The 135,034-nt window shown below is 44.8% G+C and overlaps 4 protein-coding genes and 1 long non-coding RNA gene across 8 annotated transcripts; 2 read left to right on the forward strand and 3 right to left on the reverse strand.

Moving 5' to 3' along the window:
* The first annotated feature begins 312 nt into the window (after positions 1-312).
* LOC116942179 (uncharacterized) lies at positions 313-46,251 on the forward strand. 3 transcript variants are annotated; one of them, XM_032953801.2, is made up of 5 exons: positions 313-527; positions 6,725-6,827; positions 30,543-30,591; positions 36,776-40,670; positions 44,057-46,251. In XM_032953801.2, the coding sequence occupies exons 4-5, from the start codon at positions 36,803-36,805 to the stop codon at positions 45,814-45,816; spliced, it is 5,628 nt and encodes a 1,875-aa protein (XP_032809692.2). In that variant the 5' UTR covers positions 313-527; positions 6,725-6,827; positions 30,543-30,591; positions 36,776-36,802; the 3' UTR covers positions 45,817-46,251. The 3 variants fall into 3 exon arrangements, with proteins under 3 accessions (XP_032809692.2, XP_075922863.1, XP_032809693.2); XM_076066748.1 differs by lacking the exons at positions 313-527; positions 6,725-6,827 and adding an exon at positions 15,578-16,554; XM_032953802.2 differs by lacking the exons at positions 313-527; positions 6,725-6,827; positions 30,543-30,591 and adding an exon at positions 34,164-35,209.
* LOC116942180 (uncharacterized) lies at positions 46,162-65,846 on the reverse strand. Its single transcript, XR_004402767.2, has 4 exons — positions 55,089-65,846; positions 51,597-54,691; positions 51,059-51,205; positions 46,162-50,322 (listed from the first exon to the last, which is right to left on the reverse strand). It is a non-coding gene; the product is annotated as an uncharacterized LOC116942180 (long non-coding RNA).
* A 2,835-nt stretch (positions 65,847-68,681) lies between these two features.
* On the forward strand, positions 68,682-82,255 carry LOC142924407 (fibronectin type III and SPRY domain-containing protein 2-like). Of its 2 annotated transcripts, none has more exons than XM_076066753.1 (2): positions 68,682-77,520; positions 78,315-82,255. In XM_076066753.1, exon 2 carries the CDS (start codon positions 79,292-79,294, stop codon positions 80,828-80,830), a length of 1,539 nt encoding a protein of 512 aa, XP_075922868.1. In that variant the 5' UTR covers positions 68,682-77,520; positions 78,315-79,291; the 3' UTR covers positions 80,831-82,255. The 2 variants fall into 2 exon arrangements, with proteins under 2 accessions (XP_075922868.1, XP_075922869.1); XM_076066754.1 differs by having other exon boundaries at positions 78,315-79,211.
* Positions 82,256-94,050: 11,795 nt separating this feature from the next.
* Positions 94,051-107,381, reverse strand: LOC142924410 (uncharacterized). The gene is made up of 17 exons (XM_076066758.1): positions 107,241-107,381; positions 106,149-106,306; positions 104,520-104,653; positions 104,279-104,340; positions 103,989-104,152; positions 103,643-103,764; positions 102,761-102,825; positions 102,428-102,594; positions 101,630-101,751; positions 101,336-101,400; positions 101,058-101,224; positions 100,211-100,335; positions 99,582-99,646; positions 98,717-98,880; positions 97,850-97,980; positions 96,637-96,729; positions 94,051-96,061 (listed from the first exon to the last, which is right to left on the reverse strand). Exons 1-17 carry the CDS (start codon positions 107,243-107,245, stop codon positions 96,023-96,025), a joined length of 1,848 nt encoding a protein of 615 aa, XP_075922873.1. The 5' UTR covers positions 107,246-107,381; the 3' UTR covers positions 94,051-96,022.
* Positions 106,539-134,783, reverse strand: LOC142924409 (uncharacterized). Its single transcript, XM_076066757.1, has 4 exons — positions 134,638-134,783; positions 129,547-129,634; positions 108,170-128,520; positions 106,539-107,305 (listed from the first exon to the last, which is right to left on the reverse strand). The coding sequence occupies exons 2-4, from the start codon at positions 129,593-129,595 to the stop codon at positions 107,027-107,029; spliced, it is 20,679 nt and encodes a 6,892-aa protein (XP_075922872.1). The 5' UTR covers positions 129,596-129,634; positions 134,638-134,783; the 3' UTR covers positions 106,539-107,026.
* Between the last annotated feature and the right edge of the window lie 251 nt (positions 134,784-135,034).

Raw genomic sequence — 135,034 nt, forward strand, 5'->3', positions numbered from 1 at the left:
TAGAGTGGTGTCTAGTGTACTATAGAGTGGTGTCTAGTGTACTACAGAGTGGTGTCTAGTGTACTACAGAGTGGTGTCTAGTGTAATATAGAGTGGTGTCTAGTGTACTATAGAGTGGTGTCTAGTGTACTATAGAGTGGTGTCTAGTGTACTATAGAGTGATGTCTAGTGTACTATAGAGTGGGTGGTGTCGTGGGCGAGGCGGGACGAATGGAGCGAGTAAATAAATAAAAAAGGGAGCGCGACTATTATTAATATATTTATCTGTAGTTGTGTTTATATATTTATTTATGTGCTGGGAGAAGCGGCAGCGGCGGCGTCAGGAGGAGGGGGAGCAGGAGGAGCAGGAGGAGCCATTTTGTAGCTGAGGAGCGAGGAGGAGAGGAGCAGGAGGAGGAGGAGGAGAGGCGCAGAGAGCGACGGAGCGAGGAGGAGGCGGCGAGGGAGACGCGGGCCGAGCCCGGACACGCGGGGCCCGGCGAGACGCGGGGCGCAGCAGCAGCAGCGGCGACGACGCCTTTCCATGGGTGCGTAGCGGACCGTGGGGGACCGTGAGGGGTGCGTGGGGGGTGCGTGGGGGACCGTGAGGGGTGCGTGGGTGGTGCGTGGGGGGTGCGTGGGGTACCGTGGGGGACCGTGGGGGTGCGTAGGGGACCGTGGGGGACCGTGGGGGTGCGTGGGGGACCGTGGGGGTTCGTGGGGGACCGTGGGGGTTCGTGGGGGACCGTGGGGGTGCGTGGGGGACCGTGGGGGTTCGTGGGGGACCGTGGGGGACCGTGGGGGTGCGTGGGGGACCGTGGGGGTGCGGTGTGTAAACATTTCCACTGGGGAGACAAAGGCGGCCGGGCGTGGTGTTGGCCACCCACCCCCTCGTGTGCCGTGCCGGCCTTCATAGGTGCTCGCTAACAGCACTTGCCCCTACAGTCTGTTAAGGCTATATGGGGGATTTTTGTCTTTGTAGGGGGTGCGTAGGGGACCGTGGAGGTGCGAGCGACGTGACGCTGTGACACACCGCGTGAGAGAGAGCCGTGAGAGACGCGGGGTGGACGAGAGACGGTGGGTGGACGAGAGACGCGGGGTGGACGAGAGACGGTGGGTGGACGAGAGACGCGGGGTGGACGAGAGACGGTGGGTGGACGAGAGACGGTGGGTGGACGAGAGACGGTGCTGGGGTCGTGCTGGGGGGGGCGATTGAGTGCCAGAGACGCGGCGCGGTTCGTGCGACACCGCGACCCCCCCCCGCCCCTCCTCCTCGCATCGGCGACCGCGAAACGGGTTGAGAGTTGGAGGGGAGAGACGGGGAGAGACGGGGCGAGGAGGAGGGGGGGTGGTGGTGGTGGGGGAGGTGTTGAGAGACGGGGAGAGACGGGGCGAGGAGGAGGGGGGGTGGTGGTGGGGGATGTTGAGAGACAGTGCGAGGGCTGGTGGTAGTGGTGGGGGTGTTGAGAGACGGTGCGAGGAGGACTGGTGGTGGGGGTGTTGAGAGACGGGGATTGCGGTGAGAGACACGAGGTGGGCGCGTGCGAGAGAGGTCGGGACGCGTGAGGAGCCGTGGCTGGGGAGATGAGGCGAGGCATGGACGCGTGAGACAGAGACGTGGACGTGAGACAGCGACGTGGACGTGAGACAGAGACGTGGACGTGAGAGAGACGTAGACGAGAGACGTGGACGTGAGAGAGAGACGTGGACGAGAGACGTGGACGTGAAAGAGAGAGACGTGGACGAGAGACGTGGACGTGAGAGAGAGAGACGTGGACGAGAGACGTGTACGTGAGAGAGACGTGGACGAGAGACGTGGACACGTGATAGTCGGACGGGATGCGAATGCCATGGTCACGCGGGGTAGATCTGTGCGCGACGTGGTGCATGCGAGAGACGGTGCGACAACGTCGGGCTTGCGATAGAGGCGATGTCCCGCTGCCTGTGAGAGCTGTTCCGTGAATGAGAGACGTGTGCTGTGTGATAGAGACGTGTGATAGAGACTGTGCTGTGTGATAGAGACGTGTGCTGTGTGATAGAGACGTGTGCTGTGTGATAGAGACGTGTGCTGTGTGATAGAGACGTTTGCTGTGTGGTAGAGACGTGTGTTGTGCGATAGAGACGTGTGCTGTGCGGTAGAGACGTGTGCTGTGTGGTAGAGACGTGTGCTGTGTGGTAGAGACGTGTGCTGTGTGATAGACGTGCTGTGTGATAGAGACGTGTGCTGTGTGATAAAAGACGTGCTATGTGAGAGAGATACGGTATTGTAAGAGACGTGCTATGTGATAGAGACGTGTGCTGTGTGATAGAGACGTGTGCTGTGTGATAGAGACGTGTGCTGTGTGATAGAGACGTGTGCTGTGTGATAGAGACGTGTGCTGTGTGATAAAAGACGTGCTATGTGAGAGAGATACGGTATTGTAAGAGACGTGCTATGTGATAGAGACGTGTGCTGTGTGATAGAGACGTGTGCTATGTGATAGAGACGTGTGCTGTGTGATAGAGACGTTTGCTGTGTGGTAGAGACGTGTGTTGTGCGATAGAGACGTGTGCTGTGCGGTAGAGACGTGTGCTGTGTGGTAGAGACGTGTGCTGTGTGGTAGAGACGTGTGCTGTGTGATAGACGTGCTGTGTGATAGAGACGTGTGCTGTGTGATAAAAGACGTGCTATGTGAGAGAGATACGGTATTGTAAGAGACGTGCTATGTGATAGAGACGTTTGCTGTGTGATAGAGACGTGTGCTGTGTGATAGAGACGTGTGCTGTGTGATAGAGACGTGTGCTGTGTGATAGAGACGTGTGCTGTGTGATAAAAGACGTGCTATGTGAGAGAGATACGGTATTGTAAGAGACGTGCTATGTGATAGAGACGTGTGCTGTGTGATAGAGACGTGTGCTATGTGATAGAGACGTGTGCTGTGCGATAGAGACGTGTGCTGTGTGATAGAGACGTGTGCTGTGTGATAGAGACGTGTGATAGACGTGTGCTGTGTGATAGAGACGTGTGATAGAGACGTGTGCTGTGTGGTAGAGACATGTGCTGTGTGATAGAGACGTGTGCTGTGTGATAGAGACGTGTGCTGTGTGATAAGAGACGTGTGCTGTGTGATAGAGACGTGTGCTGTGTGATAGAGACGTTTGCTGTGTGGTAGAGACGTGTGTTGTGCGATAGAGACGTGTGCTGTGCGGTAGAGACGTGTGCTGTGCGGTAGAGACGTGTGCTGTGTGGTAGAGACGTGTGCTGTGTGGTAGAGACGTGTGCTGTGTGATAGACGTGCTGTGTGATAGAGACGTGTGCTGTGTGATAAAAGACGTGCTATGTGAGAGAGATACGGTATTGTAAGAGACGTGCTATGTGATAGAGACGTTTGCTGTGTGATAGAGACGTGTGCTGTGTGATAGAGACGTGTGCTGTGTGATAGAGACGTGTGCTGTGTGATAAAAGACGTGCTATGTGAGAGAGATACGGTATTGTAAGAGACGTGCTATGTGATAGAGACGTGTGCTGTGTGATAGAGACGTGTGCTGTGTGATAGAGACGTGTGCTGTGTGATAGAGACGTGTGATAGACATGTGCTGTGTGATAGAGACGTGTGATAGAGACGTGTGCTGTGTGGTAGAGACGTGTGCTGTGTGGTAGAGACGTGTGCTGTTTGGTAGAGACGTGTGCTGTGTGATAGAGACGTGTGCTGTGTGATAGAGACGTGTGATAGAGACGTGTGCTGTGTGATAGAGACGTGTGCTGTGTGATAAGAGACGTGTGATAGAGACGTGTGCTGTGTGATAGAGACGTGTGCTGTGTGGTAGAGACGTGTGCTGTGTGGTAGAGACGTGTGCTGTTTGGTAGAGACGTGTGCTGTGTGGTAGAGACGTGTGCTGTGTGGTAGAGACGTGTGCTGTGTGATGTGTGATAGAGACGTGTGCTGTGTGATAGAGACGTGTGCTATGTGATAGAGACGTGTGCTGTGTGATAGAGACGTTTGCTGTTTGATAGAGACGTGTCCTATCTGAGAGAGACGTGTGCTGTGTGATAGAGACGTGTGCTGTGTGATAGAGACGTGTGCTGTGTGATAAGAGACGTGTGATAGAGACGTGTGCTGTATGGTAGAGACGTGTGCTGTTTGATAGAAACGTGTGCTGTGTGATAGAGACGTGTGCTGTGTGATAGAGACGTGTGATAGAGACGTGTGCTGTGTGATAGAGACGTGTGCTGTGTGATAGAGACGTGTGCTGTGTGGTAGAGACGTGTGCTGTGTGGTAGAGACGTGTGGTAGAGACGTGTGCTGTGTGGTAGAGACGTGTGCTGTGTGGTAGAGACGTGTGCTGTGTGATAGAGACGTGTGCTGTGTGATAGAGACGTGTGCTGTGTGATAGAGACGTGTGATAGAGACGTGCGCGGTGTGATAGAGACGTGCTGTGTGATAGAGACGTGTGCTGTGTGGTAGAGACGTGTGCTGTGTGGTAGAGACGTGTGCTGTGTGATAGAGACGTGTGCTGTGTGATAGAGACGTGTGCTGTGTGATAGAGACGTGTGCTGTGTGATAGAGACGTGCTGTGTGGTAGAGACGTGTGATAGAGACGTGTGCTGTGTGATAGAGACGTGTGCTGTGTGATAGAGACGTGTGCTGTGTGATAGAGACGTGTGCTGTGTGATAGAGACGTGTGCTGTGTGATAGAGACGTGTGATAGAGACGTGTGCTGTGTGGTAGAGACGTGTGCTGTGTGGTAGAGACGTGTGCTGTGTGGTAGAGACGTGTGCTGTGTGATAGAGACGTGTGCTCTGTGATAGAGACGTGTGATAGAGACGTGTGCTGTGTGATAGAGACGTGTGCTGTGTGATAGAGACGTGTGCTATGTGAGAGAGACGTGTGCTGTGTGATAGAGACGTGTGCTGTGTGATAGAGACGTGTGATAGAGACGTGTGCTGTGTGATAGAGACTTGTGCTATGCGAGGGGGGAGGCCTGTGTACAGTGTCTATTTGGCGCGCAGGCCTGCGGTGAATGTCAATTGCACTGTAGCAGCAGTGGCGGCGGCGGCTTTGTTACTTCTGCTGAGCCACTGACGCAGCCCCACGCATTCCACTCCACGATTCTCACCCACACAGACACACACACAGACAGACACACTCACAGACACACACACTCACAGACAGACACACAGACACTCTCACACACACAGACACTCTCACAGACACTCTCACAGACACTCTCACAGACACTCTCACAGACACAAACACACACACAGACACTCTCACAGACACACACAGACACTCTCACAGACACACACAGACACTCTCACAGACACACACAGACACTCTCACAGACACACACAGACACTCTCACAGACACACACAGACACTCTCACAGACACACACAGACACTCTCACAGACACACACACAGACACTCTCACAGACACCCTCACAGACACACACACAGACACTCTCACAGACACTCTCACAGACACAAACACACACACAGACACTCTCACAGACACACACAGACACTCTCACAGACACACACAGACACTCTCACAGACACACAGACACTCTCACAGACACACACAGACACTCTCACAGACACCCTCACAGACACACACACAGACACTCTCACAGACACCCTCACAGATACACACACAGACACACACACAGACACTCTCACAGACACCCTCACAGACACACACACAGACACTCTCACAGACACTCTCACAGACACAAACACACACACAGACACTCTCACAGACACACACAGACACTCTCACAGACACACACAGACACTCTCACAGACACTCTCACAGACACACACAGACACTCTCACAGACACCCTCACAGACACACACACAGACACACACACAGACACTCTCACAGACACCCTCACAGACACACACACACAGACACTCTCACAGACACACACACACAGACACTCACACAGACACCCTCACAGACACTCTCACAGACACACACACACAGACACTCACACAGACACCCTCACAGACACACACACACAGACACTCTCAGACATTCACTCTCACACTCTCACGGACCCTTACCCTCACGGACACTTCCACAGAGACCCTCACGGACACGAACGCCCTCACGCTCTCGCCGAAGCCCTCTCACTGGGATGAAAGTTTGTGTTGTTGTTGTTCTGCGCGGGGTGGCCATTCGTGACGACCCAGACTAATTACGGCTGCAGGAGTTGGTATGCAGCGTGTGGTGTAATCTGGCGTGTCATCGTGTGGAGCGGTATGGTGGAACACACTATAGACTTACAGTCACACAAAACTGCGAAATTGAACAAATTATCACATTCTCGGGTTTTCTGCGTGTACTCTGGTTTCCTCTCGCGCCAAACACCCGCGACGTTTGGCGAACCATCCCGACGCTGTGCCCTGCTGAAGCACACACACACAGGCACACACACACACACGTGTGTGGTGCACGCACACACACACAAACACAGGAGAGTCACTGCACAGCACTTCTTCTTCACACTGCAGTGCACAGAAGCGACCCTCAGCCGCTGCTCTACTGCTGCAGTCCACACTCACCCAGTTCAAAAACTCCTCCACGGTTTGCCTAAGCAAACGCTGCTGGGAACTGCCTCCTGGATGTGTGCACGGTGTGCTCGGGGCTGGGGTGGTGGAAAGTGCCCTCCTCGTCCGCGGTGCGTACCCTCGCTGCCGCGTGCTGTCTCTGCTGCCTATGGGTCGTGATGTCGCTGTCTCTGCTGCTGCTGCTGCTGCAGGGCATGGGAGCAGCTGCTACTGCCGCTGCAGACGCAGCGGGGCGACGCGGACGGGCACGCCGTGCCCTCTCCCCCGGCTGCGGGACGCCTCCTCACGCACCTGGTAGGTGGCGCCCCCTCGTGGCACTCGCCCCAGTGGTGGTGGAGTCACGACGTCGCTCAGGGGGGGCCCCTCCAATCGGTCAGGGGGGGCCCCGCCAATCGGTCAGGGGGGGCCCCTCCAATCGGTCAGGGGGGGGGCCCACCAATCGGTCAGGGGGGGCCCCGCCAATCGGTCAGGGGGGGCCCCGCCAATCGGTCAGGGGGGGCCCCGCCAATCGGTCAGGGGGGGCCCCGCCAATCGGTCAGGGGGGGTCCTCCAATCGGTCAGGGGGGGCCCCGTCAATCGGTCAGGGGGGGCCCCGCCAATCGGTCAGGGGGGGCCCCACCAATATTGTATTTGTCTCGTGCCTAGGCTATTACATAGCGCGGCTCCTCTTGCCTGATTACATCGTTAGGCATTCTCATTTTAAAAAAGCGCGTTTTAAATAAGTGTTTTGTTGTTTTACACTGCTGTTGTTGAAAACAAATCTCATTGTGGTTGTCAAAGGGGGCCCAACTCGTAGCTTTGGCCACCAGGGGTTGGGGTGAGGAGCCCCCCTGCCTCTGCCCCCCACGCTCGCTACGCCGCCTCCACAGACCTCCAACCCCTCACCCCCCCCCCCCATGGCCCTGGTCCTGACGAGGCAAAAACACCCTCGGAGATTAAAATAATAAAGATTGACCCCCACACCACGATTCGGTGAATTGCCACGATTGCAGGTCTCTCATTGATTATAATCAATGATCGTTTTTTGCTATTGTGGTACACGTTGAGTCTATAATAACGGCGGGGGCGTGCGTTCAGACTGACTCTTAGTTGAGCAGCATATGGAAATCGCAGCCTTGCCACGAGCTTCAACCTAACTCAGACGCATTCGCAAAGTGGAGTCTTAAAAAGAATGCCGATGGAAGCGATTGATGTGGGCATGAGCTACAGTAGAGACAGCATTGAGTCGGGGGTGCGCACTGCAGCTAACACTGGCAGAATGCTTTAGGTTGATAGAACAGTAGATTGTTACTTCATTTCAGCAATTTAACCTCGTTATCTACTTATGTTAATGCTGTTGAAGTTCATCGGTGTATCATTCACGGTGTTGGGGGTGGTTTGAGTGGTGGCATCAGACTGCGAGACGAGAGCGGCTGTGGTGGAGCCCGCACACCATTACCTCCGTGGCGTCAGCTTCCTTCACTTCAAAAGAAAATCCTCGGGAGAGCCCGTGGATATCAGACAAACTTAGGCCGGTTGTCCCCGAAAGCAATAATTGGTTGTAATTGAGGCATTAATGTATTAATAGACACAGTGTAAAAAACGCTCAAACAACAAACATAATGTACAGACCTTTGTTGATCCATTGCTGGATGAAGTGTGCGTCAGTCCACATGGCGTGTGTGTGTGTGTGTGTTTGATGGCACTTCTCACTTGTCAGGATGGGGCAGTGAAGGGGGCAGGGCGTGCTTTGATCGGTTCGGATATCACTTGCCACTTGGCTGGGAATTGAACTGAAGGTCGCCAGGTTAGTAGAGCATTCGCTTAACCACTGCGCTTCGTAGGTTGGTATAGCTCCGGTAGCTTGTTTCCATTCGCCATTAATATATTCTTCCACAATTATCTACTTATCTTATGTTATATTTATATTTTTAATGCTTTCCAACTCGGGTTTAAAGTGGGCAAACACATGTTGGAAACCGCTATGAAATCCATGCCATGTGCACGATGTTCCTTGTTGTTTACTTAACATTCTGTAAATATCACGGCTGTTTGTTTTCCAGATCATTATCAGTTTGTACATTTTTTTGGAATGGAGTTATTTCATAATGTACTTTCGTTTTAAATAAGTTAAGTAAATATATGATCAAGGGAAACGTGGTAAATGATAATTTCCTAATTTGGGAGTTTTTTCAGTCTTGGGATATGAGTTATCACCTGGGAACGTATTTTTACCGTTACCTTTGTTGCATTATTTTTACCGATTGTAAATTGTTATCATAATGTATACACTGTATTTTTATTTATTTAGAAAGTATGATAAACATGTAATGTTTACAAAACTGGTGGTTTTCCAGTAATGAAAGTGAGGATAAACCCGGTATAACATTATGGCGCTTTTACGAAACCGTGGAAGTGTGTTTGGCACTTGCAGGCCTTAGAGTCGTATCCTTAGTCGTGACTCTCGCTCGGCTCAGGCTTCAGCCGCTCAGTTGCTTCCAAAGAAACGCGAGCGGCTCAGCCACGGCGCTTGGCTCAAGCTCAGATCGTGGAAATGTTGAGCGTGGCTGGGACAATGCTCAGAGCTGGCTCAAGTTAAGGGCGAGTGGCTTTTGGGTCGGCTCGCTTGTGCCGGAGCCAAGTGTGTTTGCCGAGCCACGGCTGAGAATACGGGACCTTGTGAGTGTGGGGGAAAAAAATGTGTTCCGAATAGAGGTAGGTAAATAAAAGTGCGTTCATATGGCAAGGCCCTGAAGTGATACATGACGTGATTCAATTCAAAAGGGGTGTGGTCATAATGAGGGCAATACTGCAGCATGTTGGTTGGGCAGATCTCCGAGTGAAATCTGCGCTAATAAACATGGATCGCGATGAAGTTGCGCTTGATGGGTCACAGGGGAGGTACAGGAGGTTGGATGAACAATTCCCTTCGTCTAAAGCGCGTGTTCAAATGCTGAAACCACTCCAACAGGTTTTGCCAATTCAGCGATTGTCATCAGAGGCCGAGCTCACGTGCCTTATCACTCGGTGATGCGTGGTGAATGTAAACAAGGCAGTTGTGAGTGCATTGCACCACGAATCTGGCTGTATAGATATATCCCAGCTCAACTTAAATCGCATTTTGTCTCTCAGGTAAAAAAATATATTTCTGTAATTATATTTTTTGTGCAAAAAAAACAATTGAACCTGAACTATTATTACACACTTATCGAACTTGCCGTGTTGTCTATTTATATTCTGTCGGATCTTTGACGCTTAATATCTTCGGATCTACGAAGCCTCACGAGCTGAAATTTTCTACACACTCGTATCGCGTGACAATTCAATATTTCATTTTAAAAAACCTGTTCAGGTCCCGCTGATCCTGGGCTATTCGTATTTTTTAAAACGAAATTTTAATCACTAATCCTCCGTCGTTTAAACACCCCCATTTTTGAAATCTCGAATGGTCACGCCCATCTACGAGAAGAAACGTCTCGTCCAATCAGAGCGTGTGTTGGGGGAGCCTCTAACCAATGAGAGGCGTGCAAACATCGCCCCCTCGTCATGGCGCCGGAGCGGCCAGATGTGGTTCGCAATTAGCGCGAGACCAACAATTAATATAATTACAATTGATGTCATATTTACATAATTATTATTGTATTATGTAGTACAGTAGTCCCTCGTTTATCGCGGGGGATAAGTTCTAAAAATAACCCGCAATAGACGAAATCCGCGAAATAATCAGCTTTATTTTTTACAATTATACATGATTTAAGGCCGTAAAACCCCTAACCACACGCTTTTATACACTTTTCTCAGACAGGCATTAACATTTGCTCACATTTCTCTCTTATTTAAACACTCTCAAAGTTCAAACTTTCGTAGATTTAAAAAAATAAGTACAATATTAGTAAATGAAACCAAAGATAAAAACCTGTTTTCAAGCCCAAATATTTTTGTAAATCTGGCTAGCCGAACGCATTCTGTACTCCCTTAGCTAATCAGGACGCAGAACACATGTGCGGTTCTCCCTTAGCCAATCAGGACGCCGAACACAATGCGCGTTCATACTGTACGCAGGAAAAAAAAAGCATGCAAAATTACACAAAAAAATCCGCGAAACAGCGAGGCCGCGAAAGGTGAACCGCGTGATAGTGAGGGACAACTGTATTATCATTTGCTTTGCCACGCCTGTTCCGACGCACGTTGGGGAAACATGGTTATGTTGAAGTTGAGCGAGCAGGTGAGAACCATGATTATATTTTACAATTGTTTTACAATTTCAATTGTAATTGCCCCAATGTCCATATTTTGATTAATAACATTTTCAAAATACGAGTGATATAAGGCTTTGAATGAAAGTGCTAAATCTATGCACGTTGAATTCGGTCTCGCGATATGCACTGTTGTCCATATGCGTGGATTGTTACAGTGAGGGAAAAAAGTATTTGATCCCCTGCTGATTTTGTACGTTTGCCCACTGACAAAGAAATTATCAGTCTATAATTCTAATGGTAGGTTGATTTGAACAGTGAGAGACAACAAAAAAAATCCAGAAAAACGCATGTCAAAAATTTTATAAATTTATTTGCATTTTAATGAGGGAAATAAGTATTTGACCCCTCTACAAAACATGACTTAGTACTTAGTGGCAAAACCCTTGTTGGCAATCACAGAGGTCAGACGTTTCTTGTAGTTGGCCACCAGGTTTGCACACATCTCAGGAGGGATTTTGTCCCACTCCTCTTTGCAGATCTTCTCCAAGTCATTAAGGTTTCGAGGCTGACGTTTGGCAACTCGAACCTTCAGCTCCCTCCACAGATTTTCTATGGGATTAAGGTCTGGAGACTGGCTAGGCCACTCCAGGACCTTAATGTGCTTCTTCTTGAGCCACTCCTTCGTTGCCTTGGCCGTGTGTCTTGGGTCATTGTCATGCTGGAATACCCATCCACGACCCATTTTCAATGCCCTGGCTGTATATGTGCTATCTTGAGCAGGGGGACCTTGTGGGCGCTACAGGATTTCAGTTCTTCACGACGTAGTGTGTTACCAATTGTTTTCTTGGTGATTATGGTCCCAGCTGCCTTGAGATCATTGACAAGATCCTCCCGTGTAGTTCTGGGCCGATTCCTCACCGTTCTCATGATCATTGCAACTCCACGAGGTGAGATCTTGCATGAAGCCCCAGGCCGAGGGAGATTGACAGTTCTTTTGTGTTTCTTCCATTTGCGAATAATCGCACCAACTGTTGTCACCTTCTCACCAAGCTGCTTGGCAATGATCTTGTAGCCCATTCCAGCCTTGTGTAGGTCTACAATCTTGTCCCTGAAATCCTTGGAGAGCTCTTTGGTCTTGGCCATATTGGAGAGTTTGGAATCTGATTGATTGATTGCTTCTCTGGACAGGTATTTTACACAGGTAACAAGCTGAGATTAGGAGCACTCCCTAGAGTGTGCTCCTAATCTCAGCTCGTTACCTGTATAAAAGCCACCTGGGAGCCAGAAATCTTTCTGATTTAGAGGGGGTCAAATATTCATTTCCCTCATTAAAATGCAAATCAATTTATAACATTTTTGACATGCGTTTTTCTGGATTTTTTTGTTGTTGTTCTCTCACTGTTCAAATAAACATACCATTAAAATTATAGACTGACCATTTCTTTGTCAGTGGGCAAACGTACAAAATCAGCAGGGGATAAATACTTTTTTCCCTCACTGTATATCATTGCAGTCTGTATGTCTTACTGTCTTTCATACTGTATAGTACTTCTAGATTTGAAGTATCATACTTAATGATAGCAAATAGCTAATTAAACGCCTTATACATCTCGTATTGTTTAAAATTTCATTTCACGACTTAGCAATCGGCGCGATCGTAATTCGAATTGTAATAGCCGTAATGCGTGCTATCAATCTTTAATTACGTAGACTGTTGTTGTGTAGATTTGAAGCTTTCATGACTGCAAGGATTCATACTATGGTTTTTTCGGTAAAGTCACGTAGGTAAAATAAAATAAATGAAAACAACTAAATTAAATCACGACGTTTCGGAGGCAACACAAGCTTCCGTCTTCAGATGGAACAGTCACAGCAAAATAGCTGTATCAAGTGAAGAGAGCTCTAAGAGACCCGAGATTATATAGACAGGTTAAGGGGGGGGGGGAGCCAGGAAGAGCCGTGGGGGGGGGGGGGCTAAGTTATACAAACATAGACACAACTTCAACCGAGAGGATGGTTATAATTGAGCAATCATTGGAAAGATGTCATCAACCATGTCAAACTTTAGCTGCCTTATAATTGTACAGCCATTTCCATTTCTTCCTGTTGGTTGCGCTCGTTTTCCATCAGCGCTCGCCATCGCCTCTCCGTCCTGTTGTATACTGCTCTTTTTCCATCATTTAATATCCATAAAATATTTACCGATACACCTATATATTTTTTAATGAATAAAACACATAAGAGCATAGTAAACTGAAAAACAACACGCAAGCCAAAAAGACGCCTTGTCCTCCCGTAGCGTGTGAAAGCGGAGATAAGAGCGTGCTAACGAACTCGGCAGCAGACCTTGGCAATAATTGGGTTAGGGAAATTGCAAGGCATGATCACACAGAGCGTTGATACTAACACTGTCCACCTTATAATTAAATTAAATAAATAACAGGCTCCAAGGACAACCTCAGCACGGGCCGCTTTGAAAAAAACAGCTGAGAGCAAGCTGCAAGGTGACGTAAGCGGAGCCGAGGGTCGCCGAGAGTTCACAGTAGCCACAGACAGAGGTAAGTCTAAAAGATCATCCAGTTACACCGCATTGCTTGAAAGTAACGTTAAAGTTCAAAATTCAACACCAGGAGTAGGCTAAATTATTGATCCTTACGCTCGCTCCAATTGTAAACCAGTCTACGAGCTACATCGATGAATCATTGCCCATTTAAAAATCCAATACTGAATGTTTAGTAGTTAGTAATTTCTACATAACCTGACAGAAGCATATGACAATCAGAATTTTTCCTAAGTCAAAACGAATTATCTAACCTCCGGACATAAGAAAATAATAATTCAGGGTTCATTTACGGTTAGAGAGGAAAAAACCGGAAGAGAGGCCGGAGGCAAGGGTGGAAGGGGCCTGCGGGTGCCCACGTGAAGCTGGCCTCACGCCAAAGAAGGCAGACGCCTCGTCTTCCCACAGCCAGCACAAGAAATAATTGCTGCCCTGCCTCTGACACCACGGAGCACGAGCTCCGACCTTCAGAGGCATACCTCCTGACTGAGGATATTGAGAATAAATGATAACAAATGATAACAAATGATAAGCTTATACACGGAATGACGGAAATTAATGAGGAGCCTTGAGATGCATGGCGGTGTAGACCGGATAAAGGCGCAGCCCTGAAGCGAGGGCGGGAGAGACCCCAGAGGGTGTCTGTGCTAAAGCTAGCAGTTGCACGATAATGGGGCAGAGAGTGTGGGGCAGAGACTGAGACAGACAGCGAGAGAGTGGTGGACCGAGAGTGCAGCAGAGACTGAGAGAAACAGCGAGAGAGTGGGACAGGGAGTTTCAGTTAAAGGAACCATGTATAATTTCATACAGCGTTAATGTTAACGCTATTTGCCATGAGCTATGTCCCGCTGGCATGGCCTTGCAGATACTTGAGTGATGTTAAACCGAGGGCCAAGGAAAAAGAGGGTCTCCCAGCCGCCTTTGTCTCCCTGCCGTACATGATGAGAGTATACATACGCTTAATGGAGCACCTTCCCTGGAGCTAAAGTCAAGCGCCACTATGTAGGACTATGATGGAATAACTGTGATGAATTAAAAAAAACTTAACCATTTCCTTGTGCGTCGGGGAAGGTCACATACGGACGCGGGGCTCGAAGCGGAGAGAATATCACCTCCCTCTAGATCAGGGGTCTCAAACTCAACTTACCTGGTGGCCGCTGGAGGTAGAGTCTGGGTGAGGCTGGGCCGCATCAAGTATTCAAAAAAAAGTACAACTGATCCAATCTTCTCAATCTTTATTAATACCAGTTCAGAAACGTCGTGAGAATTTTATTGTGTTATTTTATTTTATAAATGTATTATTTTATTCTCATTCTACGTGACTTTACCGAAAGAACCAAAGAAGAGTTAAGAACATAAACGGTTCTTCAGAACATAGGCTTCTCTTACCTACTCCTTGCTGCCAGAAACCTGGCAGCGCTTCCTCTTCTTACACAGCTGAGCCACATTTGGCTTGAGGGAGGAAGCAATTGAGAGCCTCAGTATGGCTTGAAGATGCTCATCAGTAAGTTTGGACTTGTACTTTGACTTGTTAAAGTTCATGGTGCAAATGAGCTTTTCACACAGATATGTGCTCCCAAAAAGGCACATGGTCCGCTTGAACATCCTGGAAAGCTCAGGGAAGGTGGGGGTGATATATTTACATGTTTTTATACCAATACCTGAGTATTTGGGATCTTATTTAGTATGCCCTTTCTATATATTCTGAGAGGTATTTGAAAACTTTATCATTGTTCATAGCTTTTTTTGAGCACTTCGTTTTTCTTATCATTGTTAAATTCATCAATCGTGTTCTCTCTCAGGTGTTTATACCTTTCACATTCATAAATAAAGTGATCTAGATTTTCTTCTTTTTGTTTACATCCTACATATCCTTCTGCTCTACCACATCTCTCTGAATGCCATTGAGCTAACTCTGGTGTCCATGTTACTCCACCTGTCTTAATTCTTAACATCAAGTGCATTGTCTCATGTTTTATATCTTTTAATTTCTTGCTCTTTTTGATTAAATTGTTCTTGGTAAATTCGTTTTCTTTTGCGATTGCACATATCTGTCCTTTTTTCTTGTCTTTGTTTCTCTTGTAATACTAATCTATAACTTCTTTATAATATTGAGGTTCTAACCACCATTTGGCTTTTGTTCTTGCCACCCACCTCATGCTATTTGCTATCCATGTAATTATTTTCCCTTTCCTATTGCAACACTCTGTTGTCTTTATTAGGTCACTGATTACTCTTGTTGAGTCCGCCCACTTCCTAAGTCCTCTGTACCTTGCACTGGGTGACAGGATATATTTTCCTTCCAGTTGGTGTCACTCCGGAATCACGTTTCAACCAAGTGACTAACGTTGCTAATTCGCGTTGGCTAACTTGTCAACAAACACCGGAAGCTGTCACGAGCCTGAGCTATGGTAAAAAAGATATAATAATTAAAAATAAATTAAAAATTGATGTCAAGTAGGGGGCACAAAATATCGTTCCGTGGGCCGCGAGTTTGAGACCCCTGCTCTAGATTGTGCAACCCAGACAAAGACGCCTTGAGACGATTTGTAACACCTGTTGTTTTTTTGGTGGTCTATGGAAAGAGGAATCAGTAGAACAATGCCGTAAATGACGCACACAACGACACACATACACAAGGACACACATACGGACGCACATACGGACACGCGCTCCAGACCACGACACACCGCTAAATCAAAAGAAGCCCCACCTTGGGAGGAGTCAAGAGGAAGGATTTTGGCATAAAAGAGGACGCTACAGCATTGAAAACTCAGTTCGGGGGAACTCATCAACGGAGTTCCTCAACGGAGCTCCTCAGCTCCTCAGCTCACCAACAAGGAGCTCATCACCTCAACTCAGTTCGTCCGGAACTCAGCTGAGTTCGGCCAGCTCATCGGAGCCGGCCCATCGGGGCTCAGCTCATCGGAGCTCAGCTCACCAACAGCTCAACAGTTCGGCCGGCTCATCGGAGCTCGGTTCAGCTCGGCTGAGCTAAGCTCAGCTCGGCTCATCAGCTTGCCGACAGCTCATCAGCAGCAAGCGGGCAAGACCCGCTTGGCAGCTCAACGCATCCCTGCAGGATATCAACCGCCGCCGACGCGGAGGAGGTCTCTGCCGCCCGCCGGAGTGGCGAGGGTCGCTGTTTAGCGACGGGGCCGGACGACGAGACCACCGCGCACGCTGCGAGCGAGCTGTGGGCGCCATCTACCGACCGAGCTCTGCAACTGCAGCACCGTGTCAACTTGTCAGCTGCGTCAGCCGAACCAGAATCGACAATAAGGTTGTTCTAAAGTTATCTTTGGTTTCAAGAAGAGTTGTCATTCCAAGGTGGTACATGAAATATCAACTGATTCGTGAAAAACACTGCTGCCATTGAGTTACGAAGCAACTCAGTCGTACGTTTTTGTATTTTCTTTTCAATGGCATACTCTTGACAATGAATCCATTATTTGTGCCTTTGAGAATAATAACTGTTTTTGATTGTCTTTTTTGTATGAACATCGCCTTATAATCTTTAAAGTATCTTTAATTACTGATCGCCGCACGTACTCGTGTACTCTACAGAATACTCAGCTGTTCCATGACCCAATGTGTTAACAACGTGGTAGGGATTGCCTATGTATCAATGAATGAGCATCCTGGAGTACTGTGTGGCCGATTTCAAATATAATAATTCATAATAGAATGTTAAGGTTTTTGTTTAGAATAGCTTGCATGCATGTTTTAACGACTCTCACTAACAACAATCGCGTTATGCGGGGGGAAATGTCAAAGTGAAACCACGCAGTCATTGATGAGACTGTTTTGATACTGTGTTGTAACTCCAAGCCGAGAGTTGCATCTTCTAGCGTTAAAGTTTAGTTAGAAATACAATTGATTAATGCAGAAGTGGTCGTGTGATTCTTTCCTATAATTTTTGCATAAGGACTGTATCCTGCGATGAGATATGAACTTGGGGACCTAAAAAAATAAACACACTAATCCACTCAATAAACGTTAAAGCGAGAATAATTGCATTACACTGATCGATAATACGAGGTGAGACAACGAAGCCGAGTTGACACTAGCATAACTGCATACGATTGATATTCTTTGCTAAGAATATGAATTACTGCAGTCACGAAAGCTTTAAATCAAAAACTGCATACGATTGATTGCATTATCCCGATTGATAACCCCACCTCGTCCACGAGGCGGGGCCTGATTATCATAAAGGTTGTCCTTAACATAACCACACCCATCGCACAAATTAATCCGATTGTCTCTCGAATTAGCATAGTTTAGACGCATAATTACACACATTAACATAATTTCGGATAAATTATGCAAATTTCATTTGATTTTCATTATTTTCATCAAATTTACACTCACCACATATACAACAGTCCCCCGAACCCCCTGCAGCATAACAAAAGGCGGCTTAACTTAGCTCCCCCCCCCACGGCCCTTCCTGGCTCCTCCCCCCCCCCCCCTTAACCTGTCTATATAATCTCGGGTCTCTTAGAGCTCTCTTCACTTGATACAGCTATCTTGCTGTGACGGTTTCCACCTGAAGACGGAGGCTTGTGTTGCCTCTGAAACGTCGTGATTTAATTTAGTTTTCATTTATTTGATTTTACCAACGTGACTTTACCGAAAAAAACAGAGTATGTTGTGTAGCCAATGTGCATGCTTTCATTTATTGTATGGCCATCATTGCTATCTCTACAGGGTCATAAAATAAGTAAAACACAAACTTTTCAATGCGCACACTTTTATTTACACTCAGAAGTACAAAATAAATTATTTTGACCCCAGAATGAATCGCATTTGATGTGCTGAATGAAAGTGCGTGGCTTGCATAAAGAAAATTAAACATCGAAAGGACGCCACCCACTTTTAATCAGGACATAAAATGTGATTAATTATAGGGGTCATAATAATATATTTTGTACTTTGAAGTGCAAATAAAAGTGTGTGCATTGAAAATCTTGTATTTTTTAAACCATTTTTTTGTTAATGAAAACTACTTTTTTGTGCACAATTATCAAAGGGGGGCAGTGGTTGGGGCACTCCCCCGACACTGACAGCAGCTGGCCTTCTGCCAACGCATGAACTAAGGCTGTGTACTGTATCATCTCGATGGGTTATCTATCTCACCTGGCTCTAAATAAAGTCCATTGACTGAGCCAGGGATGTGTCCGGGCAGAGTGTAGACCGCTACTCCTCGTGTGCTCTCCGTCGTTTGTTCACGTCCGGCCTCCTATTCAGCCTGCACGTTTAAATTAAAAGCACATGGCACTCAATACTGCGGTGAATACTTTTTTAACGGCTGTACTGAAAATAGTGATCAATATTCATTTATTATTAAAGAACCCTAAAATATGCAGTGCCAAAATGCTAAATGGCAACGTGAATTAAACTCTTTATCCACTCTCTATTGTCTGCTCCATACCCCTCAATCTGCAGAAAATCCGATTATCCGCACATTTATTCTGTTACCTAGAGATAGGTTGGCTACATACGGTGCGAAAGAAGTTGTACATACAGATACGAGGCGCATGCCGTAACTGATGGCAAATGTATCATATTATCTGCAGATAGCCACAAGTTATCTGTACCGACATTCAGTTATTCACGAGCTAGCTTGTTAGCCCATCCTAGGACGGAAGCTGTAATATTAAAGATGTAAATTAACGTTTTATTGTGTGATTGTGCATTCTATTAGGAAATGTAGCACGTACATTTTTTCTTAACTTATTAAATTAAATTAAGGACTTTGGAAGATTTCTCGGTATACGATATTTTGTGTGAATCTCTTATCACTGTTCAAAAGGTTTCCCTGCAGTTGGCTATCCTTGATTAAAACTTTGATCCGCTGAGGATATTTAGATCTAGACAGAGCCACGTACAACTGGCCATGGGAAAAAGCGGGTTCATTGAGATAAATACCCAAATTTTCAAAAGTCTGACCCTGCAACTTGTTGATCGTCATCGCATACGCAGGAATTGTCGGAATTTGTCGTCGTTTCAGTACGAAAGGAAGAGTGACATCACTTGGAGCTTAGTCGAGTCTCGGGATGAAGACGATTTCGCCTTGGTTGCAAAGGCAAACAACAATCTCTGTGACTTCATCATGGGACCTCCTTTGCCAGTAGCCAAAATATGAGAATAGGTTTTCCACTTTTTTCTGGCAACAAAACAGGTGTTAGGATGTTAAAACAACAAACTGAAACCTTTTTCAAGTTTGGTGTTTTATCGCACATCCCTTCTGATGTACGATAGCTCTTTAGGTGTCTGATTTGTATTTAAATGCAAGAATTATTGCATTTCAGTTAGCTGTTTTGTTGTTCTTGATATTTTTTGTTCCTAACTTTGTCTTGATCAAGTCTTATCAAACGGTTGCTCGTACTGGGTTGTTTTTAAGTGTGCACGCATATTTCACTCGTGAAGTGTATCGTGATTTCATTTTGATTGCTGGTCTCTCTTCAAGAAGGGCCGGTGGAACCACCACGTGGTACATGGCTCATCTTCGTGCTCCTCACTCAAATGTGAGATGGAAATATATGTTTGTTAAACATCTTTGGTTTCTCTTGATTTAGTATATCTAAGTTTAGGTACGTGGTGTTATAAAACCTTTTAGCTTCATAAAATAATAAATTTCTGTCATCCATTTCCTCGGCCTGTCACCACTTACACAAGTAACATCAATGTATTTCTCACATTAACGTTGGTCAAGTTTGTGCCTCCGATTGTACGCTTTGATGATCCAAGAACAAACACCGACTTCTGTTACATATGGGATTGGCGATAGCGGCTTTGACATGCAGAGAGGAAGTGAGTTTTATGCAAGTGCTAAATTCCTACGATGTCACTTCTCATCTGCCGGTTCTGCCTTTCGGCGACACTACCATAGCGACTTCCGCAGAGCGTATCCCCTGTTTTCAGCGTTGTTCCAACGTCACATTTCCACATTCGTGTGGCAAGAGCAATATTGTCCATAGGAAGACAACCACTTTTGACTTTCCACAAAGTCTTACTTTTCTATAGACCCTGGAAGAGACCCCCTGAAGCGATGAAGTACCGGGTCGAATTTTGGCCAGGATTTGAACTTGAAAGCTTCCGATTGCACGCTGTGTGCTCTAACCACTGTTGCCATCAGGCCCGCATGTAATACAGTGTTGTAATTGCTCGTGCATGTGCCCTCTTTGAGCTCACTTGAAATGCTTTTTCTTAAAATGTGTAGTGACGTTTTAGTGTCTAAAGCTTAAGCGAAATTGTGCACCGATGTTCCATGGAATTCTCCCGAAGCGTGTACCGTAATAGATACAGCCTTCTTTATGGAACCTGCTATGTCTGCACCCATGTTCCATATTGCACTACAGCATTATGACATTGTAGACAATTTCAGGCCATCCTTTAAACCCTTAATACCCCACAGGCTACTGCATACCATGAGCAACGTGAATATAAGAATGGCTACAAGCAACATCACGTGGTTAAATGTTATTGTCCCTGTTTGCTTCCATTGTGTCCCCACTTCAGCCTGCGTTCGTTCTTTTCAATCAGTCCATGGGTAGAAAGGCTTTCTAATCTTGAGCATATTTTGCTCTGCCTCCTGAAGCTCGATCTTTCTGTTTTGCAAAACGGACACAATTGAGTTATGATAATAGATCATGGCCCAAGTGTGTTGAATAGTGCAGGCCTGAGACCCGTCCCTCCCTTCTTGCCTGGATAGATGGGCACCTAGACCTCGCACGTACCAGGCAGAGGAACTCGCCTGCTGAGCCTATGGACACCACAGCAATATTTAGATATTGGAGTGTTTGATACAAATGTGACGATTAGAAAACTTGTGAAACAAGTCGAGTGTGTACTGTACGTGTACCTTTTTGTCCATCCACTGCTGGATGACGGCCTTCTCATGTCGTGCTGGTCATGGGGGTTGTTTGACCATATTTCAACCATGCTGATCAATGTGTATTAATGACAGTGGGGATCATATACCTTGGGGCATACATGAACAGTACAATTGATTTTGCTGCACTTGCCCTCCACCGATCACCTTACAGCCCTGTAACGAAGAGTGTATTACTGCACTTGATAATGACCGATTCGTACACTCTTATTGTAAAACGTCTGCGTAAAAATTACTTGTGCAATGATTTGAGGTCACCGATCGATTCAGTAATGGTTCATTTTTGTCTCATTCATCCTGTCGAAAGCCTTACGTCTAGTTTGTGCTGTCTCATTCATTCAGCCTAACCAGGCACTAACTTCATTTTGTGACATCGAAAATAGAGCAGTTAAATTCTCAGACGCACGATTAAATTCTAGTATCTTAAGCTTAAGAATCAGTTGTAATTGATGAGCGGATGAATTGTTGAGCCTAATTAAAGTAAAGATTTGGAGTGTCATATTGCAGACCTCCATGCAACTTGCCCCAAGCCATGGGTTAAAGGGAAAACACAGACATAGCCATTGTCGTGAGCAGCATTATCGCGCTAGAGGAAAGGTGCACTGTTTGCCTTCCGCTCTAGGCGATATCACGTTGTTGTGTCTGACAGTTCCTGTACAGTGTTCCAGCCCTCACTTGTGGCCTACACTCTAGTGATCCATTTATCCTATTGGTCGTTACATTGTGTTTGTTTTGGAATGTTTTGTGTCCTATTTTGTGCACGATTATACCGCCTTTACTATTTACCATTTCGGTGCCTTTGCACAAAGGAGCGTTGTGCGCACTTGCGAGGGCCGGACTGGTTCCCAATGCACTGCACTTTCCACGTGGAGCCCTCCGTCGTTCCGTTTACCAACTACGACTCATCCTTGAAGCTTGCAGCAGAACATTCTGGGTCACCGAGTCTTAAGTTCAACCCTAAATTTCCCAGTCGCTCCTCCACTTAATAAAACGCTCGGCAACTTTTGACCTTGTTGATGCGAATGTAAGTGGTGGAGGGAGCTCGCTCGCTTCATGTCACACGGAAGGCCAACCATGACCATGGATGGTCTCCTACTCCTGAGAGCGCATCTTACCTTCCACGAGAAACATTCTTTTGTTAAAACGTCACTTATTACATTTCGATGAACCTTGCACAACATCTTTGCAAAAATCGCTTAACAAACGTTTATATTTTATGCTTGCGCGCACGATGGCCACATGTCCAGGAGCTAAATGTTGAGGTTTGTCAGCCACGACGAGAGGGCTTCGGGAGAGAGAGTTGGTGTAGCGTTGCTGTTCGCCCTCCATTGAAGCAGCGCAGGCCACACTGGTTTACTTTATGGTCCGTAGTTTGGGTTGCATGGCCACAATAGCGCCGTTGTGGCTTGTCTGTAACGTTCAGGTCATGCAGGAGACGTGCGCAGCAGCCTGTTGATGATCTGAAGTGGTTGATTGCTACACCAGTTTGTTCGGGGAGGAATGTCCAAGCCCTGAGGGATTGGAGACGTTGGGGTCTCGGACAATGACGTGTTTATTCTGGATGTACGCGTTGTATGGCTCGAGACCTTACAGACTTGTATAGAGTCGTATTCCAAGGCGCTTTACAGCAATTGTTCATAAGATCACAGTGGTTGAGATAAAGAGTGCGGTTATTAAAAGTGGTGGTGTAGTTATGTTACGACGCGATACAAATTGTCGTAATTATTATATTAGACATTCTGATATATAAGCAGTATATATCAGTAGAAATGCTTTTTGTTAACCAATAAGCTGTCCTCATATATTGCAGCATACCTACATTTTCACAACGTTAAAGTCTCTGTGATTGTAAACGGGAGCAGTCTTCTCAATTGATGCCAATGATAAAAAACAATTATTTTGCCATGGCCTGCATAAAACATGTTGTGTGTGGGTCTTTAACATAAACATTACAATATGTTATAGTTATATTTAGTTTGTATGTTGCACGTGTGATTGTTCGATCACAAAAGTAACCGTAAAGATTCATCAACGATAGCATCGTGATTATAACTTAGAAGTTATATTTAAATATACAGTGCTGTACTGTTTCTTGGAGGCAGTGTGGTTTGAAATTTATTTTACGGCAGTCAAATAAATACCCGGGCTGCTTGATGAGACTTTACAGAGCTGACCTTGCTGCCAAAGTTTGGCTTTGGATCGCGTATCTGGTTTTATTCATGAATAAGAAACAGAATTACTGCGCCGTGACTTTAAAAGGCCAAATACGAATTCCATGTGTGGTGTTGTTTGCCGAAAATAGGACGCAAATGTTTTGCTTGTCGTTTTTCAAATCCTTGAAAAAAAATGCAATGTTCATGAATTGTTATGAAAGTCGCCTTTTCATAAGATACTGCAGTGGGCCACCTCTTAGCCCTGTTGGGAAGTGGGGCAACTCACTCCTTGGGCTGCCACTCCTTCACCAGTCACACCGCCCCGCCAACTCCGATAGCGAGGCCGTGGTAGTTGAGCAAGTGGGAGGGTGAATCCGTCCGTCTGTGCGGAACTTTTGGGTACTGTACCGAGAAACCGAATGCACGATCAGAGAGAGTAGTACTCAGGTTTCCTCCCACATGAATGCACAGTGTTGTTTGCGGTTGAATAAATGATAATAATATTACTCGCTACATTGAAAGTAAATTATTTTACTGTTATTTTCCAACGCATAGAGGTGCACTCTCTGTCACAGCTGCATTGCAGCTGCAGCCAGCCTCTTCACAGGGCTGAGTGTTGACAAATCTCAGCGATGTCTCCGTTGTTTTTCTGCGCTGTTATACGAACATTAAACATCTTTAATAATACCGTACTATAAATCCACTCTGTCAGATGGCCCAGAACATGCCTGTTTTGACAAACTTCCAGTCCCACGATGGCCACTCAAAGGTGTTTATCTACAAATGCTGCGCTGAAGAGTGAGTTTCTAAACCCAACTTTGAAAGGTGCGCCCTACCAGCTTGCATACAATTTGGCAAAGCGAAACAATGACTTTCAGACTGTCACCGGATAGGCATGCGACTAATTTTGTAATGACAGTTTCATGACATCAGCCTTCAATAATTCGAACAAAAAGAGCTCCTTGCTCCTTCAAAATAGCCAATTCGTGTGTCTCCTGTGCACATGTTGGAGTAGGTGGTGATGAGTGGGATTCAATAAGGCCCTCTCCCCAAGATGCCACTGATAGGAGTGAGAGTGTACGCCAGAGTGCACGAGACGTGCGCGCGTGATGGGTGGTAGCGGTCAGACATCGGTGGTATTCTGGTACTGCGGCTCGGAAATGCACAGGGCCCGTGCTAAGGGTGGTGCCCGACTGGGCCCTGCACCACCTGTCCCCTTGGGTGGCCCACTCGAGTTGAGTCTCCTTGGCGGTGTCTCACTGTTGTGCTGTCCCACCCACAAAACACCTCTCTGGCAGGAGCCGTGCCTCTAATTCCCTGCTTGTGGCCAGGTCGCTTATTTGATAGCCAGGTCGCTTCTGGAAAATAAGTTAACTCGGTGGGCTTTTCCTGGTCGGATGAGGGATGGTTTAGTTTTATTTGTATGTGTTTGGGTGATGTTTTTGTACCTTTCTTGTACTTTGCACTACTATCATGTTTTTGCATTCTTTGTTGTTGTAACGTTCTTACGTCCCGACTGGACATCTTTATAGCTCATGGGATTCCTCCAGTATAAATAAATATTCTGATTATAGTGGGAGCGTGAGCCCGTCTGTGCGGTCCTTTTGAGTTCTATACAGAGAAACCGCCTGCATGATCTGCGTTAGCCAGCAATATGTTCAGGAAGTCAATTCCAATGTCGATGTGTGCTAGTCACGAGAGGGCATCCGCATAGAGAGTTTGTGTAGTTTTTGCTGTTGAAGGGTCGCAGACGACACGGTCCATAGTTTGGGTGGCATGGCCACAATCGCATTGTGGCGCTTGTCTTTAATGTTCCATTCGTGAAGGAGATGTACTCATCGGCCTGTTGATGTTCTGATGCGGTTGATGGCTGCATGTAATAGAGACAGAGGCACAGTTTCAGCCACGTGCCTGTAGGAGGAAGTACAGAAACAAGGTTTTGTATCTGTAGTGTTTGAGTATTCTCTGCTCGTTTGCCTGGATTTTGTCCATGTGCTCAGGATTCCTTCCACATGACACAAACGTGGCACTTGATGAGGAATTTACCAAGCATCCAAAAAAGCGCTTGGCTGAAACTCTTAACACCTTTCTGAAGAAATGAAATCATACCAACTATATACAGCACTGTTTTTTATGAATAATCTTAAAATAGGATTGGTAGTGTGCAGAAGGTGCGGGTGCTGTGAATGGCTCTCTGTTGTGCGTCATCGTGTGTGCTCCCTCAGGCTGCTCCCTCTCTTGGCGTGGTGTTGGCTGGCAGTGTTTATTTGCACTGTACTAACGGCACACATCCCCGTACATTTGGCTCGTTAATGAGACGGGCAGCTCCTTATAAATGACAAGAAATCCCGCGCATGTTCATGGCTTCTGTAATGCTTTCCCACGCGTGTTTGTCATTGGAAGTATTCTTTGGGAAAAATATCTTGAGTGCATGCGGTCTTTCGTGATGTACGGATCAGAAACGCGGATATTGGCAAACACATTGGAACAAGAGCTGAATGGTGCGCTGAGAAGCATTACATTGACTTGGCTCGGAGAGCATATGCAGGTTACAATAATTGACTTTACAGAAGTAATTGGGCTTGGGCAGTGTTGTATACGGCCCTTTTTCCACAATAATAATGCAGTGTTAACTCAAGGACAACGGAGAGAAAGAGAGACGCCTTTGTCTTCCCGCAGCGCGGGAGAGCGGACAGAAACCGACGCCAAGAAATTATTGCAGCCACCTGCGCTCACGGGAAAGCTAGGACTCCGTAAACAACACTCCCCCAATTAATTAGACGAATGGCATACCCCGCGCAGGCAGGGAGGGGGCGGGGGGGATATTCCTTACAACGAAGGCGTCAGCAAACCTCAGCAAACAAATTAAGTTGAAGAAATTACAAGGCATAGTCACACAGAACATTGATACTAACACTATTCACCTTAAAATGACTATGCCCTTGCCCGCTACCCGACCCCACAGACACCAAAGAGTGCGAATTCCGACCATCGAGAGGCTTACCTCTTGACTCAGGATATCGAGAATAGAACGATAATAAATGATAAAGCTTATACACGGAATGACGAAAATTAATAAGGGCCAGGATAGCGGGGTGAATCACAACCTTGTTGAACATAAAACAAATAATATTTGAGTGATGGTAAACCAAGGGCAACGGAGAGAAAGAGACACCTTTGTCTTCCCGCAGCGTGAGAGAGCAAAGATAGCACCAGAAGGCAGGTAATTATCACAGGCTATCTGTGTTCAAGGGAGAGCTAAACCTAATAAACAATGCACACACCACACGTGCAAGCAGAGAGGAGGGGGCGTGGGTAGAGATGCCTTGGAATATGCAGCGTATGTCAGCAAAACCCCAGGCGAGCAAGTTTTAAGTAAAAAAAAATCACAATACATAATTTCATACATAACATTAATGTTAACGCCATTCACCGTAAACTATATTCCGCTTATATAACCTTGCAGACACCAAGGAATACGAATTCCCAGGATCAAGAAACCTACCTCTTAACTAGGATATCGGAAATAAAATGATATAAGAATAAGCATATGCACGAAAACACGAAATTAATAAAAAAATTAATAACGGGGTGAATCACAACCTTGTCGAACATAAAACTACATGATACTTGAGCGATGTTAAACCGGGGGCCAGGGAAAAAGAGAGTCTCCCGGCCGCCTTTGTCTTCCTGCAGCACATGATAAGAATATGCATACGCTCAAGAGAGCACCTGGGGAATGAATCAATGTGCTGTTATCAAAGTGAAACATCGCAGTCGTGGTGATACTGTGTTGATACTGTGTTGGAATTCCGAGCCGAGAGTTGTATCTTTTAGAGTTAAAGTTTAGTTAGAAATAAAATTGGTTAACGCAAAAGTGTTGTGTGTTTCTTTCCTGAATTATGCATAAGAACTGATTCTGCGTTGAGATCTGAACTTGGAGACCTTACATAAACACTCTAATCCATACTCAGTAAATGTTAAAGCAAGAATAATTGTATTATACTGATCGATAATACGAAGTTAAACAACGAAGCCGAGTTGACTCTGGCATACTCGCATCACACTAGCTTAACTGCATACGATTAATTGTATTATCTCGATTGATAACCGACCCTCGTCAACGAGGCGGGGTCTGATTATCATAAAGGATGTCATTAACATAACCACACCCGCTCGCATATATTAATACATTATCTCTTGAATTAGCATAATTTATATGCATAATTACACAAATTAACATAATTTAGGATAAATTATCCATAACCCACATGTACAACAGCAGGACGCGTCACGATAAGGGATGATGGTTGTGGGTGGTCAAGAATAACAGTGCAGTGGTAGACCAAGGAGGAAACGTGCCTGGGAACATGCCCCGGGCTGGTGGGGATGGAAGGATGATGATATCAGCTGGCGTGTAGGAGCTCGATGGATCGTTACATCGCAGGACCATGAGCGGTGGTGGCAGCTTGCCTAGGCCTTCATTCAGCAGCGGATTGATCGATCGTGGCTAATGGTGATCATGCTGAATTCCTTCCCAGCGGCACAGGGTGACGTCACACGGGCGCATGATGTGACATGGTGAGATGACCTTACTCGCAATGAGGTCGTTGCGTTCCGGCGGAGAAGGCTTCATATTTAGCGCTGGCTTTTATTGCCTTTTTTTTGGACAACCCTTCGATCTATTTCACTCGTATTCTATAGGGAGAGTCCCAAACAGAAACAAATCTTTTATTTCAGTTTTTATTTATTTTGGGTATTTTTTTATGAGGGTCATCATCATCATGGCCCCGTTACGGACAGGACAGACGGACAGTAACGCTTAAACGTTTCTCGGAAATCGTGAACAAGAGCACCACGTTTATCATATGAAAACAAATAGCTAGTAATTATTACAAGAGGAAATATTATTAACAGATAATATATTTGCAGTAAAATGTATTTAAAAATTACATTGGGCTTACTCAACTACCGACATGTTTCTACTATGATGATATTGTAAGCCACGGCCGCACACTACCCAGATCATAAATTACTTGCGCATAGGTAATTAATGACACTTTTGAAATGATGTTTTCCGCCACAATTTAAAATCCGACTTTGGCGTTCTCCTTCTGGCAGGCCGATGTATTTGTAGCTGCGTGCAGTTTTCGCTGCAAGTGAATCTTTATTTCATTGAATGCACGTTCCTCGGCAATTAATTTTAACCATGGTTAGCGATTTAACCTTTATACATTTTTAATTAATTGATCTTGTGTTTAATCGCTGTATGTGGCCAAGCAAAAAAAATGCCAAGTCGGTGTGCGTGGGTGGACTGGGAGCATGATGTCACCACTGCAGAATCCTCGCTTGCGCTGCCCCGCCTGCACCTAGCGGCTACGGCCTACACGCGACTGCTGCTGCTGCCGCCGCCGCCACTGCCTCTGCTGCCGCTGCGTTTGTTTATGTCTGGTGGTGGTGGTGGGGGATCGGGTTGGTTCCACGTTCTCCCAACCCCACGTTCTCCGTGTCTGCCTCTTGTTTTTTCAGTGGTGTGTGTGTCTCTGTGTCTGCCTCTGCATCCATATTTGTGAGTCTGTTAGTAGTATGGGTGCCTTTTTTTAATAAATGATGGCTCAACTTGTTTTTGTCATGCAAACTGCAAGGGTGTTTACACATTTTTTTTGCCAACGACAACCAACCCATCAACCAAGACCTTAACAATGTACCTTGCCACCGACTCATGACGAGTGTGAAGCCAGGGTTGTTGAGAAGTTGAAGGAAGAAAAGACGTGGAGTGATACTCGTTCTAAGGTCTACAGGTGCACCCCTAAGTGGACATTATTCTCACCTTCACCTCTTCCGTATGGGCGTTGTATCCATGCATTGGTTGGTCGGCCTTTAGTTATTTTTCGTGTTATAACAAGTGTGCTATCAAGTATCGATCTGAAGTACAGATTGCTATTCAACTGTTTTCCTAATTATAAAATGTATAGGTAAAGCCCATTTATCTGGTTGCCTGAGAATGGTTTTAGTGTCCATGCTTTATGTTGCTCACTCCCAAGTCTTTTCCCTGCTGGAAAAATCTGAATTTGGAAGAGAGGAGGGTTGTAATAAGTCCCTGGACAACAGACATTATTAACCAGACCTACCAACACCACAAGGCCCAGCAGATTTAGGAGACCCAATGGAAGACTACGGTAGCATGAAACCACGAAAGTGAAATTCTCTCAAAGGTTTGTCACTCTGTGCACGATGCACGAGCAGGGAAATGGCTTTGTGTTTTGTACAAGCAGCTGCTAAAGCACGAGTAGTAATTCTATGTTACATGTTAAGGTCTGCTAGCCACGAGAAGGTTCCAGGAGAGAGCTTGTATAGTTTTGGTATTCTGCCGTTAAAGGAATGCAGACTACAGTGGATTACTTTGTGGTCCATAGTTTGGCTTGCATGGCCACAATGGCACTACTATTGTTATTCTTTAATGTATCTGTGGGTCTCTGTGTATCTGTGAGTCTCAGTTTCATTGTCTCTAGCTCTATGCGTCTGTGAGTTAACCATACGGTCCATAGTTTGGGTTGCATGGCCACAGTTGCACAACTCTGGCTTGTCGTTAATTTTCCATTCGTCAAGGAGATGTGCGCATTGGCCTGGTGATGTTCGGATGCGATTGATGGTTACACCACCGGTGTATTCCAGGACTGTCAAAGCCAAGAGGTGCGATGTTTGGGTCACGAACGAGGGGTTTATTCTGGAACTGTGGTCGTGATATTTGCCTTGAGCTACTGCAGAAAGTTTTGGCTTGGTGTAGGGGGCACAGATGAGAGAACGAGACGATAACACGATTGTTTTGGCCTCGGGCAACGTGCGGCTCTTTTGTGGGTTGTCTTTCCGCGTGTGCTGTTTGTATGCATTATTCATTCAAATTCATTATTTAGTTTCAAGATGCGTCCAGCACTTTCGAATTTAAAACGTACACATGTAAAAACTGGTGCAACCCTTCAAATACACGAGGGTGTTACTGAGCCTCGTGAATAGTGCCCGTGTTGTTAAAATAAACTTGCCAAAGCATTTTGTTTGAACCGTAACACACCTGCGCTTCTTGAAATCCCCACACCCGACACTGCTGCTTGCTTGATAGCGTTGCGTACATGGCGTGTGTCCATGTCATTTAGATTGAAATGTGTGTTGTATTCAGAAATAAGCCCACTTTATAATCCAATGTTGTTTTTGTGTCTTTAGCCAGATGTTGAAAAATCAGCTGAAGACTTAATGGCTTCCATTCAATGAGGTGAGTTTCCATCTTACGGTGAATACATTTCTATATCAGTGTGCGCTGCGACTGGGGAAACCATCTGGAACTTTCTGCGGATCGTGGCACCTATTTGTACTCTGGCCACATGCGAATCGTATTCTGTGTAGTAAGGCTAGCCGAGAGCTGATACCTCGCACAGCTGAGGGTACATGGGTAAACCGATGGGAAGTCTTGGCTGTGTTGCAGTGGCTGCAATTATTTCTGCTTCAGCAGGGAGTCCACGCGTGACGCACGATGCAGCTAGAGGCACCGCTGTCCTCGCAAACATATTAAAAACAAGCACAGATAAATGGCACGTGTGTCTGCGGAACAAAAAGGCGCAGTGCTTCGTGACAAGGGCTGCTTGCTATTATTGCCATAAATTGCCGTCTCGGCAAATAGAGCGGCGTCCTGGAAAAACTTGGTAGCCCGCGTGTCCTGTGTGTATATATAAGATAACCCATGCTCCCTCCATTGTAAGACTTGTTGTATATGGCCCCCTTTTTCCATATTTAATATTAACAAGAAATTTGCCGATACATACAGTGAGGGAAAAAAGTATTTGATCCCTGCTGATTTTGTACGTTTGTCCACTAACAAAGAAATGATCAGTCTATAATTTTAATGGTAGGTTTATTTGAACAGTGAGAGACAGAATAACAACAACAAAAATCCATGAAAACGCATGTCAAAAATGTTATAAATTGATTTGCATTTTAATGAGGTAAATAAGTATTTGACCCCCTCTCAATCATAAAGATTTCTGGCTCCCAGGTGTCTATTATACAGGTAACGAGCTGAGATTAGAAGCACACTCTTAAAGGGAGTGCTCCTAATCTCAGCTTGTTACCTTATCAAAGACACCTGTCCACAGAAACAATCAATCGGATTCCAAACTCTCCACCATGGCCAAGACCAAAGAGCTCTCCAAGGATGTCAGGGACAAGATTGTAGACCTACACAAGGCTGGAATGGGCTACAAGACCATTGCCAAGCAGCTTGGTGAGAAGGTGACAACAGTTGGTGCGATTATTCGCAAATGGAAGAAACACAAAATAACTATCAACCTCCCTCGGCCTGGGGCTCCATGCAAGATCTCACCTCGTGGAGTTGCAATGATCATGAGAACGGTGAGGAATCAGCCCAGAACTACACGGGAGGATCTTGTCAATGATCTCAAGGCAGCTGGGACCATAGTCACCAAGAAAACAATTGGTAACACACTACGCCGTGAAGGACTGAAATCCTGCAGCGCCCGCAAGGTCCCCCTGCTCACGAAAGTACATATATATGCCCGTCTGAAGTTTGCCAATGAACATCTGAATGATTCAGAGGACAACTGGGTGAAAGTGTTGTGGTCAGATGAGACCAAAATGTAGCTCTTTGGCATCAACTCAACTCGCCGTGTTTGGAGGAGGAGAAATGCTGCCTATGACCCCAAGAACACCATCCCCACCGTCAAACATGGAGGTGGAAACATTATGCTTTGGGAGTGTTTTTCTGCTAAGGGGACAGGACAACTTCACCGCATCAAAGGGACGATGGACGGGGCCATGTACCGTCAAATCTTGGGTCAGAACCTCCTTCCCTCAGCCAGGGCATTGAAAATGGGTCGTGGATGGGTAATCCAGCATGACAATGACCCAAAACACATGGCCAAGGCAACAAAGGAGTGGCTCAAGAAGAAGCACATTAAGGTCCTGGAGTGGCCTAGCCAGTCTCCAGACCTTAATCCCATAGAAAATCTGTGGAGGGAGCTGAAGGTTCGAGTTGCCAAACGTCAGCCTCGAAACCTTAATGACTTGGAGAAGATCTGCAAAGAGGAGTGGGACAAAATCCCTCCTGAGATGTGTGCAAACCTGGTGGCCAACTACAAGAAACGTCTGACCTCTGTGATTGCCAACAAGGGTTTTGCCACCAAGTACTAAGTCATGTTTTGCAGAGGGGTCTTGTAGCCCATTCCAGCCTTGTGTAGGTCTACAATCTTGTCCCTGACATCCTTGGAGAGCTCTTTGGTCTTGGCCATGGTGGAGAGTTTGGAATCTGATTGATTGTTTCTGTGGACAGGTGTCTTTGATAAGGTAACAAGCTGAGATTAGGAGCACTCCCTTTAAGAGTGTGCTCCTAATCTCAGCTCGTTACCTGTATAAAAGACACCTGGGAGCCAGAAATCTTTCTGATTGAGAGGGGGTAAAATACTTATTTCCCTCATTAAAATGCAAATCAATTTATAACATTTTTGACATGCGTTTTTCTGGATTTTTTGTTGTTATTCTGTCTCTCACTGTTCAAATAAACCTACCATTAAAATTATAGACTGATCATTTTTTTGTCAGTGGGCAAACATACAAAATCAGCAGGGGATCAAATACTTTTTTCCCTCACTGTATATATATATTTTTTAGAGAAATAAATTAAGAAAACACGCAAAGTCAGCACCAGCAAAACACCAGGTGTTGATAAGTAATGAGAACTGAAGGAGGGCCAGGATGGCGGAATTATTGCAACCTTGCTCAAGGGAGAGATAAGGCCTAATGAATGACGCACACGTCACCCGTGCAGGCAGAGAGGAGAGAGCGCAGACATAGACATAGAGCAGCTAAAAACCATTGACCCTGCAATGCTATTAAAGTAACGTTAAAGTTCGAAATTCAACCACAGGAGTAAGCTAAAATTATCGATCCTCGTGCTCGCTCCAATTGGAGACCAGGCTACGAGCTACATCAATGAACCATTGCCCATTTGCCAATCCAATACTGAATGTTAATTCATCTTTAATAAGTTTCTGTACAACCTGACCGAAGCGTATGACAAACACAGAATTTTTACTAAAGTCAAAACGAATTCTCTAATAGGGCAGTGTTGACTCAAGGGCAATGGAAGAGAAGCAGAGGCGCCTTTGTCTAAATCGTAGCGTGAGAGAGCGGACCAGACGCCAAGCAATTATTTCAGCACCTGCGTTTACAAGGCTGGGAAAACGTAGATAACGCTCCCCCACCACAGCTAGGATAACACACCACACGGGCAAGCCAAGAGGAGGGAGCAGAGAGAGAGATTCCTTGAAATGCCTTGCTAACGAATCCGTCAGCAGACCTCAGCAAACAAAGTAAGTTAAAGAAATTACAAGACAGTCACACCGAACATTGATACTAACATTCACCTTAAAATGACGAGGCCCGGATAGCGGGGTGAATCACAACCTGGTTGAACATAAAAATACATGATACTTGAGCGATGTTAAACCGGGGGCCAGGGAAAAAGAGTCTCCCGGCTGCCTTTGTCTTCCTGCAGCACATGATAAGAATATGCATACGCTCAAGAGAGCACCTTCTCTTGAACTAAAATCAAACACCACGATGGGAAACTAACACAACCGACCTCGAGCCACATACAGAATCGTAACTGTAAGACTATGGTGGAATGAAATGTTAACTTAAAAAAACCTTAACGAACGTGGACTCACGGGGAAGGTCGCACCGGAGGGAATATCGCCCCTCCCTCCAGGTTGTGCGACACAGACAGAGACGCCTGTGAGACGATTTGTAACACCTGTTATGGTTTGTGGAAAGAGGAGGGCAACAGAGCTGTGCCGTGGGGAGGAGCCAAGAGGAGGGATTTTGGCAAAAAAGAGGACACTGCAGCATTGAAACCTCAGCTTGTCAGCAAGCGGGCAAGACCCGCTTGCCACCTTAAGGAGCTCATCAGCAAGTAGGTTGTCAGCAAGCGGGCAAGACCCACTTGCCAGCTCAAGGAGCTCATCAGCAAGGAGCTCACCAGCAAGCGGGCAAGACCCGCTTGCCAGCTCAAGGAGCTCATCAGCAAGGAGCTCACCAGCAAGCGGGTAAGAACCGCTTACCAGCTCAAAGCTCGGCTCATCGGGGAGGGCTCAGCTCATTGGAGCTCAGCTCATTGGGGAGGGCTCAGCTCATCGGAGCTCAGCTCATCGGGGGAGCTCACAGGGGGAGCTCAGCTCATCGGGGGAGCTCATCGGTGCGCGCCACTGCGCGCCACGGCGCACCACTTCGCGACACAGCTCATCAGCAAGGAGCTCACCAGCAAGCGGGCAAGACCCGCTTGCCAGCTCAGAGCTCGGCTCATCGGGGGAGCTCGCAGGGGGAGCTCAGCTCACCAGCAAGCGGGCAAGACCCGCTTGCCAGCTCAACTCAGCTCATCAAGGGAGATCATCAGCTTGCCAGCTCAACTCATCCCTGCAGGAGATCGGCCGCCGCCGACGCAGAGGAGGTCCCTGCCGGCCGCCAGAATGGCGAGACTCGCTGTTTAGCGACGGGGCTACACGGTGCGAGTCGGCACCATCAAAAGTAGCATCGCAAGGAACGTGTATCGCCAGCGCCCGATAGCGCAACCGGTGGTCAACACTCAACGACACGACCGTGCCAGCGACCAGCAGACGAGCGCCATCTACCGATCGTACAACCGTGCCCGCTAAGAGCGGAATGTGGTCAAGCCGCCAAGCCGACAGCACCACCGCACACGCTACGAGCGAGCTGTGTGCACCATCTACCGACGGGCCATCGCAACTACAACAGCGTGTCGGCTCGCCAACCTACGTCAGCCGAACCGAATCAACCACGGTGACAGAAGAATCGACTGATACGTATGACGTGCACTGCCCCCACTACACGACAAACCAGGCGTCTGTTTGACGCAAAGAATTAACTCGGAACACTGACTATTCAACACAATTTATATCCCTCACCCATACACGAGTCAGGAACCAAAAGCCAATCCCAAAACGTGAACTATCTGTGGCCGTGGAGGCATCGCTACAGATCGGGTGATAACGGTCCGTCGTTTATAAGTATATTCATTGTTTTCCTCCTTAATATTTTGTTTTGGGCTGTACTTCTAATCGCATAAATTACCAACCGATCCATCAATACGAATTAATCCTTGACACCTTCGCCACGGAGCTACGCCCACCGCACACCCTCACTCTAAGCCATTTCGGTAATCATATAATCTGTCCGATGGATCTGTTGATATATTTGAGCCTTTGGGAATAATAACTGTTTTGATCACCTTTTCGTATGAATATCGTCATATAATCTTGAAGTACCTTTTGTTACTGATCGCCGCACGTACTCGCGTACTCTACAGAATACTCTACCGTTCCGTGACCCAATGTGCTAACGTGATAAGGGTTGCATATGATCAATAATGAGTGCGGTACTGCGTGAACAATTCAAGTATCATCATTTATTATGAGGTTAAGGTTTCTATTTAGATTAGCATATGCATGTTTTAACGACTCTCTCTCTCACCAACCGAGCTCGCGTTACGCGGCGGAATTAACCACAGGTGCTGTTGTCAAAGTGAAACAACCCAGTCATTGATGAGACTGTGTTGATACTGTGTTGTAATTCCAAGCCGAGAGTTGTATCTTTTAGAGTTAAGGTTTAATTAAAAATAAATTGATTAATGCAGAAGTGGTCGTGTGATTCTTTCCTGAAATCTATGCATAAGAACTGGTTCTGCGTTGAGATATGAACTTGGTGTCCTAAAATATAAACACACTAATCCACTCAATAAACGTTAAAGCGAGAATAATTGTATTATACTGATCGATAATACGAAGTTAAACAACGAAGCCGAGTTGACTCTGGCATACTCGCATCACACTAGCATAACTGCATACGATTAATTGTATTATCCCGATTGATAACCGACCCTCGTCAACGAGGCGGGGTCTGATTATCATAAAGGCTGTCATTAACATAACCACACCCACTCGCATAAATTAATACGATTATCTCTCGAATTAGTATAATTTATACACATAATTACACAAATTAACATTTCAGATAAATTATGCAAACTTCAAATTTCATTAAATTTTTATTATTTTCATCCAATTTTCATAACCCACATATACAACAGACTTTACAATGGACTTTTGGTACGTTTTTATTGTGTAATTTCCCTACGGTTGGCCTCACATTTAAGTTAATTATTCACTCCCCGCCCCCCCCCCCTCAGCGTCCACTTAGTCGTCGTTCAAAGAACCTATCTATGTGACTCAAAGAATAAGAATTCCTGTAGTCACGAAAGTTTTAAGTCAAAATTTTGCGTAAATTTTTCCCTATGTATTTTTTATCGTCTAAACAACACGTGCCTTGCTTTTCTAATGTCTTTGCCTCTTGGTTTTTGTTTCTAATCGCAGATCTGCACTGCCAATGACGCTCCCAAAATGAGTCTAAGGAAACGTCTGCTGAGCTGCATCGAGTCTCATGATTCAAGCAAGGTGCCAAGAATGGAGGGGCATCCCAATGTAGCAGCGTACTACACAGCAGCAGCAGGCTGCTACCCGGCCATTTCTCAGCTTTTGAACCACAACATTTCTGCCACGATATCACCGGTGCTCACGACCTCCACCATCAGTCACGCGCCAAACAACTTCATCGAGAGAAGATCCACTCAGCTGGTGGGCACACAGCACAACGCCTACCCGGTGTATGTGCACTGCCAAAAGGAAGCTCTTTCCTTAAAACACAAGCAAGACTCTTCTCAATTCCCGCTCGCATTTGGCTTTGCTGACCAGTGCAATCAGAGCTCTGTTGGCTTGGACACTGGTCAGGTTTGTGGCGTCTTTCCCAGTTGCTCGATAGCGAGTAAGGAGACCACCGTGCCCCTGGTCACGACCTGTAGCGGCGGCGTGCTGCTGGCAACCCAGGCCCCCCTTCAGAGCGGTTTTGGCAAGACCACAGCGACCTTCACTGACCCTGCGAGAATGTTTCAGAATTTTCAAAATGTAGACTTCCCCAAGATGTTTTCCATGCATCCCTCCTCTGTGGCCAACTTGGCACCTCACATGGTGTTGGGTTCTGTTAAAAACACAGTCGTAAATTTGCCACCAATACAGTCGACATCGTTTTCAAGAAAATATCCCATGCATTACCCATATCAGAATTCCCCCGCTTTCAGTAACTCCTTGCCTAATACGCAAGAAGATACGAGGGCCTTATATTTAGACAAAAGCAGACCGTACGACCATCACACGAACATGGGTAGTTCTTTGGCATGCAGCCCTGCTCTTTCCTCATCACAGCAGGACTACCGAGAGAAACACATTTCCGCCAGACCATTGGAAAAGCCACCCAAGCTTGTACATGTTCAATATTCCGACAGGTCCCCTGAAGTGTCAAACTCTGTAATAAAGCAGAGAAGCGTGCGTCATCAAAGCAGGGTTCACTCTGTGAATTCTTTGTTGGCTTGTTCAAGAGAGAAACACCTCAAGGGTGAAGTGCTTCCGAAAGTGGAGGCTGACCATGCCCATTGGCCTCCAAGGTCATCAACAGTTCAGTCCCAAGCAATCGTCAGAAACAGAGATCCAAACGTGCCGAAGAAAACGTCTTCGAGCTCTTTTTCCGAACAGCAACAACCGCACACGCAGTCCTTCTGCCAGTCGACACGCGACGCGCCGGAGCAGCTTCTGATCCATCCCATGAACAACTCTCCCACGACAGCTGTTCCCAGGACCGTCTGTCAAGATGCCTCGTTGCCACGCATAAAGTGGGCATGGAGCGACAGCGCAGTGTCAAACTGCGGCCCTTACGCAAACTTGCCGGTCATCAGCCGAGTCTACAGTTGGGGAGCCGTTCAGAACACTGAGAGCCATGTCGAGGAAAAACAGGTCGATGGAAACAAACTTTCTCATGCCCACCCAACGAAGGAGCATCCAAACATAATGTTCGGTCACGTCTTGCAGCAACCGCAAAGCGGCACACGGCCGGGCGTTAAGGATATCGTTCAAGGTTCCGTGAGGTCAACCAAGCATGCTTCTACCTCTTCGACAGGGCCAGTCATTCGTGATGTCTTCAGTCTCTCACCAGAGTTGGTGAGTCCTGTGACGACAGACGCGCGATCGACCAGCAATCGTTTGTTCACTTCGTGCGGTGAAAATGAAGCCAAAACGAGAGACAGGCACAGGGAGGATCAAGAGCAGAGGGCGCGTTCAAAGCATCAAGAAGAGCACAGGAAAGCAAAAAGTCAACAAACAGACAAGTGTGGTGCACAGCAGAAGGTCTCTTCAATCTTAGAGTTTGAAAAAACTGTGAAGAAGATGACCGAGCAAATCACTTCACCTGAAATACAAACCACAGCTCTGAACTCAAAAAAGAGCCAAGCCAGTGATGTGGCTGTGAAGAAACCCGAGAGAGACCAGAGTGAGTCGATGCGATCGGACGGCTCGCCTTTGAGTAAAACTCTGAACAGGATTATGTCCTCGTTTGTCACGGAATCTACCGCAGAGCGCACTTCCTGTCAAATGCCTTGTGCACTGAACTCTTTGCCTCCGAAGAGGCGAAAAGAGTGGATTATAAATACTCATGCTGCCTGCATGGAAAAGGATTACGGCAACGTGCAGCATCCTGTTCAGCAAGAGGCATATCAAAAGAATGAAAAACATTCATTCGGAAATGGGAAAAGCCCCGTAAACAATCCACCCACCACGTTATCTTTACATTCATTAAAACAAGAAGTGTCCCCGCCAGGGCACCTAACATCGCCAACGTCGATGTCTGCTGGACCTGTTGCCAAGAAAGAAATGACAGTGTCAAGAACGGTTGGTTTAAAAGAATACGCAAATGTTGAGCTGGTAATCCCACCCATTAACGAGTCCGTGAAATATTCTGCGAAACACGAATCTTGCAAAAAACATTTCAGTGATAAACAACTTTTCCAGCCTCCGTACAAACATCTGGGTCAGAGTGCAAAACTAGCAGGAGCAGAAGTTGCAACCTCCTCGGTATCTATGCTTCTGCAAAGCAAAAAAGAGGAACCAGGCATAGCCAATGTAAGTGTCCGGAAAAACTCTGTCATAGACCACTGCGTAGTGGAGAAGATGGATCATAACAACAGCAGTTTGCACACGCATGTTCCCCACTTTCAGACTGTACTTGTCAGCAACTTAGACCATCAGCTCTGTGGACAGAATACTGAGCAAAATGAGTTGCCCGTTGACCTTACAGTGGAGAAGATCGGAAAGCGTGAGATCTTGGACCTAAGCAAGTTAAAAAGCTGTAAAGAGTACGTGCTGCGGTCTTCAGAAAAGGAACTAGATTATGAATGTGCTGAGAAGACTGAAAAAGAATGTATGAGAGATAATGTGCCTGAGCAAAGTAGCGGCGATGTACATTTGGAAGATGTTGTGCCAAGAACATGTCCACAGAAAGAAGGACCTCGTACAGCCTTAGAAAAGAGAAGTGATAAAGTGTTGCCAAATGAACTTGAATGTTCGGAAAGTGCCCTATCAATAAAAAGCAAAGCTTCGGTAAACATCGAACGTTGCAGCCCAGATAGCAGCACCAATGTAGACATGGTATCTGCGTACAACCAAGCAGGCGGTGGTAACAGTCAATTGAGTGTGGACTCGAAACCAGAAGGCCACCTGCACAAACATCTGCTAAACTTACATCAGCTTCTGAGCGAAATGGTCGAAAAGTCAGCGGCCAGCAGTAGCCACAATCTTCAGCAGGCGTTTCAACATTTAAGGCACGGCCCAAAGCGGGGGCCAACAGTTTCTCACGTGTCGGAGAGCAAACCCACCGGGGAGGCGTCGTACGTCACAAAGCACGGAGGAGGTGGCGGTGGCGGCACAAAGCGGGGATCAAACTCGCATTCCGTGGCGCAGACGAGCAGCCGGTCCGCAGAAATCCACGAGCACGCGTCCAGCACCACAAAAGAAATGTTCCTCAAAAACATCTCGATTCAAACCCGCCTCGAAGAATTTGCACGCGAACTGCAGACTCTGGTCTCTAAGAGCCTTTGCCCATTCCCCTCCGTGGCTCGATTGGAGAGGATTTTCATTCCGGTCTCGGCCCTGCAAGAGAAACTCTTTCCCGGCCTTTCTGAGCTTGTCATCCTCAACGTCTTTAAGTGCTGCAAGGTGGTCCTCAGACCGGCAACCCTAAGGGAAGAAAAAATGCTTGGGGCAGTGTGTTGTTCAGAGAATACGCAGGAAACGGGCTCATTCACTCTCTTCCCGTTTGACAAGCTGAAGGAAGTCTACCCAGAGCTCCTGTACTGTTGCTGGCTGGAGAAAATGAAGAAATGTATTGGTGAGCTCTCGCACGTTTAATTTTGTTTATGCAGATCTCACGGTGTGCCTGTGCATGGCGACAATAGAGAATGAGGCGTTTGGGATTTTTTTCTGCATTGTGCATTATTAATGATTCACTTTAGTACGCTATCAATAACGGTGGCCAGAAGCCAAAGTCCTCGACTTTAAAACATTGTATCCTTATAATGCCTCATCCGAGAGTTTTACAAATTTGAGATTATTTTTCAGTGCAATGTTTCCTATAAAACAGTGCAATGTACACTCGATTTTAAAGTAAATCTTTAGTAATATTTAACACTAGATATCAAAGGTATATTTATTAAATTGATATCATACTTGTCGATCCGTCAAAACTCAACACGTGTTCATCCATCGCGCTGCCTGACGAATAAAACGGATTTTGAATAGGCATCGTTGTGGGCAGTGGCCCTTATTCACGACACGAATGTTGAGAGATTTTAGTTTTTGTCCTTGGGCACCACTGTCAGCAAAGCATCGCCACGTAATTAGTCAATCCATTGCATGCACATCTGTTAACACTGCACATTCAACAACAGCAATCAGCAGCGCTCTCTCGCGAGGCTGTTCTGTAAATCCTCACGAGATATTTGCAGCAACTGGCAGCGTGCAGGTAACTTTGGTCACGTGTGTATTTTTGGCAGCGCAGTTTGGTGCCGTGTGCATTGTAAGATGCTCTTGATGCGACTTGATTGAAATGCAGCTGTTTTTTGAGGGGCATTCGCGATTGTGTTTTCCATCATCCCAGCTGCTGACTCACTCCTGTGACCGTCGCCAGGCAGAGAAATTGCCATTCGTGTTGATTCACAACTTCTCAAACGTTTAAATGGAAATTTTCTTGACATCATTTAAAAAGTGATTATTATTATTAGATTTAAACCCGCGTTTTATTCCCTCCCAATATTACTGCTCTAGTTGGTGCATTTTAAGTTAATCTTAATGCATTGTGCAGTCAATAATCTAATTTATGATTATTAGATTTAATTTAAATGATTTTGGAATTCGAAATTTATCGAGATATATTACAAACTCAATTTCTGTACTACCATCTCGGCAGAGTTTGCCAAAATACATTCAAATGATAACGTACTGGAGAATTGTGATGTTTATACAAACAATCAATTAACGGAATGTCTTGTAATTTAGATACAATACCAGTTACTTTGAGGTTTGTCGTTTACATACCAATTACAAACTACACTCATCATGAACTAACTTGTTTGTATTACACGCACTGTAGGTACTGCCCACCTCTGCATCCTGCCACCGATTGGCAGTGTCTCAGTACTCTTTGAACTTGACATGATCCAAAGTGCTCCGTTCTAAGTGTCTCTCACCATTATTACAACGTAAATAAAATGATCGATCTCTTGAGGGTTCACATGCAGTGAGGGAAAAAAGTATTTGATCTCCTGCTGATTTTGTACGTTTGCCCACTGACAAAGAAATGATCAGTCTATAATTTTAATGGTAGGTTTATTTGAACAGTGAGAGACAGAATAACAACAAAAAAATCCGGAAAAACGCATGTCAAAATGTTATAAATTGATTTGCATTTTAATGAGGGAAATAAGTATTTTACCCCCTCTCAATCAGGTTTCTGGCTCCCAGGTGTCTTTTATACAGGTAACGAGCTGAGATTAGGAGCACACTCTTTAAGGGAGTGCTCCTAATCTCAGCTTGTTACCTGTATAAAAGACACCTGTCCACAGAAGCAATCAATCAGATTCCAAACTCTCCACCATGGCCAAGACCAAAGAGCTCTCCAAGGATGTCAGGGACAAGATTGTAGACCTACACAAGTCTGGAATGGGCTACAAGACCATTGCCAAGCAGCTTGATGAGAAGGTGACAACAGTTGGTGCGATTATTTGCAAATGGAAGAAACACAAAAGAACTGTCAATCTCCCTCGGCCTGGGGCTCCATGCAAGATTTCACCTCGTGGAGTTGCAATGATCATGAGAACGGTGAGGATCAGCCCAGAACTACACGGGAGGATCTTGTCAATGATCTCAAGGCAGCTGGGACCATAGTCACCAAGAAAACAATTGGTAACACACTATGCCGTGAAGGACTGAAATCCTGCAGCGCCCGCAAGGTCCCCCTGCTCAAGAAAGCACATATATATGCCCGTCTGAAGTTTGCCAATGAACATCTGAATGATTCAGAGGACAACTGGGTGAAAGTGTTGTGGTCAGATGAGACCAAAATGGAGCTCTTTGGCATCAACTTAACTCACCGTGTTTGGAGGAGGAGGAATGCTGCCTATGACCCCAAGAACACCATCCTCACCGTCAAAAGATGGAGGTGGAAACATTATGCTTTGGGGGTGTTTTTCTGCTAAGGGGACAGGACAACTTCACCGCATCAAAGGGACGATGGACGGGGCCATGTACCATCAAATCTTGGGTGAGAACCTCCTTCCCTCAGCCAGGGCATTGAAAATGGGTCGTGGATGGGTATTCTAGCATGACAATGACCCAAAACACACGGCCAAGGCAACAAAGGAGTGGCTCAAGAAGAAGCACATTAAAGTCCTGGAGTGGCCTAGCCAGTCTCCAGACCTTAATCCCATAGAAAATCTGTGGAGGGAGCTGAAGGTTCGAGTTGCCAAACGTCAGCCTCGAAACCTTAATGGCTTGGAGAAGATCTGCAAAGAGGAGTGGGACAAAATCCCTCCTGAGATGTGTGCAAACCTGGTGGCCAACTACAAGAAACGTCTGACCTCTGTGATTGCCAACAAGGGTTTTTGCCACCAAGTACTAAGTCATATTTTGCAGAGGGGTCAAATACTTATTTCCCTCATTAAAATGCAAATCAATTTATACCATTTTTGACATGCGTTTTTCTGGATTTTTTGTTGTTATTGTCTCTCACTGTTCAAATAAACCTACCATTAAAATTATAGACTGATCATTTCTTTGTCAGTGGGCAAACGTACAAAATCAGCAGGGGATCAAATGCGTTTTTCCCTCACTGTTTATGTATGTGTATTGATTTAAAACCCCCTTTTACTCTGACTCAACAAAGTGGACACGGTGACTGCGGGTCTGGTCCCCCCTCCCGTGCCTGCCGATGCAGTTTGGCGGCATCTGCAATCTCTGCTGTGTGGTGCATTTGTCAAGCTAAGGTTAACATAATACATTAGTGGAGTGTCGCCCACGAATGGACAGTATAGCCCGGGCATTGATTTCCCTTGATTTTTGTTGATCTTTTCCGACAGCCTCGCATTCATTGAATTATAAAGATGCTCTCTGTCTCAGTAGTCGGTTGGTTAAATACCAAGTTGTCTGCTGTTGGTGCCACCTGAACCGTGTGCACTATTGCCGAGCAGTGTGTGACTGTAATGCTGTATTGTGTTGCAGATCAAAACAATGAAGCAACGGAGATGGAAAAGAACCCTGTTGATTCGACAGGAAACGGAGAGGGAGAGCACGCAGCAGAGGTGACAATTGAGTTGTGTGAGAGAGTCTGCTCCTCGCAGGACTCTCACCAGGCAGCTCGTGGTGCCACCTCCAAGGCACAGTGCCTGGTGGAAAATCCCCAACCGTCACCGGCGGGCGCGGAAGAGGAGCCCTCCGTTGGCGAAGCCGTGGGTGGTGACATCACCGAGTCGGCCGTTGTGACGAACGATTCTCATCCGTGCGAGCAGACGGGCCCTCCTGACGACAACGCAGAACGCTCAAGAGGAGCGGCAGTGGACAGCGCTCGGAGTGGAAGTGACGCCAATCTAGAATGTACGTCGTTGATCGCCCCTTCTCCCCGAGAGGATCCGCATTCCACCACGACCGACGTGTCGTCCGACTCTGCAGCCACCTATCCGGTTATTTCATCGTCCGACGTAAAGGATGCTGCAAACGTATTATTGGCATCGCCTCCGAGATACCAGCCTGAGGATCCCGGCACGATCCAGCACTCTGCTGATGACGCGCATTGCTCCATAACTTTAGAATCCGAAAATACAATTGAAGAGAATAACAAACCGCTTGAAGTTAAAAGGTCTAAATACGCACATGGTGTCAAACAACGAGTTCACAAAAGGTATAGTCCAAGGTTGCTAAAAGAGTCGGTTGGAACTGATAAACACCAACAGGCATCGGACACATATTTGAGCAAAAAAGAGGTATGCAAGTTGGAGGAAAAAGTGAGTAAGAAACGTGTCCCACTGCTGAAACTGAAAGGGGACATGACAAGTTCCATTGTGATGGCAAAACCTGAGGACGAGAGTCAGGCTTCAAAAGTAAAGTTGGCGACCACTGAACACACCTTGGGTCACCCAGTGATGAAGAGGAAAACAGTGCCACCTTTAATAATACGAAGCCATCATCAGGCGCACGAAGTTCGGACTCGGCTCAAGAGCCCATTGAGGATTGCACGAAAGGAAAAAACATTTTCCACGAGTGGCGGTCAAGTCGAGAACGAGGCTGTAGATAAACAAGAGCGAGAGTTTGAAGCGTTGGAGGTTGTCCGTAACACTGAGGTGCCATTTGAAGAAACCGCTTTTGACGATGTAAATCCTGCCATAGGTTCAGAAAACAAGGACCAAAAGCACGTACGTGACCCTTTGACAGAAGAGGCATCCCCTGGATGTGGCCAGGTGAAACGGCCAAGACTTAAACACCTGAGGGCAAGTGCCCAGGTGGCTGAGAAAAAGCTAAAAAAACAGATGCCAACGTTACGAAGGTCTCTGAGGCAGAAGACGTCCGGAATTCAACTAAGGTCGCAGAGAGGCGCGAGTTCTGAACGACGGCTCGTCCAGGTGGTGCCTGGGAAGAAAACCAGATGCAAGCGCAAAAGCGGCCGGAGCGAGACTTCCCCGAAATTGTCGCGCGGCAGACAACGGGCGGACGGAAACGCGGACGGAGGCAGACGAGAGGAGCCCCCGAGTGAAAAGAAGACGGGCGGAGACTTGTACCCAGACCTGGTGGGGAGGCGTGTGCTGCATCTGTACGATGACGAGGACACGGAGAGGTGGTACCAGGGAGTGGTGACGCAGCTGTACGAGGAGCACGACGATCCCCTGGAGGCCATCTACGTCGTCACGTACGACAGCGAGCCTGGGTGGCAGTATTATCTGGAGCTCCTGCAAGACTACCAGAAAGGCTGGCTGAAGCTTGTCGACTAGGGATCGAGTGCTGTCCATGATACTTGTGCCCGGTTAAATGTAACATATGCATTGAGTCAACAATGAGACTGTTGGTTTGCTAACATTAGATACTTTTAAATTAAAGATATGCTGTTTACCATTTTGTTTAGGTTACATTTAAATACGTAGTTTATTTTTTTGTATTAGGTGCTTAAATAAAAAGGCACGTGTCTGTTCCATACGCGGCGATGTAAACAACAACGGTGGCGTTTTATTGTTGACGTGACGTTGCGGATGAGAATGTTTTTGTTTTCGTTTTTGGGTTTTTTTTAAACAAAATTTGTAACTTCATTAAAATATTAATATTGTTATAATGTTCATGAACAATATTTTCAGGCAGTTTTATTATCCGTATTTGGTGGTCACAACTGCTATTAAGACAATCTGTTCTGTATGAATAAAAACATATATGGACATAGTGGATGTGGATGTCAATAAATATATATCCTGTAAACACTTAGTACATTTCAACTAATTTTGTTTGAATAGCTGGTCCCGCTGCTTTTGACGTTCAGAGCTATTCTGTCTCAAGAGCATTTCCCTTTTCCAGCGATGGGCAGTGATTACCCCTTTAAGTGTGGTATCTTCCACGTTCCTTAACCATCAATGTGATGTCTGTAACGTGTACACGTTCTTTAACCATCAATATGATGTCTGTAACGTGTACACGTTCTTTAACCATCAATGTCATGTCTGTAACGTGTACACGTTCTTTAACCATCAATATGATGTCTGTAACTTGTACACGTTCTTTAACCATCAATATGATGTCTGTAACGTGTACACGTTCTTTAACCATCAATGTGATGTCTGTAACGTGTACACGTTCTTTAACCATCAATGTGATGTCTGTAACGTGTACACGTTCTTTAACCATCAATATGTCTGTAACATGTACACGTTCTTTAACCATCAATATGATGTCTGTAACGTGTACACGTTCTTTAACCATCAATATGATGTCTGTAACTTGTACACGTTCTTTAACCATCAATGTCTGTAACGTGTACACGTTCTTTAACCATCAATGTGATGTCTGTAACGTGTACACGTTCTTTAACCATCAATATGTCTGTAACATGTACACGTTCTTTAACCATCAATATGATGTCTGTAACGTGTACACGTTCTTTAACCATCAATATGATGTCTGTAACTTGTACACGTTCTTTAACCATCAATGTCTGTAACGTGTACACGTTCCTTAACCATCAATGTGTTGTCTGTAACTTGTACACGTTCTTTAACCATCAATATGATGTCTGTAACGTGTACACGTTCCTTAACCATCAATATGATGTCTGTAACGTGTACACGTTCTTTAACCATCAATATGATGTCTGTAACGTGTACACGTTCTTTAACCATCAATATGATGTCTGTAACGTGTACACGTTCTTTAACCATCAATATGATGTCTGTAACGTGTACACGTTCCTTAACCATCAATATGTATGTAACGTGTACACGTTTCTTAACCATCAATATGATGTCTGTAACGTGTACACGTTCTTTAACCATCAATATGTTGTCTGTAACGTGTACACGTTCTTTAACCATCAATATGATGTCTGTAACGTGTACACGTTCCTTAACCATCAATATGTATGTAACGTGTACACGTTCTTTAACCATCAATATGATGTCTGTAACGTGTACACGTTCTTTAACCATCAATATGATGTCTGTAACGTGTACACGTTCTTTAACCATCAATATGATGTCTGTAACGTGTACACGTTCCTTAACCATCATTGTCTGTAACTTGTACACGTTCCTTAACCATCAATATGATGTCTGTAACGTGTCCACGTTCTTTAACCATCAATATGATGTCTGTAACGTGTACACGTTCTTTAACCATCAATGTCTGTAACGTGTCCACGTTCTTTAACCATCAATATGTCTGTAACGTGTACACGTTCTTTAACCATCAATGTCTGTAACGTGTACACGTTCCTTAACCATCAATATGTCTGTAACGTGTACACGTTCTTTAACCATCAATATGTCTGTAACGTGTACACGTTCTTTAACCATCAATATGATGTCTGTAACGTGTCCACGTTCTTTAACCATCAATATGATGTCTGTAACGTGTACACGTTCTTTAACCATCAATATGTCTGTAACCTGTACACGTTCTTTAACCATCAATATGTCTGTAACCTGTACACGTTCTTTAACCATCAATATGATGTCTGTAACGTGTACACGTTCTTTAACCATCAATATGTCTGTAACGTGTACACGTTCCTTAACCATCAATATGATGTCTGTAACGTGTACACGTTCTTTAACCATCAATATGTTGTCTGTAACTTGTACACATTCTTTAACCATCAATATGATGTCTGTAACGTGTACACGTTCTTTAACCATCAATATGTCTGTAACGTGTACACATTCTTTAACCATCAATATGATGTCTGTAACTTGTACACATTCTTTAACCATCAATATGATGTCTGTAACGTGTACACGTTCTTTAACCATCAATATGTCTGTAACGTGTACACGTTCTTTAACCATCAATATGTCTGTAACGTGTACACGTTCCTTAACCATCAATATGTTGTCTGTAACGTGTACACGTTCTTTAACCATCAATATGTCTGTAACTTGTACACGTTCCTTAACCATCAATGTGTTGTCTGTAACTTGTACACGTTCTTTAACCATCAATATGATGTCTGTAACGTGTACACGTTATTTAACCATCAATATGTTGTCTGTAACGTGTACACGTTCTTTAACCATCAATGTCTGTAACGTGTCCACGTTCTTTAACCATCGATGTCTGTAACTTGTACACGTTATTTAACCATCAATATGATGTCTGTAACGTGTACACGTTCCTTGACCCATGCGTTTCTCTTCCTGTGTGTCGGCGTAATTCCAAGCAACACTTCAGCATTCGTTGCATTTTCTCTATGAATCTCTGATCAATGTGTCATTAAAAACGTAATTCTATAGGCAGTTTTTAAAAATCAATTTCAGTTTTCCAAAAGCACTCCAACCTGCTTTCGCTCGCTTATATTTGAAAATATTGATCCAGATTGGTACTCTGATGTAGGTATTGGTACTCTGATGTGTGTTCCTCAAGTACAGCACTGTGTATGTCTTCAGTTGTAATACAAGGTTGTTTTTGGGTTAGATCGCGTAAATATATAAATGTTGCGTCGTTAAACCCGCCACCACCCGACACAGCCAACTAGTAAGGGTTGTCACGTAAACGGAACGTGGCCAATTCGTCACTAGTACAGCACTAGTGTATAGTAGTGTATAGTGTAGTATACTAGTACAGCACTAGTGTATAGTAGTGTATAGTGTAGTATACTAGTACAGCACTAACCGGTGTGTTAGAGAGCAAAGCCACAACATTTAGAATCTGAGTACGACGTTTCGCCAGTAATTACAACTAGCTTCATCAGGCGACAGCCAGATTTGTGTGATGTTTACGTGGCAACCCTTACTAGTTGGCTGTGTCGGGTGGTGGTGGTGGGTTGTAGACGTAGTTATGGATGATATTGGTCGCGAAAGCCTGCAACATGTTAAACTATTTAGTTGTACTGTACATGTTTACTTATGTCCAGCTCGAGTTGAGATGCATCAAAATTATAATGGCAAAAAGTGTCCCGTCGAGGATAGACGACCACCATTAGTCGAGGATAGACGACCACCAACAGTCGAGGATAGACGACCACCACTAGTCGAGGATAGACGACCACCACTAGTCGAGGATAGACGACCACCACTAGTCGAGGATAGACGACCACCAACAGTCGAGGATAGACGATCACCACTAGTCGAGGATAGACGACCACCACTAGTCGAGGATAGCCGACCACCACTAGTCGAGGATAGACGACCACCAACAGTCGAGATGGACGACCACCAACAGTCGAGGATAGACGAACACCAACAGTCGAGGATAGACGACCACCACTAGTCGAGGATAGACGAACACCAACAGTCGAGGATAGACGAACACCAACAGTCGAGTATAGACGACCACCACTAGTCGAGCATAGACGAACGCCACTAGTCGAGGATAGACCAGCACCAACAGTCGAGGATGGACGACCACCACTAGTCGAGGATAGACGAACACCAACAGTCGAGGATAGACGACCACCACTAGTCGAGCATAGACGACCACCACTAGTCGAGGATAGACGACCACCACTAGTCGAGGATAGACGACCACCACTAGTCGAGGATAGACGAACAGCAACAGTCGAGGATAGACGAACACCAACAGTCGAGGATAGACGACCACCACTAGTCGAGAATAGACGACCACCACTAGTCGAGGATAGACGACCACCACTAGTCGAGGATAGACGACCACCAACAGTCGAGGATGGACGACCACCACTAGTCGAGATGGATCTCCCGCGCGGTCAGTCCCTGCCACCTGCCGGTCTGCAGGCGCACCTCCAGTGGCACCAAAGACAAAGGAGCCCCGTGTAGCCTGTCAGACTATAGGGGCAAGTGCCGTTAGCGAGTAGCGCGTATTCAGGCCGGCACTGTGGCACACGGAGGGGGTGGGTGGCCAACACCACGCCCGGCCGCCTTTGTCTCCCCGGTGGCGATGTTTACACACCGCACCAGGGCCTCATTTGAGGCTGAGTCGACCTAGGGGAGGAGGCCCAGGACCGGTTCGGATAATCGTCACCGGTGTTGGCCGTGAGTGGGATCCGGGTCGCCAGGTTCGTAGAGCAGCGGAACACAAACCACCACCACTCACCACCACCACCACTCACCACCACCACTCACCACCACCACGACACCACCACCACTCACCACCACTCACCACGACACCACCGCCACTCACCACGACACCACTCACCACCACTCACCACCACCACTCACCACCACGACACCACCACCACTCACCACCACTCACCACCACCACGACACCACCACCACTCACCACCACCACTACTCACCACCACTCACCACCACCACGACACCACCACTACTCACCACCACCACTCACCACCACCACTCACCACCACCACTCACCACCACCACTACTCACCACCACCACTCACCACTCACCACGACACCACCACTACTCACCACCACCACGACACCACCACTCACCACCACCACTACTCACCACCACTCACCACCACCACGACACCACCACTACTCACCACCACTCACCACCACTCACCACCACTCACCACCACCACTCACCACCACCACTCACCAGCAGCAGCAGGATGGTGATGTCGCCCCCTGGCAGTAGAATGCCTGTCTCGTGGCTGATGCGTGTGGGGTTGCCCGCCCTGCTGTGGGTGGTCGGAGTGGCCGTGTCCCCATTGCCAGCTGCGCCCTCCTCCTGCTGCATCTGCAGCTGCACCCATCACAGGCTGGGATGTTGCGCGCTGCCTCACGCACCGTGCAACCACAACAACCACAACAACAACAACCACAACAACAACCACAACAACAACCACAACAACAACAAACAACCACCACAACAACCACCACAACAACCACAACAACAACAAACACAACAACCACAACAACCACCACAACAACAAACACAACAACCACAACAACCACCACAACAACCACAACAACAACCACAACAACAACAACAAACACAACAACCACAACAACAACAAACACAACAACTACAACAACCACAACAACAACAACAAGAACTACAACAACCACCATAACAACCACAACAACCACCACCACCAAGCAGAGGTCGCGGTCCCACGGTGCCCGGTGCTTACCCGAGACGCGCCATCTCGAGAGCGAGCCGGTGAGGTGTGTCAGTCGATAAACACGACAAGCAGTCGTGGTTCTTCACAACTTCGTGGTTCTTCACAAACTCTGTGGTTCTTCACAAACTCTGTGGTTCTTCACAACTTTGTGGTTCTTCTCAACTTCGTGGTTCTTCACAACATCGTGGTTCTTTACAAACTCTGTGGTTCTTCACAACTTCGTGGTTCTTCACAACTTTGTGGTTCTTCACAACTTTGTGGTTCTTCACAACTTTGTGGTTCTTCACAACTTTGTGGTTCTTCACAACTTTGTGGTTCTTAACAAACTTCGTGGTTCTTCACAACTTTGTGGTTCTTCACAACTTTGTGGTTCTTAACAAACTTCGTGGTTCTTCACAACTTTGTGGTTCTTTACAAACTCTGTGGTTCTTGACAACTTTTTGGTTCTTCACAACTTTGTGGTTCTTCACAACTTCGTGGTTCTTCACAACGTCTGTGGTTCTTCACAACATCGTGGTTCTTCACAACTTCGTGGTTCTTCACAACTTTGTAGTTCTTCACAAACTCTGTGGTTCTTGACAACTTTGTGGTTCTTCACAACTTTGTGGTTCTTCACAACTTCGTGGTTCTTCACAACGTCTGTGGTTCTTCACAACATCGTGGTTCTTCACAAACTCTGTGGTTCTTCACAACTTTGTGGTTCTTCACAACTTTGTGGTTCTTCACAACTCTTTGGTTCTTCACAACTTTGTGGGTCTTCACAACTTTGTGGTTCTTCACAACTTCGTGGTTCTTCACAACTTTGTGGCTCTTCACAAACTTTGTGGTTCTTGACAACTTTGTGGTTCTTCACAAGCTTCGTGGTTCTTCACAACTTTGTGTTTCTTTACAAACTGGTTCTTGACAACTTTGTGGTTCTTCACAACTTTGTAGTTCTTCACAAACTCTGTGGTTCTTGAAAACTTTGTGGTTCTTCACAAACTCTGTGGTTCTTCACAAACTCTGTGGTTCTTCACAACTTTGTGGTTCTTCACAACTTCGTAGTTCTTCACAAAGTCAGTGGTTCTTCACAACATCGTGGTTCTTCACAAAATCTGGTTCTTCACAACTTAGTGGTTCTTCACAAACTCTGTGGTTCTTCACAACTCTGTGGTTCTTCACAACGTTGTGGTTCTTCACAACTTTGTGGTTCTTCACAACTTTGTGGTTCTTGATAACTTTGTGGTTCTTGACAACTTTGTGGTTCTTCACAACTTCGTGGTTCTTCACAACTTTGTGGTTCTTCACAAACTTTGTGGTTCTTCACAACTTTGTGGTTCTTCACAAACTTCGTGGTTCTTCATAACTTTGTGGTTCTTTACAAATTCTGTGGTTCTTCACAACTTTGTGGTTCTTCACAAACTCTGTGGTTCTTCACAGCTTTGTGGTTCTTCACAACGTTGTGGTTCTTGACAATTGTGGTTCTTCACAACTTCGTTGTTCTTCACAACTTTGTGGTTCTTCACAACTTTGTGGTTCTTGACAACTTTGTGATTCTTCACAACTTTGTGGTTTTTGACAACTTTGTGGTTCTCCACAACTTCGTGGTTCTTCACAAACTCTGCGGTTCTTCACAACTTTGTGGTACTTCACAACTTTGCAGTTCTTGACAACTTTGTGGTTATTCACAAACTCTGTGGTTCTTCAGAACAATGTGGTTCTTTACAAACTTTGTGGTTCTTCACAACTTTGTGGTTCTTTACAAACTTTGTGGTTCTTCACAACTTTGTGGTTCTTCACAACTTTGTGGTTCTTTACAAACTTTGTGGTTCTTGACAACTTTGTGATTCTTCACAACTTTGTGGTTCTTCACAACTTTGTGGTTCTTGACAACTTTATAGTTCTTGATAACTTTGTGATTCTTCACAACTTTGTGGTTCTTCACAACTTCGTGGTTCTTCACAAACTCTGTGGTTCTTCACAACTTTGTGGTTCTTCACTTCTTGACAACTTTGCGGTTCTTGACAACTTTGCGGTTCTTCACAACTTTGTGGTTCTTCACAACTTTGTGGTTCTTCACAAACTTTGTGGTTCTTGACAACTTTGTAGTTCTTGACAACTTTGTGATTCTTCACAACTCTGTGGTTCTTCAAAAACTCTGTGGTTCTTGACAATTTGTGGTTCTTGACAACTTTGTGGTTCTTCACAACTTTGTAGTTCTTCACAAACTCTGTGGTTCTTCACAACTCTGTGGTTCTTCACAACTTTGTGGTTCTTCACAACGTGGTTCTTGACAACTTTGTGGTTCTTCACTTCTTGACAACTTTGCAGTTCTTGACAACTTTGCGGTTCTTCACAACTTTGTAGTTCTTCCCAAACTCTGGTTCTTGACAACTTTGTGATTCTTCACAACTTTGTGGTTCTTCACAAACTCTGTGGTTCTTCACAACTTTGTAGTTCTTGACAACTTTGTGGTTCTTCACAACTTTGTGGTTCTTCACAAACTTTGTGGTTCTTCACAACTTTGTGGTTCTTCACAACTTGTGGTTCTTCACAAACTTTGTGGTTCTTGACAACTTTGTAGTTCTTGACAACGTGATTCTTCACAACTTTGTGGTTCTTCACAACTTTGTGGTTCTTCACAAACTTTGTGGTTCTAGGCAACTTTGTAGTTCTTGACAACTTTGTGATTCTTCACAACTCTGTGGTTCTTCACAAAGTCTGTGGTTCTTGACAACTTTGTGCTTCTTGACAACTTTGTGGTTCTTCACAACTTTGTAGTTCTTCACAAACTCTGTGGTTCTTGACAACTTTGTGATTCTTCACAACTTTGTAGTTCTTGACAACTTTGTGGTTCTTCACAACTTGATGGTTCTTCACAAACTCTGTGGTTCTTCAGAACTCTGTGGTTCTTCACAACTTTGTAGTTCTTGACAACTTTGTGGTTCTTCACAACTTTGTGATTCTTCACTCACCAGCAGCAGCAGGATGGTGATGTCGCCCCCTGGCAGTAGAATGCCTGTCTCGTGGCTGATGCGTGTGGGGTTGCCCGCCCTGCTGTGGGTGGTCGGAGTGGCCGTGTCCCCATTGCCAGCTGCGCCCTCCTCCTCCTGCTGCACCTGCAGCTGCACCCATCACAGGCTGGGATGTTGCGCGCTGCCTCACGCACCGTGCAACCACAACAACCACAACAACCACAACAACAACAACCACAACAACAACCACAACAACAACAAACAACCACCACAACAACCACAACAACCACCACAACAACCACAACAACAACAAACACAACAACCACAACAACCACCACAACAACAAACACAACAACCACAACAACCACCACAACAACCACAACAACAACCACAACAACAACAACAAACACAACAACCACAACAACAACAAACACAACAACTACAACAACCACAACAACAACAACAAGAACTACAACAACCACCATAACAACCACAACAACCACCACCACCAAGCAGAGGTCGCGGTCCCACGGTGCCCGGTGCTTACCCGAGACGCGCCATCTCGAGAGCGAGCCGGTGAGGTGTGTCAGTCGATAAACACGACAAGCAGTCGTGGTTCTTCACAACTTCGTGGTTCTTCACAAACTCTGTGGTTCTTCACAAACTCTGTGGTTCTTCACAACTTTGTGGTTCTTCTCAACTTCGTGGTTCTTCACAACATCGTGGTTCTTTACAAACTCTGTGGTTCTTCACAACTTCGTGGTTCTTCACAACTTTGTGGTTCTTCACAACTTTGTGGTTCTTCACAACTTTGTGGTTCTTCACAACTTTGTGGTTCTTCACAACTTTGTGGTTCTTAACAAACTTCGTGGTTCTTCACAACTTTGTGGTTCTTCACAACTTTGTGGTTCTTAACAAACTTCGTGGTTCTTCACAACTTTGTGGTTCTTTACAAACTCTGTGGTTCTTGACAACTTTTTGGTTCTTCACAACTTTGTGGTTCTTCACAACTTCGTGGTTCTTCACAACGTCTGTGGTTCTTCACAACATCGTGGTTCTTCACAACTTCGTGGTTCTTCACAACTTTGTAGTTCTTCACAAACTCTGTGGTTCTTGACAACTTTGTGGTTCTTCACAACTTTGTGGTTCTTCACAACTTCGTGGTTCTTCACAACGTCTGTGGTTCTTCACAACATCGTGGTTCTTCACAAACTCTGTGGTTCTTCACAACTTTGTGGTTCTTCACAACTTTGTGGTTCTTCACAACTCTTTGGTTCTTCACAACTTTGTGGGTCTTCACAACTTTGTGGTTCTTCACAACTTCGTGGTTCTTCACAACTTTGTGGCTCTTCACAAACTTTGTGGTTCTTGACAACTTTGTGGTTCTTCACAAGCTTCGTGGTTCTTCACAACTTTGTGTTTCTTTACAAACTGGTTCTTGACAACTTTGTGGTTCTTCACAACTTTGTAGTTCTTCACAAACTCTGTGGTTCTTGAAAACTTTGTGGTTCTTCACAAACTCTGTGGTTCTTCACAAACTCTGTGGTTCTTCACAACTTTGTGGTTCTTCACAACTTCGTAGTTCTTCACAAAGTCAGTGGTTCTTCACAACATCGTGGTTCTTCACAAAATCTGGTTCTTCACAACTTAGTGGTTCTTCACAAACTCTGTGGTTCTTCACAACTCTGTGGTTCTTCACAACGTTGTGGTTCTTCACAACTTTGTGGTTCTTCACAACTTTGTGGTTCTTGATAACTTTGTGGTTCTTGACAACTTTGTGGTTCTTCACAACTTCGTGGTTCTTCACAACTTTGTGGTTCTTCACAAACTTTGTGGTTCTTCACAACTTTGTGGTTCTTCACAAACTTCGTGGTTCTTCACAACTTTGTGGTTCTTTACAAATTCTGTGGTTCTTCACAACTTTGTGGTTCTTCACAAACTCTGTGGTTCTTCACAGCTTTGTGGTTCTTCACAACGTTGTGGTTCTTGACAATTGTGGTTCTTCACAACTTCGTTGTTCTTCACAACTTTGTGGTTCTTCACAACTTTGTGGTTCTTGACAACTTTGTGATTCTTCACAACTTTGTGGATTTTGACAACTTTGTGGTTCTCCACAACTTCGTGGTTCTTCACAAACTCTGCGGTTCTTCACAACTTTGTGGTACTTCACAACTTTGCAGTTCTTGACAACTTTGTGGTTATTCACAAACTCTGTGGTTCTTCAGAACAATGTGGTTCTTTACAAACTTTGTGGTTCTTCACAACTTTGTGGTTCTTCACAACTTTGTGGTTCTTTACAAACTTTGTGGTTCTTGACAACTTTGTGATTCTTCACAACTTTGTGGTTCTTCACAACTTTGTGGTTCTTGACAACTTTATAGTTCTTGACAACTTTGTGATTCTTCACAACTTTGTGGTTCTTCACAACTTCGTGGTTCTTCACAAACTCTGTGGTTCTTCACAACTTTGTGGTTCTTCACTTCTTGACAACTTTGCGGTTCTTGACAACTTTGCGGTTCTTCACAACTTTGTGGTTCTTCACAACTTTGTGGTTCTTCACAAACTTTGTGGTTCTTGACAACTTTGTAGTTCTTGACAACTTTGTGATTCTTCACAACTCTGTGGTTCTTCAAAAACTCTGTGGTTCTTGACAATTTGTGGTTCTTGACAACTTTGTGGTTCTTCACAACTTTGTAGTTCTTCACAAACTCTGTGGTTCTTCACAACTCTGTGGTTCTTCACAACTTTGTGGTTCTTCACAACGTGGTTCTTGACAACTTTGTGGTTCTTCACTTCTTGACAACTTTGCGGTTCTTGACAACTTTGCGGTTCTTCACAACTTTGTAGTTCTTCCCAAACTCTGGTTCTTGACAACTTTGTGATTCTTCACAACTTTGTGGTTCTTCACAAACTCTGTGGTTCTTCACAACTTTGTAGTTCTTGACAACTTTGTGGTTCTTCACAACTTTGTGGTTCTTCACAAACTTTGTGGTTCTTCACAACTTTGTGGTTCTTCACAACTTGTGGTTCTTCACAAACTTTGTGGTTCTTGACAACTTTGTAGTTCTTGACAACGTGATTCTTCACAACTTTGTGGTTCTTCACAACTTTGTGGTTCTTCACAAACTTTGTGGTTCTAGGCAACTTTGTAGTTCTTGACAACTTTGTGATTCTTCACAACTCTGTGGTTCTTCACAAAGTCTGTGGTTCTTGACAACTTTGTGCTTCTTGACAACTTTGTGGTTCTTCACAACTTTGTAGTTCTTCACAAACTCTGTGGTTCTTGACAACTTTGTGATTCTTCACAACTTTGTAGTTCTTGACAACTTTGTGGTTCTTCACAACTTGGTGGTTCTTCACAAACTCTGTGGTTCTTCAGAACTCTGTGGTTCTTCACAACTTTGTAGTTCTTGACAACTTTGTGGTTCTTCACAACTTTGTGATTCTTCACAACTTTGTAGTTCTTCACAAACTTTGTGGTTCTTCACAACTTTGTGGTTCTTCACAACTTTGTGGTTCTTCACAAACTTTGTGGTTCTTGACAACTTTGTAGTTCTTGACAACGTTGTGATTCTTCACAACTTTGTGGTTCTTCACAACTTTGTGGTTCTTGACAACTTTATAGTTCTTGACAACTTTGTGTTTTTTCACAACTCTGTGGTTCTTCACAAAGTCTGTGGTTCTTGACAACTTTGTGCTTCGTGACAACTTTGTGGTTCTTCACAACTTTGTAGTTCTTCACAAACTCTGTTTTTCTTGACAACTTTGTGATTCTTCACAACTTTGTGGTTCTTCACAACTTCGTGGTTCTTCACAAACTCTGTGGTTCTTCACAGCTTTGTGGTTCTTCACAACGTTGTGGTTCTTGACAATTGTGGTTCTTCACAACTTCGTTGTTCTTCACAAACTCTGTGGTTCTTCACAACTTAGTGGTTCTTCACAAACTCTGTGGTTCTTCACAACTTTGTGGTTCTTCACAACTCTGTGGTTCTTGACAACTTTGTGGATCTTCACAACTTTGTGGTTCTTCACAAACTTCGTGGTTCTTCACAACTTTGTGGTTCTTTACAAATTCTGTGGTTCTTCACAACTTTGTGGTTCTTCACAAACACTGTGGTTCTTCAAAGCTTTGTGGTTCTTCACAACGTTGTGGTTCTTGACAATTGTGGTTCTTCACAACTTCTTTGTTCTTCACAAACTCTGTGGTTCTTCACAACTTTGTGGTTCTTCACAACTTTGTGGTTTTTGACAACTTTGTGATTCTTCACAACTTTGTGGTTTTTGACAACTTTGTGGTTCTTCACAACTTCGTGGTTCTTCACAAACTCTGCGGTTCTTCACAACTTTGTGGTACTTCACAACTTTGCAGTTCTTGACAACTTTGTGGTTATTCACAAACTCTGTGGTTCTTCAGAACAATGTGGTTCTTTACAAACTTCGTGGTTCTTCACAACTTTGTGGTTCTTCACAAACTTTGTGGTTCTTCACAACTTTGTGGTTCTTCACAAACTTCGTGGTTCTTCACAACTTTGTGGTTCTGTACAAATTCTGTGGTTCTTCACAACTTTGTGGTTCTTCACAAACTCTGTGGTTCTTCACAGCTTTGTGGTTCTTCACAACGTTGTGGTTCTTGACAATTGTGGTTCTTCACAACTTCGTTGTTCTTCACAAACTCTGTGGTTCTTCACAACTTTGTGGTTCTTCACAACTTTGTGGTTCTTGACAACTTTGTGATTCTTCACAACTTTGTGGTTTTTGACAACTTTGTGGTTCTTCACAACTTCGTGGTTCTTCACAAACTCTGCGGTTCTTCACAACTTTGTGGTACTTCACAACTTTGCAGTTCTTCACAACTTTGTGGTTATTCACAAACTCTGTGGTTCTTCAGAACAATGTGGTTCTTTACAAACTTTGTGGTTCTTCACAACTTTGTGGTTCTTCACAACATTGTGGTTCTTTACTAACTTTGTGTTTCTTGACAACTTTGTGATTCTTCACAACTTTGTGGTTCTTCACAACTTTGTGGTTCTTGACAACTTTATAGTTCTTGACAACTTTGTATTTTTTCACAACTCTGTGGTTCTTCACAAAGTCTGTGGTTCTTGACAACTTTGTGCTTCTTGACAACTTTGTGGTTCTTCACAACTTTGTAGTTCTTCACAAACTCTGTGGTTCTTGACAACTTTGTGATTCTTCACAACTTTGTGGTTCTTCACAACTTCGTGGTTCTTCACAAACTCTGTGGTTCTTCACAACTTTGTGGTTCTTCACAACTTTGTGGTTCTTCACAAACTTTGTGGTTCTTGACAACTTTGTAGCTCTTGACAACTTTGTGATTCTTCACAACTCTGTGGTTCTTCAAAAACTCTGTGGTTCTTGACAATTTGTGGTTCTTGACAACTTTGTGGTTCTTCACAACTTTGTAGTTCTTCACAAACTCTGTGTTTCTTCACAACTCTGTGGTTGTTCACAACTTTGTGGTTCTTCACAGCATTGTTCTTGACAACTTTGTGGTTCTTCACTTCTTGACAACTTTGCGGTTCTTGACAACTTTGCGGTTCTGCACAACTTTGTAGTTCTTCACAAACTCTGGTTCTTGACAACTTTGTGATTCTTCACAACTTTGTGGTTCTTCACAAACTCTGTGGTTCTTCAGAACTCTGTGGTTCTTCACAACTTTGTAGTTCTTGACAACTTTGTGGTTCTTGACAACTTTGTGGTTCTTCACAACTTTGTGGTTCTTCACAAACTTTGTGGTTCTTCACAACTTTGTGGTTCTTCACAACTTTGTGGTTCTTCACAAACTTTGTGGTTCTTGATAACTTTGTAGTTCTTGACAACGTGATTCTTCACAACTTTGTGGTTATTCACAAACTTTGTGGTTCTTGGCAACTTTGTAGTTCTTGACAACTTTGTGATTCTTCACAACTCTGTGGTTCTTCACAAAGTCTGTGGTTCTTGACAACTTTGTGCTTCTTGACAACTTTGTTGTTCTTCACAACTTTGTAGTTCTTCACAAACTCTGTGGTTCTTGACAACTTTGTGATTCTTCACAACTTTGTAGTTCTTGACAACTTTGTGGTTCTTCACAACTTGGTGGTTCTTCACAAACTCTGTGGTTCTTCAGAACTCTGTGGTTCTTCACAACTTTGTAGTTCTTGACAACTTTGTGATTCTTCACAACTTTGTGGTTTTTGACAACTTTGTGGTTCTTCACAACTTCGTGGTTCTTCACAAACTCTGCGGTTCTTCACAACTTTGTGGTACTTCACAACTTTGCAGTTCTTCACAACTTTGTGGTTATTCACAAACTCTGTGGTTCTTCAGAACAATGTGGTTCTTTAAAAACTTTGTGGTTCTTCACAACTTTGTGGTTCTTCACAACTTTGTGGTTCTTTACAAACTTTGTGGTTCTTGACAACTTTGTGATTCTTCACAACTTTGTGGTTCTTCACAACTTTGTGGTTCTTGACAACTTTATAGTTCTTGACAACTTTGTATTTTTTCACAACTCTGTGGTTCTTCACAAAGTCTGTGGTTCTTGACAACTTTGTGCTTCTTGACAACTTTGTGGTTCTTCACAACTTTGTAGTTCTTCACAAACTCTGTGGTTCTTGACAACTTTGTGATTCTTCACAACTTTGTGGTTCTTCACAACTTCGTGGTTCTACACAAACTCTGTGGTTCTTCACAACTTTGTGGTTCTTCACAACTTTGTGGTTCTTCACAAACTTTGTGGTTCTTGACAACTTTGTAGTTCTTGACAACTTTGTGATTCTTCACAACTCTGTGGTTCTTCAAAAACTCTGTGGTTCTTGACAATTTGTGGTTCTTGACAACTTTGTGGTTCTTCACAACTTTGTAGTTCTTCACAAACTCTGTGGTTCTTCACAACTCTGTGGTTGTTCACAACTTTGTGGTTCTTCACAGCATTGTTCTTGACAACTTTGTGGTTCTTCACTTCTTGACAACTTTGCGGTTCTTGACAACTTTGTGGTTCTTCACAACTTTGTAGTTCTTCACAAACTCTGGTTCTTGACAACTTTGTGATTCTTCACAACTTTGTAGTTCTTGACAACTTTGTGGTTCTTCACAACTTGGTGGTTCTTCACAAACTCTGTGGTTCTTCAGAACTCTGTGGTTCTTCACAACTTTGTAGTTCTTGACAACTGTGTGGTTCTTGACAACTTTGTGGTTCTTCACAACTCTGTGGTTCTTCAAAAACTCTGTGGTTCTTCACAATTTGTGGTTCTTGACAACTTTGTGGTTCTTCACAACTTTGTAGTTCTTCACAAACTCTGTGGTTCTTCACAACTCTGTGGTTGTTCGCAACTTTGTGGTTCTTCACAGCATTGTTCTTGACAACTTTGTGGTTCTTCACTTCTTGACAACTTTGCGGTTCTTGACAACTTTGCGGTTCTTCACAACTTTGTAGTTCTTCACAAACTCTGGTTCTTGACAACTTTGTGATTCTTCACAACTTTGTGGTTCTTCACAAACTCTGTGGTTCTTCAGAACTCTGTGGTTCTTCACAACTTTGTAGTTCTTGACAACTTTGTGGTTCTTGACAACTTTGTGGTTCTTCACAACTTTGTGGTTCTTCACAAACTTTGTGGTTCTTCACAACTTTGTGGTTCTTCACAACTTTGTGGTTCTTCACAAACTTTGTGGTTCTTGATAACTTTGTAGTTCTTGACAACGTGATTCTTCACAACTTTGTGGTTATTCACAAACTTTGTGGTTCTTGGCAACTTTGTAGTTCTTGACAACTTTGTGATTCTTCACAACTCTGTGGTTCTTCACAAAGTCTGTGGTTCTTGACAACTTTGTGCTTCTTGACAACTTTGTGGTTCTTCACAACTTTGTAGTTCTTCACAAACTCTGTGGTTCTTGACAACTTTGTGATTCTTCACAACTTTGTAGTTCTTGACAACTTTGTGGTTCTTCACAACTTGGTGGTTCTTCACAAACTCTGTGGTTCTTCAGAACTCTGTGGTTCTTCACAACTTTGTAGTTCTTGACAACTTTGTGGTTCTTCACAACTTTGTGATTCTTCACAACTTTGTAGTTCTTCACAAACTTTGTGGTTCTTCACAACTTTGTGGTTCTTCACAACTTTGTGGTTCTTCACAAACTTTGTGGTTCTTGACAACTTTGTAGTTCTTGACAACGTTGTGATCCTTCACAACTTTGTGGTTCTTCACAACTTTGTGGTTCTTGACAACTTTATAGTTCTTGACAACTTTGTGTTTTTTCACAACTCTGTGGTTCTTCACAAAGTCTGTGGTTCTTGACAACTTTGTGCTTCTTGACAACTTTGTGGTTCTTCACAACTTTGTAGTTCTTCACAAACTCTGTGGTTCTTGACAACTTTGTGATTCTTCACAACTTTGTGGTTCTTCACAACTTCGTGGTTCTTCACAAACTCTGTGGTTCTTCACAGGTTTGTGGTTCTTCACAACGTTGTGGTTCTTGACAATTGTGGTTCTTCACAACTTCGTTGTTCTTCACAAACTCTGTGGTTCTTCACAACTTTGTGGTTCTTCACAACTTTGTGGTTCTTGACAACTTTGTGGTTCTTTACAAATTCTGTGGTTCTTCACAACTTTGTGGTTCTTCACAAACTCTGTGGTTCTTCACAGCTTTTTGGTTCTTCACAACGTTGTGGTTCTTGACAATTGTGGTTCTTCACAACTTCGTTGTTCTTCACAAACTCTGTGGTTCTTCACAACTTTGTGGTTCTTCACAACTTTGTGGTTCTTGACAACTTTGTGATTCTTCACAACTTTGTGGTTCTTGACAACTTTGTGATTCTTCACAACTTTGTGGTTTTTGACAACTTTGTGGTTCTTCACAACTTCGTGGTTCTTCACAAACTCTGCGGTTCTTCACAACTTTGTGGTACTTCACAACTTTGCAGTTCTTCACAACTTTGTGGTTATTCACAAACTCTGTGGTTCTTCAGAACAATGTGGTTCTTTACAAACTTTGTGGATCTTCACAACTTTGTGGTTCTTCACAACTTTGTGGTTCTTTACAAACTTAGTGGTTCTTCACAACTTTGTGATTCTTCACAACTTTGTGGTTCTTCACAACTTTGTGGTTCTTGACAACTTTATAGTTCTTGACAACTTTGTATTTTTTCACAACTCTGTGGTTCTTCACAAAGTCTGGTTCTTGACAACTTTGTGCTTCTTGACAACTTTGTGGTTCTTCACAACTTTGCAGTTCTTCACAAACTCTGTGGTTCTTGACAACTTTGTGATTCTTCACAACTTTGTGGCTCTTCACAACTTCGTGGTTCTTCACAAACTCTGTGGTTCTTCACAACTTTGTGGTTCTTCACTTCTTGACAACTTTGCGGTTCTTGACAACTTTGCGGTTCTTCACAACTTTGTGGTTCTTCACAACTTTGTGGTTCTTCACAAACTTTGTGGTTCTTGACAACTTTGTAGTTCTTGACAACTTTGTGATTCTTCACAACTCTGTGGTTCTTCAAAAACTCTGTGGTTCTTGACAATTTGTGGTTCTTGACAACTTTGTAGTTCTTCACAACTTTGTAGTTCTTCACAAACTCTGTGGTTCTTCACAACTCTGTGGTTCTTCACAACTTTGTGGTTCTTCACAACGTGGTTCTTGACAACTTTGTGGTTCTTCACTTCTTGACAACTTTGTGGTTCTTGACAACTTTGCGGTTCTTCACAACTTTGTAGTTCTTCACAAACTCTGGTTCTTGACAACTTTGTGATTCTTCACAACTTTGTGGTTCTTCACAAACTCTGTGGTTCTTCAGAACTCTGTGGTTCTTCACAACTTTGTAGTTCTTGACAACTTTGTGGTTCTTGACAACTTTGTGGTTCTTCACAACTTTGTGGTTCTTCACAAACTTTGTGGTTCTTCACAACTTTGTGGTTCTTCACAACTTTGTGGTTCTTCACAAACTTTGTGGTTCTTGATAACTTTGTAGTTCTTGACAACGTGATTCTTCACAACTTTGTGGTTCTTCACAACTTTGTGGTTCTTCACAAACTTTGTGGTTCTTGGCAACTTTGTAGTTCTTGACAACTTTGTGATTCTTCACAACTCTGTGGTTCTTCACAAAGTCTGTGGTTCTTGACAACTTTGTGCTTCTTTACAACTTTGTGGTTCTTCACAACTTTGTAGTTCTTCACAAACTCTGTGGTTCTTGACAACTTTGTGATTCTTCACAACTTTGTAGTTCTTGACAACTTTGTGGTTCTTCACAACTTGGTGGTTCTTCACAAACTCTGTGGTTCTTCAGAACTCTGTGGTTCTTCACAACTTTGTGGTTCTTGACAACTTTGTGGTTCTTCACAACTTTGTGATTCTTCACAACTTTGTAGTTCTTCACAAACTTTGTGGTTCTTCACAACTTTGTGGTTCTTCACAACTTTGTGGTTCTTCACAAACTTTGTGGTTCTTGACAACTTTGTAGTTCTTGACAACGTTGTGATTCTTCACAACTTTGTGGTTCTTCACAACTTTGTGGTTCTTGACAACTTTATAGTTCTTGACAACTTTGTGTTTTTTCACAACTCTGTGGTTCTTCACAAAGTCTGTGGTTCTTGCCAACTTTGTGCTTCTTGACAACTTTGTGGTTCTTCACAACTTTGTAGTTCTTCACAAACTCTGTGGTTCTTGACAACTTTGTGATTCTTCACAACTTTGTGGTTCTTCACAACTTCGTGGTTCTTCACAAACTCTGTGGTTCTTCACAGCTTTGTGGTTCTTCACAACGTTGTGGTTCTTGACAATTGTGGTTCTTCACAACTTCGTTGTTCTTCACAAACTCTGTGGTTCTTCACAACTTTGTGGTTCTTCACAACTTTGTGGTTCTTGACAACTTTGTGGTTCTTCACAAACTCTGTGGTTCTTCACAACTTTGTGGTTCTTGACAACTTTGTAGTTCTTGACAACTTTGTGGTTCTTGACAACTTTGTGGATCTTTACAACTTTGTGGTTCTTCACAAACTCTGTGGTTCTTGACAACTTTGTGATTCTTCACAACTTTGTGGTTCTTCACAAAGTCTGTGGTTCTTCACAAAGTCTGTGGTTCTTCACAAGTCTGTGGTTCTTCACAAGTCTGTGGTTCTTCACAACTTTGTGGTTCTTCACAACTTTGTGGTTCTTCACAACTTTGTGGTTCTTCACAACTTTGTGGTTCTTCACAAAGTCTGTGGTTCTTCACAAGTCTGTGGTTCTTCACAAGTCTGTGGTTCTTCACAACTTTGTGGTTCTTCACAACTTTGTGGTTCTTCACAACTTTGTGGTTCTTCACAAAGTCTGTGGTTCTTCACAAAGTCTGTGGTTCTTCACAACTTTGTGGTTCTTCACAAGTCTGTGGTTCTTCACAACTTTGTGGTTCTTCACAACTTTGTGGTTCTTCACAACTTTGTGGTTCTTCACAAAGTCTGTGGTTCTTCACAAAGTCTGTGGTTCTTCACAAGTCTGTGGTTCTTCACAAGTCTGTGGTTCTTCACAACTTTGTGGTTCTTCACAACTTTGTGGTTCTTCACAACTTTGTGGTTCTTCACAACTTTGTGGTTCTTCACAAACTCTGTGGTTCTTCACAAACTCTGTGGTTCTTCACAACTTTGTGGTTCTTCACAACTTTGTAGTTTTTCACAACTTTGTGGTTCATCACAACTTAGTGGTTCTTCACAAACTCTGTGGTACTTCACAACTCTGTGGTTCTTCACAACTTTGTGATTCTTCACAACTTTGTGGTTGTCCACAAACTTTGTGGTTCTTCACAACTTTGTGGTTCTTGACAACTTTGCGTTTCTTGACAACTTTGTGATTCTTCACAACTCTGTGGTTCTTCACAAACTCTGTGGTTCTTCACAAACTGTGTGGTTCTTGACAACTTTGTGGTTCTTTTCCACTTCGTGGTTCTTCACAACTTTGTAGTTCTTGACAACTTTGTGGTTCTTGACAACTTTGTGGATCTTTACAACTTTGTGGTTCTTCACAAACTCTGTGGTTCTTGACAACTTTGTGATTCTTCACAACTTTGTGGTTCTTCACAAAGTCTGTGGTTCTTCACAAAGTCTGTGGTTCTTCACAAGTCTGTGGTTCTTCACAAGTCTGTGGTTCTTCACAACTTTGTGGTTCTTCACAACTTTGTGGTTCTTCACAACTTTGTGGTTCTTCACAACTTTGTGGTTCTTCACAAAGTCTGTGGTTCTTCACAAAGTCTGTGGTTCTTCACAAGTCTGTGGTTCTTCACAAGTCTGTGGTTCTTCACAACTTTGTGGTTCTTCACAACTTTGTGGTTCTTCACAACTTTGTGGTTCTTCACAAAGTCTGTGGTTCTTCACAAAGTCTGTGGTTCTTCACAAGTCTGTGGTTCTTCACAAGTCTGTGGTTCTTCACAACTTTGTGGTTCTTCACAACTTTGTGGTTCTTCACAACTTTGTGGTTCTTCACAACTTTGTGGTTCTTCACAAAGTCTGTGGTTCTTCACAAAGTCTGTGGTTCTTCACAAGTCTGTGGTTCTTCACAAGTCTGTGGTTCTTCACAACTTTGTGGTTCTTCACAACTTTGTGGTTCTTCACAACTTTGTGGTTCTTCACAACTTTGTGGTTCTTCACAAACTCTGTGGTTCTTCACAAACTCTGTGGTTCTTCACAACTTTGTGGTTCTTCACAACTTTGATATTTTTGCACAACTTTGTGGTTCATCACAACTTAGTGGTTCTTCACAAACTCTGTGGTACTTCACAACTCTGTGGTTCTTCACAACTTTGTGATTCTTCACAACTTTGTGGTTGTCCACAAACTTTGTGGTTCTTCACAACTTTGTGGTTCTTGACAACTTTGCGTTTCTTGACAACTTTGTGATTCTTCACAACTCTGTGGTTCTTCACAAACTCTGTGGTTCTTCACAAACTGTGTGGTTCTTGACAACTTTGTGGTTCTTTTCCACTTCGTGGTTCTTCACAACTTTGGTTCTTGACAAGTTTGTGGTTCTTCACAACTTCGTGGTTGTTCACAAACTTTGTGGTTCTTCACAACTTTGTGGTTCTTCACAACTTTGTAGTTCTTCACAACTTTGTGGTTCATCACAACTTAGTGGTTCTTCACAAACTCTGTGGTACTTCACAACTCTGTGGTTCTTCACAACTTTGTGATTCTTCTCAACTTTGTGGTTGTTCACAAACTTTGTGGTTCTTCAAAACTTTGTGGTTCTTGACAACTGTGTAGTTCTTGACAACTTTGTGATTCTTCACAACTCTGTGGTTCTTCACAAACTGTGTGGTTCTTGACAACTTTGTGGTTCTTGACAACTTTGTGGTTCTCGACAACTTTGTGGTTCTTCACAACTTCGTGGTTCTTCACAAACTCTCTGGTTCTTCACAACTTTGTGGTTCTTCACAACTTTGTAGTTCATATTCTTAGTTTTTTCGGTAAAGTCACGTTGAAGAGAAACAACAAAATAATAAAATATATAAAACAATAAATAATTCTCACGACGTTCGTTTGAGTTATGGTCGAAACGTCGTGAGAATTTTTTTTATTGTTTTATATATATATTTTATTATATTGTTGTTTCTCTTCAACGTGACTTTACCAAAAAAACTAAGAATATGAATTACTGCAGTCACGAAAGCTTTAAATCAAAACTTTGTAGTTCTTTACAACTTTGTGGGTCTTCACAACTTTGTGGTTCTTCACAAACTCTGTAGTTCTTCACAACTCTGTGGTTCTTCACAACTTTGTAGTTCTTGACAACTTTGTGGTTCTTCACAACTTTGTGGTTCTTCACAACTTTGTAGTTCTTGACAACTTTGTGATTCTTCACAACTCTGTGGTTCTTCACAAACTGTGTGGTTCTTGACAACTTTGTGGTTCTTGACAACTTTGTAGTTCTTGACAACTTTGTGGTTCTTCACAAACTCTGTGGTTCTTGACAACTTTGTGGTTCTTCACAAACTCTGTGGTTCTTCACAACTTTGTGGTTCTTCACAAACTCTGTGTTCTTCACAACTTTGTGGTTCTTCACAAACTTTGTGGTTCTTCACAAACTTTGTGGTTCTTCACAACTGTGTGATTCTTCACAGCTTCGTGGTTCTTGCCAACTTCGTGGTTCTTCACAACTTTGTGGTTCTTCACAAACTTTGTGGTACTTCACAAACTCTGCTTCTGTCTTTAGTTTGTTGTCCTTCCTCCACGCCTCCGATGAGCACGGTTGGCCACGTTCGGCGCGAAATAAGTTCAACGCACTGCACATACTGTACATACGAAATAAATACTGTACATACGGCACATACTGCAATACTGCACATACAAAATAAATACTGTACATACTGTACACACGACACATACTGCGCATACTGTACACACAAAAGAAACACTGTAATACTGTACATACGACACATACTGCACATACTGTACATACAAAATAAATACTGTACATACTGTGTGCACGGAACACTGTACGTACTGCACATAATGTACATACAGCACCAACTGTACATAATGCACATAATGGACAATGTGCATACAGCACCTACTGTACACATTGCACATACTGTACATACAGCACCTACTGTACACACAGCACACTACATACTGTACATAATGCACATGTGCATACAGCACATACTGCCCATACTGTACACGGTACATAGGTACCTACTGTACACACTGCACACACTGCACATACTGCACATAATGTACATACAGCGCCTACTGTACATACGGCACATACTGTGCATACGGCACCTACTGTAACACTGCACATAATGTACATACAGCGCCTACTGTACACACGGCACATACTGTGCACACTGTACACACGGCACCTACTGTACACACTGCACATACTGTACATACTGCACATAATCACCTACTGCACATACGTCACCTACTGCACATTGTAATACAGCACCTACTGCATATACTGTACATGCCGCACATACTGTACATACTGTATATACAAATACGATGCTGCAGGGCGCCCGGGGCTCAGCGGGCCCCTTGACTCGGGAGAGCCTCGGCGGTGCCCTGCGCCCTGTAGCACCACGGCCCTGCCACCAGGTGGCGCCTCGTCACTACCACCACGGCCCTGCCACCAGGTGGCGCCTCACCACCACAACGGCCCTGCCACCAGGTGGCGCCTCACCACCACCACCATGGCCTTGCCACCAGGTGGCGCTTCGTCACCACCACCACAGCCCTGCCACCAGGTGGCGCCTCACCACCACCATGGCCCTGCTACCAGGTGGCGCCCCGTCGCCACCACCACCCTGCCACCAGGTGGCGCCTCACCACCACCACGGCCCTGCCACCAGGTGGCGCCTCACCACCACCACCCTGCCACTAGGTGGCGCCTCACCACCACCACGGCCCTGCCACCAGGTGGCGCCTCACCACCACCCATGCTGTGTAACAACAACTTGCGTTGTCTGCAGTGTAGCGAGGGCGTCGACCCAGGACCCACATCTGAGAGAGAGAGAGCGAGTCCCTTGCCATTCAGAATCCTTAAACATCTTTCAGGCCAAGCCCACTGGAGCTGTGAGCTGTTTGTCAGAGGCGACCTGGCCACACGTGGCTACAGCCCATCGCAGAGGCTCGATCACCGCACGTGGAAAGTTATAGTAGCAGCCAAATCATCCTGAACGCGTGTCGAAGACACAAAACTCCAAATGTACAACAACAGGCATCGTCAGGGTCACGATGGAACCCACGCGCAGTACTGCTGGTTCAGTGACAGTAAACATTCTGATGAGCCACTGAATGTCGAAACCAGCCCAGAGGCGCTTGCTCGTGATTAACCAGCGCTGCTGAAATGATGCACTCCCAGTAGCCCGTGAGGCTGATGAGCTGTGTACGTCATGGTTACATTGCTGTGTGTGTGCCGGGAGCAGATGTGGGTGGAATACGAATTGGTATCGATCAAGATGCCTCTGTCTGGAGGGTCTCAGGTTCACGTCGTGGGCAGTGTTCTTCCGTCTCCTCCGGTTGTGTGTGAATGATTTTCCGCTGTCTCCCCGAGGTGAATTCTCCACTGCCGTGTGGAGGTTCACTCGAACAAGGGCAGCCGGTTCCATTGAACTCCTGAAGCGATGTTTTCCACTCTCGGAGCCGCATTTTTAAAATGCCGAACATGGATACTATTTCACCCGAGGTGTTTTCATGCCACGTGCCCATAACGTACACACATTCTTATTCATCATAACGTACACACACTCTTATTATTCATTATAACGTACATACATTCTTATTAATCATCACGTAACACACTCTTATTAATCATCATAACGTACACACATATTCTTATTCATCATAACGTACACACACTCTTATTATTCATTATAACGTACACACATTCTTATTAATCATCACGTAACACACTTATTAATCATCATAACGTACACACACTCTTATTATTCATTATAACGTTACACACACTCTTATTAATCATAACGTTACACACACTCTTATTAATCATAACGTACACACACTCTTATTAATCATAACGTACACACACTCTTATTAATCATAACGTACACACACTCTTATTCATCACACATAGGATTCGTACCGTCCCTAAATAAAAGTCAGTCATTATGATTACAGACTGAATTTGCTAGGTCATCATGCAGTCGAGTGCTGAATGTAATTAAATGTGTTCACGTTGCGTGTTCGTCCGTGTCATTTTTGAATGTTCATCTGGCCAGGTATCGATGACCGTTAGAATAATGCGCACACAATGAGGTTGCAAGTTCAATTCCCGGTATCATTCATTCAGCCCATCAATCCCTTTGGGGTTACATCAATTGAGGAGTTCTGATTTGTGGGAAGTCATAATTGCACGTCCTAATGAGAGACCGATCTCTTTGATAAACTAGTTGATGCTGCTTCTGCGTTGGCAGTGGTGCAAAAAGCACAACAACTTAAACTAGACACGTTCGTCAATAACACCATGCCCTTAAAAGTTAAAATAAAATAGGTGATGTTTCGGGCACGTAATAATTATGTTATGAGTGTAAAAATGTAATGATTTTGACTGACTTAGCAGAGCAAGATTTAAAGGTAGAGGACATTTAAAGTTACGTGAGTGAGGAATGTGTTGGGGTTTTTTTGTATCCCTGTGCCAGCAATGTGAAGTATTCACCAACGGGCCCTGCAATTGTTGATGGCAGATCGAAATGATGAAAGAGGAAAAGAGGGCGGAGTGTTTTTGGAGAGATCAATCGATCATTGCGCCCGACGGACACAGTTTTAAATGGGTACGTGTTTCCAGATATCACGCGTCGATCAGAAACGTCTACACAGACAAAGAGAATGGGAAAATGAGATGAAAAGTGAAACAAGGCATCGAGAGATGATTTCCCAGAATGACACTGAGAGAAATATCAGCAGATGGATCAGAAGTTATAAAAAATCTGATCATTGACTGTGAAGGCCAGTTTTGTCGGCTTGGGCCGGACACGTTGAAGGTTGCTGAAGGAACAGGAGTCAAAGGAGTCAATTTACTTGGGAAGAAAACCACCACGGAGACGCAGCTACGAGGATCCATTCACGTGCAGAAATTACATGGATTGTGTAACAGCACAGAACTGTGAAAAGTGGTCTCAGCCTGGGAGGCGTTCACTCAGCAGTGGATCGGCAACGGCTCATGATGATGATGATGGTGATGATGGTGATGCTGATGATGATGGTGATGATGGTGATGCTGATGATGATGGTGATGATGATGGTGATGATGATAGTGATGAGGCTGATGATGATGGTGATGATGCTGATGATGGTGATGATGATGGTGATGATGGTAATGATGCTGATGATGGTGATGATGATGGTGATGATGGTGATGATGATGATGGTGATGATGGTGATGATGGTGATGATGATGCTGATGATGATGATGATGCTGATGATGGTGATGATGATGGTGATGATGGTGATGATGATGGTGATGATGCTGATGATGGTGATGATGATGGTGATGATGATGGTGATGATGATGATGGTGATGATGGTGATGGTGATCAGGGCCACGAAGTGAAGACGAGTACTTCCCAACGCTGAATCTTCACTTGAAGCTTTCGTGACTGCAGGAATTCATTTTCTTTGGATCTTTCGGTCAAGTAACGTAGATCGGTTCGAAGGAAATAACAACAAATAAAAAATACGTACGACGTTTCGATCGCAACACAAGCGATCGTCATCAGAAAGACTTATTTTTTTCTTCCTGATGACGAGTGCTTGTGTTGCGATCGAAACGTCGTAGTTTTTGTTATTTTCTTTGAACCTATCTACGTGACTTTACCGAAAGACCCAAAGACTATGAATTCCCAACGCTTGTTATGTGTTTTAGATGGCATGACAGAGCAGGCAGACATCAATGTGGATCTGTATTATTATTATTATCCCCTGATAGGCGTGGGTTTAAGTAAAGATCTTTCGTTTTCTTCGACACGCAAAACATTCCTGAATGAATTATACCGGACGTCGAACATTCTTGAGGTTTTCCCGGGTAAACACAAACAATTCCTGGATAATTAAACGACAGTAAAGAAGGAGGATTATGCAAAACAGGGATTAGTAGCGCAGCCTTTGGCGTGTGATTGCATCACCTGCGTTGACTGTGAAGACCTTTTGTTAATGGCAACTGTGGGAGGCTGATTGCTTGTAAAGTTTGTGGAAAATGTCGCAGGGTGTGGCAAATTTCATTTGTTTGGCGCCATTCTATATAATATAACCTGACGCGTTCACTTTGTAAATCGGTGGATACCTGTCACCAACTCGTCTAGGTACAGCAGAACTCACCGCTGCTGCAGCGTCTGAGCTTAGAGGTGCCACACACCTCCAGAGTGAAGTTTGAGCCCAGGTTTGGCTTCATAACTCACGTGGGTGATCCCGGACTGTGATGGAAACCAAGGGATGGGGGGGGGGTGAGCCTTCATCACCGGCTCCTTTTCGTTCGTCGATAATTATTAAATTTTGACTTTAAAGTTTCGTGACTGCAGGAATTCATATTCTTGCTTCTTTCGGCAAAGTCGCGTAGATTGAAAGCAGCGGGCATGCGACACTTCACGTGGCCTGAAACAGTGCACCTAGCCTGGCACAAGCGCCGTGGTGGCGTCACCGCCGCTGAGTTGCGAACGGCGGCGGCTGTTGTTGTTGTCGTGGTCTGACGCGTCGGGCGTTTCCCAGGGCGCCACGCCAAAGGGGCACGGCTGGAGGCGGTCGTGCACGGAAGGTCACGGGGTCAACGGACACCATGCGAGCTACCAGCCACTGGGCCACTGGGCGAGCATCGGATGGCGGCGAGAGAGGGCATCGCCTCGCCGCTCGCTCGTGACTCCACGATTCGTTCGGTTCAACGAAATATCCTCAGCCTCGCCAAACTTCAAACATCAGCTGCTGGTGCCATCGCATGGATGGCTCAACTCAACGTGCAGTTAAAATGTTCAACTCCAAGTAATAATCTGCGTCGTTGTGGATAATAAAAATGACAAAACGTGTTTTATATACGTATCATATAATTGTGCATTAAACTAAGACCCATATCGCAAACAGAGGGTCCTTGCCTGTAAGATCGGCGGTTCGCCAGTAATGATTCGAGCCAGCCTGACTGCTGATGAGACGCGGAATGTTGAAACCAGCCCAGAGTTTGATTGTTGTAAAATCGATGCTGCTGAAATGATGCACTGCCAGAACGCCGTGCCATGCGCCTGATGGGCTGCGTAATTTTCTCACGTTCTGTCAGCTGCTTTCCAACTCCATAAAGAGGTTCTTGGGTTAGATCGCGTAAATATATAAATGTGTCGTTAAACCCGCCACCACCCGACACAGCCAACTAGTAAGGTTTGCCACGTAAACAGAACGTGGCCAATTCGTCACTAGTACAGCACTAACCGGTGTGTTGGAGAGCCAAGCCACAACATTTACAAACCGAGTACGACGTTTCGCCAGTAATTACAACTATTATGGATGATATTGGTCGCGAAAGCCTTCGTGTCAGACTGCTGTGAAACACGAATGTACTCCGAAGCAAGTCTCCACGCAGTATTTTTGCAAGGTTGTTCTACAATTTTCATCAGATGCTTGCTTTGGCAAACGCAATAACGCATGATTAAAGGCGGCTAAACATTCAAGTAATTTCAGGGCTTATTAGTATTCACCTCTTATTATTTTAATAATGGTTGCTATACCAGAGTCAGCCGTGTTCTGTATATTTGACTAATGGTTTTTAAAATTACATTATGAGACCTCCTTTGCCAGTAACAAGATATAGTAATAGGTTTCACCCTTTTGACTGGCACAAAAACTGACACCTTTATTCAAGGCATCATGTTTGCAATAACCACAACACAAGCAGTCAAAATGCAAACAAAAGAGACAACTCTGATAATAATATGCACTGTCCTTGAATTTGATTGGTCCACACCCGAGAGCAAACACATACACAGCCAGCACACACACACACAGTGAGCACACACACACACACAGCGAACACACACACACAGTGAGCACACACACACACAGTGAGCACACACACAGCACACACACACACAGCACACACACAGCGAGCACACACACACAGTGAGTACACACAGTGAGCACACACACACACAGTGAGCACACACACAGTGAGCACACACACACAGCACACACACAGCGAGCACACACACAGCACACACACAGCACACACACACACACAACACACACACAGCGAGCACACACATAGCGAGCACACACACAGCACTCACACAGCACACACACACACAGCGGACACACACACAGCACAGCACACACAGCACACACACACAGCAAGCACACACAGCCAGCACACACAGCAAGCACACACACAGCGCCCGACCCTGCTGAACCACTCTCGCAGTTTCGAGATGTAAAACCACCGCATGGATATGTCACGAACTTCGCCCTAAACACGTGGAGGTGTTGAAGCCAACTCGAAATTCGTGAGATTGCCTGAGAGTTCCATTTAACTTGCTTGACATTCTGTCATAAGAATTGGCCATCAAGTCTAAAGCTCTGTGTCATTGTCACAGTAAGATGCCACGATCCGTTTTGCTGCTGTATTTTGGGGTTTGATTAATGTGATGGTGCTGCTCCATCTGTTGCATGAAATCTGATGCAAGAACTAAATGTGTGATGAGTGACCTTCGGGTAATGTCGCCACAGTCTGTGTGGGACGAAGAGAGCGGGTAGGTAAGTGGAGGTTATTTACTGTCGTGAAATGTCATTCAACCCTCTCTTCCTTTATCATTAATTGGTGTTCTTTAATTGGAAAGGCGCGCCTGTGAAGATCGCCGACTACGCTTAACAAATAGGCACAATAAAAATAATTGTATTTCCTCGAGTATCGAGTTAATTGCTCTACGACTATACAGATATTGTGGTCGTTATTGCTGTGCGAAGGTAAAAATAAACAAATAAAGCGGCTCCTCTTACACAACTCGAGGTATTTATACACCGCGCGTTGCAAAAGGCATCGCAGCCCCCCGTGAAACGGACGACAGCGATGGATGCTGCGTGCCTGGGGGAATGGGAGCGGCCACCACCACCACCTTCACCTCCAGGTGCCACCACCACCACCTTCACCTCCAGGTGCAGCCACCACCACCACCACCACCTCCCAGCCGTTTCAGTATTATACATGTACAGAGATGTGTCAGCGACATTTTCACGCTCAGTATGTCTCTGCAATACCAAGCTTCCACATTGTCGCCTTAAGAACCACAGGTGGTAAACACTTAGTGATACAAATAAATAAACAATGTGTTTTACGAGATGACCTTTGATGTCTCTTGGCATAGAACAGCGGTAAAATTATTCTGTAATTGCTAATGATTACCACGTGCTTTGCACAGAGCAAATGCACTGTGTTTGCTTATGGGCTGCATATTGAAGCATTTGGATTGTAGTAGATCCCAGATGAGTGCATAAATTATGCAAAATGCAGTGTCACAACCAGGAAAACCTCCACGCTAAAATCAATGACCCTCGATACATGTCACAAATCTTGAATGTTTATCATTAAATACCTTGCATCATTGAACAGTGGACACAAGTAACATGGTGGTGAATGGGACATATCTATCTGGCCTAGTGCTCCACATATTAATATGTTTTCCATCAGCGACTTTAAAGCTGAGAACTTCCTCAGGAAGAATTGTCCCTTCAACCACCAACAATTCAAATCACAAGTCGAGTCAAAATGCCTCCCTTCTCAAATGCGCAATCGGGCGGCATTCACCTTTATTGATATCGCTGAATTAATGGTGTGAATTCCACATTATTATGCCAGGATTAGTCTTTGCATAGGACAACCATTGTTGACTTAACGTGCCACTCAATTCATCGAGATGTTAACTACCTCACTCGGTATACAGGAGGTCGTAGGTTCGATCCCGACCCTGATGCCTGTATATTTCGAGTTTGCATGTCTCTCTCCTCGTGGTCACGTGGATTTCTTACCGGGTTTTCCAGGTTTTCTCTCCACATTTAGAATCAACATGCGTTTAGAGTATTTGGCTGCTATAGATTTCCACGTGATAAACCACTTTGTTGAGCTATTATTTGCGGTCAGATTGCTTCTGAAAAAGAGCTATATAGCTCAGTCGGCCTTACCTGGTGAAATAAAAATTAAGTAAAAATGAATAAAATCAATGACAAGGCTGATTCAATGTCCTCGGCCGGGAATTGAACCCGTGAGCCTTCCAAATCGCTACCCTGGCCCTCCAAACTGCAATGCCACCAGGCCCAATCTGCCCTCCGCCCCCCCAACCCCACGCACCTGCCAAATACGGTGGCCGTTCCTTCCAGTGCCGTCCCCGCCCACGATCCGGCCCCAGGAGCCGTCCGGAACCACCAGCTCCGTGCTAGTGCAGTGGACGGCGGAGCCGGACGACACCGTGGACCACTACAATGTCTTCTACCTGGCGGAGGACGACTTCCAGTGCGAGGACACCGACACGGGTGGGTCGCCCGCGTCGACCTCCCGCGGCGTCTTGGTCCGGCCCTCTCGTTTTTGCGCAACTGGGTAAACCGTGGCGGGGTAAAGTGAGCGTACAGGAGCCACGGTGGTGAGATGTTATCTACCTCGTCTGGTGTGGAGGAAGCCAGGAGCCCGATCCTGACCCTGATGACTGTATATTTGGAATAATAGGGTTTTTCCCCTTTTTCTGGCAACAAAACTGAAACCTTTTTACAAGGATTAATGTCTGCATTAACCACAATACCTGCAGTCAAAATGCAAACAAAAAACATACTATGATAATATATGCATTGTCCTTGAAACTGATTGGTCCACACCAAGGGACGGCTTTCTTTTGAGCCTCGACCCAATTGGTGCTCGACCAGATGACGCCAAAAGGCGTATTGTGGTTAATGCAGACATGAATCCTTGTAAAAAGGTTTCAGTTTTGTTTCCAGAAAAAAGGGGGAAAACCCTATTATTACATTTTGGTACTGGCAAAGGAGGTCTAATGATGTATATTTGGAGTTTGCATGTTCTGCCAGTGGTCGAGTGGATTTTTGTCCGGGTGCTCCGTTTTTTCCCTCCACATTTAGAATCAACATGAGTATTTGGCTGCTTTAAATTTCCATGCGATAAGCCACTTGGTTGAGCTATCATTTGTGGCCAGGTCGCTTCTGAAAAAAAGAGCTATATAGCTCAATGAGCCTTACATGGTAAAAATCAATAGTTTTTGGGGTACACGTCTCTGCGCGCGATCTCGCTGCTGTGTGTGGACTGGGGTTGGCGTGTGCAGTGAACGTGAGGCAGAAGGCACGAGAGGACTTCTGCCTCATCGTGGACCTGGAGCCCAACACCTTCTACGTCTTCTGGGTATCGGCCGTGAACACAGCAGGCGCCAGCCCACCCAACGACTGCGTCACCTACTGCACCGGTGAGGGCACCTCTACAATTGTGTGTATGGATGTATGTTGAGCTTCTTTCGCACCGTACGTGGCCAACCGACACAGCACACACACAGCACACACACACACAGCACACACACAGCGGACACACACACAGCACACACACAGCACACACACAGCAAGCACACACACAGCGCCCGACCCTGCTGAACCACTCTCGCAGTTTCGAGATGTAAAACCACCGCATGGATATGTCACGAACTTCGCCCGAAACACGTGGAGGTGTTGAAGCCAACTCGAAATTCGTGAGATTGCCTGAGAGTTCCATTTAACTTGCTTGACATTCTGTCATAAGAATTGGCCATCAAGTCTAAAGCTCTGTGTCATTGTCACAGTAAGATGCCACGATCCGTTTTGCTGCTGTAATTTGGGGTTTGATTAATGTGATGGTGCTGCTCCATCTGTTGCATGAAATCTGATGCAAGAACTAAATGTGTGATGAGTGACCTTCGGGTAATGTCGCCACAGTCTGTGTGTGACGAAGAGAGCGGGTAAGTAAGTGGAGGTTATTTACTGTCGTGAAATGTCATTCAACCCTCTCTTCCTTTATCATTAATTGGTGTTCTATAATTGGAAAGGCGCGCCTGTGAAGATCGCCGACTACGCTTAACAAATAGGCACAATAAAAATAATTGTATTTCCTCGAGTATCGAGTTAATTGCTCTACGACTATACAGATATTGTGGTCGTTATTGCTGTGCGAAGGTAAAAATAAACAAATAAAGCGGCTCCTCTTACACAACTCGAGTTATTTATACACCGCGCGTTGCAAAAGGCATCGCAGCCTCCCGTGAAACGGACGACAGCGATGGATGCTGCGTGCCTGGGGGAATGGGAGCGGCCACCACCACCACCACCTTCACCTCCAGGTGCCACCACCACCACCACCTTCACCTCCAGGTGCAGCCACCACCACCACCTTCACCTCCAGGTGCAGCCACCACCACCACCTTCACCTCCAGGTGCAGCCACCACCACCACCACCTTCACCTCTAGGTGCTGCCACCACCACCACCTTCACCTCCAGGTGCCACCACCACCACCTTCACCTCCACGTGCTGCCACCACCACCACCTTCACCTCCAGGTGCCACCACCTTCACCTCCAGGTGCTGCCACCACCACCACCACCACCACCACCACCTTCACCTCCAGGTGCTGCCACCACCATCACCACCACCACCTTCACCTCCAGGTTCCACCACCACCATCACCACCTTCACCTCCAGGTGCTGCCACCACCACCACCACCACCACCTTCACCTCCAGGTGCGGCCACCACCACCATCTTCACCTCCAGGTGCAGCCACCACCACCACCACCACCACCTTCACCTCCAGGTGCCACCACCACCACCACCTTCACCTCCAGGTGCTGCCACCACCATCACCACCACCACCTTCACCTCCGGTCCCACCACCACTACCACCTTCACCTCCAGGTGCAGCCACCACCACCTTCACCTCCAGGTGCCACCACCACCACCTTCACCTCCAGGTGCCACCACCACCACCACCTCCAGGTGCCACCACCACTACCACCACCTTCACCTCCAGGTGCTGCCACCCCCACCATCACCACCACCTTCACCTCCAGGTGCCACCACCACCACCTCCAGGTGCCACCACCACTACCACCACCTTCACCTCCAGGTGCTGCCACCACCACCACCACCTTCACCTCCAGGTGCCACCACCACCACCTTCACCTCCAGGTGCTGTCACCACCACCACCACCACCTTCACCTCCAGGTGCAGCCACCACCACCTTCACCTCCAGGTGCAGCAACCACCACCACCACCACCTTCACCTCCAGGTGCCGCCACCACCACCACCACCACCTTCACCTCCAGGTGCCACCATCACCACCACCACCACCACCACCTTCACCTCCAGGTGCAGCCACCACCTTCACCTTCACCTCCAGGTGCCACCACCACCACCACCACCTTCACCTCCAGGTGCCACCACCACCACCTTCACCTCCAGGTGCCACCACCACCTCCAGGTGCCACCACCACCCCCACCTTCACCTCCAGGTGCCACCACCACCACCTTCACCTCCAGGTGCCACCACCACCACCTCCAGGTGCCACCACCACTACCACCACCTTCACCTCCAGGTGCTGCCACCCCCACCACCACCACCACCTTCACCTCCAGGTGCTGTCACCACCACCACCACCTTCACCTCCAGGTGCGGCCACCACCACCTTCACCTCCAGGTGCAGCAACCACCACCACCTTCACCTCCAGGTGCCGCCACCACCACCACCACCTTCACCTCCAGGTGCCACCATCACCACCACCACCACCTTCACCGACCCTCCAGGTGCGGCGCGGTGTGACTGCTACCCACACGGGAGTGTTGCGCTAAGAATCCGGTCACCCGAGTTCGATTCCCGTTCACGGAACACCAACACCAGTGACGATGACCTAATCCGTATCCTGGTGTGGTGCGTAGTAAACATCGCTACTGGGGAGACAAAGGCGGCCGGGCGTGGTGCTGGCAGCCACCCACCGCCTCGTGTGAGCGTGCCGGCCTTCAAAGCTGCTGCTGCTGCTGGTTACTGACAGCACTTGCCCCAACAGTCCGTTAAGGCTACACGGGGGATCTTTGTCTTTTTGTAGAAATATTACCGCTGGAGATTATTTAAGTGCAGCTTTTTGTGAGAAGACAGTGGAGACATTCAACTCTTACATATTATGTATATCCCTAGTTTATCTGAAGTGTGTGCGTTTGGAGAGGTTTGAAGTCTCTCACATCAACTTACAAAATATATATAAGTTTTTCATTTCTCTGGGGATAATAACTTTAAAAAACTTTTTAAAATACAAGGTATTCCTGAAGACAACTATAATGTTCAGGACTCCTTTTTGCTTCGATGTAAATGCCGAACGGTTACGAAGCTGTAGGAAATCGGCAACATCAATGTTGTTCACTTAGTGTGCGGTCTTCTCCCGTGTGGGATGTTATTCCTCAGAGTATCAGGCCACTTCCCTCATGGAAATGTCAAAAAACATGTGAACACACGAATTCCAATTATTGTGTTGCCAATATTTCTTCTCCGTTTGATTTTTGTATACCTTTTGTTGTTGATTTAGCAATGTTTAAACATTGCTAAGGACGTGGCTCTTTCGCTTGTTTCGTTGAGATGAGAATTCGGCCCAAGGTGCTGTAATATTTATAGGTTTGGGATCAAATTAGTGGAAAGAGCCAACGCGCGTATGTATGCGTGTTGAACTTCTTTCGCACCGTACGTAGCCAACCGTGCTAATGGGGGGGGGGGGGGGTGCGGGGGAAGGACAACACTCTAAACACACACGGCCAGCGGCTGTAAAGTAAAAGCGCAGAGAGATTTGTAAAGGAGAATCTTCTACATAACTAACGTTGATATTGACAGTCACGTTGATATCCCACGACCGTCTCTTTGACTTCCAGCGCTGGGGCCATGCGCTGGCACGCACCGCTTGGCGCTAAGACCCTGCGGTCTTCACGACAAGTAAACAGAGCTACGCGTGTGTTTAAAATAAGTGTTTTAGAATTAAAACTGTTCAAACACTCATCTGAAATGCCGTCACAAGTTCACTCGTTTTGGCCACACAGCAAGGACATTTGTGATGCAGTGGTGGCACTTTGGTTAGCGCCGCACACCGCGCCGTGAATCTGGGGACCTGGGTTCCATTCCCGGCCACGGCGGTGAGCGACGCTTGAGCCGGTGACGGCGTGCCCCGACTTGACCCGCACGGCTCTGGGCAGGCCGCGAAGCGTCAACAACCCCGCACGACTCCTCGATGGGCCACCGACCGCCACAGCGGTAGGTGGCCCATCGAGGTTCTCCGTTCAGGGAGCTTGTTCTGCTGGAGTGTTCACACTCGGAGTGGTCGCAGTTTCTGCTTGCGGCGACGTCAAGTGGCGCGTGAGCTCCGACTGCTGCACGTGGCGCGTGAGCTGTAACTGCTGCAAGTGGCGCGTGAGCGTCGACTGCTGCACGTGGCGCGTGAGCTTCAACTGCTGCACGTGGTGCGTGAGCTCCGACTGCTGCACATGGTGCGTGAGCTTGAACTGCTGCACGTGGTGCGCGAGCTTCAACTGCTGCACGTGGTGCGTGAGCTTCAACTGCTGCACATGGCGCGTGAGCTCCGACTGCTGCACATGGCGCGTGAGCTTCGACTGCTGCACGTGGTGTGTGAGCTGCAACTTCTGCAAGTGGCGCGTGAGCTTCGACTGCTGCACGTGGCGCGTGAGTTTCAACTGCTGCACGTGGTGCGTGAGCTCCGACTGCTGCACATGGTGCGTGAGCTTCAACTGCTGCACGTGGTGCGTGAGCTTCAACTGCTGCACTTGGCGCGTGAGCTCCGACTGCTGCACATGGCGCGTGAGCTCCGACTGCTGCACGTGTGTGAGCTTCGACTGCTGCACGTGCGTGAGCTTCGACTGCTGCAAGTGGTGTGTGAGCTCCGACTGCTGCACATGGCGCGTGAGCTTCGACTGCTGCACATGGCGCGTGAGCTCCGACTGCTGCACGTGGTGCGTGAGCTTCGACTGCTGCACATGGTGTGTGAGCTGCAACTGCTGCACGTGGTGCGTGAGCTTCGACTGCTGCACGTGGTGTGTGGTGTGTGAGCTGCAACTGCTGCATGCGAGACGTGACGAGCGCGCCGCGGGGGCCGTGCTGATGAACGCGCAGACAATTCCAGTGTCAGCCACGTGTGTTGGTAGCACCATCACACACACACAGACACAACTGTCTGTGTGTGTGTGTGTTGGTAGCACCATCACACACACAGCTGTCTGTGTGTGTGTGTTGGTAGCAACATCACACACACACACAGCTGTCTGTGTGTGTTGGTAGCAACATCACACACACACAGACAGCTGTGGCTGTGTGTGTCTGATGGTAGCACCATCACACACACACACAGATGGTATTGACGATGTTAGCTGGTATTGACGATGTTAGCTGGTATTGATGATGTTAGCTGGTATTGACGATGTTAGCTGGTATTGACGATGTTAGCTGGTATTGATGATGTTAGCTGGTATTGATGTTAGCTGGTATTGACGATGTTAGCTGGTATTGATGATGTTAGCTGGTATTGATGATGTTAGCTGGTATTGATGATGTTAGCTGGTATTGATGTTAGCTGGTATTGATGATGTTAGCTGGTATTGATGTTAGCTGGTATTGATGATATTAGGTGGTATTGACGATGTTAGCTGGTATTATTCATAATAAAGGTTTTTGGGTTAGATCGCGTTATTTATAAATGTGTCGTAACCCTCCACCACCCGACACGGCCAATCAGCAAAAAAAGTGTCACGTTGACAAAAGACAAATAATTCACTACTTTAGCCCACCGGTGTGTTGAAGAGTGAATCCACATTTACAGTTTGAGTACGACGTTTCGCTGGTAAATACATCCAGCACCATCAAGCAATTCGCCAGAATGGTAAAGCCCTCGCTTGCTCCCGGTTTTATATAGAGCAGCAGGGTGACGTCATCACTTAACTCATATCAGGTGCAGTGATTAGAGGCGGAGGGGGGGTATTGTAATTATATAATCGATTAGTAATCAGTCATTGGTTATGATTAGTAATGAGTTGTAGATTAGTAATTAGTTGTAATGTGTGTTAGTGATTATATGCTATGTTAGTAGTCCGTTAATTAGTATGTGTTTCCCCTATAAGGAATTGTAATGTGCATTCATATTCCTAGCTTCCTCGGCAAAGCCACGCCGAAGGGAAACAACAAAACAACAAACACAGATATTCTATTATTTTATTGCTTCCCCCCCAACGCGACTCCACTGAAAGAGCCAAGAACATGAATCACTGCAGTCACGAAAGCTTTAAATCAAAATGTCATGTGTATTATTTAATAATACGCTTCCAGGCAGCACTAAGCCTGTAGCTGTCAGAGCGATTAAAGTTATTCTTATTCCTCTCAATTTCAATGGATTCTCTAATTAGTCTTTGCCAGTAATAATTAGTTTTACACAACACTGCAACATTGTCAAAATCAATTGAGTGTCCTTGTTGACAAACATGTTCTGCCACTGCCGACAGTTGTGTTTGAGATAATTTAATATTTCTCTGATGTTCTTTTAGTCTTACGCTGATGTTACGTCCCGTCTGTCCAATGTAGCAGCTGCCACAAACAATTAATCCGATGTACACCTTCTGTTGATAATTTAGGTAATGCGTCTTTAGTGCAAGATACTAGTTTTTTTTAATTTTGTGTACTGTACCAAATCTTACTGTAATGTTTTGCTTTTGCAAAACACGGGCTAATTTGTCAGTTACTCCTGAGATATATGGAATTTTTATTGTTTTAACAATCTGGTCGCTTTCAGCAGTATTGCTTTGCGATCGTGATTTGGCATTCAGTGCTCTGTTAATTTGAGCATTATTGTAGCCATTCTGACGATGTTAGCTGGTATTAATGATGTTAGCTGGTATTGATGATGTTAGCTGGTATTGATGATGTTAGCTGGTATTGATGTTAGCTGGTATTGATTGTTAGCTGGTATTGATGATGTTAGCTGGTATTGATGTTAGCTGGTATTGATGATGTTAGCTGGTATTGATGTTAGCTGGTATTGATGATGTTAGCTGGTATTGATGATGCTAGCTGGTATTGATGTTAGCTGGTATTGATGATGTTAGCTGGTATTGATGTTAGCTGGTATTGATGATGTTAGCTGGTATTGATATTAGGTGGTATTGACGATGTTAGCTGGTATTGAAGTTAGGTGGTATTGATGTTAGCTGGTATTGATGTTAGCTGGTATTGATGTTGTGTATCGCCTGCGGTGGCCTTGGCAGGGCCAGAGACCCAAATGATTCCGAGGGCCTCGTCCGGCCCCCGGGCCGTAGTCCCCACCCCACTGGTTTAAAGTGACGCCGATGACGCGTGGGATTAATGTGATATGGAGGCGCGTGTGAGGAGTGGGGGGGGTGGTAGCTATTTTAGGTGTGCGTGTCATTGTTTGTCTAAATGTCACGAAGGAATGTTTCCGTCTCCTCGTGAACCCTCCCCGGCCCGAGGCCCAGGCAGGGCCTTGCCCCGTCCTCAGATGTCCGTCGCCAGCACGCACACGTTACGACGAGCGTCGTGTGCGTGTTTGGAATTCTTCGCAGCGCTGCCGAAAGGCCATGAGGTCTGTTTTTACCACATTGCGTTTCTATTTTTAATCTTCACATTCAGCCCCCGCGAATCCCACAATAACAATCCCACAAAAAACAGAGTAATCCCACACTAACAATCCCACAATAACAATCTTTATCACTGGTACCCACCAACTTTCCTACCACAAACTTCGCTCGATGACGACGTTTGTGGTAGCAACACGCGGCTATGCGGTCGCACGTGGGACGATAGTGTATCCACTGCGTGTGTACTGTACGTACTGTGTGTACTGTGTGTGATGTGTGTACTGTATGTACTGTATGTACGGTGTGTACTGTGTGTGCTCTACGCACGGTGTGTACTGTATGCACTGTGTACTGTATACACGGTGTGTACTGTATGTACTGTGCACTGTATGCACGGGGTGTACTGTATGTACGGTGTGTACTGTGTGCACGGTTTGTACTGTATAAACAGTATGTACTGTATGCGCGGCGTGCACTGTATGTACGGTGTGTACTGTATGCACGGCGAGTACTGTATTAACGGTGTGCGCGGTATGTACTGTATGTACTGTATGTACTGTGTACTGCATGCACGGTGTGTACTGTATGTACGGTGTGTACGGTGTGTACTGTATGTACTGTGAGTACTGTATTCACGGTGTGTACTGTATGCACGGTATGTACTGTGTACTGCATGCACGGTGTGTACTGTATGCACGGTGTGTACTGTATGCACGGTGTGTGCTGTATGTACTGTGTACTGTGTGTACTGTGTACTGTGTGTACTGTATGCACGGTGTCTACTGTATGTACGGTGTGTACTGTGTGTGCTGTATGTACGGTGTGTACTGTATATATGGTGTGTACTTATGTACGGTGTGTACTGTATTCACGGTGTGTACTGTATGTATGGTATGCACTGTGTGTGCTGTATGTACCGTGTGTACTGTGTACGGTGTGTACTGTGTGTACTGTATGCACGGTGTGTACTGTATGTACGGTGTGTACTGTGTGTGCTGTATGTACGGTGTGTACTGTATATACGGTGTGTACTGTATGTACGGCGAGTACTGTATTAACGGTGTGTACTGTATGCACGATATGTACTGTATGTACTGCGTACTGCATGCACGGTGTGTACTGTATGTACGGTGTGTACTGTGTGCACGGTGTGTACTGTATGTACTGTAAGTACTGTATTCACGGTGTGTACTACATGCACGGTATGTACTGTATGTACTGTGCACTGCATGCACGGTGTGTACTGTACGCACTGTGTGTACTGTGTGCACGGTGTGTACTGTATGCACTGCAAGTACTGTATTCACGGTGTGTACTGTATGCACGGTATGTACTGTATGTACTGTGTACTGCATGCACGGTGTGCACTGTATGCACGGTGTGTACTGTGTGTACGGTGTGTACTGTATGTACTGTGTGTACTGTATGCACGGTGTGTACTGTATGTACGGTGTGTACTGTGTGTGCTGTATGTATGGTGTGTACTGTATATTTGGTGTGTACTGTATGTACGGTGTGTACTGTATTCACGGTGTGTACTGTGTGCACGGTGTGTACTGTGTGTACAGTGCGTACTGTATGCGCGGTGCGTGCTGTGTGCACGGTGTGCACTGTGTGTACATTGTGTACTTTATGTACATTGTGTACTGTATGCATGGTGCGCACTGTATGTACGGTGTGTACTGTGTGCACGGTGTGCACTGTATGTACATTGTGTACTGTATGCATGGTGCATACTGTATGTACGGTGTGCACGGTGTGCAATGTATGTACGGTGTGCACTGTATGTACATTGTGTACTGTGTACGGTGTGTACTGTATGTACTGTGTGTACGGTGTGTACTGTACGCACTACTGCAGGCAGCTGCCTCCTCGCGTAGGCTCGCTTTGTGCGCCTTTATTTCGTAACGCATCTACTACTAAACTACTACTACTGCTGCATCTACTACTAAACTACTACTGCTGCATCTACTACTAAACTACTACTACTGCTGCATCTACTACTAAACTACTACTACTGCTGCATCTACTAAACTACTACTACTGCTGCACTACTACTGCTGCACTACTACTACTGCTGCATCTACTACTAAACTACTACTACTGCTGCACTACTACTAAACTACTACTGCTGCATATACTACTAAACTACTACTACTGCTGCACTACTACTACTAAACTACTACTACTGCTGCACTACTACTAAACTACTACTACTGCTGCATTACTACTAAACTACTACTACTGCTGCACTACTACTGCTGCATATACTACTAAACTACTGCTACTGCTGCACTGCTACTACTGCTGCACTACTACTACTAAACTACTACTACTGCACTACTGCTGCTGCACTACTACTTCTGCTGCTGCACTACTACTGCAGCTGCACTACTACTGATGCACTACTACTGCTGCTGCTGCTGCACTACTACTGATGCACTACTGCTGCTGCACTACTACTAAACTACTGCTGCTGCACTAATACTACTGCTGCACTACTACTGCTGCTGCTGTACTACTACTGATGCACTACTGCTGCTGCACTACTACTAAACTACTGCTGCTGCACTACTACTACTGCTGCACTACTACTGCTGCACTACTACTGCTGCACTACTACTAAACTACTGCTGCTGCACTACTACTACTGCTGCACTACTACTGCTGCACTACTACTGATGCACTACTACTACTGATGCACTACTACTGCTACTGCTGCACTACTACTACTACTGCTGCACTACTGCTACTGCTGCACTACTACTACTGCTGCTGCACTACTACCACCGCATAAAGCGAGGGAATCTGTAATGATACAATAACCTGTGTTTTAATTATATAAACGCACAACTTTATCCGTGATATGATGAACGCTGCACTTTCTGTAGATTCCATGCAGGTGGCACTGCTAACCTACACGCGCCCCGCGCCCCCTGTATAAACGACGGAGTGGCAGGGACAGACGTTCGATCACGCTGGAATCGATCTGCAGACGGCGGTCTTCTCGCACGGCCAGCAGCTCCATGTCGCCTAATCTCGATCCCGCAATCCCAAACAGGTGAAAGTCCGTATCGAACCGAACGCGTACATTTACCCGATCCAAACCAAAAACCTATTCTGGATAACATTGTTTGCGAAAGCTTCCTACAGTACATGTTCAACTAAGCAGGCTCTACGTCTGCCTTCCAGCACTCACTTTAGCACTAGACGCACCACGTGCGCGTGTGCAGTTCTCGACACCTTAATTTTTTTCTGGTTCGATCGCGTAAATATATAAATGTGTCGCTAAACCCGCCACCACCCTACACAGCCAACTAGTGAGGGTTGTCACGCAGACAGAACGTGCCAATTCGTCACTAGTACAGCACACCGGTGTATGTTGGAGAGTAAATCCACAACATTTACAATCTGAGTACTGTGACGTTTCGCCAGTAATTACAAATTGCATTGTGATGCGACAGCCCGATTCGTGGAGAAATCCTCCTTTCAACAGAGTGAGAGATCTGGCGTCGTCACTTCTGACCCAATCAGGTGCGAAGGCGGGGGGGGGGGGGTTAATGAATGTATCTTACATTACAATGGGAACCCATCACAATGGGAACTCATTATCGGTTTGATTATTTCGATTTAAAGCTTTCGTGACTGCAAGGATTCATCTTCTTTGGTTCTTTCGGTAAAGTCACGTAGAATGAGAATAAAATAATACATTGATAAAATAAAATAACACAATAAAATTCTCACGACGTTTCGGCCACAACACAAGCGGCCTTCATCAGGTGAAGGGACGAGACTGTCTGTCCTCCAGACAGACAGTTTGATTATTCATAGTGTAATGAACGCACATTATGCATGCACACTGTGCTTGTACATCCTGCCGTGTTTTGTGTGCACGAAAATCTCAGTGTCTGTTGTTGTCTGCTCACAATCACCATGGACGTATGGTAACTTGTATAAGCATGCAGTTAAACAGTGTTATGGTCACTTGTATAAGCATGCAGTTAAAAGTGTCATTGATGATTCGCTTCAAAGCAGCACTCAGCCTGTAGCTATCCGAACGGTTACAATATGTTTTTATTTCTCTCAATGTCGATAGATTCTCTAATTAGTCTGGGTCAGTAGTAACTTGGAATGCACAGAACTTCAACATTATCAAAGTCAATTGAGTGTCCCTGTTGGCACGCGTGTTCTGCCACTGCCGGCAGTTGTGTTTAATTATTCTTTTGGTGGTCTACCACCATCCGGTAATCTATCGAGAGGGTGGTCGTGTTCTTCACTGCCAGGTTATGCTCAGAGCGACAGAAACTTCTTTGTTGGTACACATGTTTTGGGATAAAACCTAGTAGTGTTTTGGTAAGAATATAAGAAATGCATTGAAACCCTCGTGAGTGATTGCGATAGCTGACACACACGGCTGATTCATGTTGCCTCGTTACATTCACCAGTGACACAGTCCACCTCTCGGTGTCCCAGTGACTCAGTCCATCCCTAGGTGTCCAGTCCACCCCTAGGTGACATAGTGACTCAGTCCACCCCTAGGTGACCCAGTGACTCAGTCCACCCCTAGGTGACCCAGTGACTTAGTCCACCCCTAGGTGACCCAGTGACTTAGTCCACCCCTAGGTGACCCAGTGACTCAGTCCACCCCTAGGTGACCCAGTGACTCAGTCCACCCCTAGGTGACCCAGTGACTCAGTCCACCCCTAGGTGACCCAGTGACTCAGTCCACCCCTAGGTGACCCAGTGACTTAGTCCACCCCTAGGTGACCCAGTGACTTAGTCCACCCCTAGGTGACCCAGTGACTCAGTCCACCCCTAGGTGACCCAGTGACTCAGTCCACCCCTAGGTGACCCAGTGACTCAGTCCACCCCTAGGTGACCCAGTGACTCAGTCCACCCCTAGGTGACCCAGTGACTCAGTCCACCCCTAGGTGACCCAGTGACTCAGTCCACCCCTAGGTGACCCAGTGACTCAGTCCACCCCTAGGTGACCCAGTGACTCAGTCCACCCCTAGGTGACCCAGTGACTTAGTCCACCCCTAGGTGACCCAGTGACTTAGTCCACCCCTAGGTGACCCAGTGACTTACTCCACCCCTATGTGACCCAGTGACTTAGTTCACCCCTAGGTGACCCAGTGACTAGAGTCCACCCCTAGGTGACCCAGTGTCTTAGTCCACCCCTAGGTGACCCAGTGACTTAGTCCACCCCTAGGTGACCCAGTGACTCAGTCCACCCCTAGGTGACCTAGTGACTCAGTCCACCCCTAGGTGACCCAGTGACTTAGTCCACCCCTAGGTGACCCAGTGACTTAGTCCACCCCTAAGTGACCCAGTGACTCAGTCCACCCCTAGGTGACCCAGTGACTTAGTCCACCCCTAAGTGACCCAGTGACTTAGTCCACCCCTAAGTGACCCAGTGACTTGGTCCACCCCTAGGTGTCCAGTGACTTACTCCACCCCTAGGTGACCCAGTGACTTAGTCCACCCCTAGGTGACCCAGTGACTTAGTCCACCCCTAGGTGACCCAGTGACTCAGTCCACCCCTAGGTGACCCAGTGACTCAGTCCACCCCTAGGTGACCCAGTGACTCAGTCCACCCCTAGGTGACCCAGTGACTTAGTCCACCCCTAGGTGACTCAAGAGGGAGGTTGGCGACTGCTGCGTCTGATCGTGTTTGTGGGCAAAAGCGGCCCTGCGTGGTGCTGGCCACCCCCGCGTGTGCCACCGTGTTGGGCCTCATCGGCGCTGCTGTTGTTGCTGCTGCTGCTGCTACTCGTTAACGGCACTTGCCCCAACGATGAGTGAAGGCTATAGGGGGGATCTTTGTCGATGTAGTGAGGAGCGGTGATGTCGTGGTCAGCGGATTGCGCTATGAACCAGGTGACCCAAATTCGATTCCCGCTCACTGCCAACATCGGCGGCGAATATCTGAACCGGTGCTGGGCATCGTCTCGATCTACTCAGCCTTAAATGAGTGGTACTTGGTGCGGTGTGTAAGCATCAGCACTGGGGAGACAAAGGTGGCAGGGCGTGGTGTTGGTCACCCACCCCGTGGCGTGTCCTGCCGGCTGTAATAGGAGCTCGCTCGCAGCACTTTCCCTGATGGTTCAAGGCTACACGCCGATTGTTGGCTTTTTCTCCATGTGTATGCTTGTGTGTATGTGTATGTAACTTCTTTCGCACCGTTTGCTTATGTGCATGGTTGCTAACAACACTGTTAAAGGCTCTCTATATAGGGGGTCTTTGTTGTGTATGGTTGTTCTCAGTGTGTTTAAATGGGTGTGTCTGTGTATAGTTGTGTGGGTTTGTGTGTGCGTCTTTGTCTTTGTGCCTGCGTCACTCTGGGTGGACGTGGCTTCGCGTGCGTGGGAGCGGTGGCGCAGTGGTTAGCACACTGCACGCCTTAAATTAGTACCTCGGGCAGAGTGTAAACATCACCACTGGGGATACAAAGGCGGTCGGGCGTGGTGCTGGCCGCTTCACCCCCTCGTGTGCCGTGCCGGCCTTCATAGGCGCTATAGGGGCGATCCATTGTTTATGTGATTGTGCATGTACATGTGTGTGGTTGTGAGTGTGACTATGTACCTATATGTGTGGTTATGTGTCTGAGTATGCGTGTGTAGTTATGTGCTACTGCTGTGGTGGTGAAATGTTAACTACCTCGCCTGGTATACAGGAGGTCGTGGGTTCGATCCCGACCCTGACGCCTGCTGCTGTATATTTGAAGTTTGCGTGTCTCTCTCTCTCCCCGTGGTCGAGTGGATTGTTCTCCGGGTCCTCCGGTTTCTCCGGTTTTCCCCTCCACATTTAGAACACGCGTTTAGAGTGTATTTGGCGGCTATAAATGTCCACTTGAGCCAATTTGTTGAGCTATTATTTGTGGGCAGGTCGCTTCTGAAAAAGAAATGTATAGTGGACTTTGCCTGGTAAAATAAAAACAAATTTACGTTAATAGTTGTCTGTCTGGTTGTGTCTGAGTTTGCCTTGTGTGTATCTGTGTCACTGTTTGGCTGTGTACTCTCCACAGTGCCAACACAGCAAGTTGATAGGGGGTAGAGCACGGGTGGTGATACATCTCCCAGAGCCTCTTGGCACTTACGTTGACGGCGGTCACAATGCACGAAGACTGATGAAACAATGTAGGGACGTCACCGCCACTTCGTGGGAAATGTTGTGTTGTGTGTATGGGCTGTATGGAGCACACACTCATAGGTTGTTGTTGTGTTGTGTGTATGGGCTGTATGGAGCACACACTCATAGGTTGTTGTTGTTGTTGTTTTGTGTGTATGGGCTGTATGGAGCACACACTCATAGGTTGTTGTTGTTTTGTGTGTATGGGCTGTATGGAGCACACACTCATTGGTTGTTGTTGTTGTGTTGTGTGTATGGGCTGTATGGAGCACACACTCATAGGTTGTTGTTGTGTTGTATGGGCTGTATGGAGCACACACTCATAGGTTGTTGTTGTTTTGTTTGTATGGGCTGTATGGAGCACACACTGAGAGGTTGTTGTTGTTGTGTTGTGTGTATGGGCTGTATGGAGCACACACTCAGAGGTTGTTGTGTTGTGTGTATGGGCTGTATGGAGCACACACTCATAGGTTGTTGTGTTGTGTGTATGGGCTGTATGGAGCACACACTCGTAGGTTGTTGTGTTGTGTGTATGGGCTGTATGGAGCACACACTCATAGGTTGTTGTTGTGTTGTATGGGCTGTATGGAGCACACACTCATAGGTTGTTGTTGTGTTGTGTGTATGGGCTGTATGGAGCACACACTCATTGGTTGTTGTGTTGTGTGTATGGGCTGTATGGAACACACACTCATAGGTTGTTGTTGTGTTGTATGGGCTGTATGGAGCACACACTCATAGGTTGTTGTTGTTTTGTTTGTATGGGCTGTATGGAGCACACACTCAGAGGTTGTTGTTGTTGTGTTGTGTGTATGGGCTGTATGGAGCACACACTCAGAGGTTGTTGTGTTGTGTGTATGGGCTGTATGGAGCACACACTCATAGGTTGTTGTGTTGTGTGTATGGGCTGTATGGAGCACACACTCATAGGTTGTTGCTTTGTAGGTGGAGGTGGGAGACCCGGGCTCCGGTGGGATCATCTTGGTTTTCTGCCACGGTGGCGGCACGGAGGGGAGTAGCGTAAAGCAGTCGTACCCCACCAAGGGGGCCTCAGGTTTAGTGAGAGGCAGCCCCGGCAACGGCAGGAATGGACTGCCACGTCGGCTCCAACACCCCACCGAGTGGTGGGAGCGGTGGTGCACAGGGCACGTGACCCGTGTGTGTATGGTCACCGCAGAACATTCCAATCCACGTGAAATAAACAAAAACTTCCATTGAGTACTGCCCCGTGAACTTGTTCCTTTCCCATCACACGGTTAAGAATTTCACCACAATATGTAATACTTAAAATATGTATTTGTAGTTCTATCACTTACATATATTGGCAATCAGTAAAATATTACAAGGTGGAAAGTCTTACACACACCGGCGGCGTGTTACATACTTTTCCATGGCAAATATCTTCCAACAAATATACAATAATTTTAGTGCAAACAGTATCTACATGATGTCATAAATAAGGCATTACCATTGCTATTGTAAACAGAAAATTAGTAACTAGTTTTTACCACGCGTACCGCTCTTGCAACAATCAGTTCTATAGGTCATTACATAGGCTAATACATAACATTCTTTTTAATTTGCATATTCCAATGTTTTTGTGAGTAAATTAAAGTGCAGCATGCGATTTATGGGTTACAGTCACTAACAAAGAGGTAAATATTTACTTCAACATTCCTGAATGACCAATAAAGAAGACATGGATATGCGGTTTCATGAATAGCAACATATACTGTGGCAACATACAACATTTAATAAAAAAATATATACGTTCTTCGCATCTGCGAACATTCTAATATTATTGAGAATGTTTACACGTGGCCTTAATGATACAGTTCACAATGTGCCCTCGTGGTGGTATTTATTTGGGGTGAAAAGCAGAAACAACACGGAGCTGGGATCTAACTGCACGGAAGTTCTCTTCTCAAATAAACGCCTGCCAGAGTGCGACTGTTGGGTGATTGCCTCCAATTCTCACTACGGTCAAAGCATCGGCACATTTCATTCTGATTGCGCAGTCCCTTATTACCCTCGTCACGGGAAATCAATTGAATGGTATATAAATACGATAAATGACCACCGGTGCAATGCAGCGTGAAGCTCCGAGTGGCCCTTTATGCCGGTGCAGTACACGCGGGGTACTGTGACAGGTCTGCCTCGACTTTAACACCGTATTATTTTTTTTCAAACCAAATGTGTTGTTTTCTCATATTAAGTATTGGCTATAATAGGCACTGTTTGGGGGGGGGGGTGTATTAAAGCTGACAAAGTGATCCCTGTGCATGCCGAGACGTTTGTGTGCACCTCACCGAGTGGTCGCGACACGCGTCTCAATCTACTCTCAAGGTGCAATATTTTAACAGTACATTGAAGAAAAAGACATGTTCGTGACATTTCAAATTTTCTTTTTAAATATATATTTTTTAAGAACACTTGGAGGAAAATATCCTGCAAGTTTGAACTGAGAGTTTTACATAAATGCGTTACATACAACCCAGTTTAATATCAGTTAGATTTGTCCGCTTTTAAAGATAATTATCAATGATTAATGTCGCACGCAGACATGTTTTTACTTACAGCATTTATTATTGCCAGAACTTAAAAATGTAGGTGACAGTGTTGAGTGTGTGCTTCGTATCAGTACGTGTACAGACACACACACACACACACGAGTTTGTGTGCGTGTGCAGTGTCGCACAGTAGGCAGCACAGGCTGTGTATCTGCCAGTCATCACGGTCAGTCATCCCATAACACCTAGGTCTGTACCGTGACCTCCTGCCAGCAGCGAGCCTTCCACACTTCACGTGGCCTCAAGGTGCACCTAGCCTGGCACAATCAGCGTGGTGATTGTTGCGGCGTGTGCCAGTGCGTTACAGTGTGTGTGTGGCAGTGTGTGTGTGTGGCAGTGTGTGTGTGTGCGTGGCAGTGTGTGTGTGTGCGTGGCAATGTGTGTGGCAGTGTGTGTATGTGTGTGCATGGCAATGTGTGTGTGTGTGGCAATGTGTGTGTGTGTGCGTGGCAATGTGTGTAGCAGTGTGTGTATGTGTGTGCGTGGCAATGTGTGTGTGTGCGTGGCAATGTGTGTGTGTGTGCGTGGCAATGTGTGTGTGTGTGCGTGGCAGCGTGTGTGGCAGTGTGTGTATGTGTGTGCGTGGCAGTGTATGTGATTGTACGTGGTTGTGTATGCCGTGTAGTATTTGAAATTCCTTATTATGATTCTGTGCGAAGACACTCCAGCTTGGTAACTTGTCAAGCCCCGTAGAATGAAGTGGGTTTGTATGACGGTATCTGGAAAATAAAATAGGTATTACACAGTGACTTTGTCCGAAATGAAGATGGGTTTCACATGTGTGCTGGCAGGGTTAATCAGATAACTCCAAGGGGAAGTCATAACATATAGGTTATATTATTTTATTGCTTTTGTTTCGAGTATTTACGTGAAAACAATTACATTTTTGCTGCGAGGGGAATGAAAACGCCTGGTTTGAGATGGCTGAAACATTGCGATATCACAAAACAAACGCATGCAGCGGTTAAACCATCGCCCTGTGCTCTGGCAACCCTCTAGCCTGCTGGAAGAATTATCGACAGTGTTCTTTATCCACAAATGCCGTGGGGTCAAAAATAAAACTTCAACAATTTTACTTATAAAAATCTTACATATTGTTGCGGACTTACCGATTACAGTACAGTAACAAGAGTACGTCTAATCGCTATCATAAAAATGTACTAATTCAAAGTACGGGGCTTTGCAGATCGATGTTTTCTACTGAAAGCCAACATGGGTTTCTTTGACTGTGGCTGCCACAGTAATAATGTATTTTCTGTAATAAAATAACTGCCAATCTGTCGTTACTGCGTACCTGGTAAGATGGCAGTCTGTCAAATTTATTCGAGGATATCTTGTAAATGTTCGATCTTCCTAATCTTGGACAATGTAGAACTCCTTTCTTCCACTGCAAATAAACAAACAGAAAATGTTTCATTCCATAGACGTTTCTTTGTAATTCAACTCTCGCATTGATTTTAGCGTTGGTGGTCATCTATCATAGCCACACGGAATGTTGTGATTCACACGTGGTTGTGGGTGTGACAAGTATCATTCAAGTGTATGTGTTTAACCAGGTGAGAACTTAAGAGACCAGGATAGTTTCATTTATAAGGTGACCTGGGTACAACTGCGCTGTACATGATGGACACAATATGATGGGCCTGCCTAGATGTTGGAGATCATCAAACGGATAGGTTCATGCCATGGGCAAATATCATTAATGATCGCATTGTGATTACTTGACATGCGCCAGTAAAGTCACGTGTCATGTAGTTCGGACGCAGCCATTGGAAGGTGGATGAGTGGCTGGGTCAGAGCACTTAGCCGACACTGTTCAGAACCTAAGTTGAATTCGGGTTTCAGCCGCCATTGATTAAACCAGGTCCTCAGGTGTAGCATGTTGATGGTCTTCACCCAACCATCATTGCCCGCACCAAAATCTCATGATATGTTTTGTTATTCAATTCTATACATTAGATTCCTGATGGAAAAAAAGAACACTCTCTACAGAGAAGTATTGGATGCAAGATGTATTTTGAAGCGACTCCACAATAGTTTGTGGTGTCACCTCTCAGCCAGGGGCGGAGCCAGGGGGGTGACAGGGTAGACAGTTGTCACCCCAGAGAAAAAAAATAAAAAATCGAAAATCTGAAACATTCTGCGTGTAAGTGTACGACACTCGGTCTTGCGGACTCCATGCAACTGCATTGTCAGAGTGTGTCGCCAACCGATGGCGTCGAGTTCAACAGCCTGACTCTCTAATCATTCTTGAAATTAACATTTGTTGAATGTCACCCCGGGCTGAAAATCCTGGCTCCGCCCCTGCTCTCAGTACTATCCCCACGTTTGTTGTGACGCTCTCCACTAACTGGAAGTATTCACCAACATTTTATTGCCTCGCAGTAAGACGGAGTACACAAGTGGCATAAAATAAGTGACAATTCCCCTAACACAATGGTGACGTTGCAAGCATGTCCCCTAACACAATGATGACGTTGCATGTCGTGATGGTGAATGAGACGCACCAGCACAGCAAGGATGGCGATCAGGGGCAATAGCAGGATGCCCATGACAATGATTGCGATGCCGTAGGGAGGCACCGACTGGCAGCGCATGAGGGAAGGGTTGCATCCAGCTGAAGATGATGAGCTTGGCACTGTCTCACACACACACACAATCCACAGTTAGTTTTATCATGTCAACTTGTAACCCGCCGGCGCTATCGCACAGTATTCGCTCGCTCTCGAAAAGAGAGAGAACGACTCGGAGACATGAGGAGGAGGAACCACAAATGAATGGTAAAGGGAGTAATGAGTTAATCAGGCACCAAATATATGAAGGTGTTATCAGCCAATAAACGAGTGTTTACACAATGCTTGAAGTGCTTTAGCAAGCACCGATTAGGACTGGTATTGACTCTGAGGTATTGAATCTGAGGTGTGGACAGTACCACACATGCCTCACTGTACCGCGCTAGGTACTCGTTTTAGAAGACCCAAGCTAAGCTGGGATGTTATCGCAGCAAGCGATCAGCTTCCATACCATTCCCCCTCGCACATCACATGCTGTTCATTTATATTAAACATTTCCAAACAGTCAACTCTGCAGTAAAGGGCAATACTCCGTTTACCCCTTTTTAAAACCACCAAAGGGAACGTTGCATTTTATTGGTGATACAAAATGTGTGCACAGTGAAATTTAAATAATTTTCATCGCGCATCTGATCGAGGTCTGCTGTGATACTGAGACCTTTCTTAACAAATCACAACTGCATAGCCATGCAATAGACCCATCAGCCGTTTCATAAATGTGTAACGTATATGCAGAACTGGCAGTGGAGAGTACACACTTTATCTAAAAGAACAACAATAATCAAGTGAATGGAAAACAACCTTGTGTGCCATTAACGATGATGGACTGCCGATCCAGTTGCAGGCTTGTGTCTTTCAGAAAGCCAATGGAGTTCAAGTTGTTCAGAACAGATGTCAGCAAATCCATATCTGTGGGCGACGTCATAAAAAACTGGACGGCTGACTTGGCAATCACCGATCCTTTCCTAAAATAAAAGATTAAAACCAATTATATTTGTACATATTTAAAACATTTTAGCATTTACTTCACGTGATATTTTAAAACAGACAAAGAAACTGTCGCAGTCAGAATTTAGACACGTTTCTACAGAGCGTGACCTGTGTATCATTAACCGAGTTATGAAGTGTCGATGAGTGAAGTCAAAGTGTCTTTGCTGTCCACATCACAGTGCAGCAGCAGTCGCCGAGACAAGGCTCAGGAGGAAACATCCTCAAGTGTGGACAACTCCTTTCCAGAAGCCATTTTCTGGAATGTGTACTCCCATAATCCGCCGGGGGAATTGTAAATTCTCTGCCCAGTAGACATGTGACGATTCACCCCCCGTGAGATGCATACTACCATCATAGTTCAAGGTTATGACTTGATTTGAGAATCGATTATTTTTCTCTCTCATTTATATTGCCTCATCAGTATTGTTTACCTAGTGTATTCTGTCTTGCTTGTACTTTTTATTAAACTTTTTCCAAAAGTACTGCAGTATATCATTTTCATGAATCGTCCCATGGCCTCACGATGCAATAGAGTTATTGTGAGCTTTAAAATAGATTTGAATCTACGCATCAATGAATCGTACATTGTTTACGACTGATAAAGCAGCACATGGCACATTTTTATTAATAATACTCGCAATGATGTTTAAACATGGAAAAATACTAAAATACTCACGAATATTTTAAAATGTAGACTCTTCGAAAACTGTCAGCATATTGACCTGGAACAATTTTTCCAAGCTGAATGGTAAAAAGAAAGACATGAAAAGGATGATATGTTATATAATTCACACAAAGACATATTGACCATACTTTATTTAACCAGGTAAGAGCTTACTCCGATAGAGTTGTCTATTTTGTGAATGGGAAAATTTTGAATTTGTAAATTAGTTGAAAATTTTTTTTTATTCAGATTTGAAGCAAAACATCATCTCAATCACGAGCACATATTGGTGGAGAGTAAATCGTGAAATAACACACAAGCACTTGTGGTTGTGCATTTTTTTATTGTTGTGCATCAATGGATGTGCGACAAACCGGCAACCTGTGTTTTACTGGTTTCTACATTGGGGTTACCGGTTATGAGACAAACCCCTTCTCCCGTAGAGCGTATTACCAGGCCTACACGGCCCCCAACATTCTTCACCAGGATCAAGGCAGTGGTGGCCCAATGAAGGAGCCAACTAAACTATGCAGTCTAACTTTTACACTAAACTTGCAAAGCTGCATTACATTTTATATTAGCTGGAGTACAAAACCAGAAATGATTGATCACAAGCACCACACCAAGACATATCTGCTTACCCCATCAATGATTTTACTTGACAGAGACTTATAATATAAACTTTGAACGTCGAGCAGCTCATCACTGTAGTCGTTGTTTATTATTCTCATGGTTACGTTCATTTCCTGAAAGATAGCGTGGGCACCTGCAGAAGTGAAATGACAGATATCATCAGATAACACGTAAATACTTTGTTTAAACTGTTACATAAGCAGGCTCTTTCTGAATTTACATCAAACTAAGCTTTGGAAATGTACAATGTGCCAATTACTACCACATACTGAATTATAAGCTTTGAATTTTACTCTGGACGTCAGAAACAAAGACTGATAAAACAGCACACTTTCTCAGGAGTGAAACGGTGGAGCTAAACATGATGGTGCATGTTGGGAGGGGCCACATTTTCTCATGTCATTGACTTGGTGGTCTAGATGACAAAATGGCTCCACATTCAGTTCCTTTAAGCTGGTGGTCTCGGTAAGGCTGAGGTAAAGCTTTTGTGTTGTTAACTCTATCATGGGTGGAACAAAATATCCCAGGCAGTGGCAGTGGAGTGCGCTCGCGAAGCCAAACAGAAGCCGCCTTCGACGTGTCGAGCCAGGAAAATGTTCCCTCTGCAAAGCCTGCCCCTTTAATAGCGATCCCAGGCAATGTGTCATCACCGATTAACAGGAATACGGCATTTTCACCCGCAACTCAAGGCTACAAAATTATTTAATGTTGAAGAAATTAATGCTTTGTTTTGAGAATCTTGGTATGACTTTTGGAGAAAAGGAGGAGCTTTCAATAGCCACCATTCAAGAAGGACGTCTCTGAGAGCGGAGTGATTTTTTTGCGAATGGAAGCGTTGCGACAGCCTCCGCTTACCAGCCACAGCGACGGTCCGTTCATCCACGACCAAACCAGTGGAGCCGAGTAACATGGAGGTGTGGTCAATGTCCTTGACCAAAAGCGTCAAGATATCATTATCTTTAATGTTGACATTGTCTTTTGAGATTACACTGGCATTGACCTTCACGTGGCCACTTTCATTCCTGGAAATACAGTTTACATAATTAGTAACATTGTAGGTATTGCTCACGATGATAGAACATGACATTTTTCAGAACCGTAATGTGCTTGTCAAGCGATGAGGCAATGCTTACGTGAAGGAGACGCTGACAAATTGCAGATTGGAGTTTTTGTACTGTTGGGCAATAATTCTTGTAATCTGTGAACGAGAAGAACAACACACTCGTCAACAAGTTACCCACAAATGTTCACGGACAGGAGAATGCCGAGAACACTCCAATACAGAACCGCACCTACGATTTGCACGGTTGGCTACGTAGGGTGCGAAACAAGTTCAACATTCATGCATACGCACACAAACGCACTGGCCACACGTGTCCTGTTCACTGCTTGTTGCATTGCGGTAGACGTCAGTAATAAAGACTGACCTCTTTGGAAACGACGCCGTTGAGGTCGGTAAAATCCTTGCTGGTTTTGTCCTTCAAGCTTGATGTGAAGTCTTTGTTGGTGATATCAAATGATATCTCTTTGGTTGTGTAAGGCTTGGTACCTAAAGGCAAACAGAGTGCAATTTTTATTATCCATACTCCAAGTTTACACGTTCCAACGCTTAAAATAAAAAATAAAAACTGCTATTTTTATTCTAAAAACGATTCTACGTACAGACTACTGCATGCCACAGGCTGGAATATCTGAAGGCTACAAATGCACTGTCGCAATTCTTGTTAAGAATTGCAAGAGCTTGTTTAGCAGTGTGGAGTGATATGTAAATAAGATTATCAAAACTGAGAAGGATAAGAACTCGCGTCACGCTTTCGCTCGTTTTCTCTTCACTGGAACAAACTTTCCCTCCACATTACACGGCCACCTTTGCTCACTAGTGTCCGATCAAAACTCACTTATTGTTACCCCTACTTCACTCCACGACCCCTTAATGTCATAACCACCAACTCTTCATATTCTCATTATATGGCTGTCACTCATTCCCCATCCATTCATCATCATTTACCGTCATCAATTTCACTTTCACCGAATTCACGCATCACAGATTCCCCCCCCCCATTGCTTCCTCCAATCTATTTCATTCACCTAATCTCAACCGTTACATTCACACAGAGGTCGTCGTATTGGTATCAATTATCTGCAAAGCGCCTTGATTCAGGCGCTATATAAATTACGTTTAGATAAGAATACAGCGGAGTAATATTTGCGACATCTCTGCTTACCATCCACCTGGTAGGTCTGTTCATCCACTACCAACCCAGTAGCGCCCAGTTTCAAGGTCGCGATATCAGTGTCCTGGAACAGGAGCGTCATGACATCGGACGGAACGATCGCTGAGTTCTCCTTGAAGATGGCATCAGTGTTTACTTTCAAGCGGCCGTTTTCATTCCTGAAAATATATTGCAGTTCGTGTTGTTAGTGATATAACGTATACACGTGTATGCTGGTACAGTTTCTCAAATGCTGACAGAACGCGCTTTCGCAACTCACACTTGGTCACGTTTTGTGTAAATGTAACGCGAAGTTGCACTGTGACGGGAAGTTGCCATGCTTACGTAAAATAGGTGCTGACAAACTGGAGATCGGAGCTGTTGTACTTGGTCAGTAGGACTCTCCTAATCTGTAATTTAATGGGGGGGTGGGAAATACATTTTAATGACATTTAAACAATTGGTCACTTATAAGCAAAAAAAAAATACATTTGTGTTGGATGTGGGCACGTAAACATTTGACGTGTGTATACATGTGTATACGTGTGTATACATGCACAGTGTTTGTGGTGTGTCTCCTATGCCCTCGAGGCATCCTAAAGCACGTGGGCCTCCTGAATGTTGACAGCTGGAAATGTAATAGCAGGGGCACTCCCAATTCTCTCTCCCAACAACAAAGAAGTTCAAACATTGGCTTAAAAAGTTAGCTCAAGTGGATTGGGGGTCGTGGCCGTCAAAGTGTCGCGTTGTATGTATAATTACAAAGCTGGGTCTGATTCATGTCTCAAAAATGTATGGTCATCCACTCGTTGCTGACAACAATACGGAGAATTGGCAGGACGATGCAGCTTGACAATGTCATCACAATCCTGAAAGTTGCCCATGAGCTCAGGTAGCTTCTAGATGATGTGTGTATGTGTGTAGCACCTATGAAGGCCTGGCAATGCACACGAGGTGGGTGGTGGGTGCCCAGCACCTCGCTACGCACACTTGTCCCAAAAGTCTGTTATAAAGGCTATACGGGGCAGCGTTGTCTCTGAACTTGCATTTCCTATTGCGATGTCTCACATGTATTCGTAAGAGTGCATCTACGCTCACACACACACACATATCTGCCATACGCACACATCAAAATTCTACGCACAAAATGTAAAGAGCAACGGCAGTCCGTTTTCTCAATCTCGTGGTCACACATGTGCGGCACAAGCCAGAGAAACGACGACAAACCTCTGCGGAAACGAGCGCGTTCAGGTCAGCGTAGTCCTTGCTGGTTCTGTTCTGCAGTGAATCCGTGAAACCTTTGTTGATGACCTCAAATGAGATTGCCACGGGTTTGTACGGTCTTTTCCCTAAAAAAGTTAGATAAGGTACAGTTATCATCCGTAGACAATGTTTACACACACACATATTCCATTAACGTTTACACACTTATAATACATATAGGGTGCGCGTTTCTATTACGTTCAAATTTTCTAATTTCGTGTGTTGCAGTTGTACCCGACTTAAGAGCCGCATGGCTCACAGGGCTATACCTAATCAATGAAACTTGAAACGTGTAGGTTGCGATGCTTACCGTCTATTGTGATTGATGTTGAATTTACAATAATATCCGTGTTCTTCAGTGTAGACGATGTATCTAAGTCATTCTTTATGAGTTCAAAAATGTCTGATGGAACGACGGAGGAGACGTTGTAGAATGAGGCATTCGACTGCACGGCCACCATCCCATTCTCATTCCTGGAACGCAACAGGAGCAGACGTTTCACTGTCACCACCCATCACGGACATCTCACGCGAATGCTGATGTCCTAGATTCATGGATGTAAGCCAAGGTATATCGAATATAATTGTTGACATAATTACCTGAAGGTGTTTGTGATTCCCAAAAAAGTATTTGGATATTTTTGGCTTAAAATCTTCGTCAGCTGTAAGACAAAAACAACGTTCATTGGAACACGTCAGTTCGGGAGTGTGCCGTGAAGTGGCACTGGGTCCGCATGGACAATAAATGAATGTGTGTGTGTGACGAAACACTTCAAATCAAGATTGTAACATAAAAGTGAAGTAAATCAAAAAGGTTCGTCTGAGCTCAGCGAGTTTGTACCTCGCTGGTGTAGGCTTGGTTCAGGGCGATGTAGCTGGAGGAGTTGGTGTCACTCAAGTTGGCACTGTACTTTTTGTTCAGCGTCACGAGATTGAAATTCATATACTCAAATGGCAAAATTGTTAAATTGTAAACTGAAACGAGAAAGGCGATATAATGCGTAAGTACAGCAGCGTATGATACATTATTTATATATCATAGCACATCACACGTGCAGTACAACATGTTTCATACTCACAAACAGCCATGGCATTACACGTTTTGTCTTGTTATGTCATGGATTTAATGTACGCACAAAACAACATTACAGTAATGGGGCCTCAGGACACAACGATATTGGGCAACATTTTATTTGTAAATTTATCAATTTGATCGATTTTTGACCTTACAAGCATTTCGGACCTTACTACAATCGTACAAAAACAAAGTATGCCAGCGATTGTAGTAAGATCGGAAATGTTCAAAGAGATTAAACAAAAACCGAAACAGATTAAAGGAGGGCCGGGGATGCCCCTGGGGCCCTGAGTGCGATCGCACCACTCTGGGCCTGGTAGCAGCCGTTGCTTGGGGATACGTCACCGTTCTGTGCCCCCCTGTTGCTAGGGATTACATCACCGTTCTCTATGCCCCCCTGTTGCTAAGGGATACGTCACCGTTCTCTATGCCCCCCTGTTGCTAGGGATTACGTCACCGTTCTCTATGCCACCCTGTTGCTAGGGATTACGCCATCGTCCTCGATGCCCCTGTTGCTAGGGATACATCACCGTTCTCTATGCCCCCCTGTTGCTAGGGATTACGTCACCATTCTCTATGCCCCCCTGTTGCTAGGGATTACGCCATCGTCCTCGATGCCCCTGTTGCTAGGGATACATCACCGTTCTCTATGTCCCCCTGTTGCTAGGGATTACGTAATCGTCCTCGATGCCCCCGTTGCTAGGGATTACGTCATCGTTCTCTATGCCCCCCGTTGCTAGGGACTACGTCACCGTTCTCGATGCCCACCCCACCCCAGCCAATCACCGTCCAGGTATACGACTCCGATCCAACGTGACTGCTGTGAAGTCAGAACGAGAATGTTTATTTTATACTGGAGGAATCCGATGAGCTTTAAAGCTCTTTTTGTTTTACAGATGTCCAGTAGGGGCGGGGCACCCATGATGTCCCCGTTTTGTGCATTTCAGCAGGTTCGGCTGTGATCATATACGTTAATACAATTGTTACATTGTGTCCACAATTGTGTAATTATATCCGTTAACGGTTCACTTTTACTTTGAAAATTGACTTACGGGTGTTTACGACCACTCCTGTAAGTGCTCTCCTAACGTTGAGGCTTTAATGTCTTAACTATCGTATGGATTTGGAGACAAGTCTTAGCTTACACAGAATTGCTAAAGTCGTTCTACATTCAGGGCCTAGGTGAGGAGAATAGATTGTGTTCACAAGCTGTACGGATGTAAGTTTTATGAACTTGTAATGCATTAAGACTACAGTCTGAAATTGGTACACAATGCAATTGTGTGAACACCCTTTTTGAGATCCATCGTACACTGCAGTAAAACAGGCAAAGAGAGATTACCATCCATTACTGTGCAAAATGTCAAATACAACATTTCCAGAATGAATATTTACCATCAACATTGATCGAGGTGGGCGACAGCTGCAAATTGGAGTTTGGAATGGTGGTGTTTGGATCAAGATTTGAAAAGAACGTGTTGAAAACGTCCTGTGCGGGTGGAGCATTGTCCTTTACAAACTCCGCTTCGGCATCCACCACGATGGACCCTTTACTGCACGGAGACAGAACAAGAGAGAACAAGATTTATATGACGCGTCAGCTCCCACAGGAACTTGTGGACTTTATATAACACGTCAGCTCCCACTTGTGGACTTTATATAACACGTCAGCTTCCACAGGAACTTGTGGACCAAGTGCGATTATCTTCATAAAAAAATCAATACATTCATCGATAACACTGTGGCCTTTAAAGATACAGTATATAAGAGGCTATGGGCCCTGTTACTAGAACACAGTGAATGGCGAAAGCTCGAGTGAGCACGTGACTTTACCGAAAGAACCGAGAATATGAATCCCTGCAGTCACGAAAGCTTTAAATAAAAAAGTACATTATAGACATTATAAACTGAGTGAGTACTATGGCAGTCTATAATGTACATTATAGACATTATAAACTGAGTGAGTACTATGGCCGTCTATAATGTACATTATAGACATTATAAACTGAGTGAGTACTATGGCAGTCTATAATGTACATTATAGACATCATATACTTTGTGAGTACTATGGCAGTCTATAATGTACATTATAGACTGCCATAGCGCTCATTCTTGTTTAATAACCATTGCTACAGTCTACATTATAGACTGCCAGTACACTCACTCCGATTAAGAACCAAGCTACAGTCTACATTATTGTTTTTTTTTTCTATCTACGTGCCTTTACTGAATAAACTAAAAATATGAATTCCTGCAATCACCAAAATTTTAAGTCAAAATTTAGAAAATACAGTTCTTAAATGTTCATGATTGATGAAAGTGGCATAGCGTGGTTGCCATGGGCCTTCTCCTTGCCAAATATCCCTCTGTGTTCTACAACAATTGTACCTCCTGCACACTCTACAGCTACACCACTGCTCTGTAAACATCTCCATACATGTTGACACTTCCATCACATTTAAGGAAATAGGAAAATGAAAAGTATACCTCATTTTTTTCACATTGGTCTTCAGAAACCTCAAACCATACTTGGCCCTAAATATGTGATCAAGCTAAAAAACACAAGAGCATTATTACAGTGTGTTAGCACATACCACACAACACTTGCTTTCATTTGACGCTGTATGCTTAATTCAATGTTAAAAGCGTGAAGAATAATACATCATAAAATAATTAGAAACTATATTAAATCGTAAATATTTGATTCTTTAAGAATGTGAGAAGAGTGTTTAACTGCTTTGCTGTGACACGCGCTTTAATGAGACTCCGTTGGCCAACTCAACTTGTGATGTCCCAACAGTGATTTCATGAAACCCGGGCGGTGTTCATATCCATTGGAGACCCTGTTCCAGCAGTGTAAATCCCATATTCCTATGGCAGGGAGCAGTCTATCCATCGGATACTCACTGTTGGCTTTCTATAAAGTGGCACTCTTTAACCAATCCATTGGGATAAATAATATTGAGTCTACCCCAGGCATTAAGGTCATGTTCCAGACACGCTTTATCTTGGTTAAAGAACTTTGCTGGAAAAGTGATACCACTCAAATTGTGCAGTATGTCCTTGCATAAGTAACCCATTCACAATTCAAAACTGCACATAAATATAAAATCTCCAAAAAGCAATTGAATCTATACATTTAACACATCATATTTTGCGACCAATATGAATAATACAGATTTTTTTTTGGGTTAGATCGCATACATTTATGAATGTGTCGTTAAATCCGCCACCACCCGACACAGCCAACTAGTAAGGGTTGTCACGTGTGTTGGAGAGCAAAGCCACAACATTTACATTTATATATTTACACGATCTAACACCCAAAAAACCCGTATTATTTATACATCCATGAATATAAAAAAAGCATGAGGAAACCGTCATGTCATAGCATTTACAAATGGTGTCATTCTTACCTCATAAATGATGATGGAAGAAATGTCTTTATACTCTTGAGAATTCTTGTCATTGAATATGTCTTTGAATTCTCTGTTCACAATTGCGAATAAAACGAGGTAGGCGACTATTGGCACAGGAGGGATTGTTGGTGGAACTACAACTGTAGAGGCAGGCGTTTGTGTGACAGTTGTTGGTTGTATTATTCCAGACGATGACATTTGTTTGGATGTCGTTGTTACAACGGAACTTGCTGAAGAAAGAGACTGCGAAATTGTCCATGACACCGATATGTTGCTGATGGCTGAATGGGTTGGCATAAATGACGGCGATAAACCGTCCGTGTTGGTGAATGCTGCTGGCGAAAGGGACGCGATAACGCTTGAAGTTGGCGATGCGGTTTGCAGTTGTGAGGGGGAAAATGTTGAGCTCTCAAATGTTGAAATTATTGCAGGAGACGTTGACGCGCTCAAAAGACGCGATGCTGTGCTGCTGATTATAGACGAGATTGAAGACAATGGTTGTGTTACTTCTACGCTTGATGTAGAACTAAACGATGATGATTCTACAGAATTTGCTGTAGATAGTATCAACGGAGATGATGGTGAAATTGGTGTTGATGATGATGGTGGAATTGTCGGGTTAATGATGATCTGTCCTAGAGAACTTGATGTGGATATTGCAGATGTAAGTGATGGTGAAATTGGCGGGTTAGTGATGGTCTGTCCTAGAGAACTTGATGTGGATATTGCAGATGTAGGTGATGGTGAAATTGGGGGGTTAGTGATGATCTGCCCTACAGAACTTGATGTGAATATTGCAGATGAAGGTGATGGTGAAATTGGCGGGTTAGTGATGATCTGTCCTAGAGAACTTGATGTGGATATTGCAGATGAAGGTGATGGTGAAATTGGCGGGTTAGTGATGATCTGTCCTAGAGAACTTGATGTGGATATTGCAGATGTAGGTGATGGTGAAATTGGAGGGTTAGTGATGATCTGCCCTACAGAACTTGATGTGGATATTGCAGATGAAGGTGATGGTGAAATTGGCGGGTTAGTGATGATCTGTCCTAGAGAACTTGATGTGGATATTGCAGATATAGGTGATGGTGAAATTGGTGGGTTAGTGATGATCTGTCCTAGAGAACTTGATGTGGATATTGCAGATGTAGGTGATGGTGAAATTGGCGGGCTAGTGATGATCTGTCCTAGAGAACTTGATGTGGATATTGCAGATATAGGTGATGGTGAAATTGGTGGGTTAGTGATTAACTGTCCTAGAGAACTTGATGTGGATATTGCAGATGTAGGTGATGGTGAAATTGGCGGGCTAGTGATGATCTGCCCTACAGAACTTGATGTGGATATTGCAGATGAAGGTGATGGTGAAATTGGCGGGTTAGTGATGATCTGCCCTACAGAACTTGATGTGGATATTGCAGACGTAGGTGATGGTGAAATTGGCGGGTTAGTGATGATCTGTCCTAGAGAACTTGATGTGGATATTGCAGATGTAGGTGATGGTGAAATTGGCGGGCTAGTGATGATCTGTCCTAGAAAACTTGATGTGGATATTGCAGATGTAGGTGATGGTGAAATCAGTGGGCTAGTGATGATCTGCCCTACAGAACTTGATGTGGATATTGCAGATGTAGGTGATGGTGAAATTGGCGGGCTAGTGATGATCTGTCCTAGAGAACTTGATGTGGATATTGCAGATGTAGGTGATGGTGAAATTGGCGGGTTAGTGATGATCTGTCCTAGAGAACTTGATGTGGATATTGCAGATGTAGGTGATGGTGAAATTGGCGGGCTAGTGATGATCTGCCCTACAGAACTTGATGTGGATATTGCAGATGTAGGTGATGGTGAAATTGGCGGGTTAATGATGATCTGTCCTAGAGAACTTGATGTGGATATTGCAGATGTAGGTGATGGTGAAATTGGCGGGCTAGTGATGATCTGTCCTAGAGAACTTGATGTGGATATTGCAGATGTAGGTGATGGTGAAATTGGCGGGTTAATGATGATCTGTCCTACAGAACTTGATGTGGATATTGCAGATGTAGGTGATGGTGAAATTGGCGGGCTAGTGATGATCTGTCCTAGAGAACTTGATGTGGATATTGCAGATGTAGGTGATGGTGAAATTGGCGGGCTAGTGATGATCTGTCCTAGAGAACTTGATGTGGATATTGCAGATGTAGGTGATGGTGAAATTGGCGGGTTAGTGATGATCTGTCCTAGAGAACTTGATGTGGATATTGCAGATGTAGGTGATGGTGAAATTGGCGGGCTAGTGATGATCTGCCCTACAGAACTTGATGTGGATATTGCAGATGTAGGTGATGGTGAAATTGGCGGGTTAATGATGATCTGTCCTAGAGAACTTGATGTGGATATTGCAGATGTAGGTGATGGTGAAATTGGCGGGCTAGTGATGATCTGTCCTAGAGAACTTGATGTGGATATTGCAGATGTAGGTGATGGTGAAATTGGCGGGTTAATGATGATCTGTCCTACAGAACTTGATGTGGATATTGCAGACGTAGGTGATGGTGAAATTGGCGGGTTAGTGATGATCTGTCCTAGAGAACTTGATGTGGATATTGCAGATGTAGGTGATGGTGAAATTGGCGGGCTAGTGATGATCTGTCCTAGAGAACTTGATGTGGATATTGCAGATGTAGGTGATGGTGAAATCAGTGGGCTAGTGATGATCTGCCCTACAGAACTTGATGTGGATATTGCAGATGTAGGTGATGGTGAAATTGGCGGGCTAGTGATGATCTGTCCTAGAGAACTTGATGTGGATATTGCAGATGTAGGTGATGGTGAAATTGGCGGGTTAGTGATGATCTGTCCTAGAGAACTTGATGTGGATATTGCAGATGTAGGTGATGGTGAAATTGGCGGGCTAGTGATGATCTGTCCTAGAGAACTTGATGTGGATATTGCAGATGTAGGTGATGGTGAAATTGGCGGGCTAGTGATGATCTGCCCTACAGAACTTGATGTGGATATTGCAGTTGTAGGTGATGGTGAAATTGGCGGGTTAATGATGATCTGTCCTAGAGAACTTGATGTGGATATTGCAGATGTAGGTGATGGTGAAATTGGCGGGCTAGTGATGATCTGTCCTAGAGAACTTGATGTGGATATTGCAGATGTAGGTGATGGTGAAATTGGCGGGTTAATGATGATCTGTCCTACAGAACTTGATGTGGATGCTGTCAATGGTGGTGTTGATGTAGATGGTGGTAAATATGCTGTTAATAATGTTGATGATGAACCTGATGAGATAACTGATGTCTGTGCTGTTGAAACAGATACAGATGGTGTTGATGTTGGATTTGATGTCGCTATTGATGTTGAACTTGCTGGGATAGTGGATGTCTGTGCCGTTGAAACAGCTGTTGATGATGTTGATGTTGTATTTGATGGTGCCACTACTGATATTGAACTTGCTGGGCTAGTGGATGTCTGTGCTGTTGAAACAGAGGTTGATGATGTTGATGGTGGATTTGATGTCGCTACTGATGTTGAACTTGCTGAACCAAGGATTGTCTGTGTTGTTGAAACGGATGTTGATGGTGTTGATGTTGGAATTGATGTTGCCAAGACTGATGTTGAACTTGCTGGGCTAGTAGATGTCTGTGCTGTTGAGCCAGATGTTGATGATGTTGATGTTGGATTTGATGTTGCCACTACTGATGTTGAACTTGCTTGGATAGTGGATGTCTGTGCTGTTGAAACAGAGGTTGATGATGTTGGATTTGATGTCGCTACTGACGTTGAACTTGCTGAACCAAGGGTCGTCTGTGTTGTTGAAACGGATGTTGATGGTGTTGATGTTGATGTTGGAATTGATGTTGCCAAGACTGATGTTGAACTTGCTGGGCTAGTGGATGTCTGTGCTGTTGAAACAACTGCTGTTGATGTTGATGTTGTATTTGATGTTGCCACTACTGATGTTGAACTTGCTAGTATAGTGGATGTCTGTGCTGTTGAAACAGCTGCTGATGATGTTGATGTTGTATTTGATGTTGCCACTACTGATGTTGAACTTGCTGGGCTAGTGGATGTCTGTGCTGTTGAGCCAGATGTTGATGATGTTGATGTTGTATTTGATGTTGCCACTACTGATGTTGAAATTGCTGGGATAATGGATGTCTGTGCTGTTGAGCCAGAGGTTGATGATGTTGATGTTGGATTTGATGTCGCTACTGATGTTGAACTTGCTGAGCCAAGTGTTGTCTGTGTTGTTGAAACGGATGTTGATGGTGTTGATGTTGATGTTGGAATTGATGTTGCCAAGGCTGATGTTGAACTTGCTGGGCTAGTAGATGTCTGTGCTGTTGAGCCAGATGTTGATGATGTTGATGTTGGATTTGATGTTGCCACTACTGATGTTGAACTTGCTGGGATAGTGGATGTCTGTGCTTGTGAAACAGCTGCTGATGTTGATGTTGTATTTAATGTTGCCACTACTGATGTTGAACTTGCTAGGATAGTGGATGTCTGTGCTGTTGAAACAGATGTTGATGATGTTGATGTTGGATTTGATGTCGCTACTGATGTTGAACTTGCTGAGCCAAGGGTTGTCTGTGTTGTTGAAACGGATGTTGATGGTGTTGATGTTGGAATTGATGTTGCCAAGGCTGATGTTGAACTTGCTGGGCTAGTAGATGTCTGTGCTGTTGAGCCAGATGTTGATGATGTTGATGTTGGATTTGATGTTGCCACTACTGATGTTGAACTTGCTAGGATAGTGGATGTCTGTGCTGTTGAAACAGAGGTTGATGGTGTTGATGTTGATGTTGCCAAGACTGATGTTGAACTTGCTGGGCTAGTGGATGTCTGTGCTTGTGAAACAGCTGCTGTTGATGTTGATGTTGTATTTGATGTTGCCACTACTGATGTTGAACTTGCTAGGATAGTGGATGTCTGTGCTGTTGAAACAGCTGCTGATGATGTTGATGTTGTATTTGATGTTGCCACTACTGATGTTGAACTTGCTGGGCTAGTGGATGTCTGTGCTGTTGAGCCAGAGGTTGATGATGTTGATGTTGGATTTGATGTCGCTACTGATGTTGAACTTGCTGAGCCAAGGGTTGTCTGTGTTGTTGAAACGGATGTTGATGGTGTTGATGTTGATGTTGGAATTGATGTTGCCAAGGCTGATGTTGAAGTTGCTGGGCTAGTAGATGTCTGTGCTGTTGAGCCAGATGTTGATGATGTTGGATTTGATGTTGCCACTACTGATGTTGAACTTGCTGGGATAGTGGATGTCTGTGCTTGTGAAACAGCTGCTGATGATGTTGATGTTGCATTTGATGTTGCCACTACTGATGTTGAACTTGCTAGGATAGTGGATGTCTGTGCTGTTGAAACAGCTGCTGATGATGTTGATGTTGTATTTGATGTTGCCACTACTGATGTTGAACTTGCTGGGATAATGGATGTCTGTGCTGTTGAAACAGAGGTTGATGATGTTGATGTTGGATTTGATGTCGCTACTGATGTTGAACTTGCTGAGCCAAGGGTTGTCTGTGTTGTTGAAATGGATGTTGATGGTGTTAATGTCGATGTTGGAATTGATGTTGCCACTACTGATGTTGAACTTGCTGGGCTAGTGGATGTCTGTGCTGTTGAAACAGAGGTTGATGATGTTGATGTTGGATTTGATGTCGCTACTGATGTTGAACTTGCTGAGCCAAGGGTTGTCTGTGTTGTTGAAACGGATGTTGATGGTGTTGATGTTGATGTTGGAATTGATGTTGCCAAGGCTGATGTTGAAGTTGCTGGGCTAGTAGATGTCTGTGCTGTTGAGCCAGATGTTGATGATGTTGGATTTGATGTTGCCACTACTGATGTTGAACTTGCTGGGATAGTGGATGTCTGTGCTTGTGAAACAGCTGCTGATGATGTTGATGTTGCATTTGATGTTGCCACTACTGATGTTGAACTTGCTAGGATAGTGGATGTCTGTGCTGTTGAAACAGCTGCTGATGATGTTGATGTTGTATTTGATGTTGCCACTACTGATGTTGAACTTGCTGGGATAATGGATGTCTGTGCTGTTGAAACAGAGGTTGATGATGTTGATGTTGGATTTGATGTCGCTACTGATGTTGAACTTGCTGAGCCAAGGGTTGTCTGTGTTGTTGAAATGGATGTTGATGGTGTTAATGTCGATGTTGGAATTGATGTTGCCACTACTGATGTTGAACTTGCTGGGCTAGTGGATGTTTGTGCTGTTGAAACAGAGGTTGATGATGTTGATGTTGGATTTGATGTCGCTACTGATGTTAAACTTGCTGAGCCAAGGGATGTCTGTGTTGTTGAAATGGATGTTGATGGTGTTGATGTTGATGTTGGAATTGATGTTGCCAAGACTGATGTTGAACTTGCTGGGCTAGTGGATGCCTGTGCTTGTGAAACAGCTGCTGTTGATGTTGATGTTGTATTTGATGTTGCCACTACTGATGTTGAACTTGCTGGGCTAGTGGATGTCTGTGCTGTTGAGCCAGATGTTGAGGATGTTGATGTTGGATTTGATATTGCCACTACTGATGTTGAAATTGCTGGGATAATGGATGTCTGTGCTGTTGAAACAGAGGTTGATGATGTTGATGTTGGATTTGATGTCGCTACTGATGTTGAACTTGCTGAGCCAAGGGTTGTCTGTGTTGTTGAAACGGATGTTGATGGTGTTAATGTTGATGTTGGAATTGATGTTGCCAAGACTGATGTTGAACTTGCTGGGCTAGTAGATGTCTGTGCTGTTGAGCCAGATGTTGATGATGTTGGATTTGATGTTGCCACTACTGATGTTGAATTTGCTGGGATAGTGGATGTTTGTGCTGTTGAAAGAGATGGTGATGGCGTTGATGGAGATGTTGGATTTGATGTCACTACTGATGTTGAACTTGCTGAGCCAATGATTGCTTGTGTGGTTGATACAGATAGTGATGGTGTTGATGTTGGATTTGATGTTGAGACTACTGATGTTGAAGTTGCTTGGCTAATGGATGTCTGTGCTGTTGAAATAGAGGTTGATGATGTTGATGTTGGATTTGATGTCGTTACTGATGTTGAACTTGCTGAGCCAATGATTGCTTGTGTTGTTGAAACAGATGGTGATGGTGTTGATGGAGATGTTGGATTTGATGTCGCTACTGATGTTGAACTTGCTGGGATAGTGGATGTCTGTGCTGTTGAAATAGAGGTTGATGATGTTGATGTTGGATTTGATGTCGCTACTGACGTTGAACTTGCTGAGCCAAGCGTTGTCTGTGTTGTTGAAACGGATGTTGATGGTGTTAATGTCGATGTTGCAATTGATGTTGCCACTACTGATGTTGAACTTGCTTGGCTAGTAGATGTCTGTGCTGTTGAAAGAGAGGTTGATGGTGTTGATGTTGTATTTGATGTTGCTACTGATGTTATACTTGATGAGCCAAGGGTTGTCTGTGTTGATGAAACAGATGTTGAAGGTGTTGATGTTGGAATTGATGCCGCTACTGATGTTGAACTTGCTGAGCCAATGATTGATTGTGTTGTTGAAACAGATGGTGATGGTGTTGATGTTGAAATTGATGTTGCCAAGATTGATGTTGAAATTGCTGGGATAGTGGATGTCTGAGCTGTTGAAACAGAGGTTGATGGTGTTAATGTCGATGTTGGAATTGATGTTGCCACTGCTGATGTTGAACTTGCTGGGCTAGTAGATGTCTGTGCTGTTGAGCCAGATGTTGATGATGTTGATGCTGGACTTGATGTTGCCGCTACTGATGTTGAAGTTGCTGGGATAATGGATGTCTGTGCTGTTGAAACAGAGGTTGATGGTGTTGATGTTGGATTTGATATGGCTACTGACGTTGCACTTGCTGAGCCAAGGGTTGTCTGTGTTGTTGAAACAGATGGTGATGGTGTTGATGCAGATGTTGGATTTGATGATGTCGCTACTGATATTGAACTTGCTGAGCCAAGGGTTGTCTGTGTTGTTGAAACAGATGGTGATGGTGTTGATGCAGATGTGGGATGTGATGCCGCTACTGATGTTGAACTAGCTGAGCTAATGATTAGTTGTGTTGTTGATACAGATGGTGATGATGCAGATGTTGGATTTGATGTCGCTACTGATGTTGAACTTGCTGAGCTTATGATTGGTTGTGTTGTTGAAACAGATGGTGATGGTGTTGATGCAGATGTTGGATTTGATGTCGCTGCTGATGTTGAACTTGCTGAACTAAGGGTTGTCAGTGTTGTTGAAACATATGGTGATAGTGTTGATGCAGATGTTGGATTTGATGATGTCGCTACTGATGTTGAAGTTGCTGAGCCAAGGGTTGTCTGTGTTGTTGAAACAGATGATGATGGTGTTGATGCAGATGTTGGATTTGATGTCGTTGCTGATGTTAAACTTGCTGAACTAAGGGTTGTCTGTGTTGTTGAAACAGATGGTGATGATGCAGATGTTGGATTTGACGCCGCTACTGATGTTGAACTTGCTGAGCTAATGATTGGTTGTGTTGTTGAAACAGATGGTGATGATGTAGATGTTGGATTTGATGTCGCTACTGATGTTGAACTTGCTGAGCTAAGGGTTGTCTGTGTTGTTGAAACAGATGGTGATAGTGTTGATGCAGATGTTGGATTTGATGTGGCTACTGATGTTGAACTTGCTGAGCTAAAGATTGGTTGTGTTGTTGAAACAGATGGTGATGGTGTTGATGCAGATGTTGGATTTGATGTCGCTACTGATGTTGAACTTGCTAAGCTAATAATTGGTTGTGTTGTTGAAACAGATGGTGATGATGTTGATGCAGATGTTGGTTTTGATGTCGCTACCGATGTTGAACTTGCTGAGCCAAGGGTTGTCTGTGTTGTTGAAACAGATGGTGATGGTGTTGATGCAGATGTTGGATTTGATGTCACTACTGATGTTGAACTTGCTGAACTAATGACTGGTTGTGTTGTTGAAACAGATGGTGATGGTGTTGATGCAGATGTTGGATTTGATGTTGCTACTGATGTTGAACTTACTGAGCTAATGATTGGTTGTGTTGTTGAAACAGATGGTGATGGTGTTGATGCAGATGTTGGATTTGATGTCACTACTGATGTTGAACTTGCTGAGCTAATGATTGGTTGTGTTGTTGAAACAGATGGTGATGGTGTTGATGCAGATGTTGGATTTGATGTCACTACTGATGTTGAACTTGCTGAGCTAATGATTGGTTGTGTTGTTGAAACAGATGGTGATGGTGTTGATGCAGATGTTGGATTTGAAGTCGCTACTGATGTTGAACTTGCTGAGCTAATGATTGGTTGTGTTGTTGAAACAGATGCTGATGGTGTTGATGCAGATGTCGGATTTGATGGCGCTACTGATGTTGAACTTGCTGAGCTAAAGATTGGTTGTGTTGTTGAAACAGATGGTGATGGTGTTGATGCAGATGTTGGATTTGATGTCACTACTGATGTTGAACTTGCTGAGCTAATGACTGGTTGTGTTGTTGAAACAGATGGTGATGGTGTTGATGCAGATGTTGGATTTGATGTCGCTACTGATGTTGAACTTACTGAGCTAATGATTGGTTGTGTTGTTGAAACAGATGGTGATGGTGTTGATGCAGATGTTGGATTTGATGTCACTACTGATGTTGAACTTGCTGAGCTAATGATTGGTTGTGTTGTTGAAACAGATGGTGATGGTGTTGATGCAGATGTTGGATTTGATGTCACTACTGATGTTGAACTTGCTGAGCTAATGATTGGTTGTGTTGTTGAAACAGATGGTGATGGTGTTGATGCAGATGTTGGATTTGAAGTCGCTACTGATGTTGAACTTGCTGAGCTAATGATTGGTTGTGTTGTTGAAACAGATGCTGATGGTGTTGATGCAGATGTCGGATTTGATGGCGCTACTGATGTTGAACTTGCTGAGCTAAAGATTGGTTGTGTTGTTGAAACAGATGGTGATGGTGTTGATGCAGATGTTGGATTTGATGTCGCTACTGATGTTGAACTTGCTGAGCTAATAATTGGTTGTGTTGTTGAAACAGATGGTGATGGTGTTGATGCAGATGTTGGATTTGATGTCGCTACCGAAGTTGAACTTGCTGAGCCAAGGGTTGTCTGTGTTGTTGAAACAGATGGTGATGGTGTTGATGCAGATGTTGGATTTGATGTCACTACTGATGTTGAACTTGCTGAGCTAATGACTGGTTGTGTTGTTGAAACAGATGGTGATGGTGTTGATGCAGATGTTGGATTTGATGTCGCTACTGATGTTGAACTTACTGAGCTAATGATTGGTTGTGTTGTTGAAACAGATGGTGATGGTGTTGATGCAGATGTTGGATTTGATGTCACTACTGATGTTGAACTTGCTGAGCTAATGACTGGTTGTGTTGTTGAAACAGATGCTGATGGTGTTGATGCAGATGTCGGATTTGATGTCGCTACTGATGTTGAACTTACTGAGCTAATGATTGGTTGTGTTGTTGAAACAGATGGTGATGGTGTTGATGCAGATGTTGGATTTGATGTCGGTACTGATGTTGAACTTGCTGAGCCAATGATTGTTTGTGTTGTTGAAACAGATGGTGATGGTGTTGATGCAGATGTTGGATTTGATGTCGCTATTGATGTTGAACTTGCTGAGCTAATGATTGGTTGTGTTGTTGAAACAGATGGTGATGGTGTTGATGCAGATGTTGGATTTGATGTCACTACTGATGTTGAACTTGCTGAGCTAATGATTGGTTGTGTTGTTGAAACAGATGGTGATGGTGTTGATGCAGATGTTGGATTTGAAGTCGCTACTGATGTTGAACTTGCTGAGCTAATGATTGGTTGTGTTGTTGAAACAGATGCTGATGGTGTTGATGCAGATGTCGGATTTGATGTCGCTACTGATGTTGAACTTGCTGAGCTAAAGATTGGTTGTGTTGTTGAAACAGATGGTGATGGTGTTGATGCAGATGTTGGATTTGATGTCGCTACTGATGTTGAACTTGCTGAGCTAATAATTGGTTGTGTTGTTGAAACAGATGGTGATGGTGTTGATGCAGATGTTGGATTTGATGTCGCTACCGAAGTTGAACTTGCTGAGCCAAGGGTTGTCTGTGTTGTTGAAACAGATGGTGATGGTGTTGATGCAGATGTTGGATTTGATGTCACTACTGATGTTGAACTTGCTGAGCTAATGACTGGTTGTGTTGTTGAAACAGATGGTGATGGTGTTGATGCAGATGTTGGATTTGATGTCGCTACTGATGTTGAACTTACTGAGCTAATGATTGGTTGTGTTGTTGAAACAGATGGTGATGGTGTTGATGCAGATGTTGGATTTGATGTCACTACTGATGTTGAACTTGCTGAGCTAATGATTGGTTGTGTTGTTGAAACAGATGGTGATGGTGTTGATGCAGATGTTGGATTTGAAGTCGCTACTGATGTTGAACTTGCTGAGCTAATGATTGGTTGTGTTGTTGAAACAGATGGTGATGGTGTTGATGCAGATGTTGGATTTGATGTCGCTATTGATGTTGAACTTGCTGAGCTAATGATTGGTTGTGTTGTTGAAACAGATGGTGATGGTGTTGATGCAGATGTTGGATTTGATGTCACTACTGATGTTGAACTTGCTGAGCTAATGATTGGTTGTGTTGTTGAAACAGATGGTGATGGTGTTGATGCAGATGTTGGATTTGAAGTCGCTACTGATGTTGAACTTGCTGAGCTAATGATTGGTTGTGTTGTTGAAACAGATGCTGATGGTGTTGATGCAGATGTCGGATTTGATGTCACTACTGATGTTGAACTTGCTGAGCTAAAGATTGGTTGTGTTGTTGAAACAGATGGTGATGGTGTTGATGCAGATGTTGGATTTGATGTCGCTACCGAAGTTGAACTTGCTGAGCCAAGGGTTGTCTGTGTTGTTGAAACAGATGGTGATGGTGTTGATGCAGATGTTGGATTTGATGTCACTACTGATGTTGAACTTGCTGAGCTAATGACTGGTTGTGTTGTTGAAACAGATGGTGATGGTGTTGATACAGATGTTGGATTTGATGTCGCTACTGATGTTGAACTTGCTGAGCTAATAATAGGTTGTGTTGTTGAAACAGATGGTGATGGTGTTGATGCAGATGTTGGATTTGATGTCGCTACCGATGTTGAACTTGCTGAGCCAAGGGTTGTCTGTGTTGTTGAAACAGATGGTAATGGTGTTGATGCAGATGTTGGATTTGATGTCACTACTGATGTTGAACTTGCTGAGCTAATGATTGGTTGTGTTGTTGAAACAGATGGTGATGGTGTTGATGCAGATGTTGGATTTGATGTCGCTACTGATGTTGAACTTACTGAGCTAATGATTGGTTGTGTTGTTGAAACAGATGGTGATGGTGTTGATACAGATGTTGGATTTGATGTCACTACTGATGTTGAACGTGCTGAGCTAATGATTGGTTGTGTTGTTGAAACAGATGGTGATGGTGTTGATGCAGATGTTGGATTTGATGTCGCTACCGAAGTTGAACTTGCTGAGCCAAGGGTTGTCTGTGTTGTTGAAACAGATGGTGATGGTGTTGATGCAGATGTTGGATTTGATGTCACTACTGATGTTGAACTTGCTGAGCTAATGACTGGTTGTGTTGTTGAAACAGATGGTGATGGTGTTGATACAGATGTTGGATTTGATGTCGCTACTGATGTTGAACTTACTGAGCTAATGATTGGTTGTGTTGTTGAAACAGATGGTGATGGTGTTGATGCAGATGTTGGATTTGATGTCACTACTGATGTTGAACTTGCTGAGCTAATGATTGGTTGTGTTGTTGAAACAGATGGTGATGGTGTTGATGCAGATGTTGGATTTGAAGTCGCTACTGATGTTGAACTTGCTGAGCTAATGATTGGTTGTGTTGTTGAAACAGATGCTGATGGTGTTGATGCAGATGTCGGATTTGATGTCGCTACTGATGTTGAACTTACTGAGCTAATGATTGGTTGTGTTGTTGAAACAGATGGTGATGGTGTTGATGCAGATGTTGGATTTGATGTCGCTACTGTTGTTGAACTTGCTGAGCTAATGATTGGTTGTGTTGTTGAAACAGATGGTGATGGTGTTGATGCAGATGTTGGATTTGATGTCGCTATTGTTGTTAAACTTGCTGAGCTAATGATTGGTTGTGTTGTTGAAATAGATGGTGATGGTGTTGATGCAGATGTTGGATTTGATGTCGCTACCGATGTTGAACTTGCTGAGCTAAGGGTTGTCTGTGTTGTTGAAACAGATGGTGATGGTGTTAATGCAGATGTGGGATTTGATGTCGCTACTGATGTTGAACTTGCTGAGCTAATGATTGGTTGTGTTGTTGAAACAGATGGTGATGGTGTTGATGCAGATGTTGGATTTGATGTGGCTACCGATGTTGAACTTGCTGAGCTAATGATTGGTTGTGTTGTTGAAACAGATGGTGATGGTGTTGATGCAGATGTTGGATTTGATGTCGCTACCGATGTTGAACTTGCTGAACTAAGGGTTGTCTGTGTTGTTGAAACAGATGGTGATGGTGTTGATGCAGATGTTGGATTTGATGTCGCTACCGATGTTGAACTTGCTGAGCCAAGGGTTGTCTGTATTGTTGAAACAGATGGTAATGGTGTTGATGCAGATGTTGGATTTGATGTCGCTACTGATGTTGAACTTACTGAGCTAATGATTGGTTGTGTTGTTGAAACAGATGGTGATGGTGTTGATGCAGATGTTGGATTTGATGTCGCTACTGATGTTGAACTTACTGAGCTAATGATTGGTTGTGTTGTTGAAACAGATGGTGATGGTGTTGATGCAGATGTTGGATTTGATGTCACTACTGATGTTGAACGTGCTGAGCTAATGATTGGTTGTGTTGTTGAAACAGATGGTGATGGTGTTGATGCAGATGTTGGATTTGAAGTCGCTACTGATGTTGAACTTGCTGAGCTAATGATTGGTTGTGTTGTTGAAACAGATGGTGATGGTGTTGATGCAGATGTTGGATTTGATGTCGCTACTGATGTTGAACTTACTGAGCTAATGATTGGTTGTGTTGTTGAAACAGATGGTGATGATGCAGATGTTGGATTTGATGTCGCTACCGATTTTGAACTTGCTGAGCTAATGATTGGTTGTGTTGTTGAAAGAGATGGTGATGGTGTTGATGCAGATGTTGGATTTGATGTCGCTACTGATGTTGAACTTGCTGAGCCAAGGGTTGTCTGTGTTGTTGAAACAGATGGTGATGGTGTTGATGCAGATGTTGGATTTGATGTCGCTACTGTTGTTGAACTTGCTGAGCTAATGATTGGTTGTGTTGTTGAAACAGATGATGATGGTGTTGATGCAGATGTTGGATTTGATGTGGCTACTGATGATGAACTTGCTGAGCTAATAATTGGTTGTGTTGTTGAAACAGATGCTGATGGTGTTGATGCAGATGTTGGATTTGATGTCGCTGCCGATGTTGAACTTGCTGAGCTAATGATCGGTTGTGTTGTTGAAACAGATGGTGATGGTGTTGATGCAGATGTTGGATTTGATGTCGCTACTGATGTTGAACTTGCTGAGCTAATGATTGGTTGTGTTGTTGAAACAGATAGTGATGGTGTTGATGCAGATGTTGGATTTGATGTCACTACTGATGTTGAACTTGCTGAGCTAATGATTGGTTGTGTTGTTGAAACAGATGGTGATGGTGTTGATGCAGATGTTGGATTTGATGTCGCTGCCGATGTTGAACTTGCTGAGCTAATGATAGGTTGTGTTGTTGAAACAGATGGTGATGGTGTTGATGCAGATGTTGGATTTGATGTTGCTACTGATGTTGAACTTGCTGAGCTAATGATTGGTTGTGTTGTTGAAACAGATGGTGATGGTGTTGATGCAGATGTTGGATTTGATGTCGCTACCGATGTTGAACTTGCTGAGCCAAGGGTTGTCTGTGTTGTTGAAACAGATGGTGATGGTGTTGATGCAGATGTTGGATTTGATGTCGCTACCGATGTTGAACTTGCTGAGCCAAGGGTTGTCTGTGTTGTTGAAACAGATGGTGATGGTGATGATGCAGATGTTGGATTTGATGTCGCTGCCGATGTTGAACTTGCTGAACTAATGATCGGTTGTGTTGTTGAAACAGATGGTGATGGTGTTAATGCAGATGTGGGATTTGATGTCGCTACTGATGTTGAACTTGCTGAGCTAATGATTGGTTGTGTTGTTGAAACAGATGGTGATGGTGTTGATGCAGATGTTGGATTTGATGTGGCTACCGATGTTGAACTTGCTGAGCTAATGATTGGTTGTGTTGTTGAAACAGATGGTGATGGTGTTGATGCAGATGTTGGATTTGATGTCGCTGCCGATGTTGAACTTGCTGAGCTAATGATCGGTTGTGTTGTTGAAACAGATGGTGATGGTGTTGATGCAGATGTTGGATTTGATGTCGCTACTGATGTTGAACTTGCTGAGCTAATGATTGGTTGTGTTGTTGAAACAGATGGTGATGGTGTTGATGCAGATGTTGGATTTGATGTCACTACTGATGTTGAACTTGCTGAGCTAATGATTGGTTGTGTTGTTGAAACAGATGGTGATGGTGTTGATGCAGATGTTGGATTTGATGTCGCTGCCGATGTTGAACTTGATGAGCTAATGATAGGTTGTGTTGTTGAAACAGATGGTGATGGTGTTGATGCAGATGTTGGATTTGATGTCGCTACTGATGTTGAACTTGCTGAGCTAATGATTGGTTGTGTTGTTGAAACAGATGGTGATGGTGTTGATGCAGATGTTGGATTTGATGTCGCTACCGATGTTGAACTTGCTGAGCCAAGGGTTGTCTGTGTTGTTGAAACAGATGGTGATGGTGTTGATGCAGATGTTGGATTTGATGTCGCTACCGATGTTGAACTTGCTGAGCCAAGGGTTGTCTGTGTTGTAGAAACAGATGGTGATGATGCAGATGTTGGATTTGATGTCGCTACTGATGTTGAACTTGCTGAGCTAATGATTGGTTGCGTTGTTGAAACAGATGGTGATGGTGTTGATGCAGATGTGGGATTTGATGTCGCTACTGATGTTGAACTTGCTGAGCTAATGATTGGTTGTGTTGTTGAAACAGATGGTGATGGTGTTGATGCAGATGTTGGATTTGATGTCGCTACCGATGTTGAACTTGCTGAGCCAAGTGTTGTCTGTGTTGTTGAAACAGATGGTGATGATGCAGATGTTGGATTTGATGTCGCTACTGATGTTGAACTTACTGAGCTAATGATTGGTTGTGTTGTTGAAACAGATGGTGATGGTGTTGATGCAGATGTTGGATTTGATGTCGCTACCGATGTTGAACTTGCTGAGCCAAGGGTTGTCTGTGTTGTTGAAACAGATGGTGATGGTGTTGATGCAGATGTGGGATTTGATGTCGCTACTGATGTTGAACTTACTGAGCTAATGATTGTTTGTGTTGTTGAAACAGATGGTGATGGTGTTGATGCAGATGTTGGATTTGATGTCGCTACTGATGTTGAACTTGCTGAGCTAATGATTGGTTGTGTTGCTGATACAGATGGTGATGGTGTTGATGCAGATGTTGGATTTGATGTCACTACCGATGTTGAACTTGCTGAGCCAAGGGTTGTCTGTGTTGTTGAAACAGATGGTGATGGTGTTGATGCAGATGTTGGATTTGATGTGGCTACCGATGTTGAACTTGCTGAGCTAATGATTGGTTGTGTTGTTGAAACAGATGGTGATGGTGTTGATGCAGATGTTGGATTTGATGTCGCTACCGATGTTGAACTTGCTGAACTAAGGGTTGTCTGTGTTGTTGAAACAGATGGTGATGGTGTTGATGCAGATGTTGGATTTGATGTCGCTACCGATGTTGAACTTGCTGAGCCAAGGGTTGTCTGTATTGTTGAAACAGATGGTAATGGTGTTGATGCAGATGTTGGATTTGATGTCGCTACTGATGTTGAACTTACTGAGCTAATGATTGGTTGTGTTGTTGAAACAGATGGTGATGGTGTTGATGCAGATGTTGGATTTGATGTCGCTACTGATGTTGAACTTACTGAGCTAATGATTGGTTGTGTTGTTGAAACAGATGGTGATGGTGTTGATGCAGATGTTGGATTTGATGTCACTACTGATGTTGAACGTGCTGAGCTAATGATTGGTTGTGTTGTTGAAACAGATGGTGATGGTGTTGATGCAGATGTTGGATTTGAAGTCGCTACTGATGTTGAACTTGCTGAGCTAATGATTGGTTGTGTTGTTGAAACAGATGGTGATGGTGTTGATGCAGATGTTGGATTTGATGTCGCTACTGATGTTGAACTTACTGAGCTAATGATTGGTTGTGTTGTTGAAACAGATGGTGATGATGCAGATGTTGGATTTGATGTCGCTACCGATTTTGAACTTGCTGAGCTAATGATTGGTTGTGTTGTTGAAAGAGATGGTGATGGTGTTGATGCAGATGTTGGATTTGATGTCGCTACTGATGTTGAACTTGCTGAGCCAAGGGTTGTCTGTGTTGTTGAAACAGATGGTGATGGTGTTGATGCAGATGTTGGATTTGATGTCGCTACTGTTGTTGAACTTGCTGAGCTAATGATTGGTTGTGTTGTTGAAACAGATGATGATGGTGTTGATGCAGATGTTGGATTTGATGTGGCTACTGATGATGAACTTGCTGAGCTAATGATTGGTTGTGTTGTTGAAACAGATGCTGATGGTGTTGATGCAGATGTTGGATTTGATGTCGCTGCCGATGTTGAACTTGCTGAGCTAATGATCGGTTGTGTTGTTGAAACAGATGGTGATGGTGTTGATGCAGATGTTGGATTTGATGTCGCTACTGATGTTGAACTTGCTGAGCTAATGATTGGTTGTGTTGTTGAAACAGATAGTGATGGTGTTGATGCAGATGTTGGATTTGATGTCACTACTGATGTTGAACTTGCTGAGCTAATGATTGGTTGTGTTGTTGAAACAGATGGTGATGGTGTTGATGCAGATGTTGGATTTGATGTCGCTGCCGATGTTGAACTTGCTGAGCTAATGATAGGTTGTGTTGTTGAAACAGATGGTGATGGTGTTGATGCAGATGTTGGATTTGATGTTGCTACTGATGTTGAACTTGCTGAGCTAATGATTGGTTGTGTTGTTGAAACAGATGGTGATGGTGTTGATGCAGATGTTGGATTTGATGTCGCTACCGATGTTGAACTTGCTGAGCCAAGGGTTGTCTGTGTTGTTGAAACAGATGGTGATGGTGTTGATGCAGATGTTGGATTTGATGTCGCTACCGATGTTGAACTTGCTGAGCCAAGGGTTGTCTGTGTTGTTGAAACAGATGGTGATGGTGATGATGCAGATGTTGGATTTGATGTCGCTGCCGATGTTGAACTTGCTGAACTAATGATCGGTTGTGTTGTTGAAACAGATGGTGATGGTGTTAATGCAGATGTGGGATTTGATGTCGCTACTGATGTTGAACTTGCTGAGCTAATGATTGGTTGTGTTGTTGAAACAGATGGTGATGGTGTTGATGCAGATGTTGGATTTGATGTGGCTACCGATGTTGAACTTGCTGAGCTAATGATTGGTTGTGTTGTTGAAACAGATGGTGATGGTGTTGATGCAGATGTTGGATTTGATGTCGCTGCCGATGTTGAACTTGCTGAGCTAATGATCGGTTGTGTTGTTGAAACAGATGGTGATGGTGTTGATGCAGATGTTGGATTTGATGTCGCTACTGATGTTGAACTTGCTGAGCTAATGATTGGTTGTGTTGTTGAAACAGATGGTGATGGTGTTGATGCAGATGTTGGATTTGATGTCACTACTGATGTTGAACTTGCTGAGCTAATGATTGGTTGTGTTGTTGAAACAGATGGTGATGGTGTTGATGCAGATGTTGGATTTGATGTCGCTGCCGATGTTGAACTTGATGAGCTAATGATAGGTTGTGTTGTTGAAACAGATGGTGATGGTGTTGATGCAGATGTTGGATTTGATGTCGCTACTGATGTTGAACTTGCTGAGCTAATGATTGGTTGTGTTGTTGAAACAGATGGTGATGGTGTTGATGCAGATGTTGGATTTGATGTCGCTACCGATGTTGAACTTGCTGAGCCAAGGGTTGTCTGTGTTGTTGAAACAGATGGTGATGGTGTTGATGCAGATGTTGGATTTGATGTCGCTACCGATGTTGAACTTGCTGAGCCAAGGGTTGTCTGTGTTGTAGAAACAGATGGTGATGATGCAGATGTTGGATTTGATGTCGCTACTGATGTTGAACTTGCTGAGCTAATGATTGGTTGCGTTGTTGAAACAGATGGTGATGGTGTTGATGCAGATGTGGGATTTGATGTCGCTACTGATGTTGAACTTGCTGAGCTAATGATTGGTTGTGTTGTTGAAACAGATGGTGATGGTGTTGATGCAGATGTTGGATTTGATGTCGCTACCGATGTTGAACTTGCTGAGCCAAGTGTTGTCTGTGTTGTTGAAACAGATGGTGATGATGCAGATGTTGGATTTGATGTCGCTACTGATGTTGAACTTACTGAGCTAATGATTGGTTGTGTTGTTGAAACAGATGGTGATGGTGTTGATGCAGATGTTGGATTTGATGTCGCTACCGATGTTGAACTTGCTGAGCCAAGGGTTGTCTGTGTTGTTGAAACAGATGGTGATGGTGTTGATGCAGATGTGGGATTTGATGTCGCTACTGATGTTGAACTTACTGAGCTAATGATTGTTTGTGTTGTTGAAACAGATGGTGATGGTGTTGATGCAGATGTTGGATTTGATGTCGCTACTGATGTTGAACTTGCTGAGCTAATGATTGGTTGTGTTGCTGATACAGATGGTGATGGTGTTGATGCAGATGTTGGATTTGATGTCACTACCGATGTTGAACTTGCTGAGCCAAGGGTTGTCTGTGTTGTTGAAACAGATGGTGATGGTGTTGATGCAGATGTTGGATTTGATGTCGCTATTGATGTTGAACTTCCTGAGCTAATGATTGGTTGTGTTGTTGAAACAGATGGTGATGGTGTTGATGCAGATGTTGGATTTGATGTCGCTACCGATGTTGAACTTGCTGAGCCAAGGGTTGTCTGTGTTGTTGAAACAGATGGTGATTGTGTTGATGCAGATAATGGTAAACTTGATATTAATGATGCTGCTGATGCAGTTGTTGACCCAGCAGTTGTTGACGATGAACTTGCTGTTGTTGTCGTAGTTGATGATGGTAACGATACGCTTGAAGAGGTTGCACTTGTACTTTGACTTGCAGCTGAAAAATAATTTTATAAAATCTCAACATGAAAGAGCAGGTGGGAGCCGGATTGCGATGCTTATTTTTCTTTCATAAAATGAACATGTCATTGCGTTTGGAGTTTTCAAATCAAGTTCATATTTTTTTGCCACGTTTAGTTGCAATGACTGATACTTTGTATTTATCAAGCCCGGCAGGTGTACATTTACTCTTGTAGATGTATACAACCGACTAATCTTGTTAAGAAAATTTACATATATATGCGCTCTAATTTCGTACATTATAAATACTGGCATGAAGTTTGTACTGAACTTTGTTTCTTATTTCCTGAGGACTTTTTAGCACCCATATCTGTCAAAAGTTATTTTTTTTCTTTACAATAAACGTTCTACATTTGAATAACGATCATAAAATGTCACCCAACCATAATGTACTGTGTCAGGCATCTATAAAGTACAACAATATTTAATTCGCTTGTGATGTTCGACACTAGGTGAGCTTCCTCGTGTTCGACTGTAACGACCAATGTGGGGAATAAACCAACTCGCATGCTGACACCCAGCTCGCAACGTGCCCCCCCGCCGATTTTTCTCCAGATTCCACCGGGTTTTCCCTCTCCACATTTAGAATTGACACGCGTTCAAGAGTATTTGTCTGCTATATACATTATCTACACGACACGCGTTCAAGAGTATTTGTCTGCTATATACATTATCTACACAATAAGCCACTTCCTTGGGATATCATTTGTGGCCAGGTCACTTCTGAAAAATACTTATCTAGCTTTACCTGGTAAAAATATAAAAAAAAATTGTTTCGTTTAGTACCAGTCACCACACCATTCCGGACAGTGCCACCCACAGTACCCGCCGAGACCCACGCCAAGTAGCTGCATGTGACAGACCGCACCGAGATGCGTTTCGTCTGTTCTGCCCTTCAAACTCACTGGATTGTGTTTCACAGTTTTAACAGCAGTATACAATGGCACGGGAGATTGTAAACTCTACGATAGCACGACATGTGAATTAAAGGAACACGTCTTACCATTTGTCCAAGACAGAGACAGTATCACGAAGAATATTAATGTATTCATTTTCCCTCCGAGTTCTTCGACTCTTCTTGCTTGTGATAACTGAAATGCAATGGGAGACTTGTGAACAAATGAAAGACATTACAAATTAGGTCATTTTAATACAGTATATTTAACACAATCCTGTTAATTATAGGTATGATGACACGTCTTATGTTGAAAAACAGCAAGTGAAAAAAATAGTAAGCAATTAATTGTATCATGATATGTGAATAGTATCATTTTAACCGCGTTTCCGAACGCCCTTGAGTGTATTAAAGGAGCCGGTAAGCATCGCATTCTCAAGGATTCCTTTTCATTTCCTCTCACGCTACACTTTCCAATCAATCCTGAAGCATTCACTTTCCTCCAAAATGTTTGTATCTAGGCGTGAAATTGAGGCGATCGTAAAGGTGGGGACACATTCCCTGGTATGTGTGCATGCAAATAACCAGTCCCCAACTCTCATCTGCTTCATGACATCCACTCAAGGAGCAATGTATAATAGAGTCGATGAGGCCGCGGTAATTGATTGTACACAACTTCCAATGACGGCAGAATCCATCATTGAAGTTGTGTTGATATTGGGGGGGCCCATACAGTATCTCCTGATCATAATAACAACAACAAAGTTAAACCTGCACAAGTGGAACTCTGGGTTACGTTTTCCTGACAAATTTGTCTTCTGTCAAGGCAGAACTCTAAACCTGTAAACCCCTTATCGGTGCCCTACCTCATCACATATCAACTCACACCTTATTGGTCACCACGTGCCCCTTATAAACAGCAACGTTCATCCTACAAAGTCCCATCACAAGGGAGAAACACATTATAGTATTTTTGCTCGTATTGAAACGGCTCTATGCCGTATGGACCTGAAAACTAAATTCCCCTGTACAAGAATACGGGGTAAACCGTGTGGGTTGACAGGGTAAGTAACTCCCAGCTGTGTTTTTCTTGTGTATATATACACACACGCACACGATTGCATCTTAAACATGTTCAGTCAATCTCCCAGAGGTAAACACGAATTGTTACAGAGCTTCCCCTGGGGGACCGAGATGCCGACCATGTTGTTCGTGACCGCATCACGATGGTTGAGTTTCACACTTTCGACCGTCGACATCACCAACTTACACTCCGTGCAACCGAGCAAAAGCAAAACCACACAAGGGAGCCGGTGTGAAAGGTTCGTTCTTTATTACGCGTCATCTACATGCGCGTCCCATCGTGTCTCAGGGTGAATCATTTACGGGCTCTTTGTTGATCCATCAGGCCTAGTCGTTTGTAGCGAGTTGTCTGACCATACTGAGGCAGGTTGAGATTCGTTGCAAGCTCAGAGATCAACTCCCCACTGATGGCAGCCGTGGCGAGTCCACGGAGCGGCGTTGTGGAGTCACGGCCACTGCCAGCCCACAGCTGCCACGGGTCCCAGAGGCCCACTCGCAGGGGGGCCTGGGAGCCGTTTGAGTTGCTGCCGAATAAACGTCACTTGTATGACAGTGAAATGTTGACTAGCTCCCCTGCTATACAGGAGGTTGTGGGTTCGATCCCGACCCTGACGCCTGCTGCTGTATATTTAGAGTGTGTGTGTCTCTCATCATCATCACGGCGGCTAGGAGATGTTGACTAGCTCCCCTGCTATACAGGAGGTCGTGGGTTCGATCCCGACCCTGCTGTACATTTGGAGTTTGCGTGTCTCTCTCTCCCCGTGGCCACGTGTACAAGAGGGAAGCAAAACGCGACAACCATGGCGATGAAAGACACCGCTGTCCAAAACACCGTGCTGGAGAATGCTCATGGCTTGCATGACATAATTCCAATGGAAAACTAAAGACAATGCACAGTTGTGCGATTTTTTGGCACTATAGTGCCGTGTAGTCTGCACTATTTCGACAGAGGAAGAGGAACAGCGAAACGACAGGATCTTTCTCTGCTGAAGCACTCTCGTCGCGGCCAGCAGCAGCAGCAGAAGCCCTCCATATTGGCATTTAGCTCACGAACATATTGCCATCGTGCGCAAAAATAAACGACAATTACAATGTACTAAACGACGTGTGATAAACCCTTGTCACGGCAATCGTGAATAATATTGACTTAGAATGAAGCCGAGAGCCTTGGTACATGACATTGAGCATTCCTCACGATGTCGTGAACACGCCCAAGCCACAACAGCTGAACTAAGGCATTTTAGGCTTCTCGCCATTCAGCAGAAACGCCCAAACTTAATGAGTCGGACCGCGACACACGTTCGAGTTTCTTGGATCGTAGAAATGTGCCCACATAGCTTGCCATAAGTACTATATAAATGATAAAACACTCAACCAAGGCATGTTACATGCGAGATGTCGGTGTGTGTCCCATTGTCGGTTGCTTGCGTATCTGATTTCACTTATTCAATTGCTCAAACACCTATTGCCTTCACCCAATCAATCAATGTCTGTACGACAGGAGGTCGCTCCTTCTCCTCTGCTGCTTCCCCCCGGGTTCTGGAACGTCCGTTCCACCGCTGTGCGCACTCCCCGTTTCCTTTCTCTCTCCTTCAAGTATCGGCACCACACGTCCAGAAATCTGCACACAGCTAAGCTGGTAAAAGCAGCATTTTTAAAATTGGAATTGGAATTATTCATTAGAAACTCAGCAGGTCAGTTTTGATTGTTGGGCAGTGATAACTCGATGATTGTAACGTGTTACCTCTTAAAAGTCACAGCCAAAGAAGGAGTGATTGGCAGAAGGGAGTTTATCAATGATCCGGGCACAGACACTAAGCTAAACTATTTAATAAACCAGGTACAGCCCACTGCGATATTGTCTCTTGTTCAAAAGCGACCTGCCACAAATGACAGCTCAAAGAAGTGGCTTATCATGTGTACAGGTATAGCTTGCCAAATAATCTAAACGCGTGTTTCTAAACGTGTAGGGAAAAACCGGAGGACCCGGAGGAAAATCCACACAACCACGGGGAGAGAGACACGCGAACTCCAAATATACAGCAGCAGCAGGCGCCAGGGTTGGGATCGATCCCACGACCTCCTGTAGACCAGGCGAGGGAGATAACATCTCCGGCACACCGTGGCACCCCGACACCCGCCCGGCCACACGAACAACAGACGCCCACGGCCACAACCTCGCCAAGGCGCACTGCCCAGCGTGCTGAAGTATGTTCAAAGAACCGTAATGGCCTACGGCTTGACAAAGGACTACAGAGGCTAACGCCATAGCTTGAGCTTATTGTCACTTGCGTGTCTCAACGTTTATCTTCAGACAAACATCGGCAGTCTATGACAAGGTGACGATGCCAAGATAGATGGTGCGATCCGAGAGCCACGATACTTGGGAAAATATCGTTTGTGTTGTGATTATTGTTGCTCGTTTTATATGTATATATTATATCCTCACGAAGTGTTTATAAAAGGCCGATGTGTTGTTCGTCCAAGTTTAATGTAATAAAACGATTATCGCTAAGTGATTTATTGTCGGAGCGCTGTGCTGTATAATCGAGGGTGTGTTTGGTGGCTATGTGTCATCATGTCCTGGGCAATTTGTAACCGTGAAATTCATAGATCGTAAATGCGCAATTGATAGATGCCCCGTGGCTGGCTGCTGGTGATGTCAACTTGCATCTTTATCCCTGCTGCAAGCTCAGTACAGCGAGAAGGAAAACAGCCGAAACGAATCTATATCAAACTGTGGTATTAAATACCTAGAAATTCTGGGAAACTGGCATTTCAATAGTTGACTAATCAAAAAATCAATATCGTATCCTGAAAAATCGCTGCAATCCTCCTTGCTCGTTAGTCAAATATATTTTATCATTCCCGTGCCAAGTTTACACCTGGTAGCGTGGGTGGCCGATGTGCGGTCTGGCGAGTCTGTTACACAGGGCACGCAGAGTGCTGGACATCTGGGAAAAAGCGCTTCATCGCTCATCGAGTTCCTCCGGTCTGAGATTCGGAATCTGAAGTAAAATTACAAAACGTTGTCGCTGTGGAGATGCAGACGTGCCGTGTGTCTGTGTACAACCACAGCCTGACATCTCCACCACATGCACCAGTCATATACTCAGCCCTTGGTCAATCCACTGCTGGGTGAAGGCCTCCCCAAGCCGCTCACGGGGGTTGTTTGCCTTACTTCACCACGTCACGGGGGTTGCCATACTTCACCACGCCAGTCAATGCGGGTTCGCGAAGGGTCCCAGGAGCAATGGTGATGTCACTCGCCCCACCCCCGATATATAGAATAAGTAATAACGTTACTTATATAACGAGGTTTATTTTTTTTACTGCCATGGAGATGAAAGGAATATTTCGGCATTTTTGACTGAATAGCCTTTCTCGGCGAATATAACACTAAATTAAAAGACACATACACACACATCGCATGCGTCAATCAACTTGGGTGTACAGGGCAACTGGCCGCAACAAGGTGGGACACCGGTGTTTGGTTGCAGGTACACAATGGGTAACTGTAGTCTTCATCAAGAGCACATGGCTTCACGCAAAGCTTCAAATGCATCGCTTTTGACTTAAAGGGTGATGCCGACCTGATGCTAACAAAACGACCATGTGGAACCCAGTCGTTCAACAAAGCCAGAGCAGCGCTTCACACGACGCGAACGCGGCCGACTGGCGGGACAAAGTGTGAACCGCGGCGATGACAGCAGCAGCCTCTTCAAAAAGAGTCTTGAGACTCAGCGAGACTCTTGTCGGTAAACAAGCAGTGGAATAACAACAACAATAATAACACACAATGTCTCCTGATGCCAGAGCCATACTCAGCACATCGTGTCCTACATATTATATGGACGGATATTCCCTGCCCACTTTACAACCATTATATTTTAAATCTGATAATCTGATTTTCCAGCCAAAAATAAAACTTTCTCCACATTTATCATTAATTAAGCTATCAGTGGTTTGTAATACCTCAGTGGGGTTTTTCATGTTCTGTTTTTATACATATCGCGCCTGGCAAACACAAATTCCCAGATGAATATCCCGAACACGCAATGCGTGGAACCGATACTACAAATCCGAGTGCGTTGCTGAGGACAAATGGACACCAACCTGAGAAATTGCCGGTTCCTTGGCTCCTGTGGACCGTGCAGACGACGTTAAATAATGAGGACTGGCTGCTGCTGCTGCACGCGAGCAGATAACAGAATTGAGTGGCCACGCGAATCCAGGCGCTGCCCTCTCTTATATTCGCTCTCAAGCGACGTCTGTTGTGCTGCAAGCGTAATTCGGCCTGCAGGCGATGGCCTTTAAATAAAAAAAATACCTTTAAAGGTGGGACCACATTCTATCAGCCAAATACTTAGCGAGGGTGGGATGGCAGGCTTGAAGGTAGAAACGTGACCCCTCGCCGCACGTGGGTTCGCCCTCGCCCCCAGGCGATGGAGGCTTCAACCCTCTGAGGTCGGCGAGAGTCTCGGGCGTGCGTGGTTTGTCGTGAAAACAGCAG

This window comes from Petromyzon marinus, chromosome 13 (genome assembly GCF_048934315.1).
Source record: "Petromyzon marinus isolate PM22_M1 ecotype Great Lakes invasive population chromosome 13, UKy_Petmar_22M1.pri1.0, whole genome shotgun sequence".
Lineage (NCBI taxonomy): Eukaryota > Metazoa > Chordata > Hyperoartia > Petromyzontiformes > Petromyzontidae > Petromyzon > Petromyzon marinus.

What these genes read in the sequence shown, in the direction of transcription:
- LOC116942179 (XM_032953801.2), top strand. Translation starts at nt 36,803, where the DNA reads ATGAGTCTAAGGAAACGTCTGCTGAGCTGCATCGAGTCTCATGATTCA. An exon ending in GAAAATGAAGAAATGTATTG is followed by an intron (nt 40,671 to 44,056) that starts GTGAGCTCTCGC and finishes ATTGTGTTGCAG; the next exon opens with ATCAAAACAATGAAGCAACG.
- LOC142924407 (XM_076066753.1), top strand. Translation starts at nt 79,292, where the DNA reads ATGGATGCTGCGTGCCTGGGGGAATGGGAGCGGCCACCACCACCACCA.
- LOC142924410 (XM_076066758.1), bottom strand. An exon ending in GGAATCACAAACACCTTCAG is followed by an intron (nt 104,153 to 104,278) that starts GTAATTATGTCA and finishes GTTGCGTTCCAG; the next exon opens with GAATGAGAATGGGATGGTGG. An exon ending in GTCTACATTTTAAAATATTC is followed by an intron (nt 98,881 to 99,581) that starts GTGAGTATTTTA and finishes CTTTTATTTTAG; the next exon opens with GAAAGGATCGGTGATTGCCA.
- LOC142924409 (XM_076066757.1), bottom strand. Translation starts at nt 129,595, where the DNA reads ATGAATACATTAATATTCTTCGTGATACTGTCTCTGTCTTGGACAAAT. An exon ending in GTCTCTGTCTTGGACAAATG is followed by an intron (nt 128,521 to 129,546) that starts GTAAGACGTGTT and finishes ATTATTTTTCAG; the next exon opens with CTGCAAGTCAAAGTACAAGT. An exon ending in CTTCCATCATCATTTATGAG is followed by an intron (nt 107,306 to 108,169) that starts GTAAGAATGACA and finishes TGTGTTTTTTAG; the next exon opens with CTTGATCACATATTTAGGGC.